Consider the following 144179-nt stretch of genomic DNA (forward strand, 5'->3'; position numbering starts at 1 on the left):
ACTGGAAATATCTTTGGCAATATTGTCCAGTAGTGGCTTCACAAGTTTTCCCAAAAGAAAGAGGAACATTTCCTCATCTTTACATGTGTCGCACTTCAGTTCTTGCGAAAATATTGGCTTGAGAAAAGAATACTACAGCGTTTACTATTACTGTGCTCAGTGCTCAATAGATTAATCAGTAGGCCTATAGAAATGTTTTCACCACTGCAAGAAAAAATCGCGTAATAATTATACTTCTCAATTATTGTGACGTTCGTATTTTTTTTAAAAGAGAGGGAAAAGTTACCCCTTCTTGCAAATGCTTAATTATGAATTCAAGGAAATTAAAGATAATGCAGTACCTTAATTAGTTGCAATATCTTATTTAATAACAATATTAATAATATTAGGTGAAAAGGGTAGGCTATAGTGCGTATATGTAAGATGTCAAGTTAATTTATTTCCGGAAATGTTTGGTGTATGAACTGAAGTACAGAGCAGACAGTCCCTCAGTTTATATGTAATATGTTTTAATATCAAGAATGACAGCCTTTTATTGTAATATAATTGAGGAGTAGAAGTTTGCAAATTATGTGTATTGTCCATAAAATATTGTACGAAGCATTTAATAAGCAATGGTGAGAGCTTTAAATGCCCCAAATGTCAATGTCTTTTAAGTGTTCAGTTATGAATATATAGGGCAGAACAGCGCTCCGAGCGGCGGAATTGGCATTACGAGGGAACCACTTCAGACTCGTTTTTCAAGCTCTATGCGCCAGCTTGTATAATCTCGTAAGCAACGATAATAATAATACTGGAAATCTTGCCTGTTTAGCACAAAGACGTTATATAGTATGGTTTAGCATTGCAAGCGGCGGCGAAAAGTGACTGTGCTGCTATCTAGCGGCTGAGATTGTTTATACACTCCTTGCGGCGTGCTAGGTTACGTGACTTGCGTGAGGTAGTCATATTCACAAGACGTTTCCCCCGTATAAATGAGCCACTTCATATCCAAAATCAAGCCATCCCCTTTAGTTCATCAGCAAAATATCTTGGAGTCCTCCTTGACAAGAGACCAACATTCAGACACCATATTCATTCCGTGAGAAATAGACCTTTTCAACGATTCATATTCCTATATCCCATTTTCAAGAGCTCAATACCAACAAAAACCAAATTACAACTGTACATATCTGTCATCAGATCACTCATGATGTATGCATGTGAAGCATGGCCTGACGCCCATCCCCGCCAACTTCGAAGACTTGACGGTATCCAACGTGCAGTATGCAGATTTTTTTTTTAATTCGTCAACTTTTAGATACAGTATCGAAATCTTGGGTGATCTCCCGACTGTTCCTAATTACTTTTACTTATTGCTGAGAGGCAGTTCATTTATGATGCTGCACTCCCGTCATAACCAGGATGAACAGCGTGAAAACAAATTTGGCAGATAACTATGAGAAGAGGAACAAAGGTGTACGATGTCTTGTGTAGTACTGAGTGTTATAAGTTCCTAGTTTTGATACATACACATTTTGGTGGGAATGTGCCTGTTTATAAAATGTTTCAGCGAATCTCCTAATGATAACTGGGATACTTTCCACTTTTAGATCTTGATGTATCTCTTCGTTTCTTGTGTACCACCCGCTGTTATGAATTACACGTAATACTTTATTTTGTACAACTCGAATGGGATCTAATGTTGTCTTAGGTGCGTATCCCCATACTGTAGAACCATACAAAAGCACTGATCTAATCAGCAATTTATAAATTGTTACTTTTTTAGATGTTGACAATGCACGTGTTTTTAAAAGGGGATACAGTTGTACCATTCTTGCTATTGTTTTTGCTCGTATATTTGCAATGTTGGTATGCCATAACAGACGACTATCCAAATGGATTCCAAGATACTTAACAGAATCCTGAAATTCAAGGGCAGTACCATACAGTGTGAGTTTAGTTTGTGGTACACTTCGAGTTCTACTGAAGGCTATGACTTGACTCTTCATTGTATTTACAGTTAAGCGCCAATGTTGGAACCATTCTTCTATAAGGTGGACATGCCGTTGAAGTCGACCAATGGCTAGATCGGCATTACGATGTGTAGTGTATGCTAGTGTATCATCTGCATATAAGGCTAACCTGGTGACGTCAGTTTCTGGAAGATCTGAAGTATATGCACAATATAAGTAAGGGCCCAGTACTGAGCCTTGCGGAACTCCTCCTTGAATTTTCTTTTGTCTTGATAAACAGCCGTCTTCCTTAACACAGAAACGTCTGTTCCGAAGAAAATCAGCAATAATATGAATCAGTGCATCAGGAACCTCTGATTGGATTAATTTATAAATTATACCAGTATGCCACACAGAGTCAAATGCACTTTTGACATCGAGAAATATTGCTACGGTAGTAGCTCTGTTCTTGAAACCGATAGTTGTTTGTTCAACAAGACGCAGCAGTTGGTGTGAGTATGCAGAACAATCACTGGAGCAGATTACCACATCCGAAATACCCAATTGTACAGAGACCTCAGCATCAGTGACTACGTTCGAACGTTACGGAAAAATTATCTGGAAAAGCTACATTTTCACATCAACCCTCTCATGCACGAATTAACTCGGTGATCACCCTCCACTTGCTACTCTCAGCTCATCTATCTCCATCACTGATGAAGATAAAAGGAAGAAAACGTCAATGTAACAATCATATTTCTACATACGACTGCGAAAGGCAAGGGTCCATAAGAGACCTGGGGGGGGGGGAACAAATAAAAAAACCCCTCCACTTGAGTAAGTAGTTAGAATTTCATTCGGCAGGTGACAGTGATATTACAGTTTTCGTATTAATAGAATCTTTTGACCCTAGATGGCGGCAACACTAAAGCCGAAAAATAGAGATGTGTATTGTTTTATTAAGTCTTGCTGCTTTACACCACAGTCTACTATATACAGTCGCGAAGCTCAATATATAGTAAAAATGCAAACATGGGTAGTTGCCCACCACTAGGATCGCTACTATCGCCTCATCATCGCAGATCTCTCTCCTATTAGACGACAAAATATGTTACACTTTCGTTGTGTTCTTTTGGAAAAATTAACACCTTCCTTCCATTATTGAAATATTAAATGCATAAAGTTAATTTATTATTTTAATGAAGTATATTAAATTCCACCATAAACTCGAAGATACCTGCCAGAAATAGGTTAATATTATTTTTGTTTGTGCAAAACGAACTGAAATTTACTATAATCGCTTCACTCATTCAAGATTATAGCGATAATTAACTATGAAACCAATAAATATTAATTTGCATTTCCCTTTACAACCATAATAATGGAAATATGAATTAATGGAGTAACATACGTGTACCGGTACTTGTAGTGTAGGCTTACGTAGTTAACAAAGTGGGATGAGGTTAAGCAATAATAATCACACCAGAATTGGAAATAAAACGTGATCAATAAATTTTATTGTAACAGACTTTTTCTACGTCTCTAGTAAAGTAACAAATAAAAATAACAACAAAATTAACAGCTATAATTAAAAACATATCCTTTGAAAAAAAAAGTAGGCCTAAGCAATAATAATCCCACCAGAATTGAAAATAAAACGTGATCAATAAATTTCATTAAAACAAACTTAATTTTTTTACGTCTCTAGTAAAATATTATTATTCCAATTATTGTATTTTAGTCATTAACATTTTCATTACAACCAATAACGAACATTTCACAAGCATCAATGTGAAATACGCAAGGAGCTAGCACTCGATGGAAATACGACACAGTCCAAAGTCGACCGTGGACAGTCTATTGTTTCTAGTTGCTAACCGCTTGGAGCGCTTTATCACGAGATTTGCAAAAAATCACCTCAAGCTTCGCGACTGTATATAGTAGACTGTGATATTCTCAAATACTTCAAAACAAAATCTCATCTAGCTCTGATAGAAATTAAAAATCAGAAGAATTCAACACAAGGCAGTACCGGCCTAGATCATATATACAACTATATGCAAATACTCTATAACAATAATACTGGAAAGCTTGCCTGTTTAGCATTGCAAGCGGCGGCGAAAAGTGACTGTGCTGCTATCTAGCGGCTGGGATTGTTTATACACTCCTTGGGGCGTCCTAGGTTACGTGAGGAAAAACGGAGAGGTGTGCATTTGATGTCAATAAAAAATGCAAATCAATAGTTTTATTTAGTCACAAGGTCCATAACATTTTAAATTAATAAGAAGTTACAAAGTTATTAGAATATAAATGAAATGATACAATTCTCGTATTTTCAAATGATTTAGTTGTGCATGCCTTTAGAAACTTTCATACATCGCGTATTTCGTTCCTTGGCTAATGGTTATCCATTTTATTAGCTTATTGAAATGTTTGTCAGTGAAGATACTGGCACAGTCGCTGCTTTAGGGATGAAGCCTGTATTTTGTATTTTATTTTTTTACATCGAGCAGATGTGATTTTAAAATCTCTGCAAGCATGGTACCTTTTGATAGAAAATAAATTATACGTAGTTTGCTTTAAAAGTTTGCACATTCCTCGAATAATGAAAACCAGTGCTTGATTTGCAAATAGTACTTCTGAAATTTTTACGTCGGTTGAAGTTTGTTGATTAGGCCTATCTATACCTAATTCAACGAATCTCTGAAAGTGTCTGTTTTAGCATTATAAGTAATTGTTTTCCTTCAAAGACCTTTTATCTTCAATAATAATAGTTACAACTTTTTCACTCAGTGGTAGAATATCGGATTTTATTTTTAATAATTAATTGTAGAATGGTACGATTTATACCGGGCCTATACCAAATTCGTGAAGTCAATTTTTGAGAGATCTGTTGGTAAACATAATTTAATTCTTAGAAATCTTTAGCCTTGAGGTGAACATTAATGGAATGTTGCGGCAAAACTTTTATCCTAACTGGAATATCGTTTCCCCATTTCCTTTTTTTTTTAAGTACACTTCTAACTAATGAATTCATTCATCATCTTGAACAATTTTAATTAAATAGGCATTTGGACATGATGTGTTCAGAGCTGTCATTTCCACTTGAGCAATTTTTTATTTTTTAGGATTTCTTGCATCGTAAAAAAATGACCGTAATTTAGTGAAATATTAATAATGACTTTAAAATGTAGGACTAAGCAAATTATTTGTCCGAATAACTACCTGAATCACTTATTATGAAAAAACATGAGTCCACTTTCTTTACAAAATCAACAATACACATTTTTGTTACGCATCTCAAGACACACTATTTGGATTTAAAAAAGTAAAGACTTTCAATTTTTTATACAGAGAAACTATAAAGAAATTGTGTTTTATATGAACAATTTAAAGTAGATTTATGCAGTTTAGTAACTGTTTCAGTTAACACAGAGAATATGCCATTGCTAATGCACTATCTAATTATACGATGGAGGAGTATGGTCTGTCGTTTCTGTCTAATATAAGAAAACCCGTAGCTTCCTCGATGCAAGATCTAATATGTTTATTTGGGACATTCGCGATTCTTTCATTGTGCTTTGATTTTGACTCATATTTTCGGAAGAAGGAGCTGTTATTCAGTGGAGGAAAATCTATTATCTTCACTCTCTTATTAAAAACAGAGTATTAAAAATTAACAGCCCTACGACTGATTTGAAACTTCGGTATACTTTTCCAATTTATTAGACTCTATTTTTATTTACTCCTAATGTTTCGAATTATGGTTATTGAAGTCCGATAATCAAAAGTGATCTGAAAATATTTTGTGATTTTTGTACATAATATATTCCATCTCTCTAATTTTAAACGTTTCGTCTAGAACTGTTGACAGCGTTTTTAGTTAGTGCTCGCATTTTTCTTATGATATTGTTTGTGTTTTGTTTTTTAAAGAGGTTTAGATAAGGACGCAAATAGCGATAGTAGCTGACGTGCCCTATTAAACCTCATTAAATACCGTCTGTCTATATGAGCTTGGCACACCTAAAAGACAAAAGCAAATAACTGTAGTACCGGTAGTAGAAACAGTAGTAGTAGTAGTAGTAGTAGTAGTAGTAGTAGTAGTAGTAGTAGTAGTAGTAGTAGTAGTAGTAGTAGTAGTAGTAGTAGTAGTAGTAGTAGTAATAATATAATCTTCATTATCATCTTATAACAGAAAAGTAATATGCTACTAGTGTTTACATGAATACTCCCAATCTCTATCTTTTGGAAATCTGAAGAAAGGTCTAACATATTTTGCTAGGCATAGTTTTTACAAAACATAGAACAAACATTTCCACTTTTAACTGACACTGGAGAAGCTAGAACTATAATGAGAATAATCCTTAGGACATTATGTGTTTGTTGAAGAACAAAGCTCATATCACAGTTCAACGCGCCATTCGTCACGTCATCCCCGCTGACTACAATCCCTGCCGCTAGATAGCACTGGTGAGTCATTCGCCACTTTTACCGTGAACTTTCCGGTATTAACATTGTAGAGTATTTGCTTTCTTGCATCCACTGAGTATCACTATCACACAAATTATTGCAGTTTTCATATTTCTGTCCGACTGCATTCATAATTGCGGACTTCCGTCTTTTCGGCCCTCATTCTCTTCTTACACAATAAAATCACGGACTGTCTGCGAAATCCGCGACATATGCAACTCTAATTATACGTGCACTTTAAATTAGCTGGAAAAAAACTTCGCCAAATTAGCATCTGTTTAAGAAAACAACAAAAAGAACGTCGATTTATGTAACCATAATAAAATTACCACCAACTCTCCCCCCCCCCCGATATATTTGATGGAAGATTGTACATCAATATTAGGCTAATAATTATACACGCTCAATGGCGTATCACAAATTCTTTCATACTCCCACGCAGCTTCATTTTTTGGGACTCTTGACCTATTAACAAGTAGACAAATTCAAGTCATGCATTCCCTTCATAATAGAAATTAATAACAATTTTAGAATGCGAAAAAAAATAGCTAAAAAGTAGGCCTATAACAAATTCGTTATTATTAACAGATGTCGGAAATGTTATGCCTTTTTAACAAACTACCTACTTTGTTTCGAGGAAGCTGTCTCAACGCCGCTGTACACAAGACAGTACAATATTAATCATTGTAGTAACGTGTGTGCATTTGCAGTAGTTGTGAAGGTAATTGTGAAAAGAAATTAATTTTATTGAAAAGATAATTATCCTTCTGAGTCCTGAGAGAATAGTAGGCTATACTTCGTACATGATTATGATATAAGATGTGCAGAGACCTGAAATATTCTATAATATACCTGCATTTGTGCCCTAAGTGTAACCTACAGATTTTTTTCAGCATTTATCCTCATGTCAGTGACTTTCTTTTTGAAATATATAATTATATTGAGCTTTAAAAATAGAAGAACAAATGTCTCAGGACTTAGGAGGATACTGGTATATTACTTTTGCCTCTGAATTCTTCGGGCATGATGAATAACGCATTTTCAAGTGGAGGAACAAGCACCATAATTCTAATAATTTTATTATAAAATTTTTTTGTACATCTTGATTACACAACTTTTAACACTAAATCACTTCGGAATATGTAGTTTATTGTTTTCGCGTGTTAAATATTAGGTACGGTACCTTGTTGACTAGTTTCAGCCTGTTGTGGACTATCTTCAGAATTGGGTGGTCCTGATTTTCGCGTCTTGTTTGGGTTTCCTGTGGAGGTGTGTTTGTGTAGTGTAATGTGGAGTCAAAAAGTGTGTGTGTTCTGAAATTGAGTTGTGTTGAGGATTTCATTTCGGTGTGTTTTTGTGTGCCTGAATATTTCGTGTTGTTCTAGTGTGTTTAGTTTCTCCTTTTATTATTTTCCTGGTGCATATCATTTTGTGCAATCAAGTAAGATGTTAACACTCCCACATCCTTCCTATTTAAGAAGACTTTTGTGTACAATGGGGACAAATAACTCTGGAATAAATTCTTCCCAAGTTTCATACTTACGAGAAAAATGTAAATTGCTTGAGGAACATGAGAAGATAGTTAGCATAATGTTAGACGAAATTTATGTAACACCTAAACCAGTGCTCGTCAGCACTCGCTGAAATGTGCAAAGGGTAAGCGGAGCTGTCCTGTGTGCCCCGTCGTGCAGCAGGGAGAGTTAGAGAGCATACCCGCTAGCAGCTACAAATGCACCATGGTGCACTGTGTTCTCTGTGGGTAAGAAACGCTAGCCCCAGGGTGCTCTGTGCTGACGACTGCTGACCTAAATTGAGCTACAAGGATAGTAAAATAGAAGGACTTGCAGTAAATGAAGGCAAGGAACTTGACATTGCCTCTACAATTCAAATATTTATGATATCTTCATCTTTGTCCAGTAATGCAGATGTCATTGCCTTCTTTCCAGTAAAGAATTTAACTAGTGTCTCGTTGTATAACATGGCTTGTGAAGTTTTGAATGTACTGGAAAATTGTGTTTACATATCTCTGTGCCTTATATCAGACAACAATCGCGTGAACAAAGGTTTGTTTCAGCATATTTGTGGATGCTCTTTGAAAACTAGTGTAAAGAATCCAGCAAATAATGAAAGAGATCTCTTTTTACTATTCGATTCTGTGCATTTGTTAAAATGTATTAGAAATAATTGGTTGAATACCCAAAGCCAGATTTTCTATATTCCAGAGATAGACCATCTTCTGTCAGTAGTTCTAGCAGGTTGGATAACCGAACCCAGTCGTGAGTGCCCTACATCATCCTTCTCTTGTACCTATTTCACAAAAGAAGCTAGATTCAATGATTTGATAAAGCTTTATGAATCGGAGCAAAGTTCTTTAATAAAAGAAGCCCCTGCACTAACAAGAAAAGCTCTCTATCCTTCATCCTTTGAAAAGCAGAATGTGTCATTGGCATTAAAAGTATTCAATGAGAAGAATACTGTTGCCCTAGAACGAAAGAAGGCAGAAATTTGCTGCTCCGATGAAACAATAAATTTTATAAAGCTCATTCTTCGGTGGTAGAAAATTGTCAATGTTAAGAACCCATTGAAAGGGAACCACTTAAGGGATTCCGGTTGTGATCCTATTCAGGGACCTGAGGATCCAAAAGTTAAATTTTTAGAGCAATTTTTACTGTTAAAGGTTTGGCAATCTTCAGCAATGAATGGGAACCTCTCAAATGACACTCATACAGCACCGACACACACAATCGAGAGTTTAATTTACATGTGTAAATATATATTCCATGAACTGAAATGTGTAAGTATGTACTGCTGGGAAAATTTCAGACAGACAAGTTGGAGGGCAGATTTGGACAGTACTGCCAGATGAGTGGTGGTGGTAATTACCAGGTTTCAGCAGAGCAGGTTCTAGAATCAGAAAGAACATTGAAATTTTGTAGTGTTCTAAGGATGAAATCAGCATCATTAGAAGAACTGTCAATAACATGCTTTGTATCAGCTTGTTCAGATATGAATATCCGTGCAGCCCAAAATGTACCAGACAGTGTCTTGAATAAGTTTGATGGTGCATTAGAACATCTACATACAGTTGAAATTGACAGAAGTACACAGGAAATTCTAATCTGCATTGATGGCTATGTTGCTCATAGTGTACTTAACTCGTTAGGATCAAATACAGAAAAATGTGTATCATGTGTGTCAATTTTGTATACAGCCAGGGACTTGATAATTGAAAACAATACAACATTTTCTTATTTTGATGCCTTAACCGTGGTGGTCTGAAATGCCCTTCTGATTTTGTTGTTAGTTTGTGTACATTTGTGTATAAACGTTTTAACATTTTACTAAGCGAAACATTTGAAAATGACTTCTTACAGTTGAACTGTCAGAGGAAGCTTGTCATCAATTTAGCAATGGCTTTTTTTTAATTAAATACCACAGATTTTGATGTAATGTGTAAATGTGATATGACTTTAAGAAAACTAGCAGTGAAGTGCAGCAAGGTATTGGCCAACATATTTATTAATAATTACTGCAAGGTCCAAAATGAAAAGCAGGCATTGAAAAACAAAAATAAAACCCATCAAAAGTGTTCCAAGTTAAAAAAAAATAGGCTGCTGTGCTCTCCAAGCTGTGAATTCCTCATAGTTTTTAGTTGTACACCCTATCTAATCCCTTATGTATATATAAGTGGATATTACAGCTATAGTGAATAGTGTCATTTCATTCTCAATCAATATTAGTGGATACAGTGAGAAATTACAGTGAATAGTGTCATTTCATTCTGAATCAACATCAATGGATATAGTGAGAAACTACAGTGAATAGTGTCATTTCATTCTGAATCAGCATCAGTGCATACAGTGAGAAACTACATGAATAGTGCCACTTCATTCAAATCAACATCAGTGGGCACAGTGTTAAACTGTATGTAGTGAATAGCTAGTTTTATTTTCAACCAATCTCAGTGAATACAGTGACAAAGTTTAGTGACTAGGAAGACAGGACTCCATATTGTATAAATTCCAGTGCTGATGAAATCTCTTTGTATAATCCAGGTAAGATTTCCTACATCCTGAAGTGGCAGCTATTCATTATTGCATTACTGCCTTCTATTTCCTCACAAATCTGAATTTTACAAGAGTTAATTGGTCAATTGTCAATATTCATATAGACTGCCTCCGTGGTCTGTTGGTCAGCATGCTGGCTTCCAGATCAGGAGGTCCCGGGTTCGATTCCCGGGCTAGGCTCTCGGTGAATTTTTCTTGAAGAAGAGGAATTCCCTGGGTGTCTAGAGTCTGGAAATTTGTATGAATGTGAATGTGATTGTGAGTGTGCCAGGTTAATATAAATTAACCAATCATCACAATATAAAAATATGTCAGGACTGTCGCTGGGCAGTAACCTGAACACACGTTTCAGCGTCACATTGTTGACAAGTAACTCCATCAGTTAACACAATCATAAAGCATCTAATAGAGTTACCAACGAAAAAAAAAAAAAAAAACATATAGGCCTAGGCCTAATATAATAACATATTACAAGTATCCATTATGCCAAAAATTAGAGCCCGATCGGTATTGCAGATACCTATTATACCAACACATACTAGTATTTTTCATATCCCCAAAGGAGTGTGTAATGGTTTACCAGTTTAAATAACATGTTTTACTACAATATTTATATCACATTTTTGTTTAACATGTGAATATAAATTTAATGGTTGAACATGAAACTGAAAACCATTAACACACTCCCTCTTTTAACACAGTCATATAACCCTTTTATTAAATTAATTTATCAAATTTGACTAATAAAAGTTTTTGCATCTTCTAGATAAAATATGTAATTGAGATACAGGATGTGAATAGGATAGGATACTTCTCTCTAAAACACCTTAAGCACTACTTTTAAATAATAATCTTATGTATCATGTATTGGAAGATAAAAACAAAGATTGACTTTGAAATATTGACTTAGTTATTATTTGGTCAGTTATATAATTATAATTCGCTCTTAATTTTTTTATGTCAAACATTAGCTTGAAAATAGCCATAAGATGTTTTGCTGTGACATAGCATAACACACGTTCAAAAACATTTATAAAACACCACTTTATTTGTTTTACATCGTCAGAGCTGAACATCTATTTTTAAAAGGAACTGCCATTAATTTAATATATGGATATTAAAAATCTAAGTAATCAATAATCACCATTGATAAAGAATACAAAGTAAACTATTTATCTACAAGAGACATAAAATTAACTTAGACTTTCAATAAAAACACCATTAAGAAATACAAATAAAAAAATTATTTTTCATTCTCTGATGTATAGTTAATTCAAAACACTGAACATATTAGAAAAAGTGCAATACAATTTATTAGAGATAAGTCGATACTTCGCAACATTTCCTAATTTTGAGCTTTGATACTGAGAGTGTTTGATTTGGTTGTGGCCCCATTGCTCAAAATATTGTACCATATTTACTCCCTTCTTAGCTGATGTTATACGACCAGCATTCCATTATAATTAGTTTAATTGCTTCTGTACCATTAAAGTAGTCCCTGCCCGGAGATCCGATTGGGGGACTACTTTGCTGTATAGAATTGGAATATATGAGTTCCCTAACTGTCCATTGTGCTACTAAACCAAGAAATGGATTTGGAACACCTCAAAATCTGTGCTTCAGTGGATGACCATGACAATAATTTTGAAAAATATTGGAGTGCAAGAGGTCAAATGATTTTATTGTCAAACCCCTGGCATTAGAAAAGAACAACATATTTACTCTAAAAAATTCTAAATAATGCACCCAAATCTCACCAATTGTGGAAGTTGCAGATTCATTTCGCTGCCACTGGACTCTCTCCTATGCCCTACAGCTGACACAACTGAAATGCTCATTGTACCAGTAATTATTATTTGTATTTATATTATTATGTAATGTTAACTTAGGGTCTTAAAGATCGTTAGATTTATCACTGCCCTATATATTACAAAAATTATATTGCTCATAATATGGAAGTTAAGTACCCTACTTTTTCTTCAGATGAATGAATTCCACTTATTTTCTTTCAATTAACTGAAGAAGTCAAGCCATTAAACGAAATGAGATAACAATAATAATAATAATAATAATAATAATAATAATAATAATAATAATGAATGATGTCCATTACCATACACTTGTCAACAAAATTAAGCACATTTTTTGTTAAAAGATAAAGAGAATGAATGAATCACCCACTGAAAGAGAATACAAAGAAAACAATTTATCTACAACAGACATATCATAATAATTAATCTTAGGCTTTCAACAAAAGCACCATTAAGAAATACATACAAAGAAAAGAGTGGTACTTTTAAGCTTCTCATGCACAGCTAATTGAAAGCACCACCATATTTAAAAAAGTACAATGTAATTTATTAGAGATAAGTCGATATTTCACATTTCCTTATTTTGAGCTTCGATACTGGCAGTGCTTGGACTGGTTATGCCCCCATTGCTGGAGTATTGTGCCACATTTATTCTCTAAAAATACGTAAATAGTGCACCCAAAACCTGCCAGTTGAGAAAGCTGCAGGTTCAAATTGATGCCACAGTGAAGTGCAATGAATGACGCAATTATGTTAGGTGGTGAAAAAAGTTAAACTAAGTAGGCTGGTGATGAAGTGGATCGTAGTTCCTGGGTGGGATACCAAGAATCTCTTGATGGAATGGCCCCTCTTAGTAAATTGTACCTGAAGTCATCGTTATACTGATTACTGTGAAAATGACTTCCACATATATAGGCCCTTCTGTTAAGGATGAGGATTTTCTGCCACAGCTGCCCACATTTGGTACCTGTTACAATCAAGATTCTATTATTATAAGTAATTGATTAACTAACGGACTTACTCGTGTTAATTATGTAAGTTTGTGCGGCTTACAGCTGTTTCGGTTCTTCATTACACCATCCTCAGAGCCTACTAGATCTCGGCGTCATCTCGAACTTCTCTGCCTGTTATGTGGATGCGTTTGATTGTTGAAAGGTGTTGCAAAGTGGAGTCAAATAGTGTGTGTATACTGAAATTGATCTGTGTGTTGAGAATTTGATCGTGGTGTGTTTTAGTGTGTTTGTATAGTTCGTATTGTTCTAGTGTGTTGAGTTTTTGGTTCTTGGGTTGTATGTGTAGGATTTCCATATCTGTATTTATGTTATTGTATGTATGGTTAGCATTGGTTATGTGATCGGCGTTTGTAGATGTATTGTGTCCTCTGGTTATTGCTGTAATGTGTTCTTTGTAGCATGCCTGTCTGTCCTATGTAGAACTAGTCGCAACTATTACATGTGAGTTTGTATACACCTGTGTGGTCGTATTTATTTGTTTGTGTTTTTTGTGTGTTAAAATGTCTTTGTAGTGTGTTTTCTGTTCTGTATGCTATGTTGTATTTCTGCTTTCTGAATGAACATGCACTCTTATGTGTGCCTCTGTTTTCATATGTTAGTGTAATGTATTTCTTGTGTTCTTGTGTTTGTGTTGTGTTTTGCGTGTTTTTGTGTTTGTTAAGTTTTTATTTTGTCTTTCTTATGATGTTGTCTATTATGTTTGGATTGTAACCGTTTTCTTGTGCTATGTATTTGATTGTGTTCACTTCTTCATTGTAGTGTTGTTGGCTCATGGGTATGTTGAGTAATCTGTGTACCATTGTCCTGAATGCAGCATGTTTGTGTTGTAGGGTGGTTAGATGTGTTGTGTATGTGTGTGGTGATGGTGGTTGGTTTTCTGTATATTTTGAAGTTGCGTTTGTTGTCAATTTTTGTTATGGTGATGTCTAGGAAATTTACAACCCAACAAAATTACAACCCAAGAACCAAAAACTCAACACACTAGAACAATACGAAATATACAAACACACTAAAACACACCCCGATCAAATTCTCAACACATAGATCACTTGAGGCCATTTCCGGAAGAAGGGCACATAAGTCAATATGGTGATTCGAGTAATCCTAGTTTAAAGATTTTGTTTTAATTTATTTCTATGAACACTTTATTCTTGCATACAAAAATAAATTAAATATATGTAGAATATCATTATGAACCACTTTCACAATACAAAGCATTTTTATGAATATATTTAATTTTAAAATGTTATTTGTTATAAGCCATTATGTGCCCTTTTTCCAGAAATCAGTCTAACTATGAAGAATAGTACGTTCTTTGATGTTGATAAACTGATTCAACTGTCAAAACATAGTAAAACTTTACAATACCGGTACTAGCCTATATAATTTTTACAGAATACTTTTATGTATAATATGAATATAGCATTGCCCTGCATCACATAACATTTATTTTTCTGGTTGCTGAAATAATGCTCAAACCATTCTGTCCAGAGTGGAGAGGTTGTTTTAGGTAATTTTTGGTTGCTGGTAGCTTTCTTCAAACATGCTGTTCAGCCAGGAATAGCTTTCAGTGTCCATGTACTGAAACAAATTCCTGATATCCTTTTCTTTTTCTGGCTTTACTGGACTGAAATCCACCATGGAAAGTTTAATGGTTTTCAGACCTTTAGTACTGTATTTGTTTCCAAAGCTGGAAGGATGTGTAATTACCTGTGCACGTTATTGAGGCTAGTACAGAACCATCGGCAGTATTCAGCAGAACATACTTTTGTGCTTGACATTACTGGTGGAATCAAAACAACTCCAACAGATTCTATGAGATTCCTCACTAATATTAACAGCATCAAAATGACAATAGAAGAAAAAGCACTGATTCAATATGAAAAACTTATCAGATTACCAGGAAACAATTGGCATTCATACAGTCCCCTCTGTAGACTAATAACTCAAAAAAGTTTCATATCCATTGTTCAGGAATTAAAACAGAAAATCAATATCCCGAATTTAAAAGAAAACTGACAAATTAAACCAAACCCTTTAACTCTATTAAATATAGAATATAATCTAAATTTAACAGAAGAAATACTGAAATCAGAAGTAAACACTGAAATACTGAAACAATTGTCTTTAGAGACAATTAATATTAGGTACCCTCCACAAAACTGGCTTCATTTATACACCGACAGATCCTTGATCTCCAGAGAACAAGGTGCCAGTGCAGGTGTTACGTGCTGTCTCTTCTCACTTTATAGATCTCTTGGATATGGAACAACAAGTTTTGATGGTGAAATCATTGCAATAAGTGAAAGTCTCAGGAATCTTCTATGCCACATCAATAAATTTAAGAATGCAGTTATATTGTCAGACTCCAAAGCAGCTATTCTATCAATAGTCTCTAAACACACACCTTCATCTCAAACAGCAGAAATAACTAAAATGCTCTCTCAATATCACTCAATAAAAGAATTGTATTCCAATGGATACCATCCCATTGTGGAATCCTGGGAAACGAGAATGCGAATGCTTTAGAAAATAAGGGCAGCACTGCTACTTACAGACCTGTTACTAAATCTACGTTTTACTTTGTGAAAAGATTTATTAACCCTTTGAAGCGCAGTGGTTACAGTACATAACCACCTTTTAAATTTGAGTTTCCTGCCTACTTACAGTGTGATTTTTATTTCAAAACCACTGCGTTGCGTTCATTGATCCCTAGTAACTGTAGAAGAATTTTATTTTCCCTATATTTGTGTTGCTCCACTAAGATGGCCAATGTTGTTGTGTATAGTTGGGATGTGGAAGACTCGCTACGTGTTTTTATTTCAGTTCTATGCTAAAATATCACAATTACGTAAGTTTCTATTTAGTATTATTTGTCTTTCGGTCTTTTAGAACATATTTCAGTAACAAGATTGTAATTTATTCGACACATGTGGCGTCAATATAGAAATAATGTGGTGGTTTCAACACGTAACCACTACGCAAACAGGGTAGTTATGCTCACCATATCCAACAAAATGTTCCATTTTTGTGTCAGCTTATTCATCATGGCTACAAGGAAGAGATGGTTGGTGACAATCACAAAGTGTTTTTGACAACTTTTTCACAAGTTAGTTTGAATCTGATGATCTCTAAAGGAGCAAAATATCTATGCATGTGGTACAGTTACACATGGGCGTATTGGTTTACCACACGACGAAAGAAGAGACCGCGACATGAAACGTGGTGAGAGTGATAGCTGTACGTCATATGCTGGAGTGTCCTGGCTCAAGTGGAAGGATAGAAGGTCCATTTTTTTCCTTTCTAATTACCACGCAACACATGTGAAGTGGCACTTTGCCTTAATGAAACCAGAAACTGTTTCCTTTCGTATCATTCACAATAAGTCTGAAGACATTGTGTTCTGCAGTATTGCATAGTGGTTTTACCATGAAACCACCCATTCTCTGTGTAAAAAATGGAAGTTTTTAAACTTTTTAAAATTTGAGGCACTTCTCTTAGACAAATAAAAGTTTAATTTCATTACAAACACAATTTTTTATTTCCTTCCCAAATGCGTGCATTACATACTTATACTTTAACAAACAAAATTTGATAACACAATCTCAAGGGAAAAAATGGAACTCACTGCATCAAAATCCACAGTTAATTCCCGATTTATCACGCAAATCGTCTGTAGTTGCATTTAGATTGGCAACAGACCATGATTGTTTGGCCAAACACCTGCATAGAATTGGAATATATCAGAACCTTAACTGCCCATTGTGCAACTCAAACCAAGAAATGGATTCGGAACACCTCAAAATCTGTGCTTCAGTGGCTGGCCATGATAATAAAAGGTAAAAAAGGTAAAGGTATCCCCGTAACATGCCATTAAGGCACTTGGGGGGCATGGAGGTAGAGCCCCATGCTTTCCATGACCTCGGCACTAGAATGAGGTGGTGTGGTCGGCACCACGCTCTGACCGCCTTTTACTCCAGGGAAGGACCCAGTACTCAATTTTATAGGAGGCTGAGTGAACCTCGGGGCCGTACTGAAAGTTTGGCAACGAGAAAAAATCCTGTCACCACCTGGGATCGAACCCCGGACCTTCCAGTCCATAGCCAGCTGCTCTACCAACTGAGCTACCCCGCCAAAAATATTGGAGTGCAAGAGGTCAAATGACTTTATTGTCAAACGGCTGGCATTAGAAAACAACAGCAACTTCTGTGCTTGAAATACAGTTCCTTTGACCATCAGTTGAAAACATATGGTTCATGACCTTTCCAGTTTTCTTTATTAGGCTTCTGTCCATAAGAACAATAAAGAGAGACGGATGACTTCTGGCCATCATCATCGCTGACAAGTAGGGTTTAGCAGTAGATATGGTTTCTTCTTTCTTCACTTTTGACTTAATAAGGCCAAAGTTTCGATCACATTGACCAAACGAAAAGATGGACAACCTTCACGTTAATAACTTTAGCTATCCAATGAAGAAAATTACATCACCACTGAGTTCTTATTCTGACCACCACAGGCATCGGAGAGCAGAACAACATGCTTCACGTTTGGAAACTCCATCAATCAGGTATTTTTTGTAAAATTAGGTATTTTATTTTGTGTTTTATTATTATTGTGTTAAATTGTATTGTGTATTATTATTGTATTGTGTGTAAAATTGTATATGTGTTGTAAAATTGTATTGTGTATTGTAAATTTTATTGTGTATTGGTTATCATTTTATTGTGTATTGTTAATATTGTATATACCACTGCCACTGGGTGCTTGCCCACTTGCAGTGTAAATAAATACATACATACATATTGAAATTAATAATAATAATAATAATAAAAACTTCTTTTCCAATGCATCATGAATGAATGATACAACTGTGATGGGATCTTTCTTGGCTTGCACTTCCATGAAACAGTACATAAACGAAGAATCGTCATTGGGTTTATGGATGTTGACAGCATTTAATCACAATAAGCGTTTATAAAATTGGCTAGTCATATTTAATTTGGATACAGGAAGATTCTGTTCATAATCGAACTGAGTAACAAGATAAGAACACTTTTAGCTTTGCGAATGAAGTTCTGCTTTATTTTTAGATATGTCTGTGCATTTATTTTGTGGATCATGTATTTTCCTTTGCAAGGATAATTTTTGTCAGCATTAAGTTTCATTTCACAAGCAGTGCAAAAATCACAAACATCAGTTTTAGGATATTTCAAGCTGTAGTTACAGTGTTGTTTGAAATATTTGGAGTAAGTTACGTAATTCATTTGGAGATTTTTTCCTGTATCCTCTAAGAATTTCTTCGAGAAAGGATCGTACAGTACTCTGACACTTAAATTCGGATTTTTGAAATACCTCAAAGAAGATTTGTGTGAGCAGTAAATGGCCTTCTTGGCTGGGAATTGTGCTTAGGCGTTCTTCTAACATTTGCCAAATATTAGCCTCCATTTTGTGAATGTTTGCCTCTTCCCTCCACAAATGAATCATTGGCCAGTGTTTTATCTTGAATAACTTTCAATTTAGTGCCATCTGTATGAAGAAAATATTTCCAGATATTTTCCCTGGGCTTCTTTGGATTTAATGTTGACTACCGAGTGTGTGTATCTGACTTCGACATACATTGGGTTAAAAATGAATCCTGTATTCCTTTACCTTGATCACTATAGACTTTCCAAAAAGCTCTCCTTACTGATAGGTACTTTGAGATAGCACTGTTCTTGACAACATGATGATACTGCTGAAAATGTTTTTTCTTTTATGTCAATTCCATTGCTTGAAATGTAGGTCTGACCGATCTGCCGTTTTCTCTTCTTTTCTTTTTTTCTTGTTATTGGAATTGTCGTAATTGCCCATTAATATGGTAGGAATAGAATAGCTATTGCACTAACAACCGCAGCCTGAATCTACTGTACACTTGCTGTATTAGCAATGAATCTGAAATACTTTACGCTCGCAAAGAAAATGCTCTCCTGACCTCTAGCATTGAGATAATGAAACAAAAGTTTGTGGAATAATCTACTTAATATAGCGGTTACGTTTAAACAATTTCCCGAAAAAGGGCTTATAGGGCTATAGACCCATCTTCAATTTCAGTAACACACACTATTTGACTCCACTTTTCAACACCTTTCAACAATCAAACGCACCCACACAACAGGCAGAGAAGTTCGAGATGACGCCGAGATCTAGTACGCTCTGAGAATGGTGTGATGAAGCACCGAAACAGCTGTACGCCACACAATCTTACATAATTAACACGAGTAAGTGCGCTAGTTAATCAATTACTTATATTCAAGTGTTAAAAGTAGTGTACGCAAGATTCAAAATGGATTATCTATTATTATCTTCGAAAAATACACAAACCAGGGTTGGTATTAATTTAAATTAACGATTTAATCATGATGTAAATAAAATAATTTTCATTATTTACATCAGATAATTGTTATTACTTAAATCACAGATTAAAATTATGAGAATGGTGTGATGAAGCACCGAAACAGCTGTAAGCCACACAATCTTACATAATTAACACGAGTAAGTCCGCTAGTTAATCAATTACTTATAGTCAAGTGTTAAAAGTAGTATACGCAAGATTCAAAATGGATTATCTATTATTATCTTCGAAAAATACACAAACCAGGGTTGGTATTAATTTAAATTAATGATTTAATCATGATGTAAATAAAATAATTTTCATTATTTACATCAGATAATTGTTATCACTTATATCACAGATTAAAATTATACGCAGCTAACATGGTTAAGATGAGAAATTAACTTCCTGAAGAAAAAAAATATAAACTTTTTTACGTATGACTGTTCTGCTGCTTCTTAAAACTATTAGCAATATAATATGAGCAGCAAACTTGCAAAACTTGACATGTCCATTTTTATAAAATACACTTCAGATGCCAAAAACTTGCATCTCTGCAATGAACAAAATATTTTCTATGGTGAAATATATTTTTCTTCCTATAAATTCATATAAAATTTCAGCACAGAAAAATCTTTGTTTATTACAGACATATATTTCTAGCATTTTCTGAAAAAATGGACAGGTTTTGAATGTTTGCTTCTCATATGTCTTTTCCTAACTCCTAATCAAGGAGCAACAGAACATATGGTACAAGTAGTCAATTAGGCCTACTTTCGGGATCACCACCTAATTAAAGCATAGTGTGATGCTGAGGATTGAAATGAATAGCTGTAGCCCATAACAATATTCAAAGTAAAAGTTGCACAAATGCCAAATGGACTATAGGTACGTGTTTATTTTGAAAACACACAATGCTAAACTCTTCTGATAAATTTATTTGTAAATATTAATCTCTCTAAATAGTTGAATTCTTTTCTAATGAATAACAAACTGAGAATTATCTTGCCTAAGTCTAAGCTAATTATTAATATCATTAAGTGCAGGTTATTAGTGCTGTAACTATTCATGTATTAATAATGAGGCCTATGTGTAAACATAGTAATTATTTTTGAAGCGATGTTGTTAATTACTTAAAATGAATTACAAAAGAAGGCAAAAACTCATTTTAATAAACAAATCTGATTTCGACAAAAAAATTCTCACTGAAATTAAAAAATCATTAGAGTTTATCAACCCTGACTATTTACTGAAGATATGGTAATTTCCTAGAAGACGGGCAAAATCCAACATGGCTGAAGATATATAGGGATATCTTTGCATTGAGCTTATGCCAACGCCATTGCTTACCTCTTAAGCTGTCCTGCATTACTTGGCACAGGAAACAGGAATAACCAGGTCTTCTCATTACTATCCCATTTCTGTCAGTAGACTGCAGCACATTCACAGTATAAAACTCCGCCATTTGTCTTTCTATTAACTGAAACAAACCAGCAGTAGGCTAGTATCATATAATGCATTAATAACACTTTTGACGGAATTTCCGTTCAGTTGGCAACACTGGTTTAAAACTGTCATATTGGCAAAACCAAGGAGTTTGTAGTATATAACTAGAGACACCAACGGCGCTAGTTTCGCGTACAAAATTGAACCGGTGTTCGGCCGCCATTAAAGGGAGTTGATGCTTCGCCGGGAGTGCGAGCATTTCATGCTTATTGAGGAGTACGAATAAATATAAGTACACTTGAAGGGAAATAATAAGAAAATGGTGAAATACTGCGCCGCAAATAATTGTTCGAACATAGCTACTATTGTAGGATGCCCAGGAAAGCATGCATATCTTAATATTTGAAAGAATGTTCCAAATGCAGTTCCTCCTTTGAATGTGTTTACAGAATGTCGGAATATTTCTTGGATAAAGTTTTTCCAGAAACAAATTAATCAGGTTTACAAGGTTGGTTTCAACAATGTCTGTAACGGCTAGGTGCCATCATATTACAGTGGATTATAATATGACAGTGCATAAGAAAATCCTCAGACTATATCTGTCTAAAACTGTTTTGTTTCACAATAAATGAATTAATAATGTAATTTCCGTATTGTACAGTATGTACTTCTAGTTTTTGGTTGTATTAAATGCAAAGAAATTAGTGAAAATATAGCTGATGGCCTAGTTAGGCCTATTATTACCACTATTACTAGGTCTACTATGACTACTACTACTAGGCCTACTATTACCACTACTACTAGGCCTACTATTACCACTACTACTAGGTCTATTATTACCACTACTACTAACTAGATCTCACTACTACTAGGCCTACTAATACCACCAAAACTAGGCCTATTATTACCACTACTACTGGGCCTACCATTACCACTACTACTAGGCCTACTATTACCACAAAAACTAGACCTACTACTACTAGGCCTACTATTACCACTACTACTAGGCCTACTATTACCACTACTACTAGGCCTACTATTACCACTACTCCTAGGCCTATTATTACCACTACTACTAGGCCTACTATTACCACCAGTACTAGGCCTACTATTACCACTACTACTAGGTCTTTTATTACCACTACTACTATGCCTATTATTACCACAACTGCTAGGCCTACTATTACCACCAGTACTAGGCCTACTATTACCACTACACCTAGGCTTATTATTACCACTACTACTAGGCCTACTATTACCACCAGTACTAGGCCTACTATTACCACTACTACTAGGCCTATTATTACCACTACTACTAGGCCTATTATTACCACTACTACTAGGCCTACCATTACCACTAATACTAGGCCTACTATTAACACTAATACTAGGCCTACTATTACCACTAATACTAGGCCTACTATTACCACTAATACTAGGCCTACTATTACCACTACCGGTACTACTAGGTCTATTATTACCACTAACACTAGGCCTACTATTACCACTACTACTAGGCCTACTATTACCACTACTCCTAAGCCTACTATTACCGCTACTAATTGTATTAAAAAGTCTGTACTGACCTCTAACTTGGTGGTCATCAACTACACAATGAATAGATTGTTTCATGATAAAATTTATTCTCATTATATTTTAAATCTGTTTCCAGAATTTTTATGATCTCATATTTCACCACTAAATATTTTCTAAGCGCCATATACCTTCCTCTTCCTTTGCATGAAAGGACTGAAATATAGATCACTTGAAATATTACAGTAAATATCCATTATTATGTCCTTAAAACAATACTAGTAATACTGAAAATTAATGCTGACATTGCCATTATTCACTATTTCACATACTTATTCCGAGTATATATGGGTGATTTAATTTATTTTTTAGAATATCGCCAAAGATGGACCATTATAATACTTTAATAAATATAGCGCTTCTCTGCCATTCATGTTTATTTCACCACGACTCAGCCTTTGTAAAAGATGTTTAAAACAGTGTCTATCACCAGGCTACATCAATGTATTGTGGTACTGTTTTCGAATTTTGCGCCGCAAACACTCCCTTTAATGGCGGTTGCTAGCCGATTCAATTTGTGACATTTTTCTTGCCTGACACTCACGTGTATGTGTCTCTAGTAAGTATTACGAACTCTTTGGGCAAAACTTATAACCAAAGCACTTTCGAAAACAAAGAGATTTGTATTGCTAACTTTACAAGTTCTTTGATCAAAAAACAGCTAGCGCTGACGCGACCACTGCGGCAAACTGAGCATCAAATATGAACGTCCGACATATATATCATTTAAGTTAAACCCACGGAGTTCGCATCGAGTACTGATTGGAGCAGCATCGTATCAAACAGTGCTCCGACTTGTCTTGTGTTTACGAAATTGCGTAGTGTTTCAAGTTTATATTTAGTGGAACTATATCATTATTTAACAGTTTAACGACATTGTGTGGTGTTTGTTTAAGATATACCTTTATTTCTTCATCATTTTTGTGTTACGTGCGCGATCATAATCGAGTGATTGTGTTGTAATTACCTTAGCTTGGCTCTCGGAGCCAAGCGTGGTGACTGTTAAAATGACTCAAAATACTGAAGACTGGTGTCTAATCGAAAACCAACCTGGCATTTACAACATAGTGACTTCACATACGACATCAACCACAACATCTGTAACAACTAGTAGTACCCTTATATCTACAATGACTATATGTGATCCTACTCGCGTACCCAATTCAACTAGCAAACAAATTAATCCCGCGGAAAACTCAACTTCAAGTAAAAGTAAAGTAAGAGATCATGTCATTAAGAAACAGAAACTAAATACGGACAAAGCCAAACCAAATTCTTCAGTTTCCGATACACAAGCAACTTTATCTCATGAAACATTAATTCATCCGAATATCAAACTACAAGATGTTTTTGATCCTCTTGTCCATGAAATGGATACCGACATATCACCACCAAACCAAAATAATCCTCAAGCAGGGAACCAAGAAGATAACACCAACACAGATTTTTCTAGACCCAAATCAGCTCGAATGCCGCCAATAATTGTGAAGAATATCCCAGCCGGAAATTTCTTCGCAAATAATAAAAAATTGCAGTCACTACTTAGCCAGCCACTGAAAATCACATACTCTACTGAAGGAATTAAATATTCTGAAAACCTTCAGTTTTATTCTCACGAACCTCGGGAAACTAAATTACTACAAGTAGTACTGAAAGACTTCCAGCGTTTGTAGAATCTGCTACTCTCAAAACAGAACTTGAACTCTTAGATTTTCAAATAGAACACATTCGTCAAATTACTCTTCCTTGCTACGACACTGAAGGCATACCGACACGACGTCCCATTCCCATCTGGATACTTACACTTCCAAATAATGAACACTCCCGAACCATATACCAATTGCAAGATATTAGATTAGATTAGATTAAATTAGATTAGATTAGATTAGATTAGATTAGATCTTTATTAGCCGAATAGAATTACAAGCATTCATGGCGTCGTCAGTACACAAGAAAAATTACATAACATAAAATATAATAAAAAATAGACTTAATTCTAAATAAATTTAACAGTTTAATATTATGTGACATCCAAACCAAAAAAAGAAGAAAAAAATATATATATGACAAGCTTGATCTTCAGTCTCCACTGTTCTATCTAGTATCTTCTCTCTTTTTTTTTAACAATCATATCACAAAAATTGAGTCATATAGACCTCGTCCACATATTACACAATGTCATAAGTGTCAGGGTTTTGGACACACTTCACGTCGATGTAATTTACCTACTCGATGTGTTAAATGTGGAAATAATCACTTATTCGCCAAATGTCCTCTGAAAGGTCCTATCCATATTTTGTGACGGCGCACATACTGCCAGCTACAGTCAGTGCCCCATTCAACTAAAGAAGAAAGCGGAACTTCACGAGAAGATGAGGAACAGGAGAATTCTTTCCGGAGAACGTTCTACACCACCAACATGGAAACAGAGCGACTTTCCTTTACTTGCTAATCCCGGCAACACCAAAGCTTTCCAGTCAACATTCAATACTCCAAGTGCAACATCAACATCACCAGAATCAATATCAGACTCCTTCAAAGATATTGTTAACATCTTACGCTCACTGAACATTCAACATACAATTCAGCTTATCCGCACAACTTCATAAAATCCAAAATGCAAATGACTCAATATCCAAGGTAATAATATTCATTGAAGGTTTCATTAATCTTTTCAATTACAACAATCCATAAAAGACATCTAAATGCTTTCCAAACACAGAGGTTTAAACATCTTAAATTTCAATGCAAACGTAATAATTCACCAGACTTACGAACTACAAGCCTTGCTCCTTAATTATGATATTGACCTCGCATGTATCAGTGAAACTCTTCTAAAACCCACCATGAAATTTCGTATACGCAACTATACTGTTATCCGTACAGACAGAATCAACCGACCTGGTGGAGGAACTGCTATACTCATTAAAAACTCCATGCCATATCGAACAGCCATATTTCCAAATTTTCAGACTCTCGAAGCCACTGGTATATTCATCCAGCTTGAAGGAACAGAAATACTAATAGCATCTGTTTATTATCCGCCATATGCTCAACTCAATAAAAATGACCTGGCCCTGCTTATCACACATCACAAACATTTCATTTTCTGTGGTGACCTAAATGCTAAACACAAATCATGGAATTCCAGACTAAATACTTCGAAAGGTGAAACCTTACTATTACACTCAAATCATTATTTAATTACAGGACCTAAAGAACCAACGAGAATTCCCTGTATAACCACTCATCATCCAGATGTACTTGATATTTGTTTATATAACACAAAATACTCTCCAGTGCAACAAATCTGCTTAAACGCCCTCGACTTTGACCATATTACAGTTTTTTTGACTTTCAAGGCCCCTTTTCATATGATCTCAAGTCCACCTTCTACAGAGAAAGTTACAGATTGGAATTTCTTCACGAAACGCTTGCACCAAATCATCCCGGGTAATTTACCGACTTTGAAAACTTCTGAAATAGACACTCCAATACAAATATTTTCTGACACCATCATAGAAACATTCGATGAATCGTCCTCCACATTGACTTTTGAGACATCAGATAACATCTACGGTAGTACTGAACTAAAACATCTTCTTAAAGCCAAAAATCAAGTTCGAAAACGGTGGCAGCTTTATACGGATCCTCAAGCAAAAAGAGCTTTTTATCGGTATCAACGTGCTATCCGAAGAAAATATGAGACTTACAAAATCAATAAGTTTGCCGACACAATGGAAAACGTTATTTCTACAGGAAAAGCCTTCTGGACTTTTACAAAATGAATGCTAGGAAAAACTACCACAAAAAAATCGACACCTATTAAAGACTCAAGTGCTACATTTAATTATGATCCTATTGATAGGCTTGAACCTCTTGCAAACTCCTTCCAAAATCGATTCTCCTCCCATCATCATTCCTCACTACAAGACTTTTCAACAACAATATCACAACATGTACAGTCCATATTACACCGCCCTGAACCTGGAAATACACCTCACATACGACCACAAGAAATCAAGACCATAATTCGAAACCTAGCACCGAAGAAGACACCTGGCCCGGATAAAATCACACCAGCCATATTGAAGAAATTACCAAAAAGAGCCATAACACATTTAACGAAGATATTCAACTCATGTCTGCATCATATTTATTTTTTATTATTTTCCAACAGCATGGCAAACAGCACATATTATACCAATAGTTAAGCCGGGAAAAGATCCAACATTACCCCAAAGTTATAGACCAATCAGCCTAACCAACTTCCTTGGAAAAATTTTTGAACGTATCATTCTGGCACGACTAAAGCCATATTTAACTGCACCAAATGCCATCCACCATGAACAGTTTGGATTTAAACCTCAACATAGTCCCAGAAAAGCACTTCACAGAATAACAACATCCATCCAAAGAGGGTTTCAACTTAGACAACATACAGTAGCTACATTTATTAACATCCAGCAAGCATTTGATACTGTCTGGCACACCAGTTTGTTATATAAACTTCACAATCATAACATTCCTGTAAATTATATTCAACTTATCGCCAGTTATCTTACAGATAGAAACGTTCGTGTTCAAAATGGACGCTGTCTCTCCAACGCTCACGTCATAACTGCAGGAATTCCTCAAGGATCGGTTTTAAGTCCAACGCTGTACTGTGCATATCTCTGTGATATACCAATTCAATCCAAATGTAAACTTATGCTATATGCTGATGATAATGTTATTTATGCTAAGCACATAAACATTCAGTTTGCTCGTCTACATATGCAGGAAGCCTTAAATATCATAACCCAATGGTCCACAAAATGGCGTCTCAAGATAAATGGCTCCAAGTCGCAAGCAGTTGTTTTTACACGAAGATTTCCGCGGCAATTTCAGCCCTTCACCATCCAAAATGGAAATATACCTTTCAAATCTACCGTCAAGTATCTTGGAGTTCTTCTTGATAAGAGACATACTTTTAAACATCACGTCACACATATTCGTGAGAAGGTCTTTCAAAGATATATGCATCTCTACTCATTTTTCAAGAGTTATACGTCTTTAAATATCAAAACAATGCTGTACAAAGTATTAATTCGATCCTACATGACATACTGCTGTGAAATATGGGCCCAAGCACATACACGACATCTTAAACGACTAGACGGACTTCAACGAGCCATCTGTAGAACCATCACTGGAGCTGACTATCTCATCCGAAATGGCCAACTGTATGATGACCTTGGGATACTATACTTTTCAGATTAAATCAAAACTCTTCGTACAAAATTTCTAGCATCCCTGCACAACCATCCAAATCCGCTAATAAGTAAAAATATACCGGTTCCTGATACATGAAAGTATCAATTTGCTCACTCTACTATTGGTAGATAACGTTACCTTGAAATATTTTAGGTTATAACTTATCATATGATCTCCTACACTTCTTTCAAAAGGAAAGGGTCAAATTCGACCTGGTAGTTATGAAGAAAGAGTCATTGGAGAAAAAAAAAGTTAAACCCCCCTGGTATATACTAGACTGCGGTATGACTTTACAAGAACTGAAATTCTTCAAAAGCATGTGATACTGAACTTTTAAAATGTACATGTGGCAACACAGACCAAGTGGGTGGGTGCAGTGTTCTCGCTTTCCTCAGATTATTTCCCATTCCCATTTCCGTAAAACGGTTCCGGTTACAATTTAGTAGCTAGTCTCTTCCAACACGTGTGATGCTGTAGTGTGCTCGAAAATGCTACGAGGTTATGAATTTCCTTGTAATTGTTAATTTTCGCAATTATTCAACAATGAATTGAAGTGAAAACATAATATATTTTGGACAATTTAGAAAACTCAGTTTACAAGAACAGATTATTGCTATACAGAAGGGAAGGCCAACCCCAACACCACCTGGTCTTACATGTATGCATGTAGGCTAATTTGTAGCATGTTTTATTCAACAAGGTGTCATTTCGTGATGTTAACTTCTTTCCTCCTCTTAAGCAATATGCTAGAGCCGCCACTGAGCTGATGTTCTACTAAGCTTCGGGAGCCAGTCCAAGAGAGCTTACACCACAGTCTACTATATACAGTCGCGTAGCTTGAGGTGTTTTTTTGCAAATCTCGTGATAAAGCGCTCCAAGCGGTTAGCAACTGGAAACAATAGACTGTCCATGGTCGACTTTGGACTGTGTCGTATTTCTATCGAGTGCTAGCTCGTTGCGTATTTCACATTGATGCTTGTGAAATGTTCGTTATTGGTTGTAAAGAAAATATTAATGGCTAAAATGTAATAATTGGAATAATAATATGGCACAAGGAGGAGACGTTTGTAGTGCTATAAATTGTAGCAACAGTAAGAGAAAGAGGCCAGAGTTATCCTTTCTCCGATTTCCGAAAGATTCAGAAAGGTTCCTGGGTTTCCACAAGAATGCTGTGCAGAAACAAAACTCTTAATTTTGAAGTTCTTTGTGACTCTTAGAATACATTACATCCTTAAATTTCACAATGAAATGTTACAGTCTAACCGAAAAGACATTAGATACCGGTTAAAGTTCTGTCACTTAGGCTGCTAAATTTCCAGAGAAATAAAGGTTAGGTCTACTTCTTTTTTCAGAGGATATATTTTTAATTGTAGCTATTAATTTTGTTATTATTTTTATGTGTTATTTTACTAAAGACGTAGAAAAATTAAGTTTGTTTTAATGAAATTTATTGATCACGTTTTATTTTCAATTCTGGTGGGATTATTATTGCTAAGGCCTATTTTTTTTCAAAGGATATGTTTTTAATTATAACTATTAATTTAGTTGTTATTTTTATTTGTTGCTTTACTAGAGACGTAGAAAAAGTCTGTTACAATAATATTTATTGAGCACGTTTTATTTCCAATTCTGGTGTGATTATTATTGCTTAACCTCATCCCACTTTGTTAACTACGTAAGCCTACACTACAAGTACCGGTACGCGTAAGTTACTCCATTAATTCATATTTCCATTATTATGGTTGTAAAGGGAAATGAAAATTAATATTTATTGGTTTCATAGTTAATTATCGCTATAATCTTGAATGAGTGAAGCTATTATAGTAAATTTCAGTTCGTTTTGCACAAACAAAAATGATATTACTTATTTCTTCCAGGTATCTTCGATTTTATGGTGGAATTTAATATACTTCATTAAAATAATAAATTAACTTTATACATTTAACATTTCAATAATGGAAGGAAGGTGTTAATTTTTCCAAAAGAACACAACGAAAGTGTAACATGTTTTGTCGCTTAATAGGAGAGAGATCTGCGATGATGAGGCGATAGTAGCGATCCTTGTGGTGGGCAACTACCCATGAATGTTTTAAAGTCAGCAATCTTAATGTCAATTGCTAGCTTCCATCAGCTGGCAGCGTGGTAGTTTCATATTGGCAACATAGCACTGTAGTTCCAAGTTCGGCCGTTTAACTGTCATGTGCCATCTTTAAAGAAAAAAACAGATATAACCTAACCTCTTGTACTCCCACGAAGTCCATTCTACAGAGACATCATTTTATTTTTACTAACATTCTTAATATTAACCTGACTATACCTTTGGATTAACGATTGCGAACCGGAAACACAGTTTGCTACCTCCTTCCACGACTAGAGTTCGATGGTACTGGCGTAAAATACAAACAAATCACTTTACTAGGTATAGGAGGGAAGAAAAGTAGTTCATCCATTTACGTAAAGTAGGAAATATCGCGATTTTGAGTTTGATAATTTTCATTACGTTTTGTTTAATCAAAATACAGTACAGTGTTAACAATAAGTTTTACTCACGAACTGAGTTATCCATGCGAACGTTTCATTATGCAGCGTATATTATACTGGCTGAAGTTAAATTCAAAAATAATCATAATATAGATATTTAAACACATTTTTGAAAATGGTGGCCGTTCATTTCGATACAGGCTTCAGATCTTTTGTGCATATTTTCGCACTATAGACTATTGCATCTAATTCCAATTACCAGTTTCGTCCTTCATACTTAGTAACTCATGTTGAAATAATCCTGTATCTACTCTATAAAAGAGTACCTTAAGTACTGTAAATTCAGTCTTCATTTCTGCCCGACCCGGACAGATAAAATTACTCAGACATGCTATCTATCTACTATCCGTCCAAGTGGTTATGTCGCAGGATCGTAGAAAGGGGAGGGAATCACGTGATAGTTAATTACTTAACGAGGCCCTTTTAATTAAATTACTTTAAACAGTTGCATAATATTACGTAGACGTCTAATTAATTCCTAACAGAAATTAATGTTTTCAGAAAAGAGCTAAGAAAGCCCAGCCACTAGTCTTTACAGTGGAGCGAGCAGAAGCAGGTGGGGGAAATCGGGATGCGACGTAGGCAAACGGACGACAGTACCTGTGCGAAAATTTGATTCAATATTGGAAGTTTTCGTCACTGGAAAACGCGAAAATATTTCTGAAACGTACTATACTCACTAACTCAGTACTGCGGCCTTGGTTCTGTGTGGAGGACGGTTGAACTTAGTTATTAGAAGGGGTGGGAGTGAAGTACATTAGAAAACTCAGGTACAATAAAAGTTGAAGTAAAAATAAATAATGTTCCTTTACATCTATTATATAGCTAGTTCTTTTGTTACTTATGTTACCCCTCCTGGCCTATAAATAATAGTTACGTTCCAAGTACTATAGTCCAGTCGCTCTAATTTCCGGCAGCCAATCGCGTTGCAGGTCGACTACATTTAAATGTGTGCGTCTTCTGATTCGCTTATGAAGACGATATTCATTTCTCAAGGCTCGATAAATACTTAATATAATCGCCCGTCATTTTGGCTCTTTCGTTGGTGTTCGCAAGAAAGCAAACGAAGACGTTATTTGCCGCTCAATTATTTGCTGAATTAAAGGTAAGCGTTCACTACATCGTATCGCACTCCTCATACGAATTGCACGCAACGGATATTTGAACGTGCAGTGCGTTCACTGTAACGGCTTCACCTCATCGCCTCATCGGATTCCCCTATCAGCTGTTTAAAACATGACGTCGTACGATATTGACATTACTGAAAGCAGAGGAGTTGAGATTAGGTCTATTAATTACTATACGTCTGTTAGCGAATAAGAATTTGTAATTGTATCATGCGTCTTAATTCAAGAGGAAGAAACGAAAGAAATATTGGTTACATAATATATTTGCAAGAAATGACTTGATTACTGTAATGGGAACGACTCAAATTATATAATTCTTCGCAATTTTCTACACGCGAAATGAGTTTTCCGTCTGCCATTTTGGTGCGACACTGAACATGGCACAACATAATAGTAACAGTTGACCAATTAAAATTGATTTATTAAAGAAGGCCAAGATCGCACGCATCGGAAAAGTAGCCCATCCGAGAAACGTGGATGGATTTGCCGAGAGGCGATGCGTCCGATACGATGTAGTGAACGCTTACCTTTACAGTGCGTTGGATTTATTATCATAGGAGCAATGACATGATAATGTTTAACGGTGTGGCTAATAGATTCCTCGTATGGTAGCTCGGCAAGGAAAGAAAAAAAACGGCGAACGATACTACCTACCTAGACTTTATAGAGTCAACACTTCCTAAGACGTAAGCAAAAAGGAGGATTAACGCCGGGAATAACAGCGTCGCGACTATAAATCTCCCAACCTTACTCCTATGCTGTGGTAGTGCCAGAGAATCTCTTTGGGTGAAACATTACTATACTAGACGGCATTTCGGAAGGCGGTCAGCTGCTACATGCGCCGTAGCATTTCTGGTATGTGACGTCAAAAGCTTGTACAGTAGAACCAATCGGAATCAGTCTATAACAAGTACTTCCCGAGTTCGTTTGTATACGTGTGGGTGTTTCAATACATTTAATACCCAGTAACACTAACATTTACTGTGTGTGTGAGATAAATAAATGGAAGAGACTGTAAAAAGACAAGTATTGCACAGGCAGGCGGGGAAAATAGTAAGACGTATAATTATTTCAAAAATTCTGACGAGCAGAACACTGCCGGCCATCTTGATGCTGGCTGCAAAGTTACCAACGCGCGAGAAACGACTGCAGAAGCATGTGGTGTGGATTGAGAACCGTGCAAAGAATACTGCGTGTTCAGTTCAAAGTGTGTCATGGCTCGCTGTATGACGTCATGTGGCTAGCCGATAAGCCTAGGCAATTCAATTTTCCTACACTTCCGCAGAGGCGTATTACCTATGTGCCAGAGAAGTTGCCTAGCAAGTACGGCGTTCATTCTGAAGAGTACTTACCGATACGTACGATAACTCCAGTAGTGGCAGGAATGTGAACTGTTTGGAAACACGTACTGGTGTGAGTTTTTTTCTTACTGTCGGGATATGGGGAGAGGGTTAAGACGATTAATTACGTACAGTATTTGTTGACATTAACTTCGACTGTCAACATGGACACGGAGTATTTGATTTGTGTTGTGGAATGTTGCCGTAAGCAACCGATGATAACAAATACCCTACGTACGACTTGCCGGCGCAAAACACAGTTCGAAAGAAGTTATGGTAGTACACATACCGTACATACCGCCATCTGTTGCTACGACGTTCAAGTTATACCGTACACGTTCTCTAGCACAGTCTAATATATACAGTCGCGCAACTCATAAGTATAAAATATGCCAACATTTGACAGCTGGCGCGACAGTAGCCCTCTAGCGGCAGGCAAGTTAAAACTGTGCACACGGCATATGATAACACATCAGAAAACGGGTTTTGCGTAATTTATTTTATATTTTTATGCTATACAGTAAGTGTATATGGTTCTTATTAATTTTACTTTAGAATCCTAGAAGAATTTCACACGCAGTTAATCTACATGTTTCAGAAGCTGGGAATAAACGTAATTCTTTCTGCTCCTTACAACTGAATCATGGCCCTGAACACGTATCATGGTTTGAAATAATATAATTGTTTGAACGTGGACGGTTAATTCAATTCATTCCTAAATATATTTATGCATAATTGGAACTCTATATTTTCTGTGAGAAGAGTCAAAATTAGTAGCTTCAAAATTGTAGGGCATATCACGTGGTGAACTCCTCTCCCTATTTCCTGAGAAATTAACTATTTTCCATACCGCAAATTGGGGTAATCTCGGCCGCTGAGGTAAACTTAAAAATAAAAAGGGGAAGATTTATACCTTAATTTGACAGACAATGATTTATTAAGTTTATTATTTTTCCATTTTTTTTATTATTTTGAGTCGTTAATAGGGCTGATATTATGGTTTAAGTTTTTATGGAGAGTTTACCGCATTTTACATTACATTTCCAGTTTTCACACATAAGCTTAATACAGCTTGTTACGAAACCTAACAATAAGTCTCGGAATGGGACTGATTCTCCGGCACGACCATAATCTTAGGAATAAAAAGAGAGATTACTTGAAGAAAAAACTTAATGAGTTAGAAACACATAGTAAGAATAAAAACATTCGAGATTTATATAAGGGTATAAAGGAATTTACAAATGGAAATCAGGCAAGGGTAAACGTGATTAAGGATGAGAATGGTGACTTGCTTGCAGACTCTCATTCAATCCTTAACAGATGGAAAACCTATATTGGGCAACTACTAAATATACATAGGCCAAGTAGAAAAGATCGGGACGAAATTCAAATACAAACTTCTGAGCCATTTATACCTGAACCCACACTTTCTGAAGTCTAAATTACGATAGAAATCTGAAAAAGTACAAGTCTCCAGGTATTGATCAAATTCCAGCTGAATTAATACAAGAGGGTGGAAGCGTATTATCTAGCGAAATTTATAAACTTGTACTTGCAATTTGAGAAAAGGAAATTGTATCAGAACAATGGAAGGAGTCCATAATCGTACCTATTTTTAAGAAGGGGGACAAGACTAACTGTGGTAACTTTCGAGGAATATCACTTTGGTTGACGTCGTACAAAATTTTGTCGAATGTCCTTTTGAGAAGATTAACTCCATATGTAGAAGAAATCATTGGGGATCATCAGTGTGGTTTCAGGCGTAATAGATCGACTGTTGCTCAGATTTTTTGTATTCGACAGAAATTGGAGAAAAAATGGGAGTATAAGGGTACAGTACATCAGTTATTCATAGATTTAAAAAAGGCGTATGACTCGGTTAAGAGAGAAGTTTTATATATATTATTCTTATTGAATTTGGTATTCCCAAGAAACTAGTTCGATTAATTAAAATGTGTCTCTGTGAAACTTACAGCAGAGTCCGTATAGGCCAGTTTCTATCTGATGCTTATCCAATTCACTGCGGGCTAAAGCAGGGAGATGCACTATCACCTTTACTTTTTAACTTCGCTTTAGAATATGCCATTAGGAAAGTTCAGGATAACACAGAGGGTTTGGAATTGAATGGGTTACATCAGCTTCTTGTCTATGCGGATGACGTGAATATGTTAGGAGAAAAATCCACAAACGATTAGGGAAAACGCGGAAATTCTACTTGAAGCAAGTAAAGAGATAGGGTTGGAAGTAAATCCCGAAAAGACTAAGTATATGGTTGTGTCTCGTGATCAGAATATTGTACGAAATGGAACTATAAAGGTTGGAAATACTTCGAAGAGGTGGAAAAATTCAAATATCTTGGAGCAACGGTAACAAATATAAATGACACTCAGGAGGAAATTAAACGCAGAATAAATATGGGAAATGCCTGTTATTATTCGGTTGAGAAGGTTTTGTCATCTAGTCTGCTGTCAAAAAATCTGAAAGTTAGAATTTATAAAACAGTTATATTACCGGTTGTTCTGTATGGCTGTGAAACTTGGACTCTCACTTTGAGAGAGGAACAGAGATTGAGGGTTTTTGAGAATAAGATTCTTAGGAAAATATTTGGTTCTAAAAGGGATGAAGTTACAGGAGAATGGAGAAAGTTACACAACGCAGAGCTGCACGCATTGTATCCTTCATCTGACATAATTAGGAACATTAAATCCAGACGTTTGAGATGGGCAGGGCATGTAGCACGTATGGACGAATCCAGAAATGCATATACAGTGTTAGTTGGGAGGCCAGAGGGGAAAAGACCTTTGGGGAGACCGAGACGTAGATGGGAAGATATTAAAATGGATTTGAGGGAGGTGGGATATGGTAGTAGGGACTGGATTAATCTTGCTCAGGATAGGGAGCAATGGCGGGCTTATGTGAGGGCGGCAATGAACCTCCGGTTTCCTTAAAAGCCAGTAAGTAAGAAAGTAAGCTTAATTTTAACTTACCCTACCTATATAATACGTAATTTACATGCACTTACTGTTATTATGACGTAGGTGAGAACAAATGAATACACAATTAACTTCAATTAACTCAGAAAATGTAGGCCTAATTTTATTTTCAGAACAGAAGTGGTGTAAGTCAAAAATGGGTAATGGGGGTTAAAGTGAACATTCTGTAAAATACAGCGCAAAGTAGCAGTTAATATTGAATTTATTTAAACTATTAGTAGTCAGTGAATAGCACGAAGGATATATTAATTGCTACTTTGCGCTGTATTTTGACAGATTTTTACTTTAAACCTCATTACCTAATTTTGACTGATACCACTTCTGCTCTGAACGGTACAAATAATCACTGGCAATGTAAAATCAACACCTTTAACAGTCATGCAAATTATTACAGAAGAGATTGTTTTTTATATTAAATTTAAAAAGGCTCTTTTATTTCTTGAGAACCTAACACGTTTGCCACATGAATCTACCAACACATCAGAAATTTATCGACACAGTCTGGATTTATTCAAAAAGTGAATGTTTTGCAAAAGGATTATAATACGCCATGAATTCTTGAAAAATTAACATCATAATTCCTACTTGAATGCAATATAACATTCAACTTTTGAAAAATATAAAGAAAAAAAACACGAATACAAAAATTATGGAATGACTTGCATTAAAAACTGTAGATACATTATCCAAAATCGGAATGGTTACACATGATCTCTGCAAAACAATAATATACTGTATCAGGTATTTACTTTGTTTTTATTTAAACACTCCTTCCTGACATACAAATAGGTAACTGATAACTAATAAATGTTTTATAGAATACAATACGTAGGCTACCTCAAGAGGCCTATATATATCATCAGTCCTCTTGGGTTACCTACAGCGTGGATTATAGGTTGTGATTGAATTATGATTTTCTCTTGGTCTTTAGGGAATCTGAAGAATTACAAATTCGGAGATTTAAACTTGTTCTTACTGCAATTTTCGTCATTGCACACATTGCCTTTATTCCGACGCATAATTAAAACGTTATTATAACATCTCGCATACCTTTACCATAGACAAGTGCTGGCTGTATCAACCCTATGACCAGTGCCTTGCCTGCCGCTTGAGCGCTAGTGTCGTGAATGTTGGCAAAAAAAAGTGTTGAAGTTGCGCGACTGTATATATTAGACTGTGTTCTCAAGTTCAGATTGAACGCCTTGATTAATAGGCAACTTCTCTGACAAAAAGCTGAAACTCGCTTCAAATCGCTGACTCACAACAGTGACGTCATGACACCCTTTGAAATGAACACCCAGTATTGTTAGTGAAGGAGAGAGGTGTGTTTGGTGTCATGCTTACAGTAATCAACGGCTAAGGTCATTATTGTCTTTTGATAATTTAAATTCTCTCTTGCGCTATTTGTATTGCACGTGCACGTGAAGTACGATGTTGCAACGTTGTACCACAGTCTTATACACACAGTCGCGCAACTTCAACACTTTTTTTGCCAACATTCGCGACACTAGCGCCCAAGCGGCAGGCAAGGCACTGGTCATAGGGTTGATACAGAACCAGCACGTGCTTTAAAGGGATGCGAAATGTTATAATAACGTTTTAATCATGCGTCGGAATAAACGCAATGCGTGCAATGACGAAAATTGCAGTAACAACAAGTTTAAATCTCCGAATTTGTCGTTCTTCAGATTCCCTAAAGACCAAGAGAAAATCATAACCCAGTCATAACCAATAATCCACGTTGTAGATAGCCTACGTATTGTGTTCTATAAAACATTTATTAGTTATCGGTTACCTATTTGTATGTCAGGAAGGACAGTTTAAATAAAAACAAAGTAAATACATGTTACAGTATATTATTTTTTTGCAGAGATCATATGTGTAAATGTGTAACCATTCCGATTTTGGATAATATATCTACAGTTTTTAATGCAAGTAATTCCATAATTTTTGTATTCGTGTTTTTTTCTTTATATTTTTAAAAAGTTGAATGTTATATAGCATTCAAGTGGGTATCATGGTGTTAATTTTGCAAGAATTCATGGAGTATAGCAATCCTTTTGCAAAATATTCACTTCTTGAATAAATCCAGACTGTGTCGATAAATTTCTGATGTGTTGGTGTAGATTCATGTGGCAGGCGTATTAAGTTCTCAAGAAATAAAAGAGCCTTTTTAAATTTAATATAAAAAGCAATCTTTTCTGTAATAATTTGCATGACTGTTATTGGTGTTGATTTTACATTCCCAGTGATTATTTGAGCCGTTCAATGCAGAAGTGGTGTAAGTCAAAAGCAGGTAATGAAGTTTAAAGTAAGAATTCTGTAAAATACAGCGCAAAGTAGCAATTAATATATCCTTCGTTCTATTCACCGACTATTAATAGTTTAAATACATTCAATATTAACTGCCACTTTGCGCTGTATTTTACAGAATGTTTACTTTAACCCCTCATTACCCATTTTTGACTTACATCACTTCTGCTCTGAAAATAAAATTAGGCCTACATTTTCTGAGTTAATTGAAGTTACAATTTTTTTAACAAAATTGTGTGTTCATTTATTTGTTCTCACCCACGTCATATTAACAGTAAGTACATGTAAATTACGTATTATATAGGTAGGATAAGTTAAACTTAGGCATTATGTGTGAAAACTGGAAATGTAATGTAAAATGCGGTAAACTTGCCATAAAAATTTAAACCATAACATCAGCACTATTTGTGACTCAAAATAATAAAGGAAATACAGGTTCTTAACAAATGGAAAAATAATGAACTTCATATTAATGTTTAAATCCTCCCCTTTTCTCTATTTTCAAGTTTACCTCAGCGGCCGAGTTTACCCCAATTTGTGGTATGCAAAATCGTTAATTTCTCAGGAAATAGGGAGAGGAGTTCACCACGCGATGTACCCTACGAGATATGCCCTACAATTCTGAAGCTACTAATTTTTACTCTTCTCACAGGAAATACAAAGTTCCAATGATTCATAAATATATTTAGGAATGAATGAATTAACCGGCCACGCACGAACAATTATATTATTTGAAACCATGATACGTGATCAGAGCCATGATTCAGTTGTAAGGAGCAGAAAGAATTACGTTTATTCCCAGCTTCTGAAACTTGTAGATTAGCTGTGTGTGAAATTCTTCCAGGATTCTGAAGTAGAATTAATAAGAACCATATACACTTATTGTATAGCATAAAAATATAAAATAAACTACGCAAAACCCGTTTTATAATGTGTTATCATAAGTCGTGTGCACACTTTTAACTTGCCTGCCGCTAGAGGGCTACTGTCGCGCCAGCTGTCAAATGTTGGCATATTTTATACGTATGAGTTGCGTGACTGTATCTATTAGACTGTGGTTGTACTCTGCCTTGCTCTCACTATCTGTCTCTCTCAACGCAAACGCTAGCAGATTACCACCTTCCCAATTATCGTCGAGTCTAAGCGGCAAAATCAAAGACTTTTTATAGTTTAACCGGCAAAAGAGTATTGTCAATTTACTAGCTACATATTGGTTAATTGATAGGAATAGGATATTGCGAAAGTACGTCGTTGTTTTATTTATCTAGTCCTCTTGCTCTTAGTCTATCTACTTACTTTTTGCAGGGGCCAAAATCCCTGAATCAAACTGTAAGTGCTTATGCGGTATACTGAAACTCAAGTAAAATACCATTTCGAAGTCCGTAATAAATTACGTACATAAATACTCTGAATCTTGATGACATCCACTCACTTTTGTATAACTTAATGTCGAAAATGTATACGTGACAACGAACCGAAGCACTATATCAGGGCCATTGAGCTCTGTTGAGATCACTGATCAGAGCAAGTGTTGAAATGTGATTGAGGCTGACGTAATCATAAAAGCTTTGTGTAAGCATAGGTGGACGTGAATTTCAGATTCATATAACTATAAAATGAAAATTATCTAAAATACATTACGAATGTTATGCATAGTAGAGAAAAACCGTACAATTTGACCAATTTCACACAGAAATCCCTCAATCCCTATCAAGGTTAAAATATCCCTACGATAGGGATTTTATCCTACACCTGGCAATACTGTGTGCTCTAGTTTCTAGTAGGATCCAGAAGTTTCCCTTATGCAGAACGTGGGCCAATCATATGTAGCCAACTCGTAAAGCTACAACCAATCACAATGCGAATCGTGCCAATGTGACTTTAAAGTGAACCAATAATATTTAGACACGACGTAATACTGGATAGATAATCGGACCGACAGAGACATTTGGTTCAGTCAGTGTACGTATGTCGTGAGGATATTAAGTGTGCGAGGAGTGTTAGTTTGCGCTCGCAATATTGGGATACGGAAAGGAAAAATATTTATTAGGAAGAATTTGATAGGTAAGTTCTTAAATAAAATAGTATTGAATTATAAATTTATGGTGTTAAAGATATTTATAATTTCTTTGTGGTACATATAAATTACTTTGCCAATAAATTGACATAGCTTCAATCTAGAATATTAGAATTGAAATGTGGCAAGGATCTTTATTTCATTTTCAGATTAAAAAATATGCGTTTAAGAGTAATACTTGGAATTATCTGCCTCTTTGGTGGTGCGTTATGCGCGAAGGATGAAAAGAACAAGGATGTTGGAACAGTTATTGGAATCGACTTGGGCACTACATATTCGTGGTAAGTATAGCTAACGATAAGTACGTTGCAGATTTGATGGGTTGTCACGTTTAACGTAGTTGAAGAGGTTCATAAATTTTGTCTAATTTTTATTTAAATGTAGACAATTACTAGGTGCGTAGTTTGAATGAGCTTCCTACTTCAGATCGTGCAGTACGGTATGACGGATGTCTTTCGTTGGGTAGGTTTTTGTATATAATATTGATGTTTAAAATTTATTTCGTTATCCTCTGTTTTCGTTGATAATGTTTCCTTAATTGCTAGAAACATATAGACATGTTCCAGTAAAAGGCGTTTTCAGTGTATTATCTGATTATTGAAGATGACATAAGTTATTCACTCTTGGCTGTTTGTTTAAATACGAGTACCATATGTTAGAAAGACTCGACAGTCTGGTTTTTGGTTCTTTCTCTTTCCTCAGGTTTGTATGCACTGTCTACACAATTCAATCACCATCCAATAGGTGCTTGCTGCCCCGTACTGGATTTAAGAGGGCAGAACGATATTAGTTTCCCGGTGTAGAGATTTCCGTGTTTTGTGCATATGTTACGCCGAATGTATGAAAGTGCCTGTTGCGTGAAAGAGGCAAAAAATTGCCCATTTCACGAATTTTCCACAACGATTACCGAATCTATGAATTGGGCAATATGAAAGTTTTTTTTCTATTTCATGAAATAGGTAAACTGAAAAATGAATGATTCTTCCTAATATTGAAGTGCTAAGAATAGGTGACATAGCCTACGAGGTAGATAATTATAGAAGATAATATAAAATTAACTAGTAAAAAAAATAGAATACAGTGTGAAAAAAAAAGTCAAGAGTAAGGTACAAATGTATGATGTGACTATAGGATTTGAATAGGCCTATATGAAATTAAAAATTATTCCCAAACTTGAAATCATTTATTGAGGAAACAAAATAATTTCCATCACCACAACTCAAAGAAATCTTAAAAAAAAAAAAAAGATTTCATACTATTCGTGATATTTACAAGTGATGTTAGTATGGCATGCTGAATTGCATGTGTCAGTTACCCATGTTTGAAAAACTTGCATTTCTTGATTCTACAGTTCTTTTTGCAGGAACATCTAATCCTTAGCCACTACCAACAGAAGATAACCTCACCAAATTCCTCACAATTTTTGTATTTTCTGAAACATCTTTTTCTCTCAGTTTTGAATAGTAGGCCAAATCAATTTGATTTGTTCAGGGTCCTTTTGGTAGGTTTGTAGATAGTTTTGATAAGAGCAAGTATCAGTGACAAGTTAGGTTTGGTTAGTTCAGACTTTTGATATGCACTGCATAAACGCATTTTGGTAGGTAGGTGGATAGAAAGTGAGTTTTCGTAAGGTCGAGAATCAATGACAGGTTAGTTGGATCTTGATTTGTCTTGGATATAGCCTTTCTGATTGAGAGAGAGGTAGATAGATAGGTTTGCTCTGGACTATAGTGAACTATTAACCGATAACATTCGCCTTTCTGCATAGTGCAAAGTGATGGTGGTACCATTGGGTTTGTCATGAGTGCTTATGAAAATGTTGGGGGAAACAAAACTGATCTCTCGGCTGTATAAGAAACGAAGGTATTTGGGGCGGGATTGGTGAGTTTACAGCTTTTGCAATGATTACATCGTGTCTCTGTAGTTGTCTGCCATAATTGTAATTATTTAGAATTAAGTTGGTGTTTTTACTTGTGTGTGGTGTGTAGTGGGATTGAAGATACACCATAAACAATATACAGAGACCCAATTCTTTCTAAAACTGTAGTACAAATACTATCTGCCAGATGGAGCCTCTGTGACAGTTGTATATGTTGCTTATTTCATAAATTCTGTAAGAAAAGAAATGCCGAATTCATGAATTCAGCAGTAACTCTGCCTATTTCATGAAATCTGCAACAAAGATGCATTATTCATGGAAAAAGGCTAACTTTTGTCATTAGCCACACAGGTTATAGTCCCAGAAGGACTGTTATGGTCCACAAAAGTTTTTTCAGTCCATCTCTTCATTGGACTTCCAGTAGATCTCCTGCCTCTAGGTTGGTAATGCAGGATTGCATGAGGGATTCTAGTCCTAGACATACGATTCACATGCTGACGCCAGGTATCTTGATAGTGACATGTTTGCTATAGAGTTAATTTCAAGTTCCTTTAAGATGTCTTCCTTTTTTTATGGCCCCACTTAGTATAGTCAGCTGTTCGGCGCATGAATCTAATTTCACTAGCAGTGATTTTACTTGCGTCACATTTCCTTAGATCCATGCTTCACTTCCGTAGAACAGTACTGGTTGTGCTAAGGTTTTATACAGACGAGTAGGTATGTTGCTGAACTAGAGATGGTTTCATGATTCTGTTTATGATGCCCATTGATTTATTATACTGTAAAATTTTATGATTGTCTAAATCTGCCAAAAAAGATAATTTGTAACCAAGATATTTAATTTCTTTAACACTTTCCAAATTACTTCCATTACCGGTAATATGTTGTTGTTTTCTAATGCCAGGCGTTTAACAATAAAGTCATTTGACCTCTTGCACTCCAATATTTTTCAAAGATATTATCATGACCAGCCACTGAAGCACAGATTTTGAGGTGTTCCGAATCCATTTCTTGGTTTGAGTTGCACAATGGACAGTTAGGGGACTGATATATTCCAATTCTATGCAGGTGTTTGACCAAACAATCATGGCCTGTTGCCAATCTAAATGCAGCTACAGACGATTTTCGTGGTAAATCGGGAATTAACTGTGGATTTTGATGCGGAGAGTTCCATTTTTTCCCATGGGATTGTGTTATCAAATTTTGTTTGTTGAAGTCTAAGTATGTAGATTTAATAAATCTTTTCACAGAGTAATATGTAGATTTAGTAACAGGTCTGTAAGTAGCAGTGTAATATAAATCTTGCTAAGAACGGGCTAGGTCTATTTGCCACAAAAAGCCATAATTTTAGTTTTGTCCGTAGAAATTTCCATAGAGTAGGCTGTCTGCTATGAGTTTCAAATTGTATCTGGACCTTTGTAAATCATCCTCTGAACAGGCTGGCAAAGCTAAATCATTGCAAATAACAATGCGTCCAAATTTAAATTGTGATTTGTTGGTATGTGACCATGTCTTTTCCTAAATTCACGTATCATGGTATTCATATATATCATCGTCGTTCCTGTGATAACTCCTGTGTGCAAAATATAAAATTTTTCAGTAAGAAGAAAAACACATTTATTCATCCTATGGCAGCTGTACATAGGAGACTGTGAATTCGTACATTTTCGAAACAAAAAAATATAATTACATATAGGAGATTTTATTATTTGCTGTATCGCTATTTATGTTACTTAATAGAGCAAAAATCTGAATCTATAAATGTCACCTAGGGGTTACTGCAGGAACAACGATGATATGTTAAGTAGAAGAGGAGACAGTGGTCATTCTTATCTGCAATTTTAATTGAGATTGAAGTAATATATATATATATATATATATATATATATATATATATATATATATATATATATACCCAACAATTTGTTGTGGGATGCAATCTTCTAATATATTCAATAAGGTATTACGATTTATATGATCAAAAGCTTTGCCTTTCCAAAATTCGTTTTGTTCTTTGCCCAAAATATTTTCATAATATTGATATAATTTATATTTTTTATTAAGTTTGCAAATATTTTATAACCAGTATTTAATAAACTAATTCCCCTGTAATTTTCACAATCTTTTCTATTTCTGCTCTTGTAGATTGGTATCACAAGTGATTTTGACTAGCATTGAGGGGGCTCCTTTCCATTCCAAATCATGTTGAAGTAGTGAAATCTGTGCAAAAGTGGTTCACTCAAGTTTTTAAACAATTTCATGTTTACATTTTATTCCCCTGGTGCTTTATTGGTCTTGGAATTACTGAGTACTGATGTAACTTCATCTAGTGTAATCAAGGGAGATGTGTCTTGACTCTGTAAGTCTTGATAATATTGTAGTCGTTTATCTTGAGGTATGAGATTAAAGGGGATGGACTCTTTGTCATTATTAAAAAATTTGAGAATTTTATGTCTGGGGTTGAGGGCATGTTACTTCATTTTCTAGAAAACATAAATTCATTCCAAGATTGTGATGTTTATGTACCTCACATTTAGCAATTGCTCTTTTGAAGTGATAGCAAGCTTTGTTGTTTTCCTTTCCTGTGGTCAAATATTTTTTTTATACCTCTCGCTTTTCCTCAATGATTTTTTTTGTATGTTTTCATCCCATTTCCTTAAACATAGTTTTCTTTGTCAATTCTTTTTAGTACCAATGCTCTCGAATGCTGCTTGTTTAACAATAACATTTGTCAATTACGTGAAATAGGCATTTTGAAGATTTCTGTGTAACACACAGTAATGTTTCTCCTTCATAAAGTAACTAGTAGCTGAAAACAAATTAATAGTTGTGCAGTTTAAATTTGAATTCAAAACTATGCCGACACATCAAAGATTTATCAGCAAAGTCCCTGTTGGTAATTTAAAAGTTCTGGTTAACTCTCAACACATTGAGTTATCTTATGTATTCTTATCCCCTAAGCTCGAAAGTGAAATGGCAACTTTTTTTATTATATCACTACAGTTTTGGAGAAAATGCATTACTATACTTATGTTTTGTGCTCATTGGTGGTCTTGGCATTGTGGGCCACATGTTTCGCTTATGTTGCATATAGGCCTAGTCCCAACCAACCATATACCTAGTGTAATAAATAACCAGTTAAGAATTGTAGATTTTATTCCTCAAGAATATGAAAACAGAATCAAAATTCCAATCAACAAACTCATTACTGCTGACAAGTGTTGAACAATACAACAATAATATTGACACTAGTACTACATCCCTCTCATCTACTTAATGCTGCTGTTTCAGAAATCTCTTAGATGCCAATTACATAATCAGAGAATGATGTTTTTTTCTTTTCTCTGATGGTACGAATATCACCCTTTAGTGACACTGAGCATATTGACTCTGTCCCAGGATTTTGTATTTCTTCACGCAACTTGTTTATCCTTGCTCTCTTCAACTCTTGATTCATCTATGTGGCTGCCAGTTTGTTGTAGCTAATCTGTTTTTGGTTGTAACTCTTGAAGCTTAACTTCAGATGATTCTTGGGTTAGACAGTACTTCTGGGTGAGCTGCCTGGCAGAGACTGTAGTCTCTCGTCTATCAGCCAATCTAACATGTGTAGCCTGGGTTTGCTTCTGAAACCTCTACCTCTTCTACCACCGGATCATACTTGCTCGTGCAAACATTTTTTTTTATTCATTAAGACAGGCCCAGGTTTGTTAACTATGTGGGCACAGAGACACCACTGCATAATCTGTGGGTGAGAAAACTTTTTCCATGCGCATTTGTTGAAGTTCATAGTAATGATTGAATAGAATGCAGGACTATCTGCAGCATTCCTTTCATTGTTCTCTCTTCAGATTATTTGCTCTAAGATGTGATGGGAATATAATGGTGAAGCAGTGTGCAGTTTCGCCCATTCTTGTACTACATGATGTCACGTGGGATGCATTGCGAACTCTCACAGCTTGCTAGTTTAGCTCAGCTCAACTCTGTAAGGTTTTGGAAGTGGAGTAGGTTAATAAATTGATTATGGGCCCGGTTTCACCAACCTTCAGTAAATCAGTCCAAATGAAACATTTACTACCACTGAACATTAAAATATTTAACGATTCACTAAAATGCGAGCTGCTCACCAACCAAATTTTCTTAACATATAATGAACAGTAAGTAATGGCTCATTGAGGATAAATAAATGCGATCTATGAATTTTTCATAACTATATCAGAACATCTTTATAGGAAACCACAGTCTACTATATCGCATATCGTGTACAGTATTAGAAAACAGTTTTATTGTGTCTCTTGGTAGTGTAAATGTTGAAATTTTGACCGTGATTTACATGAGTATGTTTATATGCGGTCTCCGTAGACTTCAAGCCGAGCACCTATTATATGCCTCGTAACTCTTATTACGTCTCGGCTCTGGTGGAGCAGTCACTCGCATGCTGGCTTGTCAACTGTGGGACCAGAGTTTGATTCTCGGTGAGAACTATTTTTTTTTATCAACGTAACTAATTTTTATACATGTTACCTTTATTCATTTTCTATTTTTTTTTTGTAGTGAAACGAATTATTACGCAACTCTGGCTCCACTAGGAGAATTAAGAAAACTCTTGGGAGATTAATTTTTTTCCCGAAATACAACAAAGAAAGAATATCGATGGTGTAATTGCAATATCTTGTACCCCCACTTTTATTAACAGTTCATATCGCAAAACTGATTTAAAATAAATATTTAAAATTGTATTGAATTGATCATATAAGCAATAATTGGTTATTCTCAGTTATTTTCAATACACTTTATTGGCAAAAACCTAGTTTTGCTAAATGTACTGTAGTAATGCTCAAATGTTACTGTGTGATGTGAGTTATTCCAAGGACATCATCTATTTAAAAATGTTACATTAATAGCATTACTGATAAAAGAATAACATTCAATATAATATATATAAACAAAGAATTAACACTGTGCAGGTACACACAACAGCTGTTTGTTTTATTCCTCGAGGACTGCGGCACAAATTAGCATGCCACTGCTGCTTCCCAAGTGATGACATGCGCAGTAGAAAACGAGTTTGAGTCAACTTTCTGCTACACCAATATATTCCCATCACGCTCTAAGAGCTAACTGGACTGTTTTCCAAAGAACCCTGTTGTATGTTGAGACCTGTCCATTTCCTTGAGGATTTAAGAGTGTTGTCCTGTTCGTAGCAATGGCTTTTGGCGTCAAGAACAATTTGTGCTCCCATGACATGAATGAATTTACTTTACCAGAGTGAATGTATGCTGGACTCCCAAGAACAGAAGACCTTAAGTTTTGTGATGACAGTAGTCATTGATATATTTGCGCAATGGCGACTGATGTAGATAGGCAACTGCAAGTTACTTGAAGGACAACATAACTGGGATCTAAAATTAATTTTCGTCCCCCTCAAAGGTTAACATCTGCAAATCTTTGATATTCTAGCTGCAATGCACTCACTATATTCTTCCACCAATGATTCGCCCAATCATCGGTAAATATTCTATATATAGCCTACTTGCAAATATACTTGCCCACACATCGCGATAACACAGTGGAGAGCTTATATGTTTATACTCTCCACACTGATTAATGTTTTTCATAATAAGGCATGGCATCCTTAAATCAAATTGCAGAATAGCGATAAACATTGTCTGCTTGTGATGAAAAACATTCACAATCACCAAGAATAATCCAAATGCAAAGAGCACACTGTAACAAAATCACTTTCATTCTCGCAGCAATTTTTCCGGGGCTGTCTGAACAAATTGAAAAACTACATTTTTTTCTTTCAGATTTCTGAATGAATTGAAAAACTACATTATTTCTTCAGTTTTCTTGAACCTTGCTGAAACAAATTCAGCTCTGGGGTTATTCACCTATTCAACAACTTCACACTTCGTTGAGTCTCTGTTGGAAGTGAATTCCTCCTCTTCTGTTAAGTCTTAAAGTGTCTAAAAAATCAAGATTACTACATTGTGCATCCTGAATGAAAAATCTATCTTTTTCTTAAAACTTCGGATAGATTCTGACAGCTCACACAATGTTTAATCTTTTCCTTGTAAGTTGAGATTCAGCTCATTGAGGTAAGACAAAATGTCAGCCAGGAAAGCAATCCTTGAAAGTTGTTGGGGATCTTGTCAAATATTAAAAAAGAGGCCCCTTATTTCATATGCATCCTCCAACTGAAGAAATAAAGCAGTTTCCCCTCTCAAATGTCACACTCTTTTGAGCATTTTTCCTTTGCTTAGCCACTTCACATTATAAAGAGGAATGTCAGAAAATTCAGAGTTGAGGTCTTCAAAAAATATTTCATGTGTCAGGACTGATCTCGATCTTAGAAACTTGACCAGCTTTGTGATTTCATTAAGCAAGAGTTGTAATCTTGTACTCCAAATTCCACATAATACAGCATTATGGATAATGCAGTGATAAGAAATGTGATAATTTTTTTCATTTTCCCAACCAAACCTTCCTTTTCACTTGACATACCAGGAGCTCCATCAGTAACCAAGGACATATTTTCAATGCTAAGATCTTTTGACTTAAGAAGTTTTGAAATCTTATTGAACATAATTTCCCTGTTCTTCCTGGGAGCTGTACAAGTCCCAATAATCTATACTAATAATAAATCTGTAACCGAAATTTTTCTGGTAATTTTCGCTTTTCCAAAAATAATTTGTGTTAACATGTATAATTAATCATACTGGAACCGAAAATCGTTTTTTTTTTTTTTTTTTTTTTTAATTTTTGTTTGTTTGTATATCTGTCTGTCTGTCTGGATGTTAGTTACCTTTTCATGCGATAATGGCTGAACAGATTTTGATGAAAATTGGAATATAAATTAAGTTCGTTGTAACTTAGATTTTAGGCTATATGACATTCAAAATACAGTGAAACCTCTATTATCTGTGGTAATGAAGGTGGTGGGCTGAACGGTTAATTGAAAAAATTGGATAATCCATAACATAAAATATTTTCGTAAATTTAGCGAATACTATTTACACTTTCGTAATTCCCTTCATGGTGTTGCATGTAACATGCTAGGTAGTGGAACAGAAGTTCACTAATTTAAATCTGGTTGTCAACGACGGGTTTTTAATGGACATGGAAACTCCTTATAATGAGTGTCTGTGGAAATATGAGTAGTGGAGGTCATGTATTGTAGATTTACATACTTTATGCACTCCAATCTCATATTCTGATGCAAGATTAGCCACGGTTTCTCTTTCCCCAAACCACTCAAATATTTACACCTTTTTTCTTCTTCTTCTTCTTCGATTCTTAGCACACACAATGAGATTCCTTTTGACACCCGTAGAAAACTTTTCATACAGAAGTTATGCAGTACGACAATTCGAACAATAGAGCATACTGTGTAAGGGAAAAGGCTTGTAATAACACTCTCTAGAAAAAAGAAAGTGTTAATACAATGTACAACACTTCATATATTTCTGCAGAAAAAAAAAAGCGAGAGAAAGATGGACGGTTAATACACCAATCGGTTAATAGGTTGACGGATAATCGGGATTCTACTGTACTTAATTTAAAGGGGGGGGTTATAAGGGGGCCTGAATTAAATAAATCTAAATATCTCTCTTATTATTAATTTTTTAGAAAAATGTTACATAACAAAAGTTTCTTTAAAAATTATTTCCGATAAGTTTTATTCCAAGCAAAATTTTGATAGGACTGATATTTAAGGATATACAAGAGTTTTAAAATAACAATACAATAAATTTTCACCGCCGCCTGAGATTATAGCGTCGTTGTCCCGTAATTCCTATGTACAAAATATAATTTTTTTCAGTAGGAACAAAAAACAGATTTATTCATTCTATGGCAGTGATACATAGGAGATCGTGAATTCTTACATTTTCGAAAGAAAGAAATATAATTACATATAGGAGATTGTATTATTTGCTGTATAACTATTTAAGTTATTTAATAGAGCAAAACTCTGAAAATTGATGTCACATATTGCAGGAACGACGTCGATGGCTATAGTGAAATAAAAACAAATGACTCCGTCTATTTAAGGCGGCCTTGGCGTTAATGAACAGAGAATATTTTGTGTGTTTGTAATAAGTAATCTCAGAAGCTAATTTGGATAATTCTTTCACTATTTGAAATTTGTAGTTTCTCTACATGGATGTACGAGGACTGAGGTAAGATGAAAATAGATCTTTACGCACAGAAAACTTTATATTCTGTCGAAATATTGTATAACTTGATTATTGCAACTTTATTTGGACCACATAAAATACTCTAATTTTATACACTTAAATTTCTTTTTGTTCACAGAACATAATAGTTCAGAGTTTTGTCGTAAAGATGGGTATTTTTACTGGACCATACAGCCCATAATAAATAAGCATTTTACCATAGAGCTCACTGGAGCTGAGTTATTTTAAAAGGTGTCAGGAAATGGTGTTCCTGCGCTCATAATTTACCCATATTCGTTTCCTGTGTTTCTTAAAATGATATTTATGTAGGGTACCTCATTTTTTTATTTGCATAAACAATGATACACAACCGAGCGAGTTGGCTCAGACGGTAGCATTTGAGACACGCATTCGGGAGGTCCCGGGTACAAACTCCTTGGCTGACCAATCTGACTGGGGTTTTTCATGATTTCCCTTAGTCATAAAGGCAAATGCCGGATTGGAAAGATACATGCCGTGATTCATCACCGCCTCAATTACCAAAACCAAAAACATTAATCAAAGTCTATAATCAGTTACAGGAACACAAGCCATCTACAACACACAATAGAAACAGAAACTCAACAAGAGTAAAAACGGCCTACTCATATACTCACACATTCTAAACACGCGACATCACCAGAGATGTTAAGGTGTGAATAAAATAAACTTAACAAAAAAAAAAAAAGATGCACAGTAAGGTTAACATAAACATCTTCGTACATAATCAACTCTATTAATTTGGTGTGATTTATTAAAGGATGTATTCAAGACTAATTTAGAAAAATTTTAAATCAATTATCCTTGCACCAAAAATGCAAAAAAATGAATATTCTCTGAACCAAATGATCATATTTTAATTATTTGCATGTAATAACAATTAAGAAACATGTTAAAGGAATTGTCATTGCACCAAATGAGTGGTCTCTGGACCAAAATGATCCATATTAATTATTTAAATACAATTTAAATTAACATATTAAATGATTTATCCTTCTATCAAACACGAATGTTCCCTGGACCAGATGTTCTATTTTAATTACATAATTACTTTATATTTATTTCTAACAAGTGCAGCGGAGCGCACGGGTACGCTATTTCTTCCATAAATCTCTTTCCATTATGTATTATTTATTACAAACTGCATCCCAATGGAGGTAGAGTCCTAAGCCTCAGTATACTGACATATGATTTACAAGTATAAATACAGAGTAGAATAAGAAGAAAAAAAGAAATTGTTATGTATACTAAAATCTAATTAAAATATATCTTAAGAGTATAAATGATTATTTAAAATTTGACAATTTTTCAAAACTATTGTGACAGTGTCCTCTATTAAAGATTTACATAAACCAAATTGTTTCCTAAGCATATTAAGGAATTTTGGAATAACACCACAGGCCCCGATAAAAAGACTAATCACATCTATGTGTTTAAGATGGCATTTTTCTTTAAAGTTCTCTATAATTGGTTAATAAATGTCTTTTCTTGGTGAACTTCCTCAGGCTGGTCAATGCTCCATTCATATCTAATTGTAGGATCTATTATGAAGTCATGTTTGGTGGTCTTTGAATGTGCCAATATGTCTATGCATCTAGAAGAGCCATTTGTTGCCAATACTTCTACCACCTCCCAGGATTTCTTTTTTAATGCTTTAGCAATTAAAGACCTCACTTTATGCTGTCGAGCATTACGCAGTAACAGTCCATGATCACATTGGCCTTGGATGTGTGCAAGATTTTCGTTCTCCATATCTGCACTGGAATCCATCCAAATACCTACCAGGAACTGCCTTTACGGCTGCAACATTTAAATTAATCTTCAAAGAAGATACCCATTCCGAAGTAGGTAACTTCTAATGTACACTAGCAATTGTGCTATATCTATTATATCAGTAGACTTGTCAGCAGCTAAAGAAAAACGACTCTGTGAAAGTTGATCATCAACGTTATTGGAAAGCAATGCATTGGAGAGAGGAATTTTCTTTTTTGCCATTTCTTCACTTTCCATGACGTACATTTTGTCGTGCAGTATTTGATATCAGCATGAGTGAAAGGCATCTTCTATCATAGACTCCAAGAAACTAAAAGGCTTCTGTAGCTTTTTTCTGATCTCTGCTGCCTCTAAATTTGCTGATTGCATACTGTTAATTCTGCTTTGCCTTAATAAAGACCCAGGTGGAAATTTACTGTGGAAGTCTTTGTGTTTTGTTTCATAATGTATTTTCAAGTTGCATTACTTAACTGAAATTATTTCGTCGCGATTTAAGCACAAGGGCTTATTTGAACATGTCATGGTAAAACAAAATTCGTCAGTCCGTTCTACTTTGAAATGGTTTTCTGCATAAACTTTTCTTTACTCAACGACATAATATTCAGTTCATATTCTGTAAGTGAACACACAAAAGCACCCACTCACCATTGATTAACAAGATTAAAGAACCACAAATTGTAAATAACATACAACACAACACATGTACACTACCTGTCAAAAGTTTTCGATCACTTATCACAACTATTTGTGGTTAAAACAGGGATTTCATTTTGAATATTCTATCATATCATAATGCTAGAGAGAGAAAATATTTATTTTGTTAGTCTATTTAGTTTTTCCGATGTGTTTCTACATTGAAATAAAGTATATAATTGTTTTCATAGCTGATTGAAAACTTTTGACCGGTAGTGTAAGCATACAACAATCCTGCTGTCTCCTAGGTAAGCGATGCGAGAAAATCAATACAATATGACTATCAATAGTTGAACATGGAGATGGATCAATTGATATACTATTGGTAGGTGAAAGCATTAACAAATCGATAGGTAACACAGTTCACACCGCACCTGGTGGTCATGATACAAACTACCTACACCCTCATTAAAGTGGCAAATTTAAAAGAAAGAAAGTCCTATAATTCGTTACCTCAGAACAGAGGGATATCTTGCAAAAATCATATTTTAAATAGTGAGGATAAAAATTGCTATTGAACATTGAGTGCAATATGTAAACAAACTTTTGATTTAATATGAAGCTAAAACAACAAGAAACTGACAAGCACCACTGATCTACAAAATGAAGTTGACTTAAAACTTAGTTTATCTCGAAAACCACAGTTTGTCAAGATGACCCACTGTAGTTCTGATGTAACGTGTGAGTACTTTATTGACGATATTCATTGTTTTTTTTATGAACTACTCCACTTCGTAGCACATGTATGAGGTAATTGGGATGGCATTGAGACTCTTGCAGATTTCTGGTGCTCTCTCTCATACACGTTTGTATGTGTCTTAGTTAAACCCTTATCAAACCCCTGTATCAGTCATGTTACAAATCTCGGTCTTTTCCTCACTCACAACCCTGGTGGTTGTGTAGTGATGGACCCAAACTCAATATTTAGTGGCATAATGGAAAACTGTAAAGACTTTAAACAGAGAGGGTATGGGTTTCCAGAATTTGAAAGAAAATTTTCGAGATTAAGTTAAGGTAGGAACTGGCCACTCTACCTCATTATCTCCTGGCCTAGTTGCCTCGTGAATGATGCCTTGTTGGTGTCACTTGTGGGGTCTAGATCTGTCTTCGGACAAAAAAAGTGAAGGTAAATTGAAACAAGGTATTCCTATAAATCTGTGGCATAATGCAAGATGGTGAGCTAGAAGATCTATTTGAGAATGAGAAATTGGTGTGGCTTGGATTCGTGTTTCGAATAATTTTGTAGGAAATACAAAGGTTGTAAACTACATAGAAATAATTATTGAACTCGTGCAAAGGGCATATGAGAGTTTGGTGTGTAATGTCATTGAAAATAAATTTGCTACATTTCTCATTGGACTTTTTCATCCCACCCTGGGTGCCATGAAGAATGACCATGAATGTTTTCATCAGAATTACCCACAGAGTACTGTATTTAAAAGTACTGTTACAGATTTCTGGTGCTGTCTCTCATACACGTTTGTATGTCTCTTAGTTAAACACTTATCAAACTCCCTGTATCAGTCTTGCTACAAATCTCAGTGTTTTCCTCACTCACAACCCGATATTACCGTAATGAAATAACGCAAATGAGACGTCATTGCCGTAAATCAGATGTCAATGTCGTATGCAGCTGGTTATCTCCAATGGCTGAATTTGGAAGACCAATAGAGACCATTTAGATTCTTTGATTTTTTAAACTCCTTGTTTAATTTGAGATGCCCTTATAGATGTTTATAGTCCATTCTTGATCCTGTTCATAGAGGATACATTCGTCTGTTTCATATACTCAATTTTATGGAGGTGGGCAGCTAAGCAGTTATGTCCTGAGTTTGAACGAAATAGAGCTACGGCTTCCTTTCTAGGTCTATAACAGAGTAACATTTCTTCCAGATTTTAATGATGTTTGCCCAAGTCTTTCTCTGTACTTATTGACTAATTTAATTTGTTGATTTTTGTTTTATTTTTTATTGCTATTATTATTAATTATTACTTTTGTTATTGTTTTGCAGTGTTGGTGTATATAAGAATGGGCGTGTAGAAATTATAGCCAATGACCAAGGAAATAGAATTACGCCTTCATATGTTGCCTTCACACCTGATGGAGAGAGGTTGATCGGTGATGCTGCAAAGAATCAACTTACAGCAAATCCAGAAAATACTGTGTTTGATGCTAAACGTCTTATTGGCAGAGACTGGTCAGATGCTACTGTTCAACATGACATAAAATTTTTCCCGTTCAAGGTACTCTGAATATATGCAATAATTGAGACATTTCCTAGAATAACAGCTTAACTTATGTTAATGTCATTCTTTCATTTCCATATATGTATATTGAATCCCTAATAAACACATCTTCCTCCTGACAAAATATTATTTTCCTCCAGCAAGCACAGTGCTCTCTAGAAACATTTGGATGTCATTCCATGCAATGCTGTTATACCTTACCTAAAATGTTTGATGCTCAAATTCAAGATTTTGCAGTTAAGTGTTTGTTAGAGAGAATACCTCAATTACTGTTTGGTTCATATGCCTATATACTCACATTGGGCAAAATAATACAGGATTGAAACTTTAAGCCTATCTGTCCTGCACAGAGTGTCAAGTTTTGTTCTTTTGGTATGTTTAGCAAATTGTATTTTTGCATTTGTAAGTGGACATATGCAAATCTATTAATAAATGTAAGTTGGTTGTTTTTTCTAAGACTTCATTTGGAGGAGAGAGAAATTGGACCTAATCTGTAATTTTTTATTCAGTCCTGACTGAGATATTTCAAACAAAAAAGTTCAGTACAACTTTGCTCGATTTGCTTCCTTTTCAAGGTAAAAAAAAAAAAAAAAAATGTTATATGAAACATTTCCTAGCATGTTTTGGGAAAGCCATTGATTTAATTCGCAATATGATTAGTCAATTTAAGAGAGGAGTGTATTATGGTAATAGATGATTGAAAGAATTTTAGTTTTGTCCTTCAAATGTGCAGAAATTTGATTCAGGCCAATGTAACTTTTTGTTCTGCAAAGGAATTTTACAATGTTACATCTGTTCGGATCAAATTTCTGCATATTTAAAGGACAAAACTAAAATTATTTCAATCAGTTATCATAATACACTAACCTCTTAAGATGACTGAGCATATTGAGAATTAAATCAATGGCTTTCCCAAAACATGTTATGAAATATATCACATAAAACAGTTTCTATCTTGAAAAGGAAGCAAAAACGGGCAAAATTGTATTAAACTTTCTTGTTTAAAATATCTCAAAGAATAACCCTCTGAAATTAATTACATTACTTAAGATTCACTCTGTATAGCTTTTAATGATAATTTTGTACTATGAACATTCATTGATAATTTTATTTTGCAGGTTAAAGAAAAGAATAACAAGCCTCATATTGAGGTTGTGACATCACAGGGTGAAAAATTATTTGCACCAGAAGAAATATCTGCTATGGTTCTTGGTAAAATGAAAGAAACTGCAGAAGCTTACTTGGGGAAGAAGGTAATAATAAATTATGAAGTTCCTGCTTTATATCTGAAGATTGGAATGAATTGATTTAATAAAAATACTTCCTTTCAGTGATTACAATAAACCAACGCAATCTTGATAACATTGATACAAAAGTATTTGTCCATTTGTGTTCTTTGCTCTGTTGAAACCTTTCTGTGATTTTAATTTAAATATAACTTATTCAGTTAGATGCGAAATATTGTCGATACTAGAATTTCATGGACTTTGTGCTACAGTTTAGTTTCCTGATTAGTTTTTTTTTTAATATATATATATGCTTGAATGTTGTAACTTTTATTAGTACGTAATATTCTCTTCTCTTCTTCCTTGGCCTAGTTTTCCAGTTACAACTCTGAATTTTGTCATGAAAGGAACTGAATGAAGTTTGGCTTATATTTCTATAAAGGTATATTTGCACTGAATTTCATAAACATTGTTATTAACTTTAATTGTTAACATTTGTTAAATATTTATTAATGCTGGTTTTTTTTTTTTTAACTTTAAGTGTTAGAAGTTAACAAGGATCCTAATAAAAGAAAATATTAAGTCACAATGATACATTGTACAAAGACAAAATGAAGTTTAGAAAAGATTTTTATGTCAGAGCTCCTAATTTTTTACGAAATTTGTGCTGATTTTGAATTTTTAATGGAAACAATTTGCTCAAAATTAAACCTTTGTTAAAAATATTTTACTTAATCTCTTGGCTGTAACTTTGAAACTGTTGATTCATACACTCCTTTTATAGATCCTATTACATTGTATTTGGTGTTGCATTCAAATTCTTGTGCAAGTTGAATGTATATAGATTTTTTCGGAAGTTTGCCTTTTTATTTTTATTTTATTATTATTTTTTTTAACATTCACCGATTCATATCACTATAGTATATGAAGAGTCCACTGCAAGAATGATGGATGTCACTTTCTTGTCGAAAATGAACCAAGACTGTCAATGCATAGCTTAAGACATACAGAATGTACATATAATCTTTTCGCTGTAAGAAAAATCCTAGTGTAAACAATAGCACGTGACTGAAGTGAGGCTTCATTGGCCACTGTTTGACGCCATTGATTCTCACTACATGTTCCCGCCTACTGTTGTACATTTTGTTTCTTGTTAAACATTTCCCGTTACTCGAGTAGGCCTAACCTCACTACTATGCAGTTGTCTGCTTAGGAAACGTTTACTTTATAATTACTGTAATTAAATTATCACATAACTTATTATATACCTTTAAGACTATTTGTTTTTCCGCTTTTGAGAGGGTTTTTTACTCTTATGATTAATAATCACACACACCGAGGATACAGAAGCCATGCTATGACAACTACGAGCTCAAGTGACGCCAGCATGTTAAAAGAACTGACTACCGCAGTGTTACTGTTGGTATTCATCCGCGTTCATTGTACATAATAATATATAAAAATAGTTTTTCTTTTACATAGCATTTTACATATGAGTGAAGTTATACGTTTCATCGTATTTAACTAGAATTCAATTTTTTATTTTCAAATAATACAAGATTATGGTTTCCAAATACGAACTGTATTTTCCTGCGTCATGTGTTTCGACTAGGAGCCAATCACGGGTATGACAGCAACATGCTTATGTTTACATTAGGATTTTTCTTACAGCGAAAACAGTATAGTGTTATATGGCATTAACACTGATAGTCATTGTCCAGTAATGATCGGAAAATCACAGTTAAGCTTAAAACACTAAGTATTTCAAACTTTCAATTGCTTCTCCTGGAAAATGTATTCTAAATGACATCCATCATTCTTGCAGTGGACTCTTCATATGGAATTTGACTTCAGTTACTTTGATTGCTCCATTTCATGTTAAACTAAGTATACTCGTATGTCATATTCTATTGGCTTCTGTACATTGAAATGACGACTAAACTACAAAACAATGATTGATTAAATGAGCTCTTTTTTGCTTCTACATATTTGCTGTTTAGATAGGCCTAAGCATTGCTAAAGTTAATGAAATGCTTCATTCAAAAATGCTAATGAAAATTTCTTTTAACAATGAGACAGTGCAAAAAAAAAAAATTTTTTTATGAACGTCGAAATATGTATTTATCTGTTCATTTATAGTAATGTCTTTATGAAGTCTGTAGTGTATTATCAACTTAAGATCTTTTATCCTAATGGCATTTATGGAAGTGTAGGACTTTGTATATCCAGACAATTTAAAACGGATTTTATAAAATATATTAGAACTATGAATGTGTTTTACTTACATAGTGGAATGTCTTCTGGACCTTTTTAACTTTTTCAGGTAACTCATGCTGTAGTGACGGTTCCTGCATATTTCAATGATGCCCAGAGGCAGGCAACAAAGGATGCTGGTACGATTTCAGGACTTGTTGTAATGAGAATTATTAATGAACCAACTGCAGCTGCCATTGCTTATGGTTTGGACAAGAGAGAAGGCGAGAAGAATGTATTGGTATTTGATCTGGGTGGTGGCACATTTGATGTGTCTCTTCTCACCATTGATAATGGTGTCTTTGAGGTTAGTTACTTGCAAAAACTTTATATACAGTAGAATTGTGCCTACTAGTATATTTAGTCTAAATATATTAAATAATTGTGAAGTTTTGAATATTAACATGTTGAACAACGTGTTTGAGTTTCAATGAGAAGTCAGATTTCGAAATCGTGGAGGGTGGAGAGGAAAAAAAAAAAATAGATTTTGACGTGCAGTTGGCTACCCAATGTCATACTGTATTTTCAGTTCTTGCATAAGAGGTGATAAACTTGTTTTCTTCAGACAGGTTGCAGTATCAACTGTTTTTCAAGTTTTAATTCTTTGATAAAATGTTGAATGTATTTTGATGTGTGTCTTATTTTAGGTGGTGTCCACTAATGGTGATACACACTTGGGTGGTGAAGATTTCGATCAGCGTGTAATGGATCATTTTATTAAATTATACAAGAAGAAGAAGGGTAAGGATATTCGTAAAGATAATCGTGCGGTTCAGAAGCTACGCCGTGAAGTTGAGAAGGCAAAGAGAGCACTTTCTGCTAGCCATCAAGTAAGGATTGAAATTGAAAGCTTCTTTGAAGGTGATGACTTCTCAGAAACTCTTACCAGAGCTAAATTCGAAGAATTAAACATGGTGAGCATATAAATATTCAATGAAGAAAATGTTGTTTTATAAAATATAGGCCTACTAGAAAAGTGTGCATATTTTGAGATAATCTTTGTTTTTTTTTTTTTTTTTTTTTTTTTTTTTTTTTTTTTTTTTTTTTTTTTTTTTGTAATTTTAAAATATTAAAGTTGAAGAGAGAAGTTGAAAGTGACTTCGATTGAGAGTAACAGAGTTAAAGAAATCGTAATAATTCTACTAAATTTTTCTTTGTAGCATTTAAAAATAATTAGGTATGTTTTATAAGGATACCATTTGGAATCTTATGGTGTAATTGCTTCACACATACTTTACAAGGTATTAATGAGCTTATATTGAAACCTTCCTCCCCACCTCTCAAACTGAGCACTTTGTTAGATCCCCATAGAAGATTGAAAAAGTGCTGAAGATTAGCTATCCAAACTTAATTTAAGGTTCTGAAATTTAATCTATAATAATAATAATAATAATAATAATAATAAAGAATAATATCGAAAAATTCAGTAGCCCTGGCCTTCAATAGTATAGCATGATGCAGAACATGGAGTGTCTAACCTACCATAGCATACCTATGTGACAGGGTGTAGATGTTTTTAATATTCGTATATTTATAATTCATAACTGTGGATAGTACATGCATGTATTCGAAATGTTTCTAAACAAATGTTGTGTCTTAAGAAAGTAAAAATACACAAATGAGGATTTTGCAGGGCTATTTAAACTTTAAAAAATCATTTTTCTTGAAAACTGCTTTTGGAGTTAACACAATTTTCCCATCCACCATTTGTCAAATTAAACGTTTCTGTGAGTTATGTCTGAACAATAGCTTTACCTTGAAAAACAGACAATGTAAAGCCAGTCATCCAGTAGTGTTTAAAAAGTTTGTGTGAAAAATGTTTTCATACTTTGTGGAGATGAGAGAAACAAAATGTGTTGAAGATTTAAAGTTATAGCCCTTGGAAACTTGAAAAACTTCATAATAATGATGCAATTTAATGCCTGAAGCTTATAGATATCACAATTCTAGTTATTTTGTCGAATTAAAAATTATTAAATCATTAAATTCGTTTCCTGTTCTTATACAAATTAGCACATGTCTGCTAGAGGCAACAAAGGATGCACTTTTTCCTTACTCTTCTGATATTTACAGTACTGATCAGAGTAGCTTTGAAAAAGAAATGAGAACCGAACTCTCATTGTTTACTTTAGAAAAGGACGCACAATTCTATGCTCTTATGATGTCTGACATAGTGTGGATGTAGTTGTCCCAAAGCTGTTCCTCACATGGCAAGAAATTTCAAGAACCTTTGGTTCTACAAGCAACAAAATTGTTTTTGTAACAGAAAACATTACTGTCAAGGTTTCAGATTCTGAGAAAATGAACAAAGAGTTGAAAGCAGTATCAAAAAGCATATTATCCATTTATAGGAAATAGTGCATATTACCATCAGGTATCCTTCCTGAAAGACATTTAACTTTTTTAAATTTCTCCTGCTACATGAAGCAAATTAAACTTATACGATTTATTCTTTTGTCGATGGAAATTTAGACTGATATGCCCATTAATTGCAAGTGAAGGCTTTCATTTTGACCTTTTTAAGAAGATAATAATCTAAAATTTGTCGCTTATTTATATTTCCAGTTTCGTTTTTCAAGATTCTGTGGTCTGATTAAATATTTGTGGGTTGTTACAAACTCCACATTATGGCTGCCAGAGTTCTGACACCTAAACAGTTATGCCTGGTAGGTGGAATCAAAATTACGAATGAAGTGAATGCAAGGCAAGCATTTTTGGTTAATTGGTTAGGTGTGCATAGTGCAAAAATAATTTTTGCTGTAATCAGGCACTTGTGTTGCAAATACATAAACACTGCAAGTGTCTTGTATTTTAAATTTAATTATAATATTTATTGTGAATTTAGTTGCTGAAGATTATTGCTCCTATAATCTGGTTGTGGACAACAGTCTGTTGGTTGTTGTGCCTTGCTTTATGGAGAAAGAAAATTTCATTTCTTTGTCTAAAGTGTGCTTTGTTTCTTAATGTCACAGTCCAAGTAAGTTTCTGTGCGTGTACAGTTTAGATTAGATTACATTACTTACTTACTGGCTTTTAAGGAACCGGAGGTTCATTGCCGCCCTCACATAAGCCCGCCATTGGTCCCTATCCTGAGCAAGATTAATCCAGTCTATCATCATATCTCACTCCCTCAAATCCATTTTAATATTATCTTCCCATCTATGTCTCGGCCTCCCTAAATGTCTTTTTCCCTCCGGCCTCCCAACTAACACTCTATATGCATTTCTGGATTCGCCCATACGTGCTACATGCCCTGCCCATCTCAAACGTCTGGATTTAATGTTCCTAATTATGTCAGGTGAAGAATACAATGCGTGCAGTTCTGTGTTGTGTAACTTTCTCCATTCTCCTGCAACTTCATCCCTCTTAGCCCCAAATATTTTCCTAAGCACCTTATTCTCAAACACCCTTAACCTATGTTCCTCTCTCAAAGTGAGAGTCAAGTTTCACAACCATAAAGAACAACCGGTAATATAACTGTTTTATAAATTCTAACTTTCAGATTTTTTGACAGCAGACTGGATGATAAAAGTTTCTCAACCGAATAATAACAGGCATTTCCCATATTTATTCTGTGTTTAATTTCTTCCCGAGTATCATTTATATTTGTTACTGTTGCTCCCAGATATTTGAATTTCTCCACTTCTTCAAAAGATAAATTTCCAATTTTTATATTTCCATTTCGTACAATATTCTCGTCACGAGACATAATCATATACTTTGTTTACCAAATCTCAAAACCTTATTCCTTTGCTGTGGTCGTGCCAGAGAATCAGTCCCATTCCGAGGCTTATTTGAAGGATTCGTAACAAGCTGTTTTTTACGGTGATGGGTTGTTAGCCCTTTGCCCAACCCCCAAGCTGGAGGACCACTCCTCATTGGCTGTCCGCGACTGCTTATTCAATATATTCACAGCTACCCTCCATGGCGGCCAGGTAGCTCAGTTGGTAGAGCAGCTGGCTACGGGCTGGAAGGTCTGGGGTTCGATCCCAGGTGGTGACAGGATTTTTTCTCGTTGCCAAACTTTCAGAACAGCCCCGAGGTTCACTCAGCCTCGTATAAAATTGAGTACCGGGTCTTTCCCGGGGGTAAAAGGTGGTCAGAGCGTGGTGCCGACCACACCACCTCATTCTAGTGCCGAGGCCATTGAAAGCATGGGGCTCTACCTCCATGCCCCCAAGTGCCTTCATGGCATGTTACGGGGATATCTTTACCTTTTTTACCTTTACCTACCCTCCATATCTGGAGGCTGTCTCCTCGATCCGCAACCTGAGGATGCGCCATGCCGTGGTGATAGGGACTTAGATTACATTAGAAGTTTTTAAAAATAGGATCGGGTGTTAATTCTGTATTACTGAAACCTTGAAGGTCTTACCTGTACAGTTAATATGAACAGCTAATTTGTTTTATTAATCTACCTGCTTTGGAGATCTGTGTGCTCATTTTGAGTTGGTTTTAATATGAACTGATTGATGGGTACCTTGGTGGAAGTATATTTTCTCTACAGTTCAGTAGAAAAAAATTCACATTTTAGGTTTAATACTAAGATTTACAAAAGTGCTACTGAAAGGTATGATAGCTAATTTTTTGCAGATGTCTAGAGTCATGTAAAAGGAAAATGTATACATCAAATTATTTCTCTGAGATTCTTTATTTTTACGTATGGGATGATTAAAGAAGATTGTGCTATACTCTAGAATCTGATTCCTAACATCACTGTAAAAAAAAAATCATATATACATGTGTCCAATTTTGAATAGTTTTGGATAAAATACGGTTCTTCCTTCTGTAATATGCATTCTAGTGAACTTCTCTCTCTTGATGTCTGGAGCTATGTGCGTTACAGTACAGCTGATAGCAGCGACAGTCTTGTGACATTTGGGGGTTAGAGATAACTCAACACTGGTAACACAAAGCAAGATCATCATAATAGTAACTCATTATCTTCCATTCAATGCGTGTGTTAACAAAAATTCCACTTCAGTTTTTCAATATATGATTTGTGTGTGGTTTTTGTGACAGGATTTTGTCACTGAGGATACTGGTTTAGTTCCCAGTACTGTGATGGCATTTGATTGCTTAGAATGAAGGAGAACGCGAAAATATTCTTCATATGGTACAACAAAGCCCATGCATGGGTAACAAGAGCATATCCAGACAATTAGGTGTTCTTCAAAGTAGAGTGTGGAGAATGTTGAATAAGAGGGAATGTACCCCTATCATTTACAGTGAGTTCAACATCTTCAGCCCAAGGACTATGCTAGACAAATGCAGTTTTTTGATTGGGTAAATGGTGATAATGAGTTGCATTGGTTTATTTTGTTCAGTGACAAAGCTCAACTTACCTGTGATGGCGTTTTCAATATGCCTAATTCACATGTTTGGTCAGAGGAAAATCCCCACAAGGGTGTGGTGTACACTTTTAGCACTGCTTCAGTTCCAATGTGTAGTATGGTTTGTCCATACATTTTCGAAGGTTGTCTTATGGGGAGAAGGTACTTGCAATCCTCCATTACTGGAGGAAATATCATTGCATATGCGACAGCTACGTATTTCCAGCATGATGGCGTCCCCCCTTACTTTTCATGGAAAGTACTCGATTATTTAAATGGCGGATTCTGAGGATGTTGGATAGGTCATGGTACTAACTTCATAAATAATCCTGTACGGTCTCCATCTCAACAGGTTTTTGCGAAGGCTTTGTCAATATTATGTCAATATTAATATACCTGTGCAGTAGAAGTTCTTTTCCATAGTGTGCAGTCAATGTTGTATAGCTTCCTGTATTTCTCATCAGTTTTCAAATATTGCCCTCTCATGCCTTCCTTGATGAAACCAAAGAGGTGGGAGTCTGATGGTATTATATCTAGGCCTGTAGGGAGGATATGGAAAGAAGAATCTGCTCTTTCTTTCAGTCCATTGCATGGTGGAATGTGCTGTGTATTTTCATGTTTGAGATGGACTTTTCTGCCAGGTAGTTTCTGTGCAGCACTCAAAACTTTCTCAGATTTTCCTGATACTGATCTGCATTAACAGTTTGCTTGTGAGCCAGGAAGTCAATCACCTCACCATCAGCACGTGGAACATTGCGCCTGCAAACTTGAAACCCAAAGGTGGTTCTTGGTTACTTCTTTGTTGATGATTATGGGCAATGTCTTTCCATGCTTTGGTATTTGGTTTCACGATAAAAACTATGAAATCGACTTTCATCACCTATCACTGTGCTTAAGAGAAAGTCATCACCCTCATTACTATACCACTGAAGCAATTGATGTCATTGGTTTGATGCTGCAATTTTTATTCCTGTGAAAACAAAATGAGTTGCCCATCATACATAAATTTTTCTCTTCACAGTTTCTCCAGCAGAGTTTAGATGGCATTATGACATATGCTAGGCTTGGTAGCCAGTTCTCGAACTGTTACACGTTGATTCTCTTTGATAACATCAGTTATCTTCTTGTTTTCTCCTGTAAAAACTGTAGGAAGGCCAGAGCAGGGTCAATTAGCAATATCTATATTGCTAGCTTTAAAATTTCGCACTATGGTCTATCCAAAACAACTTCCGAACTGACAAATGGCGCCTGTATTATGTTACCTGGCAACCATTCAGATCAACCAATCACGAGAGACGCATAACCATGGTAATGGGATGGTGTTGCCATGTCTATGTTTAAGAGTGGCACGTGAATACCACGCCTAGTGGTGAATACAGTGCCCGGAATGACTTTGAATTGGCTGGTTAGCACGTGCTTTGTGTGAATTAAAAATATTATTTAGTTATATTATTGTTTTAGTGTATCGATAATTGTGTTTAAATTATATCTGTAGCTTGGTTCTAAAAGGGCCAATGTCAATTTTTTGCACTTTTGAGTTATATATACTTTCGAGCTTATCTCGGTCTGTTCTACCATATACTAAAAAGGTCAATGTCTGCTGCAGTTAATGTGGAAGGTACAGAGCATTCACAAGCCAATGTCATAGGTTCACTGTACAATATAAGCAAATTTCAAACCCATTTATCTCAAAACTAACATTTTTGACATTGGTCCTTTTAGACCCAAGCCACAGATATTACATGTATTATCTTCGTTGTCATTGGTGGAGTGTGTAGCTAGTGTGTTTTTTCTAGTTTCTGCGAGAGTTTCTAAACAGGTGACTTGTGCAATGTCAGAAGGAAGGAAAGGCAGGCGGAGAACGAATATTATACAAGGTGCCCCGTTAAAGAGTCAAGTGCGAGAGATGGTGTGTTATGTAAGAGTGTTATTTTGAGAGGGAAAAAAAATAATGGCGGGCCTCTTTTACTTTTGGCACAAGTCGTAATGAGAACTGCTGCGTGTGTTAAAATTAATAAGAGCACTGTTACCGATATTGGAAAAGAAAAGGGCTGTGCAGATTTTTAATCATAAATATTTTTATAGTTTACAATTTTTTCAATGCCTTTCTAACAATATTACATTGAAGAATACAGACACTCATAAAAGTAGAGTTTTCGTATTAAATTTAAAGCTGTTTTTATAGTTTACAGTCCTTTCGACACTGCTACTCTAATAAAAATAATAATGTACACAAATTTTAATGCCTAGTGTTCAACAAATTGGTTAGAAATGTATGTATTCATGTCAGCCTTTCATTACTGCACTCTATCGGCAGCGCGTTTGCTTACACAAAAGATGGGCAACATGAAAACACTGTTCCCCCTTCTCTGTAAACTGTCAAGTCGGAAGTAGTTTTGGTCAAGGTATAATTCTCAAACATACACGAGACTCCAGACGATTCATAAGCTTTCTGTAACTGTCTGTAAATTTTCGAAAGATAAATTTTCTTTCACAAGAAATTTTATGGTAGCACCGTTTCGAAAATGGAACAGTAGTTTGCCACCTTTTCAACCATTATTTGGAACCCTTAGCAGAGTTAGCTCTTTTCTGTTACTTTAGCAGTACAAATATCTAATATGTTTTTAGATGTCGTACACAGCACAGAAGTGTTCCTCACAGTTTCCACATATTGAGTTATAAACAGAATATAAATGGATATGAGTACTGTTGTAATAGATCATAAGCATTCAGATAGAATTTGTTTTTTTTTTTTTTTCTAATGTCAGATTTACAAATCTTTGTTGTAGGACTTGTTCCGTTCAACAATGAAACCAGTCCAGAAGGTGCTGGATGATGCTGACATGAATAAAAAGGATGTAGATGAAATAGTGCTTGTTGGTGGCAGCACTCGTATTCCTAAAGTGCAACAGCTTGTGAAAGAATTCTTTGGTGGAAAGGAACCATCTCGGGGTATCAACCCTGATGAAGCTGTAGCATATGGAGCAGCTGTGCAAGCTGGTGTCCTGTCAGGAGAGCAAGATACAGATGCCATTGTTCTGTTGGATGTTAACCCTTTGACTATGGGTATCGAAACTGTTGGTGGTGTGATGACTAAACTCATTCCAAGAAATACTGTTATCCCTACTAAGAAATCTCAGATCTTCTCAACAGCTTCTGATAATCAACATACTGTTACAATTCAGGTAAGAATTTGATTTGATGGTTACATTAGTAAGAGGTTATACATGTCAAATTCTTGACACAATTTCATGGTTGAGTAAAATTTTTTACAGAATAAACAGTGTCTGATGGTTTTAGTCATTAAGGTAGCAAACAACATAGCTCATGGATAAAATGATCTTCCGATCTGAGGCTGTGCTCATATGTCAGGTCAAGTGTAGTTTGGGCTGATTACTTGGTAGTGTTTTTCCGAGATTTTTTCCAACTGTTTGGGAATATAAGTAATTTATAGAAAATTTTCTCCCTCTTCTCGCCAAAATACCAGTACTATCTTAGCCTCGTGTGTCCTGGAGTATAGTATAATGTATTTCATACATGCATTTAGTTACAAATTTCTGTTCTTGTCACTCATGACATCTCTTGGGACTTACAGTAAGCACAAGAAGATCGATTTAATCATTGCAATGCATGTTTTAACTATTTGTAAATGAAAATGGCAACCAGCAACTCAGTAAAACAAAAAAAGTCTCAGGACTTGGGAGGTTAATATCACCAATTATACTGATGTTCTCGCAAAATACAGTTGAACCTATTTAACGTTTTTCTGGGGGCACAATAATTAACCTTAAATGGTGGTTGACACTAAATAGAGGTTTATTTTTGTTTAAAAAAATTTTAATACTTTGCAAAAATTCAATTCAACTGAAAAAAAAAAAGAGGTACAGGAAGTAAATTACAGATAATACTGTACCAGAGAAATGTAAAACATTAAGGGCAAGCTGGGTGGCAATCAAGTCTCGTCTCCATTTCGGATATTTTCGTATTTGAAATTTACCCCCCCCCCCCCATTTTTGTGAATTAAATTAACTTTTTCTACAAGAGAAGGCATTTTCCTTTCCGTAGCCATTGTTTTCTAGTGGAATATACTGTAACAGTGAAAACAATTCCATCTCTTGACTGTAGTAGCACTAACACCACACACCTTAGCAAGCTCAAGAAAGAGACTGACTCTGTGATGGATGGTTGCTACTTCCATCATTAAAATGTGATAGGTTCTTGCAAAGGGCAGGCATTAGTACTCATAGATGGTTTGTGTTCTGCTCTGTTCTATTCTGTTGTGTGTTATTCTGCTTGTGATTGGTTCTTGCAAAGGGTGGGAATTAGCAGACTAATAGACGTGCAGCTTTGTGTAGAAGTAGTGAGGGAGTGGGGGTCATGTAGCCCACTCCATTAACACATGGCGGTCAGGTAGCAGCATTGTTAAGTCATTGATTCTTCAAAAAATTTGTATAATTGGAGACAAATCATAATGTCCTCATTCTGCTCCAATGCCTGAAGTCGGCTCAACTTTCTCAGTGGTTTTTACATTAAACAGTAGTTGTGAGAGATTGGTTGCTTTTGTTTGCTGATATTTACAGTAGGTGGTAAGGGGTGAGTGCCTCAAGTATTTCCCAGAACTAGGATGTTATATTTATCCGCAACTATATTTTACACATTGAATTGAAATTCATTTATTTTTGCATTAGTCGGGATTTGAAAACAAATTATTTCATAACAATTTTTATTGTAAAATACAAATCTTACAGGAAATAAAATATCATTAAATCGAATATAGAAATGATACTCATATGCTATAACTATTGAGACTGCGAAAATTTTACCTTAAATGTGGGAAAACGTTAAATAGAGGTTGCCTAAAGTCAGAATTCTACTTTACCAGCCTAGTATCACCAATTACATTGATGTTATATTAACCTCCTATTTGATATTGTCTTGAATTACTCTTTTATATATTAAGAAACATATAAAATAATTTTCGAGATTGTTAATTTAAGACAACAAAAGTAATGGCTGTCTTGTTTCTGTAATATGAAATTTCTTCAGTGAATTATTATTTTCACAGGTTTATGAAGGTGAGCGACCCATGACAAAGGACAATCACTTGCTTGGAAAGTTCGACTTAACAGGAATACCTCCAGCACCCAGAGGTGTGCCCCAGATAGAAGTCACCTTCGAAATTGATGCAAATGGTATCCTTCAGGTAAGTTGACACGTGACTGAAAATATGGTATTATGCCTTCATTCTTTATGAATAATAAGTGTGTAACTTGTATTATGAAATGAGAAAGACAAATACTGAAAGTTTTACATACTTTAAAGATGCTCAATGTGAGCTCCATTTGTACCTGACAAATGTTCAGTCTGTAATCAGCTCATCTCTTACTGTAATATGTTTATCAATTGTCTTGATAGTTGTGAAATCTGTAGTTTAATTATTCATTGGTATTCAAATGTGGCATAAACACCATCCTTCACATAAAATCCTTAAAAAGAAGTCGATGGCATGAGATCAGAGGAGTGAGGAGGCTACTTTATCCACTGTTCATTTACATTTCCTGTTCTCCCAGTCTAATGGTTTGTTAGTATGGTATTCAGAAATTTGTTTTGTCTTGTTGAGAGATGAATGATGTCTTATGTTGAGGTATATGATTTTGTGGTAAATAAAAAATCTTCATATCCGCATAAAAACTGAGCACAAAACAGGATAAAAATGGTGAATAAATAAATTAATTATAGTATGGGAATGGAATCTGTACTGCAATATATTCAGCAATATCAAGACAGCTGGCTTCACCATGTCAAGCATATGACTAGAACAAGGATTCCTCAAACGATTTTGAACTACAGACCAACAGGGAAAAGATCACTGGGTCACCCTGTGAAGAGATGGCGGGGAAAACTTTTGTAGACCGGAACAGTCCTTCTAGGACTATAACCTGTTAGGGAGATAATGATTATAATTTACAAAACTGGTTTTATTGTTGGATTTTTTAGGCTTTCACGGTGACTGATCAGAATTGGCTTTTGGGTGTTTCACCGTATCTTGGAACATCACATTTCGAGTTGTCCAGATTAGCCTGGTGTAACAAGCCCAACAGAGTAGGTGACCCCTCTGGTCTTACCTAGCTGTCCTGATGTTGGAACCAGTACATACAGTGCGTATACTGACTCCGCAGTGAAGCAAGCGGCAGTATTTGACCTGGCAGCGATGTAAAATTGGTACTCTGAAGTGTGGTTTGGGCATAGAAATATTACATGTCCTCTCTCGCTCCCTATCACCCTCCACCATTCAATGCAGTTGAGGTCATTGACTCTACCTCTCCTGCAGAGCCAGTTAGTATACACACAGTGTTCTGAACACTAGAAATGTCAAGTTCCAGGACACAGTGCAAAACCCAAAAGCCTAATTCTGATCTGGTTTTATTAAGTTGTACTCAACTTCTTTTTACATAATGCAAATGACATCACATAATACCATTAGTTTATAACATTCATTATTTATTGTCATTATTAAAGTAGTAACTCAGTAGTGTTTCTAAATTATCATTTGACAGGTCAGTACATTTTTCAGAGTATCATTGTAGGTAGATGGGGTCCTTTCACTGCAAACATTAGACATGTAAATAGATTACAGATATTTCTGTGCTACAGGGTCTATTAGCATTCCTTTTTACACCTCTACATTGCCCTCACTACAAGAAATAGGTTTACAATTACTTCGTAATTGCATGTAAAATACATAAGCATTCACTTCAGCAAAAGGAGCGATTTTCTTAATTTTTTTACATAGAGATAACTCAGTGATGAGAGAGGGGCAGATTGAACAGTGGCAGACCGAACAGTGATGAGAGAGAGTTAAGAATTTCAACAAGCAGGATCTTTCACAAAGTTGTGTGATTTCCTTTCCCCCATTCCTGCCTGTTTCTTGGCTTGAACATTAGTTTTTCTATATGTGTGTGTATTCTGAAAAGGTGGATAAATTCAAATATCTTGGAGCAACAGTAACAAATATAAATGACACTCAGGAGGAAATTAAACGCAGAATAAATATGGGAAATGCCTGTTATGATTCAGTTGAGAAGCTTTTGTCATCCAGTCTGCTCTCTAAAAAGCTGCAAGTTATGAATTTATAAAACATTTGTATTACTGTTCTGTATGATTGTGAAACTTAGTCTCACTTTGAGAGAGGAACAGAGGTGTTAGTTGGGAGGCCGGAGAGGAAAAAGACCTTTGGAAAGACAGAGATGTAGATGGGGGAATAATATTGAAATGGATTTGTGGGAGGTGGAATATAATGGTAGGGACTGGATTAATCTTGCTCAGGATAAGGACCAATGGCAGGCTTATGTGAAGGCAGCAATAAACCTCCTGGTTCTCTGTTTTGAAATACTCCACCAGATCAATAATATAGCCTGATAGGAAACAAGTGAACCAGGTATTTCACTTGGTGATAACTGGTGAGGGGAATAGCTTAGGTTTTCCCTCTTCCCTTCCCATTCCACCAGCACTGTACTTGTGCCTTAGTATTCTTGTATGAAGAAAAGCTTTTGTTTTGTTTTTGTGATGCACTCATTCACTGGATAGTTTCTTGCTACTGAATAAAGTACATGTCCAGCATTGATTGTGTATAAATTCATCTGATATGAAACATCTTAAAGTTTGCACACACACTTCTCATGAAATGTGCACTACCTGTTGAGATCCAAATAATTTTTTTATTATCAAGTTTGTTAATCACCTCCACAATGGCTCTGAGAGTTAAACATTCTGAAACATGAGCATTCCAGGAGTGTCACTACTAACCTTTGGGAAAGTTCTAAACAACAGCTCACCCATTCCTACCCATGGTTTCATTATGGTGTATTACTTGCTGATTCTTCAGTTTTTCACTAATTGATTCTGCTGCTTGTTTTAATGACAAATATTTCTTCTTATATTTCAACCTATTTTGCGTTGCTGACTGCCTCTTGAACTGATGTCTTTTGAACTTTTTTTTGTGGTTGTTGCTTGCATAGTGTTAAACACGTGAAGTAGCTACTATGCTTCCAATAAAGTCTAACCAAGTCTGCACATTACCATCTTCAGTTACGTGTTGGAAACACTTTATATTTAAATTCTTTAGTTCTATCAAACCACATTACTTTCGACACAGTGAAAGACATTTACTTCATGCTATCAAAGTCAAGCCACAACATGCAATGGAATAAATAGTCAGTGTTGTCTGTCACCATTCTTTTCAAACGCGACTTTTTTTTTTAATTTACTAAGGGCAGGTTCATCCATATTGACTGTTCATCCATATGAATCTAGTTATGTAGACCAATTTACCGACAATCATTGCTTGGGTGCGCCGTAGAAGGTTGTTTTAATTTTGAGGACAGTAAAAGTGCTGTGATCAAGGATGAGAATGGTGACTTGCTTGCAGACGCTCATTCAGTCCTGAACAGATGGAAAAACTATTTTGAACAACTATTAAATATGCATAGGCCAAATAGAAATGATCGGGACGAAATTGAAATACAAACTGCTGAGCCATTTATACCTGAACCCACACTTTCTGAAGTCTAAATTGCGATAGAAAATCTGAAAAATTATAAGTCTCCAGGTATCTATAAAATTCCAGCAGAATTAATACAAGAGGGTGGAAGTGCATTATGTAGCGAAATTTATAAGCTTGTACTTGCTATTTGGGAAAAGAAAATTGTACCAGAACAATGGAAGGAGTCCATAATCGTACCTATCTTTAAGAAGGGGGACAAGACTAACTGTAGTAACTTTCGAGGAATATCACTTTTGTTGACGTACAAAATTTTGTCCAATATTCTTTTGAGAAGATTAACTCCATATGTAGATGAAATTATTGGGGATCATCAGTGTGGTTTTAGGCGTAACAGATCAACTATTGACCAGATATTTTGTATTTGACAGATAATGGAGAAAAAATGGGAGTATAAGGGTACAGTACATCAGTTATTCATAGATTTCAAAAAGGCATATGATTCGGTTAAGAGAGAAGTTTTATATGATGTTCTTATTGAATTTGGTATTCCCAAGAAACTAGTTCGGTTAATTAAAATGTGTCTCAGTGAAATGTACAGCAGAGTTTGTATAGGTCAGTTTCTGTCAGATGTGTTTCCAATGCACTGTGGGCTAAAGAAAGGAGATGCACTATCACCTTTACTTTTTAACTTTGCTCTAGAGTATGCCATTAGGAAAGTCCAGGATAACAGAAGGTTTGGAATTGAACGGGTTACATCAGCTTCTTGTCTATGTGGAGGACGTGAATATGTTAGTAGAAAATCCACAAACGATTAGGGAAAACACGGGAATTTTACTGGAAGCAAGTAAAGAGATAGGTTTGGAAGTAAATCCCGAAAATACAAAGTATATGATTATGTCTCGTGACGAGAATATTGCACGAAATGGAAATATAAAAATTGGAAATTTATCTCTTGAAGAGGTGGAGAAGTTCAAATATCTTGGAGCAACAGTAACAAATATAAATGATACTCGGGAGGAAATTAAACACAGAATAAGTATGGGAAATGCCTGTTATTATTTGATTGAGAAGCTTTATTATCCAGTCTGCTGTCAAAAAATCTTAGTTAGAATTTATAAAACAGTTATATTACCAGTTCTTTATGGTTGTGAAACTTGGACTCTCACTTTGAGAGAGGAACATAAGTTAAGGGTGTTTGAGAATGAGGTGCTTAGGAAAATATTTGGAGCTAAGAGGGATGAAGTTACAGGAGAATGGAGAAAGTTACACAACACAGAACTGACATAATTAGGAACATTAAATCCAGACAGTTGAGATGGGCAGGGCATGTAGCACGTATGGGCGAATCCAGAAATGCATATAGAGTGTTAGTTGGGAGGCCAGAGGGAAAAAGACCTTTAGGGAGGCCGAGACGTAGATGGGAAGATAATATTAAAATGGATTTGAGGGAGGTGGGATATGATGATGGAGAATGGATTGATCTTGCTCAGGATAGGGGCTAATGGCGGGCTTATGTGAGGGCGGCAATGAACCTTCGGGTTTCTTAAAAGCCAGTAAGTAAAAGTGCTGTGTATAAAGCCAATGATCTCCAAATCCTCCCCAGGTCAGCTATCAACTGTTATTGACAGAAATATCTTTCCAGTACAGTATTTGCTTTTATGGTAGGAATTTACCTTTTATTGAAATTTCTAAAATCGGACAAAAAAGTGTTACACTTGCAGATTTTGCGGTATGTGGTAAATGTGGATGCACGTCGTGAAACAGATTGAATTTCACATTTAGTTGTGAGAACAAGTTGTCTTTATCGTCTGTCTTTACACACACATTAAAACCCCGTTTTCTGCACATATAAACACTTTTGCGTTTTTGTGATGCACCATAAAATGTGTTCCTTAGCTGTGACGTTAACCAATTCTGCAGCATATCAAGGTACTTAATCCCATTTACCATATTCTCGACAAAGAAAACTAGCTTTAGAAATGGTTTTCGAACATTGCACAGTAACTGTTCACCTTTGTTAAATCTGTTTCAAGGCTTTGTGAGGTTTTGGGTTTTGCAAAGACTCAGATTATGGCAGTTAATTTTGCTGCTGGTATGAGAAATCAGCCTCATTTCTAAACACTAGGTGCTATGCAGTGGTTTCATCATCCTTCTCAACTTGCAAGAACTCGCAACATGTTTTCTTCAAGGAAATTGCCAGGTTCTAATTTGTGAATCATTGTAAATTTGTAATATATCATGAACTATATGATTAGAACTTGTCACATAGTCGTTTTTGGCAACTGTAATGTATAGCTTCCCCTCTGCACATTTTTCGGACTACGACTGAAAGTTACCTCCACCTGCTGTAGAGCATTTACTTATATGAGGACAGCAACTTCTTTTCTCAACAAATGCATCCCTTGTTTTTAAAGTTGTCAAACCAAAGTTATATTGATGCTTGAGGAGCTGGGTGTTTGTAAAACAATTTTCTTAAGGCCTACTGAACACTTTGTACATGGTTTTCTGCATACTCAGTTATGCAAAAGCTCTTCTTTGTGGAATAATTGCTGGACAGAACAAATAAATCTGACCAGGACAGTGTAACCAAATCTCAATCATGGGAACCCCTTCGAGATTATTATTTAAACAAACAACACCTGATTCCAAAAGAAAGAATCCTGTAAGCGATAGACCCTAGTGGTAAAGATAAAATGAGTTATACTGCCACTTTTGAAATCTGAGAGGTTTTCTGCTGCTACTAGTTACTTGTGGGTGTATTTTGTGTTTATCCCCCTCCCCTGTATTTTATTCCTGAAAGTGTTCTTGATGGACATGTATTCATTTCCTTTCAATTGTATAAAAAGTTCACTATGTGAGATTTAAAATTAATAGTCTGGTAGGAGTTCAAATAATATTTTTATAATAGGTTTATTAGTTTAATGCTTTTTTCTTTCAGTTTTAATAATGCGTCTAAGCATAGACTTCAATTTTTCTGTAAAAATTGCTTTCAAATCTGGATCAGTTTGTACATAGGTATCATTGAATAACTTGTTATGATCTTGTTTGACATTTGGGTGCATGTATGCTTAAGAATTAGTAGTGAAGTAATTTTTTTCATAGCTTTATCGAATTCATTAAAAGCATTGAATGTGCACGGAAGTGGATTTTATTACAGTACACTTCATATACTTGAATTAAGTATTCTTGTCTTAGCAGAGACCAGCATTGACACTTGACATGTTGCAAATGTTAGTGTTGGTTGTACCTTCATAGAGTGACATTCCTTTCATGTGTATTAATCCTATTGCTGTTTAGGGCAATTCCTGGGAATATATCAGAAAGCCCACATCGCTATTAGAGGAATAACAGTGTGACCTGTTACATCTTGCAGCCATGTTATATCTAATGGTAACACTTTGTTTATTTTGAAATACTGTTTCCATTTTCAGGTTTCTGCTGAGGATAAAGGCACAGGTAACAGAGAGAAAATTGTAATTACAAATGATCAGAATCGTCTTACACCTGATGATATTGAGCGGATGATTAAGGATGCTGAGAAGTTTGCTGATGATGATAAGAAATTGAAAGAACGTGTGGAAGCCCGTAATGAACTGGAATCTTATGCATATTCTCTTAAGAATCAGTTGGCAGACAAAGAGAAACTTGGCGCGAAGGTAAGGAATGTATAATTATCTGTACACTTTTAATTTCTTTAATATTTTATTTTAATCCAGTATGGATTGTAAGAATTCTGTAATATTAACTTCAATTCATGATTATTAGTACAAATAATTGAATACTTATATATAGCTGATAAAATTACTACGAAAAATACCTTACCCAAAAATTATTTGTCAAAGGACTTGGTTTCAAAGATACCTCCATTGATTGACTCACTATCCTTGAATGAGATTAAGTATAATTGATATGTGAGCACAAAGCCATTGTTTAATATCTGTTTCATTCAGAACTTTGTCATAGACATGCATAAAAATTTCAATATAAAACTGTATGAGAAGGAAGCAAATAATCCGCATTTGATAGGCTCATTGTCACATAAATGACACATGTGACAGTTGACTAACAGCACATCGATAATATACATCCCAAACATTTCAGTTTTTGTGATATAAATTGAAATTCACTAAATGTGTAACAAGTTACATTATTAGTAGGAATATTCTGTAAAAATATTACATTGAAAAGTCTTTCTAAAGTTGTCATTCTCAACTTCATATAACTTACTTTACACGAAAATGAAAATGGTGAACACGTGACAAAATTGACAAATTTAGGCAGTCACTGATTGGAAAGTTTGACTTTACCCTTAAAATACTTGTCTTCGGTAATAAAGTGTAATGTACACAGTTGACTAAACAACAAAAATTCTTGGTATGCTTTCCTTTTGAAATATAAGTGAAAATTAGGAATAAGTGTCGTAGATTTTAAACACATAAAAGAACTGTGTTATTCAAGCAAAATTGTCTGGCAACTGTTCATTGTCCCCATGTCAAATGTTTCACAGAGTCATTGTCTAAATTCAAACTTTGAGTCTGACAAAGCAGGAAATAGAGCAGTAAAACAAGGACACAATAGGTCTTCAAAAAATGCAACTTTAGAGGAGCCTGACAAGGCAACCTGCTACTATAAATTATTTGTTTAGTTTTGGAAATATAAAATTGTGGACTAAGATACTGAAATTTAACATGGTCAATTTTCTGCAGGTAAGTGATTCTGACAAGACTAAAATGGAAGAGGCAATTGATGAGAAAATTAAATGGTTAGAAGAGAACCAAGATGTGGACACGGAAGAATATAAAACACAGAAGAAAGAACTTGAAGATATTGTCCAACCCATTATTGCCAAATTGTACCAAGGTGCTGGTGGGGCTCCTCCACCAAGCAGTGCAGATGACGATGACGAGCTCAAGGATGAACTATGAGAAGACTGAATCAAGTTAATGTACAGTGAACTTTAAGAGGCTGTGCAAAATAGACCTCTCTTGAATATCCTTTATGGGTAGAGACCTCTGTAAGACCCTGCCTATGGATAGGGGTGCAAGAATTCCATTCGACATTAGTGACACAAAAGGAACTTAGTAGCGCCTGTTTGTATAAAGTGTTTGACTGAAGCATTGTGCAAGTGAAAGTTCAGAAATTTAAATATGGTCTTTGTTTTGGCCATATGTAACAGGTACTCCGTAATTTTCTTCTTCAACAGCAGTTTTTGTAATGCTGTGCATATGGTAGTGGTTTGTTCCAGTTGTGAAGTTGCATTGCAGGATGCTAATTGGGTTGAATAAGGAGATTTTTTCTTTGCGAGTTTGCATGTATTCTTCTCGAGGAAAGGGATTTGTTTTGCAATTTTATCCTTGGATATAATTTAAGTAGTTGATTTGCAGATGTTCACTTCCATTTCCAGATAGCTTATATTTGAATTTTGCATTTTTGTTATATAACTGAAAATGATTTTCTGGTCAGCATCAAATGTTGGGAAACTAATTATTCCGAAGCTTATATTTGAATTTTGCATTTTTGTTATATAACTGAAAATGATTTTCTGATCAGCATCAAATGTTGGGAAACTAATTATTCCGAAGCTTATATTTGAATTTTGCATTTTTGTTATATAACTGAAAATTATTTTCTGATCAGCATCAAATGTTGGGAAACTAATTATTCCGAAGCTTATATTTGAATTTTGCATTTTTGTTATATAACTGAAAATGATTTTCTGATCAGCATCAAATGTTGGGAAACTAATTATTCCGAAACATTCTTGCAATACAATTAAATTTTGAGCATTATATTAATTTAAATCTGCATTGAATCTTAAATGTACATTGTGTACATAAAATATGGGTGAATGTTTGTGCAGTGAACAGTTTCCTAAATAATAGAACATCTTTTACAAAATGTTGTAGGCCTACATACTTTGCATTAAATTTCGTTAGGTGACATTTTTCCGAAATCAGACTAAGATTCTGCATAAATTCCCCTGAATGTGATCTTGTGCAATGTCTTAGCAACATAATTGTTTTCATCAAACGTGATTTTGCAACATAAATTTTTTCATCAAACATGATTTTACAGTCTTGCTCTTCCTCTGATATAGAAAAAAATTTTAAAATCTTCCTGAGGTTTTATTGCACATGGTTATATCTTGGGCTTAATTCCAGAGAAGACAACAGTAATATTGTATTCAAGGGTAAAATTATTTATTTTATGTAATACTTTATAGAGCAAATAACATTTTTAGGTAATGTTTAGTTGTACAGTAATATTTATATACTTTCAGGCTGTTTCTGAATTTCTTTTGGTTGTTTGTTGTTTATTTATTCATTGTCTAAGAAATGTGGTGTTGACTCATTTTATTGGGCAGTTGATTTGTCTGATGAACTGATTTTGTCACAAGAATGACTGAGTAGATGTACAAATTGTATGTGTGCATGTATGTTGAATTAAAATTCATTTTTCAGATTTATTTTTTTTTAATCTTAATGTGATTTCATTCTGCAGAAAAACACTGAGAACATTTAAATCTCTCTAAAATAAAGTATAAATCTTTTCATCGTAATAGAAGATTGCAGTTCTGTAAATAATTAAATATATACTCTAGGATGAACATAGGGGACAGAAGTTACAAAATAGACCATTTTTTGTCTATATTGGTTTCTTTCTTTCTGCAGAATGATTACCAATCCCAGTCCATGTAAATACATACACAATTTTTTTTATACAGATTTAACTTTGTACACAAGTTTACATGATTTTTCTGCAATTGAGATGTTTTAACTTTTCAAGACACTCCAGAGATGTTTTGCTTTGAGAAGCATTTTTTATGAGTATGGTGTTGCATCACACATTTTCTACATCTAATTTGATTAGAGGACCATCTGGTTTTGATTACTGGGTCTTTTGGACCTAGTCATGAGGACTTACATGGCAGATCCATCGACCACTGCCCAATTCACAAACTGGGATCACTTCCCTGGTAGATACAGCATCTCCTCTAATGAGTATAGGATAAGTGGGACCGTCTATTTGCTTATCATATAATATATATAGTGTTATTAACTATATTACATTTTATTGATTAACGTTTTTGGCATATGCCATCATCAGATCATAAGAAACTATCACTTTATACATGCTTAATATTGGTGCAACATAGGTTAAATGCAGTATATTCAAATAACAATCATGGTTACACTTAGCTATATAGGCGATGCTTGTTGGTTGGATATGTCCTAATTCTGCTGTTAGATTGGACAATGTGCGAATATCATAATACCATAATATGTTGTTATTTTCTAATGCCAGGCATTTGACAAAGCCATTTGACCTCTTGCACTCCAATATTTTTCAAAGATATTATCATGACCATAGACAAATAAATAGAAAGACCCCCAACTCAATGCATTACCTTCGACACGCTATTGACGCGACGTCGAGACACTTGGCGGCAGAACATCGGAACTACATCTCGTTACACATAGCGGCAGAATGCGGAACTACATCTCTTGTTACACGGCCCGATCGGTATTACAGGTATCCGTTATGCCAGCATTAGAGCACGATCGGTACTGCAGATACCTATTATACCAGCACATACTGGTATTTTTCATATCGCCAAAGGAGTATGTAATGGTTTATCAGTTTAAATAACATGTTTAACCACAATATTTATATCACATTTTTGTTTTAACATGTGAATATAAATATAATGGTTGAACATGAAACTGAAAACCATTAACACACTCCCTCTTTTAACAGTCATTTAACCCTTTTATTAAATTAATTTATAAAATTTGACTAATAAAAGTTTTTGCATCTTCTAGATCAAATATGTAATTGAGATACAGGATGCGAATAGGATAGGATACTTCTCTCCAAAACACCTTAAGCACTATTTTTAAATAATGTTATGTATCATGTATTGGAAGATAAAAACAAAGATTGACTTTGGAATATTGACTTCGAAGTTATTATTGGTCAGTTATATAATTATAATTCGCTCTTAATTTTTTTATGTCAAACATTAGCTTGAAAATAGTCATAAGATGTTTTGCTGTGACATAGTACAATGCACGTTCATAAAACACCACTTTATTTGTTTTACACCGTCAGAGCCGAACATCTATTCTTAAAAGTAACTGCCATTAGTTTAATATATGGATATTAAAAATCTAAGTAATCAATAATCACCACTGATAAAGAATACAAAGGAAATTATTTGTCTACAACAGACATAAAATTAACTTAGACTTTTAATAAAAACACCATTAAGAAATACAAGTAAAAAAATTATTTTTCATTCTCTGATGTATAGTTGATTCAAAACACTGAACATATTAGAAAAAGTGCAATACAATTTATTAGAGATAAGTCTATACTTCGCAACATTTCCTAATTTTGAGCTTTGATACTGAGTGTTTGATTTGGTTGTGGCCCTATTGCTCAAAATATGTTGTATTCTAATGCCAGGGGTTTGACAAAGTCATTTGACTTCTTGCACTCCAATATTTTTCGAAAATATCATGGCCTGTTGCCAATCTAAATGCAGCTACAGACTATTTTCGTGGTAAATCGGGAATTAACTGTGGATTATGATGCAGAGAGTTCCATTTTTTCCCTTGAGATTTGTGTTATCAAATTTTGTTTGTTGAAGTCTAAGTATGTAGATTTAATAAATCTTTTCACAGAGTAATACATAGATTTAGTAACAGGTCTGTAAGTAGCAGTGCTGCCCTTCTTTGCTAAGGCATCAGCATTCTCATTTCCCAGGATTCCACAATGGGATGGTATCCACTGGAATACAATTCTTTTATTGAGTGATATTAATTGAGAGAGCATTTTAGTTATTTCTGCTGTTTGAGATGAAAGTATGTATTTAGAGACTATTGATAGAATAGCTGCTTTGGAGTCTGACAATATAACTGCATTCTTAAATTTATTGATGTGGCGTGGAAGATTCCCGAGACTTTCACTTATTACAATGATTTCTCCGTCAAAACTTGTTGTTCCATATCCAAGAGATCTATAAAGTGAGAAGAGACAAAATATTGTACCATATTTACTCTCTTCTTAGCTTATGTTATACAACAAGCATTCCATTATAAAAAATTTAGTTGCTTCTGTACCATTAAAGTAGTCCCGCCCAGAAATCCGATTGGGAGACTATTTTGCTGCATAGAATTGGAATATATCAGTCTCCTAACTGTCCATTGTGCTACTCAAACCAAGAAATGGATTCGGAACACCTCAAAATCTGTGCTTCAGTGGCTGACCATGACAATAATTTTGAAAAATACTGGAGTGCAAGAGGTCAAATGACTTTATTGTCAAATGCCTGGCATTAGAAAACATCAACATATTTACTCTGGTCATGATAATACCTTTGAAAAATATTGGAGTGCAAGAGGTCAAATGACTTTATTGTCAAATACCTGACATTAGAAAACAACAACATATTTACTCACTAAAAATTCTAAATAATGCACCCAAATCTCACCAGTTGCAGAAGCTGCAGATTTGTATCGCTGCCACTGGACTCCCTCCTATGCCCTATAGATGACACAACTGAAATGCTCAATGTACTAGTAATTATTATTTGTATTTATATTACTATGTAATGTTAACTTAGGTTCTTAAAGATCGTTAGATTTATCATTGCCCTATATATTACAAAAATTATATTGCTCATAATGTAGAAGTTAAGTACTCTACTTTTTTTTTCAGATGAATGAATGAATTCCCCTTATTTTCCTTCAATTAACTGAAGAAATCAACACATTAAACGAAATGAGATAACAATAATAATAATAATTCATTCTAGTACCGAGGTCATGGAAAGCATGGGGCTCTACCTCCATGCCTCCCAAATGCCTTCTTGGCATGTTACGGGGATACCTTTACCTTTTACCTTTAATAATAATAATAATAATAATGATGAATGAAGTCCATTACCATACACTTGTCAACAAAATTAAACACAATTTTGTTAAAAGATAAAGACAATGAATGAATCACTCAATGAAAGAGAATACAGGTTCAAATTGTTGCCACAGTGAAGTGCTATGAATGAAACAATTATGTTAGGTGGTGAAAAAGGTTAATGTAAGTAGGCTGGTGATGAAGTGGGTCGTAGTTCTTGAGTGGGATACCAAGCATCCCTTGATGGAATGGCCCCTCTTAGGGCCTGTACTACGACTCTCGGATAAAGTTCTAGTTTAAACTTATCCGGCAGATGGCATATTTATCCGGAAGTTGGGTTGTAATTGCGTACTACGACTTTTGGTTATGTGCAATCTGGAGGCTAAACTTCCAGATTAGCAATCCGGAAGACAGAGTGACAGATAGGCGTTATCGGGAGGTTGGAACTCGGTATTGAAATCAAGATGGCTGCACGTCGTACAGCTGGTGATTTGAAGGATCGATTTAATTTTGATACTGATTCTGATGATGAGTTCTGGAGCAGATGCTTCGTTATATCAGAACAGTAAAACGAATTAAGCTCCGTCCAAATAATTTTGAAGAGTGGAATGACGAGAAAGTTTTGAGACGGTTTCAAATAACGAAACCTACTACATGTAATCAATGATCAACTGAAACAAGACACAGATCGTAAGTACACAGTTAATAATAAGCTACACTATTTCGGTAGGTATTACATCAATATTTTGTATATAATAGCACTATAATAATTATTTTGAAGTACACTAACCTGTAATAGGCGTACAGTAGAAGTGAGGTTAGAATGTTGCTTCATTCAGGTGTTCTGTTGTCCTTACAAGGTATTAAGGTGATTGATATAATAATATAGGGCAACCTACAATAAGTTTCAAAATACTTTTATATAAAAAAATAATAATAACCGTATATAATATATCAAAATCCTTTATATGGTAAACTGTAATTTCTTCACAATTGCGTTACCACTTTAAGATACAAATGTATTCACATATTTGGCTTCTAGTCAAGTCATATGTACCGTAAACGAAAGAAAAATTGAGAGCCGACACCAATTTCCCAAATAAAGGTGGAAAGTTGCTGTGAAAGTGGAGTGCGGTGGAGAGGTACGGGTAGGCGGGATCGCTTTATCAAGATAGAAGGGGTAGGCGGCAGGGAAGGGCAGCACATTCATTTCATTACTGTGTTTCCTTACTAATTAAAGGGAAAAGACAAGTTTTCGTAAGATCGAGTTAGTGACAGGTTAGGTTAGTATGATTTGCATATATTTACAATTGTCTAAAAAAAAAAAAAAAAAGTCAAAACTACATCCAAACCTCTTTCTTCCAGGCTATCCTGTAGGGAGTCCTTGCCATCTTTTGGTAACGCTATTGTAAAGATTTACCGGTAAAGGTGTAACCAAATCTCATTGTTTGTACATTTTTTCCAGAAATAATGCCTTACCTCTAATGGACCAATTACTACTGGTATTGAGATTCTATGCCACTGGGAGAACATTGACAACAGTAGGAGATTTTTGTGGGGTCCACGAAGTTACAGCAGGAACTGTTGTCAATCGAGCTAGTGCTGCACTTGCTGCTTGGTTTAATTGAAGTGATGACTTTTAATGCTTCATTGGGAGTAGTTTTATTTTCTCCAGTAATTAAGTGCAAGGCTTGTTGTTTTTTCCGAGGGATTCTGTCTCTCTTTTTGATGCTGTTACGAATACTTCTGAATAGTATTTTGATACAGGTTTTATGTACATATTATAGGTCATGATTAAAGTTTTCCTAGAACTGTTTCATTTTGTGTCTGCTAGTTGTTTAGTCAACTCTCCGAAGATAGATTGGAATACCAATAAGGCATTACTCATGAGACAACTGTCAGGAGATAATGTGGTAGGGTGGCAAGTTCCCTCCTCCTTCCTTGCATATATCGCTCACCAGTAGGAGTAGGCCTAACATATTTCACTAATCAGACTTAAGATATGCTTGCCATATATTATTATTTAACAAACTGTAACAGTTTATTGAATTTTAGACATGACAGTTTTTCTTCATTTCCTGAAAGTTTTGGAATTGGCATTTATGTTTTGCAAGGGAGCTGTTTCATTCACGCTAGGCCTAATGATTTCTGTATGCAAACATATTCATATCGTTACTTTTTAAATATATTTTATTGCTTGGATCCCTCACAGTGATCTCTTAACAGGCTAATGCACTGTATCTGCAATTCAAATTTATTTTACATAAGCAAAATATGGTAAAACAACATTTTTCAAGAGGCACATTAATTAAAGCGTCGGCTGGAACAACGTTATAAGTTACATTTGGTAAAATTTACAGGAGCTGCAAAAATGTGTATGCGTACAACTTTGTTCTTATGAGGGTAGCAAACTTTTGAGTGGACAAATTTCACGTACTGCATTGATGGACAGTTGCAAGCCAAGGAGTATAGCAAGGTAACATGACATAGCCCTACAACATTATTACACGGAAACATACTGAATGAAAATTTTGTAACTTACAATGTTGTTCCAGCTGACGCTTCAATTGTATTCAGGTACTCTGTGAATGTGTACTTAAAAAATGAGAGATGGACTACAGCTGCAATTAAATTTAAAATTTATTTATTTATTTTGTGTAAACAAAATACGACATTTTTCAGGAGACACAATAAGCATAATCATTTATTACATCCACTGTCTCATTATATATGCTGTGGTACATGTCATATTTACAAATTAATAATATGCAGGCTAATACATAAGAGTACATAGTAACTGTAATTAAACACAACACAAATACATATGCAAATACACAAAACTTGGAAAACTGTGGCAGAGCCAACTTCAGCTATAAGCCCCATTTGTTAGAGATCTGCACGGGCCATAATTCTTAGGCCCGGCCCATCTCGGCCTGATCTGAACCAAGACCCGAACCCAACCAGAAACCTTAGATTAGCTTATAATTATCACCTGACTCGAACCTAATCCTGAAGACTAGCAGATAAAGCAGAGACCATAGGGATCAAGAACAGCTGCAAGAGATTATCACTCCATTAGAAGGATGAGAAGAAGTAATCTCCCAGTCATCCAGGTCAAACAAATCTGGTCAACAAAATTAAACATATATTTTGTTAAAACATAAAGAATGGGTGATTATTGTAGCATTTACTTTCTGCCACTAATTGAAGATGTCCTTGTAGATGGACCACCCATTAAAGAGGAGGAAAAAGTAATGTAAAAACTCCAAATGTTACTTTTGATATTCCAAACCCAATCTCTTTCCAAACATGAGGACATGACTTACTTTTATTTCAAATCATTCTTTGTTATAATGTTAGCATCCAACTTTCAACTAATGTATTTTTTAAAGAAATCACTGTAATAGTACTGAAGTTCATGCATTTGTAACATCTCAAGTATAATTAAGTCAACATTAAACTTACAGTTCACAGATGGGGAAAGATTTTTCAATGTGGCTAATGCATTCCTCAGAGGCTTGCTTTTTTTTTTTTTTTTTTTTTTTTTTTTTTTTTTTTTTTTTTTTTTTTTTAAGCATCCTTGGGGTGTAACTCGATCAGCTATTATCCCATTATCAGCTGAAATATTTAAGAGAGGGATATATGCTTATATTCAGACCTTTCTGGGTTTAGCCTACACTACCTACACTGAATAAACCAGTAATTTCACTTAAAACTTACTTTCATTACACTGTGTAGACACCCGTACAGTGGAAGACCTTCATCTGCTGCACCAGCTAACTCTGTAATATTTTAAGAGTAGAATTAATTCTTAAGATATTTAATTGTGGAGAAAGATGATGATTTATCATAAATGTGTGGACACTTCAAAGTCAGCAGCTGTTACAGTATTGTATTTTCTAACGTGCTATTAATCCAAACTCATTTTTAACAATAAGAAAGTAAAGCTGCAATAAAAAAGAGAGAGAAAAAACCAAGCAAACAGTTCTATTGTAAATAGAGTGTAGTCAGTTTGTTTTATCTCATGAAAAGATATTTTTCAGTTTTTCTGTACACAAGAAATCATTCACAAGTTTCAAAGTGAGAATCCTCACAGTAAAATTGAAATATAACTTAACATAATGTGGCCTAATCTGATTACAAACCCATTACAGAGAAATCTCAAAATAAATTCTTCAGTTTAGTGTACTTTCTATTTTTAGGCCTACATTTATAAATTTCAAATTCCCATTCAAATCCCACATAATATTATAATACAATGATGTTTACTTTTTATGACATCCATTTCTTGTGACCATTTCATCATTATGTAAATATATATTTTAACATTTTTTTTTTTTTTTTTTTTTTTTTTTTAACTTTTGCCTTTAATTTATCTACTGCTTGCTGCAGATTTCATATAGTATGTGTGTTAGTTTTATTTTCAACATGTTGGCTGAAAATATGTTTACATGTTACAGCTATTTCAGATTGGAAAAGTAAGCATCACACGTAGAATGTGAAAGAACGTTTTGTAGTATAAATCAAATTACCTGGAGATATTGTTGGGATGTCCAGTTTCACTTCAAAAACTAAAGAATTGCACTGTGAACCTGAATGGTACTGTAAATAAAAAAGAAATAATAGTATTATAATGTAATACCGACATTAAATTAAATTTGTATAACAATTTTCAAGAATCTAATATTTTTTTATCTCTAAAGCTCATCATCTCCTTCTTCTGACTCTTAATTCCTTACACACTAACCTCATTCGTGTTATTAGCTGCACTGGTATCAGTGGAACTTGGTTTAGTTACTACTTCGGCTGTAACAAAAGTAAGTAAATAAATAAACGAGTGAATGAATAAATAAATAAATAAAAAGAATTCAAACTTATGTTATACAATTTCCTCTGCTTATTATTTAATAATTGTATAACTTAACATATAAATGAACTTATGCATTGAATATGAATCAAAATCACTGAGAAATCACTCACTTGATAGGAGAATTAAATCACTTACCATGGCTAAGTTTGGATTTGGTTTTGCTTCAGTTGGAGGGGCTCCAATTGTTTGTAGCCTGCATTGTCTCTCTGCAGCAGCAATTTTATTTGTGTTCTTTTCCAAGAATTCAAATTTGCTTCTCAGCTGTTTTCAGGTCCTTGTATTTGTGCTGATGTTACTATATTCTCCCCATGCTTCATTCCATATTACTAAAAAGGAAGTAAAACTAGGTTAATTCCATATGCAACCTACAACATTAGGAAATATACTGTATTTCTCTTTTTCCCTTATCTAAGTTTCTATACCTAAATAAGCATAAGCTTTTAATGGATGATTGTCAGTACAATATCAAATATATGACTATACTGTACATAGAAACTTTGGAAAAAAACTTAATATCTGCTGTTTCTGTGTTATTTTACGAGGTGTCGAATGTGCATTACAAACAGATAGGCCTGTTGCATTTTAGTGGAAACGTCTCTCCACCTCATGCTCTTCTTTTAAAAAATAATGTTAGGCCCTATCTGTGATCGAATGGTATTATGGCCCTAATACAAAATATTATTTATTAACAGTAAAATACGTAGGCCTAACATACTGAAATATTGGTAATTTGCTAGGAACAGTGTACCTTGCTGTACTAATGTTAGTTAGAAATCCCAGGCCAAAGACATCATTCATTATTATCAGTATCAGTGAACTTTTCTTTTTTAAACGAGTTATTGTGCCTTCGACCCATGATTTGAAGCCGTGAAGTACACTATTTCTAAAAAATTACCGAAATAGGTCCTATTCACTAATGTAGGCTATACAACAAACTGAAAGCACACTTAATATTAATTACAATACAAAAATAATTGCCACCTACACTTCTTGTGCAGTTACACATGAATAAAACAATGATTATGGAGAAAAATGCACTTTAGCTGGAACCCGCACCCGTCCTCTTTAGGCCTACTAATTAAAACCAAAATACTATCATATGGTAGGAATTATTACTATTCGAAAAGAAACATAACCTTTAAAATCTTACCTTTTGCTTCCATGTAAAGTTTCTTCATACAGTATGTGTAATTTTCTGTTCTTCACTCTGTTATTTTTTGGCTGGAGCTTCAGTATTATAATAAATAATAACAATAATGCTTATAATAAAACCCCAAAATAAATAGTACCATATAAACACGGAACATAAACATGAAATACGCGGGGAGAGGTATACCAACGCAATAAATTTCACTACATTTTCAGTAACTTCATTGCCAACGTAATAAAAATGTTACTATATCTTCCGGATAACAATCCTGCAGTTAAAATCCGCTGGTAGTACAGAACAAAATATTTAACTTCCAGATTGCTAAACTGGAGTATACGAATCTGGAGCTGTAACAGGCGATCGTAGTACAGGCCCTTAGTAAGTTATATCTGAAGTCACCGTTAAACTGATTACTGCGAAAATGGCTTTCACATATATAGGCCCTTCTGTAAGGATGAGGATTTTCTGCCACAGCTGCCCACATGTGGTACCTGTTACAATCAAAATTCTATTATTATCAACCAGGGTTGGTATTAATTTAAATTAATGATTTAATCATGATGTAAATAAAATAATTTTCATTTTATTTACATCAAATAATTGTTACTACTTAAATCACAGATTAAAATTATATGCACCTAACATGATTAAGATTAGAAATTAACTTCCTGAAAAAATATATATATATAAACGTTTTTACATATGACTGTTCTGCTGCTTCTTAAAACTATTAGCAATGTATATGAGTAGCAAACTTGCATCTCTGCAATGAACAAAATATTTTCTATGGTGAAATATATTTTTTTTTCCTATGAATTCATATAAAATTTCACCACAGAAAAATCTTTGTTTATTACAGACATATAATTCTAGCATTTTCTGAAGAAATGGACAGGTTTTGAACGTTTGCTTCTCATATGTCTTTTCCCAACTCCTAATTAAGGAGCAACAGAACACATGGTACAGGTAGTCAAGTAGAGCCTACTTTCGGAATCACCAACTAATTAAAAACACAGTATGATGCTGAGGATTGAAATGAATAGTTGTAGCTCATAACAATATTCAAAGAAAAAGTTGCACAATGCCAAATGGACTACGTATTTATTCTGAAAACACACAATGCTAAGCTCTTCTGATAAATTTATTTGTAAATATTAAGCTCCCTAAATACTTTAATTCTTTTCTAATGAATAACAAACTGAGCATAATATCTTGCCTAAGTCTAAGCTAATTATTATTATCATTAAGTGCAGGTTATTAGTGCTGTAACTCTTCATGTATTAATAATGAGGCCTATGTGTAAACATAGTAAATTATTTTTGAAGCGCTGTTCTTAATTACTTAAAATAACACATTAACAAAATATATAATTATATAGGAACTAATGCACAAATTAAGTTTAAATGAATTACAAAAGAAGGCAAAAACTCATTTTAATAAACAAATATGAATTTGACAAATAATTCTCACTTAAATTTAAAAATCACTACAGTTTACCAATCCTGACTATTTACTGATGATATATAAGGATATCTTTGCATTGAGCTTATGCCAATGCCATTGCTTACCTTTTAAGCTGTGCTGCATTACAGGAATAACCAGATCTTCTCATTGCTATCCGATTTCTGACAGTACACTGCAGCACATTCACAGTGTAAAACTCCGCCATTTGTCTTTCTATTAACCGAAACAAACCAGCAGTAGCCTAGTATCATATAATGCATTAATAACACTACATTTCATAGAACAATTGAAGGATTGCAGTATAATCAACGTTTGTGAAATATTCCTGGAAGAATTCTATCCACGAGTCTATAAAAATAATAAATATCTCCGGCAATTTAACTCTTTTTATTTTATCAAAATTATTCCAGTAAAGGTACTACTGTTAACTGTAAAGTCAAATTTCTAAAAATATGTCTTTTCGGGAACAACACTTCTTTACTATTGCGTTACCAAGCTAAGGTACCCCGCCATCCTTTGGTAACGCAACTGTAAAGAATTACACCGGGAACAACATATTTAGTCATATCAGATTCTGTCCCACGAATTTTAAGATGTCTGACCAACTTAACTTAGCTATATACAAAAATAAGATGTTCGTTCATACCCAAAGTGTATATTAACTCTGTTAGCTTGCCTTTAAAGCTCTTGGTGTAATTGCAGTTAGGCCTAATACACTGTTGTAATTCAACACAGAAGTCAGTTCATCATGTGGTAGTGGTAGAAGGAAGGTAATCGCGTTCTGAAGTTCATCCCTGAAAACAATTACTGATCTCAGTTTAATAAACGTTTAAGATATGATGGAAGAATTCAGTTTAAATTAGAAAACATGACGGTGCAGTTAAGCTGCATCTACACGGTTCAGTTTTTCATGCTCGTACACACGCAGTCTGGGAAGAATATTGAAAGAATCAAGTTTAAAGCGCATGTTGAATTAAGATACATTAAGATTTTCTATCTACAAGGTACGCCATATTAATATTAAAATACCGAAATACCATATGGAGTAAAAACCGATTATAGTTTCACTGACCAAGTTCTGCAGCAGCGAAAGCTAAAATAATATATTATCCTGCACATTGTGTGCACTTCCGTTATTATTAAATATCAATCTTGCAGGCATTGCTTGAATGTGTGACGTTGTAAGATAAGTTGAACCGTGTAGATGTAATCTCAAACATATTTCTTTCTTACCTTTAACGTTGCGAATTATTTCTTGTTGCAGGAAAGCACCAGTAACTTCTCAATTAACTCGATCTGTTCAAATTTCTTCCTTAAGCAGCCATGTTCGTCCAGTCCATAATTTATACAAGATTTAAACTGAATAGGAATGCCAACATCCAACAATTGCTCAACTGAACAAATGAGGTTACTAGGTCATACACAGTACACTAATATGGCTACTTTGTCCTCGAATGAAAGTGCAAATTAGCTATATAGTAATAGTAATAATAATCCGAATATTATAAAACTGTCATATTGGCAAAACTTACAACAAAAGAACTTTCGAAACCAAAGAGTTTTGTACTGCTAATTTTACAAACTCTGTGATCGAAATACAGCCAGCGCTGTCCTGACCACATGCGGCAAACTATGGAACATCTATGAGCATCCAACATCTATCATTTGAGTTACACCCCCCTGATCATGACCAGCCACTGAAGCACAATATGTTAAAATTGAATACAAGAACAAGAATTGAATAAAACTATAAAAAACATTGACATGATATAAATTCTTTGGAGGGAAGATATCATTTTCCGTGGTTCACTTTTATGCGTATATTGTAACCTAGATCATATATAAAACAGATTGACCAAGCTTATATTAAATTTAGACGCAACTGGAAAATAACGGACGCTATGCGTCGCTAGTGTCGAGAAATGAGCTTGCAATAACAAACACTAGATGGCAGAGTACCTGAATAGTACATAGAGTAATACGACTGTGGGATGACTTTTTTACGTCATGCCACCTCCAAATTTCTTTCTCATTGTAATGTGAGGTTATGTTACAATAAGACTTCGATGTGTCGCTAAATTGTAGTATACAGAAGCTTGTTTTACCCAAATTCATCAACACACATAGATGACATTTTGGTACATGGCTTATATAATGTTGTTTGCGTTCAATATATAATCTGTCATCATTTGATGTACGAAATCTAATTGTTTTTAATTTTCAGTATACAATACCTCCCTAGCAACAATTATCACAAAATACTAAAAAGAGCAGATTTGCCTGCGTTTGTTGAATGCACATCATGATGCTCACGAAAAGGCACTAATTTATTTTGTGTGAACAAGATTACAATTTTTGAATATGAAGGAAAAGCAGGTATCCCTCTTCTGAAATTTATCCGAAAGGGGAAGAATTACAACTCCCTCCCCCCAAACATGTTTCCTCTTTTCTAGGCCTATATGTTTTCATTTTACAGGTGTATTATATGATGCGATATGGAAGCAGATAAATAATAACTCTACGTTTCTCGTCCACATTAAATTCAACGTGTTCATAACGTAGACCTGATATATTGCTTCATGTAGGCTACACAGCTGGCAGTGTTCTTTTTACGAATAAGCGGTCGTACTAATCATTTTCTTTTCATCTGAACTATTGCTAGAATATGCGTTTGCGTTTTTATTTCCTCTGTATGTTGTTAAATAACTACTGAACATCGTCTTTGGTTAACAAATTGTTCTAGTATTCGTTTTATATCAGTCTTACGGTATTGAATTATGTCCATAACGTGGGCGAGATATTATCAGGCTGGAAAATTCGCTCAGAATGCATTTTTTTTTTTACACAATTTTCTAATTTTTGAGCAGATTTACGATACCCTGTGCGGTTTCTCTGCCAATGCAGAGTTAATTGCAATATACGGTAATTCTGTTATTTTCCTGACACTTTTATATCCGTTCTCAAACGTACTGATTTAGATTCTTTACCCTACTGTAGGTATTTTGCTCTCTACAAATCATCGTTAGTCAAATGAAATAGCCTATAATAGTTGTTTGCAACGAATTAGTAGACAACCTCAATCCCTCCTGACCGCCTCCCTTACGAATTTCTTTCTCACTTTAATCAAATTTACTTTATACTCGTCCTTAAATTACTGAAACTAGTGCTGTGGTAGTTATGGTGATTTCTGAAGTGAAAATCGTTCAATTTATAAGGGTGAAATCAAAAATAACTTTTGTAGCCTTTCCTTGTCCTTAATTGGAAATTTGAGTAACTTCATATGACGACAATATTTCTTCCTTCTTCTACAGTTAACATAATCGCAGATGGGCATTTCTAAATGAAGTTTGTTACACAGAAACCTTTGAGACAATATTGACACTTGAAGTTCTTTATATAGTTCATCTATAAGAGTTAAATTAGCGCTGAGGTAGTTTCCTTCATACTCAGCTTATTCACCTTACATACATGAGTCTGCAACAGGTTAGGTTTGGTGAGTGCTGTCATGGTAATTTTTTTCTTGGCCATACACCCCACCCCTTGTTTTCTCCCTTGAAATATATTTTACTCTCCTCTCTCTATTTCTCCAATTGTCATTTAATTATTTTTTTTAATATTAAAGAAGAAGTAAAGAAATTGTTTTGCTTTACAATTTAATTGTACAAGTTTGATTTAAGGAATACACAATGTAGCACCACCATAGATGCACACTTGTCTCGATGAATCTTGGAGTGTATATTTGCAGCACTTCTTGTTTTTCAACCATTATTTTATATGATTCTGGATTCCAGTGCTGAAGAGGTGGATAATTTTTGTTTATGAACATCAAACAAAATAGGCGGTAGGTACAGTAGAAACAGGAAGAGATGATCTAAGATCTGTATAGATCTCCACGTACAAAACTTAGGCACTCATATACCGAATGGCTCTTTACAGACAAAATTTTCATTTCCCCATACGATTAATTAAAAAAAATTGTAGGTTCCATACGATATATGGCCTCGTGTGGCCTCCATGACAGCACTGGGGTCAGTTAGTTTAGGCACTTTTACACCTTGCATATACAATCAAATGCATCTCCACAAAAAAATTCCTTATAAATTGAACGGTTTTCACTTCAGAAAGCACAGGAACCGCTTCACCCAGGTAAGTAGTTAGCAGTTAATCATTTCAAAGCTCTTGTTATATTATGAAATAGCATCACACAATGCTGCCAAAATAAATGTTCCCAGTGTTAAAATTACAGAGTGTAAATTTCGCTTAGGACAGTTTTTGCTCTGGAAAATTAAAGGAAACAAACAGTATATCAAATCAGCAGCTGAGACACAAAGCACCTGAAATTCGAAAGTGGTTAAAAATGTTTATATTTCGTTCTTTCTTATTTACCAGCAACAGAAGTATCGGTATCAGATTTTTTGCAGAGCTAATATCAGAGGCCCCTCCTATTAGAGAATGTTTTGAATATTATTATATTCTGGAAAACTACATTGGCACATCAACCTCCCCTCCCCCCGCCTGAATTCTGGGCTGAAGCACGAAAATTTCGAAATATACAAACTACAGATGCGGCAGAATATTACCACAATGGTCTTCAGCAAGAATTTTGTAAGACATATCCAAATATCTTCATGGTCATTATATGTATTAAAATAAAATATATACTACATGTGAAGTACCTACTAAAAATGAGAGAAATAGAAATGGGAAGGACAATAAAAAAAGTGGAATGGACAAACACTAAGAAACTATTCATCTTGAATCAGTATGAACAATAGGACACTTTCTTTTTTTTGGTGTTAGTGGTATAGAATATGAAATTAAGTTGCATCAATAAGTTTTTCGAGTTTAGCATTACTTTAAGTATTTATTGTCCCCTTGTTGGAAAGATGGAATTACTTTGTTTGAAACTTGAAATTTTATTGTACCTTAACTCAATTTATTAAGGTACAATAAAATTCAAAATAATAACTGCAGGCCATTTTAAAATAAATCTGTTGGATGTAAATTATTTCTTAATTTATTAGGACCATAAAGGTATTGTTACAAGCGATAGATTGAATCATTTTTATCTTAATAATTTAATGTAGGATGATTATTTCGGGAATTGTTATGCTCTAAATTGTGAGGATATTTTAATGCTTTTTTAAAATATAAATTTGGAATATGTTTCCAGTTAGTAAAGAGTAATTCAGAGAGACAGAGGTCTCAAGCATATTTATTGACACATGCCAGAATTATTAAATATGAAAAAAAGAGTTCTTGCACTAACATACTGTTTATAAAGTAACCAAATCTTAAGAAATACAGTATATGTACTGGTATTCTATATAAAGGCATAGGAGTGAATATAAATCTGTTTTAAGGAATTCCTATTTAATATTCCTGCTATAGGAACATGACAAAATAAATACAACGCAGCATGGAAGCTAATTCAACTCTTATCGAGTATTGTTGATGAGATGTGTTATGAAGGTAGACCGAATCATTCAATATAAATGTATAAATAGGACGAATAATAATAGATTAATTTCAGTGTATGTAGTATCAAAACTGAAAGCGGTAACTAGTCTATGAATGATGTCTTAACAAGTATAAATAAAATGGACTCTTGACAAGAGACACACATTTGGCTTCAGTAATAACTAGGACTTCAAGGAATTTATGGTAGCTCACCTGTCAGGCAAAACTCTGAATAGTCAGCATTGTCGAACTATAGAAGCGCGATTAAAAAGTATTTTTTTCCCCACCCATTACATATGATTGCTTTTTTCAAGTCCCAGTAATAACATTATTAAATTAATTATCCCACATATTTGGGTGGTGCCTTTCTTTGTTTCTGACATAATTTATGAGAGTCTCTCTTTTACACTTCAATAGAGAAATACAACTTTCAGTGGACAATGAACGTGTAACTCTAATGGAACTCTAAGAACCACAGCATTAATGTTTTCTTCTTTTCTTTCATGCCCTTTAGTTTTTGTTGCAGATAATATCATGCTATTGGATAATTATACATGCACCTTTCTAATAAAATTGGCATATATTTCACTGGTCTCAGAAGTAAAATTAAATGTATAATAGCTTCTCGGTGCAAAATATTTACTGGCAATTATTGTAGGATTTGAATAGAAATGTCACTTCTCAGGCAAGGTTATTCGTGGATGACTGTATAATATACAGAAAAAATTAGTGATAAATCTTATATCACCGCCTTGCAAAACTAGCTTGACATTATTGAAAACTGGACTACAACAAATAAAATTAAAATCAATGTGAGCAAAAGTAAATCAATATGTATCCTTCTGTAAAACACAAAATTAAATTCGTCTCATATACCAATTAAATGGATCACCAGTGTCACAAGTAAACACTTACGTACTGTATATATTTTAGTAACAAACTGGTTGAAATAAGTCACTAATATTACAAGGATAGCCTGGAAAACACTACATTTCTTTATGCGTATTCTTAAGAAAGCTAACCGAAAGTCAAAAGAATTAATGTACATAACCCATGTTCGGTCCACTGCTGTGGAGTAATGGTAGGCACATCTGACCGTCAAAAGAGTGGGCCCGGGTTCAAATCCTGATTGGGGCAAGTTATCTGTTTGAGGTTTTTTCCGAGGTTTTCCCCAATTGTAAGGTGAATGTCATGTAATCTATGGAGAATCCTCAACCTCATCTCGCCAAATATCATTTCACTATCATCAATTCCATCGAGGCTAAATAACCTAGTAGTTAAATAATCAATTTAAAAAAAGACGTCAGATAAGCAGAGGAAGTTACAAAAGCTTGTAGTGGCGAAGAATTTAAAGCGTCTGTGTTGTTAAAAAAAGAGAAGTACTACAAATGGCCTATATTGATGTATTTGTTACGTGACATTACACAGGAGATATCACCACATATAGTTGTAAACAACCGTGGATATTTTAAATCTGAAAGTGTACTTTAGTGTAATTTTTTTTATTGGGTTATTTTACGACGCTGTATCAACATCTAAATTATTTAGCGTCTGAATGATATGAAGGTGATAATGCCGGTGAAATGAGTCCGGGGTCCAGCACCGAAAGTTACCCAGCATTTGCTCGTATTGGGTTGAGGGAAAACCCCGGAAAAAACCTCAACCAGGTAACTTGCCCCGACCGGGATTCGAACCCGGGCCACCTGGTTTTCGCAGTCAGACGCACTGACCGTTACTCCACAGGTGTGGACACTTTAGTGTAATCAAGTGTTGCTTTGTATAATAAGAACTGTAGGCACAGTGTATACGGTAAATCTCTATATGCATTTGAAAAGATTAGTAATCAACTTGACAGAAATGTTCGTGTGTCACAATATAATTTGTAATATTTTATTTGTTAATGGCACTGTTATTTTTATTAAAGTATGCGATTTAGTAGTTACATGTACTTCACAAATGTCTCAATTGTTTCAAAAACAACTAAATGCATTTATGACATTTGGCACAATAATATGAACATTTTCCATTTTGGTAATAAATTAAGTGGCAAGAAAATGTTCATGTGTCACACCATATAATATTTAATATTTTTTACATTATTAATTATTCCTTTTCATTATGATTTTCTGTTTATATTTTGGAATGCTTACGTTAAAAAACAGTGATGTATCTTTCATGAACTCCTAAGTATTTGATTAAGTATCATGTGAAGATCATAGTTACTTCGAAAATGTTACGTGTGTGACTATGGAATGACCCATCAGTATTGTTAGTATTGTTACAAATTACAAAACCTGAAACTGTTAGAATGGGATCAGGAGTAGTGACAAAAAATGTAATGTTGTAGGCCTACATCAACATGACTATTTTAATCCAGTTTCTAATAGTTTTTAAGGTTTGAAGGCCTTTTGAGGTAAACAGTATTGAACATGTGAGGGAAGGGCTATTTCTTGGTAATGGATTAGGCCTGTATATTTTATAATATTATTAATTATATATTGTTAAAGTACCTAGTAAATATCGTAATATGTATATTATATTATACTGTAAACGAGACAATATCACAGGCTGCAAACTAGATTATTCTTGTTTTTGTATAATTATACGAACATATCTGAAATAAACAAGACTACCATTGGTTAGGTTAGGATAGGATTACTTAAACCTAAAATGTAGCCTGGCATGTGGAATTGACGAAATCCCAGATGCAGTAATAAAAGCTTGTAATCATCTTCTAGCTCTGCCAATGACAGACATCTGTAATTTATCCATAGTCACTGGTAAATTTCCAGAGATCTTTAAAGTAGCAAAAGTTTGCCCAATTTTTAAAAAGGGAGTTAAACAAAATATTGAGAACTATAGGCCTATATCCCTATTATCTGGGTTCTCGAAAGTCCTTGAAAAGGTTATGTACAACAGATTAGTCTCATTCCTAGAATATAATAATATACTGTCAAATTCTCAGTTTGGTTTTAGAAAAGGTAAAGGAATCAATAATGCTGTAATATCGTTTATCGAATCAATCCTCAATGCTAAAAACAATAAAGAACAAACCGTTGGACTTTTCCTGGACCTTAGCAAAGCATTTGACATGGTTAATCATGAAATTCTAATCTGGAAACTACAACAATTTGGCATAAGGGGATTAGCAGGGAACTGGTTCATCTCGTACTTAAGCAATAGGGAACAGGTTGTACAAATTGGCTCAGTAAAATCAAAATCCGTTCCTATGCCCCATGGTGTCCCTCAAGGCTCAATTCTTGGTCCAATATTATTTCTCCTATACATAAATGATCTCCCGTTAAATATAACTGAAGGGAAAACTGTCTTATTTGCAGATGACACAAACACAATACTGAGTGATAATAAGGAAGAGAACTTGCAAATGAAAATTAATGCAACATCAACGAAACTAGACAAGTGGCTAGCAAATAATAAGCTTAAATTAAATGTAAATAAAACTGTATATGTATATTTCAATCAATATCCAACTGACCAGATTCACATAGTTCTTAGTAATACCATAATTAAGGAAGTAGAATGCTCTAAATTATTAGGTATATGGATAGATTCCAGTCTAACATGGGAAAAGCATATACAACATGTAACTGAGAAGCTGAGTCGCTTATGTTATGCTTTTCGTGTCCTTGCGAAGATATCATCCATAGAACTTTTAATATCAGTCTATTTTGGATATGTTCATTCAGTACTATCATATGGCATTATTACCTGGCGATCTTCACCAAAAGTGACACAAGTCCTCAAATTGCAGAAAAGGATACTCAAAATCATTAAAAAAGTTCCTATTCGGACTGAAAGTATAAAAATTTTCAGAGAACTAAAAATCTTACCTGTACCCTGCATATATATTTTAGAAACAGTGTGCTTTATTCATCAAAACATAGATTCCTTTAAAACAAATTCAACCTATCATGAGTATAACACCAGAACATCCCAAAACATACATCTGAATTTCCACAGGCTTACCAGAAGTCTTAACAGCATATCACATAGAGGCAGCAATTTATATAATAAACTTCCACAGAAAATCAAAGAACTTAACATAAGAAAATTCAAAAAAGAGGTAAAGAACATTTTATTAACACATATGCCATTTTGCACAAATGAATACCTAAATTTAAAATTTTAGAATTTAACGTTTCTTGATACTGCCCTTGACCATTTATGTTTCAGGTAACTCAGAGTTGAAGAAAAGACAGGGGAAAGCAAAAAGAGAAGATACTAGGTAGAACAGTGGAGACTGAAGATCAAGCTTGTCCTATATATATATTTTTTTATATTTTTTTCTCTCTTTTTTTTTTGCATGTCACTTAATATTAAACTGTTAAATTTATTTAGAATTAAGTCTATTTTTGTATTATATTGTATGTTATGTCATTTTTCTTGTGTACTGACGACGCCATGAATGCTTGTAATTCTATTCGGCTAATAAAGATCTAATCTAATCTAATCTAATCTAATCTTATATATTGTAATCAGGCTATAACTACAAATTTTCCAATATACTACTATCATAACTAAATAGGTAATGTTAACATTAATTTTCATAAGTTTTTGTGGTGCAAATTAAAATAATTCTAAGTAAAGTATAACAAAACTCCGACAACATTATAATTATGAACGTCAAATTCTCTTATTTTATTTATTTTTCAGTGTTTAGTCCCTTATTTCCCATTGTTCTTTGGATTTATCATTAGTGAAATATCAATTAACGGATAAATTATGTTATACACTCAGTTGATAATATAAATAATATTCACGACAAATATATAAAAGCAGAAGAGATAACGAATCATAATTTAGCCCACCGATAACTTTATAACATGGTCTAAAAATTCTAGGTAGATTGGCTTTGCGCGAGACTCTGCATTGTATTCTATTCAATACAAAGGCGTACTTTATCTTATCTCTCCGCTTCGCCCACGTGACAACTATAATTAGAACTGCCTCGTTCCCAACTTGCCTAGGTCATATAGGCCAATAATATTTATCCATGGTCATCAGTTGTCGACAGTACATACCGAGATTATCTCGTAAGCAAGAAATAATCGATTTAGAGTTCGTGTCTCGTGATGGTGTTGGTCATTGTGCCATCTGTTGACGATTATTGAACTAAATCAAGCCGGCCTCGACTGCAAACCCTAAAGCCAATATAAAAGAGCTATCTGTTAGTATATATGATCTAGGTTGTAACATAACCTCACATTACAATGAGAAAGAAATTTGGAGGTGGCATGACGTAAAAAAAGTCTTCCCACAGTCGTATTACCACAGTCTAATAGATACAGTCACGCAACTCATACGTATAAAATATGCCAACATTTGACAGCTGGCGCGACAGTAGCCCTCTAGCGGCAGGCAAGTTAAAAGTGTGCACACGACATATGATAACACATCAGAAAACGGGTTTTGCGTAATTTATTTTATATCTTTATGCTATACAATAAGTGTATATGGTTCTTATTAATTTTACTTTAGAATCCTGGAAGAATTTCACACGCACTTAATCTACAAGTTTCAGAAGCTGGGAATAAACGTAATTCTTTCTGCTCCTTACAACTGAATCATGGCCCTGATCACGTATCATGGTTTGAAATAATATAATTGTTTGTTGCGTGGTCGGTTAATTCAGTTCATTCCTAAATATATTTATGAATCATTGGAACTTTGTATTTCCTGTGAGAAGAGTAAAAATTAGTAGCTTCAAAATTGTAGGGAATATCTCGTAGGGTACATCGCGTGGTGAACTCCTCTCCCTATTTCCTGAGAAATTAACTATTTTGCATACCGCAAATTTGGGTAAACTCGGCCGCTGTGGTAAACTTGAAAATAAAGAAAAGGAGAGGATTTAAACATTAATATGAAGTTCATTATTTTTCCATTTCTTAAGAACCGGTATTTCCTTTATTATTTTGAGTCACAAATAGTGCTGATGTTATGGTTTAAATTTTTATGGCAAATTTACCGCATTTTACATTAGGCTATATTTCCAGTTTTCACACATAATGCATGATTTTAACATATCCTACCTATATAATACGTAATTTACATGCACTTACTGTTAATATGACATAGGTGAGAACAAATAAATGAACACACAATTTTGTTGAAAAAATTGTAACTTCAATTAACTCAGAAAATGTAGGCCTAATTTTATTTTCAGAGCAGAAGTGGTGTAAGTCAAAAATGGGTAATGAGGGTTAAAGTAAACATTGTGTAAAATGCAGCGCGAAGCGGCAGTTAATATTGAATGTATTTAAACTATTAATAGTCAGTGAATAGCACGAAGGATATATTAATTGCTACTTTGCGCTGTATTTTACAGAATTTTTACTTTAAACCTCATTACCTGATTTTGACTTACACCACTTCTGCACTGAATGGCTCAAATAATCACTGGGAATGTAAAATCAGCACCAATAACAGTCATGCAAATTATTACAGAAAAGATTCTTGAGAACTTAATACGTCTGCCACATGAATCTACACCAACACATCAGAAATTTTTCGACACAGTCTGGATTTATTCAAGAAGTGAATATTTTGCAAAAGGATTATACTCCATGAATTCTTGCAAAATTAACACCATGATACCTACTTGAATGCTATATATCGTTCAACTTTTGAAAAATATAAAGAAAAAAACACGAATACAAAAATTATGGAATTACTTGCATTAAAAACTGTAGATATATTATCCAAAATCGGAATGGTTACACATTTACACATATGATCTCTGCAAAAAAATAATATATTGTAACAGGTATTTACTTTTTTTTTATTTAAACTGTCCTTCCTGACATACAAATAGGTAACTGATAAGCAATAAAACAATGTTTTATAGAACACAATACGTAGGCTACCTACAACGTGTGGATTATTGGTTATGACTGAGTTATGGTTTTCTCTTGGTCTTTAGGGAATCTGAAGAACGACAAATTCGGAGATTTAAACTTGTTGTTACTGCGATTTTCGTCATTGCACACATTGCCTTTATTCCGACACATGATTAAAACGTTATTATAACATCTCGCATCCCATTACAGCACATGCTGGCTGAACGAGACTATGACCAGTGCCTTGCCTGCCGCTTGGGCGCTAGTGTCGCGAATGTTGGCAAAAAAAGTGTTGAAGTTGCGCGACTGTATATATTAGACTGTGGTATTACCACAGTCTAATAGATACAGTCACGCAACTCATACGTATAAAATATGCCAACATTTGACAGCTGGCGCGACAGTAGCCCTCTAGCGGCAGGCAAGTTAAAAGTGTGCACACGACTTATGATAACACATCAGAAAACAGGTTTTGCGTAGTTTATTTTATATTTTTATGCTATACAATAAGTGTATATGGTTCTTATTAATTCTACTTTAGAATCCTGGAAGAATTTCACACGCAGCTAATCTACAAGTTTCAGAAACTGGGAATAAACGTAATTCTTTCTGCTCCTTACAACTGAATCATGGCTCTGATCACGTATCATGGTTTGAAATAATATAATTGTTCGTGCGTGGTCGGTTAATTCATTCATTCCTAAATATATTTATGAATCATTGGAACTTTGTATTTCCTGTGAGAAGAGTAAAAATTAGTAGCTTCAGAATTGTAGGGCATATCTCGTAGGGTTCATCGCGTGGTGAACTCCTCTCCCTATTTCCTGAGAAATTAACGATTTTGCATACCACAAATTGGGGTAAACTCGGCCGCTGAGGTAAACTTGAAAATACAGAAAAGGGGAGGATTTAAACAATAATATGAAGTTCATTATTTTTCCATTTCTTAAGAACCTGTTTTTCCTTTATTATTTTGAGTCACAAATAGCGCTGATGTTATGGTTTAAATTTTTATGGCAAGTTTACCGCATTTTACATTACATTTCCAGTTTTCACACACAATGCCTAAGTTTAACTTATCCTACCTATATAATACGTAATTTACATGCACTTACTGTTAATATGACGTAGGTGAGAACAAATAAATGAACACACAATTTTGTTAAAAAAATTGTAACTTCAATTAACTCAGAAAATGTAGGCCTAATTTTATTTTCAGAGCAGAAGTGATGTAAGTCAAAAATGGGTAATTAGAGGTTAAAGTAAACATTCTGTAAAATACAGCGCAAAGTGGCAGTTAATATTGAATGTATTTAAACTATTAATAGTCGATGAATAGAACGAAGGATATATTAATTGCTACTTTGCGCTGTATTTTACAGAATTCTTACTTTAAACCTCATTACCTGCTTTTGACTTACACCACTTCTGCACTGAACGGCTCAAATAATCACTGGGAATGTAAAATCAACACCAATAACAGTCATGCAAATTATTACAAAAAAGATTGCTTTTTATATTAAATTTAAAAAGGCTCTTTTATTTCTTGAGAACTTAATACGTCTGCCACATGAATCTACACCAACACATCAGAAATTTATCGACACAGTCTGGATTTATTCAAGAAGTGAATATTTTGCAAAAGGATTACTATACTCCATGAATTCTTGCAAAATTAACACCATGATACCTACTTGAATGCTATATAACATTGAACTTTTTAAAAATATAAAGAAAAAAACACGAATACAAAAATTATGGAATTACTTGCATTAAAAACTGTAGATATATTATCCAAAATCGGAATGGTTACACATTTACACATATGATCTCTGCAAAAAAATAATATACTGTAACAGGTATTTACTTTGTTTTTATTTAAACTGTTCTTCCTGACATACAAATAGGTAACCGATAACTAATAAATGTTTTATAGAACACAATACGTAGGCTATCTACAACGTGGATTATTGGTTATGACTGAGTTATGATTTTCTCTTGGTCTTTAGGGAATCTGAAGAACGACAAATTCGGAGATTTAAACTTGTTGTTACTGCAATTTTCGTCATTGCACACATTGCGTTTATTCCGACGCATGATTAAAACGTTATTACAACATTTCGCATCCCTTTAAAGCACGTGCTGGCTGTATCAACCCTATGACCAGTGCCTTGCCTGCCGCTTGGGCGCTAGTGTCGCGAATGTTGGCAAAAAAAGTGTTGAAGTTGCGCGACTGTATGTATAAGACTGTGGTATTACCACAGTCTAATACTTACAGTCACGCAACTCATACGTATAAAATATGCCAACATTTGACAGCTGGCGCGACAGTAGCCCTCTAGCGGCAGGCAAGTTAAAAGTGTGCACACGACACATGATAACATATCAGAAAACGGGTTTTGCGTAATTTGTTTTATATTTTTATGCTATACAGTATAAGTGTATATGATTCTTATTAATTTTACTTTAGAATCCTAGAAGAATTTCACACGCAGTTAATCTACAAGTTTCAGAAGCTGGGAATAAACGTAATTCTTTCTGCTCCTTACAACTGAATCATGGTCCTGTTCACGTATCATGGTTTGAAATAATATAATTGTTCGTACGTGGATGGTTAATTAAATTCATTCCTAAATATATTTATGAATCATTGGAACTCTATATTTCCTGTGAGAAGAGTCAAAATTAATAGCTTCAAAATTGTAGGGCATATCTCGTAGGGTACATTGCGTGGTGAATTCCTCTCCCTATTTCCTGAGAAAGTAACTATTTTCCATATCGCAAATTGGGGCAAACTCGGCCGCTGAGGTAAACTTGAAAATAAAAAGGGGAAGATTTAAACCTTAATATGACAGACATTGATTTATGCAGTTCATTATTTTTCATTTCTTAAGAACCGGTATTTCCTTTATTATTTTGAGTGGCAAATAGTGCTGATATTATGGTTTAAATGTTTATGGCAAGTTTACCGCATTTTACATTACATTTCCAGTTTTCACACATAAGCTTAATTTTAACTTATCCTACTTATATAATACGTAATTTACATGTCCTTACTGTTAATATGACGTAGGTGAGAACAAATAAATGAACACACAATTTTGTTGAAAAGATTGTGACTTCAATTAACTCAGAAAATCTAGGCCTAATTTTATTTTCAGAGCAGAAGTGGTGTAAGTCAAAATGAGTAATGAGGGTTAAAGTAAACGTTCTTTAAAATACAGCGCAAAGTAGCAGTTAATATTGAATTTATTTAAACTATTAGTAGTCAGTGAATAGCACGAAGGATATATTAATTGCTACTTTGCGCTGTATTTTACAGAATATTTACTTTAAACCTCATTACCTAATTTTGACTTACACCACTTCTGCTCTGAACGGCTCAAATAATCACTGGGAATATAAAATCAACACCAATAACAGTCATGCAAATTGTTACAGAAAAGATTGCTTTTTATATTAAATTTAAAAAGGCTGTTGAGAACTTAATACGTCTGCCACATGAATCTACACCAACACATCAGAAATTTATCGACACAGTCTGGATTTATTCAAGAAGTGAATATTTTGCAAAAGGATTACAATAATCCATGAATTCTTGAAAAATTAACATCATGATCCCTACTTGAATGCAATATAACGTTCAACTTTTGAAAAATATAAAGAAAAAAAAACACGAATAAAAAAATTATGGAATTACTTGCATTAAAAACTTAAGATACATTATCCAAAATCGGAATGGTTACACATTTACACATATGATTTCTGCAAAAAATTAATATACTGTAACAGGTATTTACTTTGGTTTTATTTAAACTCTCCTTCCTGACATACAAATAGGTAACATAACTAATAAATGTTTTATAGAATACAATACGTAGGCTACCTTCAACGTGGATTATTTGTTATGACTGAGTAATGATTTTCTCTTGGTCTTTAGGGAATCTGAAGAACGACAAATTCGGAGATTTAAACTTGTTACTGCAATTTTCGTCATTGCACACATTGCCTTTATTCCGATGCATGATTAAAACGTTATTATAACATCTCTCATCCCTTTAAAGCATATGCTGGCTGAACGAGACTATGACCAGTGCCTTGCCTGCCGCTTGGGCGCTAGTGTCGCGAATGTTGGCAGAAAAAGTGTTGAAGTTTCGTGACTGTATGTATTAGACTGTGGTATTACTCTAAGTACTTTTCAGGTACTCTGCCATCTAGTGTTTGTTATCGCAATTCATTCATTCATTTATTTTATTCCATAGATCTTACATGAGCAATGAAGCTTTAAGATGTAGAACATGTCAACATTTTACAATATTACAATTACAATTTTTACAAATTTTTATAGTTTTTACAATTAGGTAATTTTCTACAATTTTTACAATTTTGTACAATTTTTTTACATTTTGGCGAGATGTAGTGAGATGAGATGAGGTCCGAGGATTCGCCAAATTATTACCCGGCATTTGCCTTTTCATTGGGGGAAACCTCGGAAAAACCCAACCAGGTAATCGAATCAAAGGGGGTAATCAAATCAAAGGGGTTGATGCCAAGGACTTGCCATAGACCATCCGGCTTCAGTCCCACGGCTGGGGAAAACCTCCGAAGAAACCAAAGTCCAAAGGGGGATCCAACCCAAGCCCGAACAAAGCTCCGGATCAGCAGCCCAGCGAGTCTGTCGACTGATCTACATCGATGGCTCTACTAAAAGTATACAATACATAGCCAATCAGATTATTAAATTTACAAACGCAAACGATCATTCATAAGTTGAGCTATATTATAATACAAAACAATTTAATTAAATTTAAGGCATAAACAATTCAACCAGCTGTGATATACAGAAATTGATAATACATATCATGCAAACTACTTCAAATTACAAACACAAACAATTTATCAGTAGAGCTATATAGATTACTATTCAATTTAAAGCATATACAATTCATCGGCCAAAATTATACAAATATATACAATACAAAGTAGCATACTTTCATTAAGCTATACAAATTTGTGCAATTAATATCAAGTAGATTAATTCAATTTATAATCATAAACAATTCATCAGTTGAGCTATACATATTACCATTCAATTTACAGTAGGTCTATATACAATTCATCAGTAGAGCTACACAGACTAGTAATCATTTTAAGAACATATACAATTCATCAGCCAAACTATACAAACATATACAATCAAATTAGTTCAATTTACAAACTTATTTTCGTTAAGCTATACAATTCATATGAAGTAGATTAATTCAATTTACAAGCTTAAACAATTCATCAGTTGACCTATACAGTATACTATTCAATTTACAGTACATACAATTCATCAGTTATGCTAAACAAAAAATACAATACATAGTAAACAGATTAAGTCAATATAAAAACATATTTTAGTTGAGCTATATAAAATTGTACATGTCATTTAAGTAGAATAATTCAATTCACAAGCATAAACAATTCATCAATTGTGTACAAGGTATGAGTATGTAGAAATTTGGTTAATTCTTTTCTGAACCTTTTCTCGTTGTTCTTCAAATCTTTAAGATAATTAGGCAGTGCATTGAAGACTGTTATACATGAATAGCGAACTCCTTTTTTAAAACAGCTTAGACTAACAGAGGGTAGATGAAGATCTGATTTATGTCTTGTATTAAAATGATGAATGTCTTGATTAGTACTGAATTTATCTTGGTTCTTAATATACAGCATCATTAGGGAAAGAATGTATTGACAAGGCAAAGTCAAGATTTCTAAGTTTCGGAAAATATTTTTACATGAGGTCCTTTTATGCACACCGGCCATTATTCTTATAGCTTTCTTTTGTAAAACAAAAACGTGTTTAGCTTCAGACGAGTTACCCCAGAATATTAATCCATATTTCATTACAGAGTGAAAATATGCAAAGTATGACATTTTAAGTAAGTTTATATCACCAATAGTAGATAAGGATCTTAATGCATAACAGGCAGAGCTCAATTTACGAGTAATACATTCTATATGCGTTTCCCAGTTCAAGTGATTATCCAATTCTAAACCAAGAAACTTTGTGCTTTTAGATTCTTTGAGATGAGTTCCATTTAATCGAATACTGTAGGAAACCTGAGCACTATTGTGTGTACTAAATTTGACTGCACTGGTTTTATCAACACTAAGTGCTAGTTTATTTGCATGGAACCAGTCATTCATTAGATTCAGCACTGTATTAGAAGTGTTTATAAAATGATCGTATTGTTTGCTTGAAATAATTACACTTGTATCATCTGCAAATAAAATAACATGGGATGAATTGTTTATGGTCAAGGCTAAATCATTAATATAAACTAGAAACAACAATGGACCTAAAATTGACCCCTGCGGAACACCATGTTTAATATTTCTAAATTCTGAATAAGTAACTTTATGACTATTTGGTACATTTATTTCTACTTTTTGTTTTCTATTTGATAAGTACGATGTAAACCAACCCAACATCTCATCTTTAATACCATAAAACTTCAATTTTTTTACTAATATACTATGGTCTACACAATCAAATGCTTTAGCCAAGTCACAAAAAATCCCACCTACATGTAGTTTCGAATTTAATGAATTTAGTATTTCATCCACCAAACTAAAAGCAGCATTCTCTGTCGATTTTTGTTTTCTAAATCCAAACTGTTCTAAAACTAATATATTGTTGGACTCCAGGTAATGATATAATCTATTATACATAACTTTCTCAAACACTTTTGAAAATGTTGTTAATAATGATATGGGTCTGTAATTAGCAATAGTACATTTATCTCCCTTTTTGTATATTGGTTTTACTATTGAATATTTGAGTCTTTCTGGAAAAATACCACATTGCATTGACAAATTGCATAGATAGCTTAACGGAGGGGATAATATTTCAGAACAAGCTTTCAGAACTTTACTTGGAATTTCATCATATCCAGAGGAATATTTTGTTTTTAGCTGTTTTATCACATGCATGATTTCTGCTGCGGTAGTGGGAATAAATTTGAGACCTAAAAACTCAGTGTTAAATGCATCAGTTAGGTAACCAAGTGCAGCATCTTCTGCACAATCTTGAATGTTTAAGTTCTGAATAATATTTATATAGAAGTCGTTAAAATGATTTGCAATTGATTTTGGGTTATCTATTTTACTATCATTGATTTTAATGCAAGTAATATTTTCACTCTTTGAATATCGATTAGTTTCATTTTTAATAATATCCCAAATAGTTTTAATCTTATTATCTGAATTTTGTATTTTTTCATTCAGATACATTTTCTTTGCATCTTTTATAACTTTTGTCAAAGTTTTACAGTAATTCTTGTAGTAATTAAGAACATGAGGATCATCACTATTCCTACTCATTAAATATAGATTCCTTTTTCTAGCACATGATATTTTAATTCCCTGAGTTATCCACATGTTTTTACTTTTACATTTTTTCACCACCTTGACTGGAAAACATTCATTGAAATAATTCGTAAATGTAGTGAAAAATGCATTAAATTTAGTATTAATATCAATGGTATCGGTACTATATACATTTTCCCGAGATTCATTTTGTAGACATGTATTTAAATGATGAAGCGATTCAGCATTTATAATCCTTTTTTTTATTTTTAGATTAACACTTTGGAATTTTTCACTCATATTGAAAACACTTAGAATTTGTGCATCGTGATCAGACAGGCCATTGACTAATGGTACTGTTGAATAGGAATTCAATCTACTTTTATCTATAAATATATTATCAATGGCAGTACTACTTCCAGCTTGTGTTCTGGTTGGAAAACTTACTGTGTGACTAAGATTATAAGTTTCAAGAAGTGAGTTTAATTTTCTTTTACGTGAGCTTTCTGATAGATAATCTATGTTTATGTCACCACAGATTACAAATTCGGTATGTGGTTTATAAAGTCTTTTCAATAATGAATCTAAGTTAGTTGTAAATTTCTTATAATCTCCCATTGGCGCCCTATAAACACATAAGATAATTAAATTTGATATCTCATAACCAATTTGTATTCCACAGATTTCAATATCTTGTTCAAGGCAAAAATCAGATATATCAATTTTACTAAATAATAGATCCTCTCTGATAAAAATACAGGCACCCCCTTTTTGGAAGACATGTCTACAGAAATGAGAACCTAATACATATCCATGTAAAGACAGTTGTAGTATTTCCTGTTGCTTCATATGATGTTCAGTTATACATAATATCTGAGGTTTATGCTTTTGAGTTGCTAAAGAAGTGATCAATTCATCAGTTTTTTGTTTTAATCCCCTAATATTTTGATGAAAAATAGTGAAGTTACTGTGTTCATTACTAGAAACATCAGAGCATTTACAATTTAGTTGAACTTGTTTCAAACACCTTACTGGTGGGAGGTTTAACCTAAAAAAGGAGAAGCCCTAGCATTAACTAACACAGGAATATTACAACTCTGCTTTTTAACATGGCTGCCTCTGATGCTATTAGCAATAAGAACCGAAAGGTGCTCCTTGCCTCTACCATTCAGATGCAGGCCATGTGACGTATATTCATACCTTCTTATAGGGCTTACATCTATCAAACCAATGTGTGATGCCCCAGGTCTCATCAGAGCCCGCTCAAGCCGCATATTCACACTCCGCACCCTCCTGTGAAGATACGGCTTGTCGTACCTGCTGAAAAGACTGAGAAATCCCACATTGGTATGGCTGCTCATTTCTTGACACTAGCGACGCATAGCGTCCGTTATTTTCCAGTTGCGTCTAAATTTAATATAAGCTTGGTCAATCTGTTTTATATATGATCTAGGGCAATACACAGGCTTAGGTTTAAGACCTCTCCTGGCACTTCACTTCACATCCGGTTTACCGACACAGTTGCCAACCTAGTTGAGCTGCTGTGTCAAGGAGTCTTTAATATAAATTTCTTTGCAATACTGAGAAATTGATTAGTTACCATTTCATCCTAGTTCTAGTGATAAATCTAAATAAACATTTAGTTATAGAATGGGAATGTTGATTAAGTAGATCATGTATGCTCCAAGGACCTTCAATAGGTAGTATGTCATGTATTTCTGATAATAATTTTTGACTACTGGCTTGGAGAAAGGTGCATCCAAAAAATATGGTTCAAGATCCCAATCTCTCCACATTCACATAAATTGTTAGCACGTCTTTTAATGTTGAAAAAATATTGTGGAGTTGCAAAAGTTCCCATAACCAGGCGATAGTGAATGACAATTGCTTTTCGAGGCAATTTTGAATAGGTTGTTGTGAAGTTTTTAATGATTCGAATTTTATCCTCCTTTTTATAATGGATCTCTTCTTGACATCCTTCCATAGGATTAGTTATAAAAAAAGGTGTCCCAAATCTTGTGAAGTAATCAGAAAATTGGTTGCAGCATTTGGGAATGATGTGGCTAGTTGTGCTAGTTGGTCGACTTTCTCATTGCCTCTAATGCCTTTGTGACCGGGTATCCAAAGAAACTGCAAACTCATTTGTAATTGTCTCATTTTATTAAGAAGTGATTTTAAAAGGATGATATATATATTTTGTTTGGTATCTGAGTAAGGTTTAAGTAAAGCTTGTAAAGTGCATTTGCTGTCCGTGCATATGCTTGATTGCGAATATTTATATTTTTTAATGTCCTTCAGAGCAGTATAGATAGCCAGGATCTCCGCGTTGAAGATTGGGGTGTTATTGTGCAGTCAGATGCCCTTGAGATAATAGTTACTGGAATTATAATAGGCTGCTCCAACAAGCTCCTGTTTCTTAGATCCATCGGTGAAGTATATGTGTTTGATTTCGGGACTTGGACAAAAAGTTTTGAGATATTCCTCCCATTCTTGGGGGATACAATGGGTTGTTTGTGGTGTAAAAGATGTCAACTATTGATTCGTCTATTTCTTGCCGGTTTATAAGGTAGCAGGGAAAGATAGGGGTTTTGTAGATGTTTGGTTGTAGTAAGAAAGATGAAAAAATTTTTAAAAGCTGTATATTTTGAGTAAAACCGTTTGCCGTTTGAGCCTGTGCTATTTCGGATAGAAGCTTGAGTGTGTGGAAGAGCGGGGTAGATGTGTGTGAAAACAGTCTGGTAATGAATTTGGTTGCCAAACTGAATTCTCGGTATTTTTTTTTGTCAAAGAACGGAAAAGTTTGTTCCATCTGTACATGTGACGGGTAGCCATTGATGTTGAAAATATTTTTGAAGAGATGGTAAAAAAGTTGCATCCTCCAGGTAGTAAAATATGTATAACCGTCCTTTTGCAGTAGAGATCCATATTCCAATCTAGCCATTATTAAGGGGTATATTAACTTGAATAAGATGTTATGTTCTATGCCCCACGATTTATTAGAAATACATTTGAATAGTCTTTGGATATTTTTCACTTTATGTATGACATATTCCAGATGTCGGCCCGAGAGACAATAGTCCAGAATTACTCCGAGAAACCTGGCTGTCTTTTGAGATGTAATATAAGCATTCTGTATGCGAATGTTACATTTGAAGTGTGTGCAACCTTTCTTGAATATTAGAAATTGCGTTTTCGCAGTATTGATCTTCAGTTAATTCGTAAGGAGATAGTTAATAATCTGATTGCACTGGTCTTTGAATAGTCGCATTCCTTCTGATATATGTTTATAATGGTATGACATATATAAAACGATATCATCCGCATATTGAAGGACCTGTATTGAAGTGTTGTTTGGTAAATTCAGTATTCCAACATATAAAGTATAAAGTAAGGGACTAATTGAAGACCCTTGTGGAATTCCCAGTGATGAATAACGTTGATGGTGGTTATTATATTTAGATGCCAATGAGACCAATATGTTACTGATTATAAATACATTTGATAAGAGGTGGTGGAATATCATATGTAGGTAGTTAATCCAAAAGTAGGTCCAATTGAACAGTCATATGCCTTTGATATGTCCAGGAATAGAGTGAACATCACCTTGTTAGATAAAAGTGCTAGGTATCCATAGACTATTAGTATAATATATTGTGACAGTCGAGAGTTGATCGCCTCCTGCAGAGGTCGGGGGTGCACGAGGAAAACTAGCGACGCAGCGACCTTCTTCGCTGTGACCTCTCAGGTCTGGAGGGGACAGACGTAAGAGGGGGGCACGACGTGGAGGCGCAGACGCGACGAAGGGTGAGGAGGGAGTAAAGCAGCTGGTGACTGAGGAGAGAAATCCAGAGAACTCTGGATAGGCGTTATCTTCTAGGCATCTGTCGACTGTTCGCGAGATCGTACTCTCCAGAAACTATGGTTTAGTTATAAATACAACACGTGAGCGAACTTGCAGTGTTGTAATCATTGGACAGCAAGCCAGCCTTGTGTAGTAGTGAAGCCAGCTTCGAGACCGGAGTTCGACTTTAGTTGTGTCCGTAACTGTGGAGCCGGAAGTCCTGAGTTTGAGTGCAGTGGACCGCAGTTGGAGGACCTGAGTTCGAAGTTCAGTAGACTGTCTCTGAAGGTCTGGGGTTCGAGATACTGTGAACTCGAGTGACTGAGCTAGAAGAATTAGCCAAGGCAAATGAACTGTGAACTGAGAACTGACAGTTCTGATTTGTAAATAGTGCTTTGTGAACATTAGTTAAGATTAACAGTTCATTGTTATTCTCAATAATCCAAGTAAATTGTCATTATCGTCTGTGGAGTGCAATAACGAATACTGTGTTACGGTGTGGAGTGGAGATCCCATTGTTGATGGGAGTATTTAAAGTAAATTATAGAAAGTAATTATTGTTGCTTTGAATAAAAGTTACATTGTTGAGACGTGCTATATCCCTTTCGGAAGCCATATTGATTGCAGAGCCATAAATGAAATCTTTCTAAATGGAAAGTAATTCTATCGGTGAGAATTTTTTCAAATAGTTTGCGAATTGTATTGGACAAAACTATAGGTTGGTAATCAGAAACTGCTGTTCCTTTCTTGAGGGGTTTAATTATAGGTTGGATATAAAATGATTTCCATTTATCTTCAGTTGTAAGAATCTGATTGAATCTAGTTGCTAGGAGTGATAAATACTTATATGGAAGCTTCTTGAGTAATAAGTATGGAATATTGTCTGGACCAGGTGCAGTGTTTCTTCGAGAAGCCAAGACGTGCGAGATCTCTTGTGAGGTAATAGGTTTGAAAAGTGGATGATCATTAGTCGTACTAGGAATTTCAAAAATAGATGGAGGAGCTGTAACCATATCTGGAGAAAGATCTTGTAAGAAAGTGTCTTGAAGTTCATGATCAATTAAAATCGGGGTGAAATTTGTTTGCTTGCCTGTCTTATACCAGTTCAATTTCTTCCATATGGTCGTAGTTTGAGTTTGTGATGTAATGGTTGAAATGTACCTTTTCCAGCCAAGACGTTTGTAATAACAGAGCAACTTCTTGTTTCCTAGCTCCTAAGTAATTAGAAAAATTGGGGTCTAACCTGTATTTCCTGTAGGCCAATCTTCGTTTGGCGACTGCTCTGTTACAGGCTTCATTCTACCAGTGGGGTTTAGAAGGCATTTTGTTTTTAGCGGATTGTTTAGAGATAGGGCATTTCTGACATTCTTCTATTAACAAGGAGTGTATGTCTTCAAAATCCTTTATTGTATCATGAAGGCTCTGTAGTTTAGATAATACCTCATCCGCCCTGTTACTATTAATCTGTCTGGGTTGTGCTAGATTAGGTTGATTGAGGAAATTGGCTTGGTTTAAGTGTAGATCTATGTCGAGTGGATAGTGGTCGCTATTCATGGTATCCAAATTTTTATTAATATTAATATGCTGTAATAAGTCTTCGGATGACCAAATTAAGTCCGGTTGAGAATCCTCCTGTCCCCATCTGCCTTTTCTAGTTAAAATATGTTCAGATGCTAGTTGCCAATCATTATAGGATGATGGATGTGCTGCCATCTTTGGTGCATGTGTAAGTTGGGTATATTAAAATCTCCACATATTAGTATGGAAAGAGTTGAAATGTTTATTAAAATGTGATTCCATTGCTGTAATGTGATTTTCTCCCTGGGTTTGCAATATACCCCCATGATACTTACATTGTTGACTGTGATAGAGATGATTTGTATTTTATTATTAATATTAAACATTTCATATTTCTGAGTAAGGTAAACAGATTTGTGTATATACATTGCGACTCCATCTCTCGTATCTTCCCGGTTGGCGGAGATTAAATGGTAGGATTTGATGTTCTGTTGTCAATATTTTTGAAACCAAGTCTCTGTAATAATGATTATATGATAAAATTTTTTGGATACCAAGTATGATATGTCATGAATCTTGTTGTTTAGACTTCTGGCGTTCCAATATAGGATTTGGAGTCGATCCATGCAAAAGTAGTTTTCAAATCTTCCAACTGGGGTCTGATATAGTCAGGTGCTTCCTGTATAATGTTATTAATATAGGCAATGAAGGGAGTTTTATTTAGCTTAGTAGGTATTCATTTTTGAGATTGACCCTCATTTGGAGTATTTGGCAATTCCTGTGAATTGTTTTCTATCTCATCTCTGTGGAATGAAGTTGTCCGAGAAGTACTTTGAGAAGGCTTAGGTGATGTGGGATTAGTCACATATGTTAGATTTTTAGATCTTGGATGATCAAAGTTGTCTTTGAGTGCCTGTTTGTATTTAGCAACATTATAGCCTGTAGTATTGTAAGGCAGTTTTCGTTTCCCTCTCTTGTCAGATGTATGGGGGTTCGGGGATCTGTTAGCATTACACAGGTTGTGAGATGATGGTTTACTATTTGGTGAGATTGGTGCTGATGTCTGAAGGGGCGGAAAGTTAGCTGCTGGGCTACCCTGGGTGTTACTGTTTGTTCTAAGGATAGTGGCATAAGTAGTGTGCCCTTTAAGAATTTGTTTCGCCTGATATTTGGATACTGGGAGGCTTTGTATGGTATCGGCAATATTTTTTTCTGGGTTATAATTCGGGCATTTATCCAACTCTGTACTATAATGGGCCTGTTTGCAATTTACACAACAAGGTTTCTCTGCTTGACATTCAGTTGTGGTATGAGGGCCTCCACATTTCATGCAACGAATAGCGTTGCGACAAAACTTGGACTTGTGATTTAATAATCCACAATTGAGGGGCTTAGAACAAAAAGCAGATAAGTGACATTATTAAAAAATGAGGTAAGTGCGTGTTGTGATAGCCCAAAAGGATGTTTCTTTGGGATAAAATCAGGTAAGTGATCACACTGTGCAGTGCTGCTATATGGGCATCACTTCACCAGACTAGTGTATAATATTCCATTGCATGTAGAACTTCAACTGTAATTTCCTCGAAACCAGGTTTCTGTCACTTACCTGCTTTTTGTTCTAAGCACCTCAATTATTGCATTGTATAATTTGCTCCTTATACACATGCACTACACGTCTCTGATAATATAAGACCACGTATTGAGGGAGTTTCTGTGATCGAAATGTAAGTTTATAACTCGTTTCTCCATTCTCGTCCGTGGATTTATAATTCAGGTGATAGGCATTTGTGACCGTAAATCCTTCAGACACCGAAATATCGTTTATAATGTCCGTAAGTGAAATGTCTGGGTCAACTCCACCAATGACCCCATGCACCATGATATTGTAATTGGGTATGAATGACTTCGTCTGAAACAGCTCGTCGAAATCAGAATCAAGGAATTTATTAGCCTGGTCGGCTGAAGTGAAGTGTATTTCAAGTTGATTAAATCCTGACTTGAAAATTTGTAAAACGTCATAATTATGAGTGTATAGCCATTTACCGAACTTCATCGGATGCATCTTATTTATGTTCGTGGTCTTGCTTCTAATAGTGACAAAAAAAGGGTCCAGAATCTGAAAATATATATCGATAAGATAACTGAGGTTTCATTATATCAGACCTATCCTGGTTTTCGTTAGTTCTAAGTGCTGAATGAGGATTGGTACTGGTCAGTAATTGTTGCTCATTTGAAAATTATGTAATGGGCGGAGCTTCCTCCATGATTTCAGGAATGTTTTCCATGTATGAGTAGTAAGAGACCCCCGAAGGGGCTCTTGGTTATCGAACAAAGAATAGATAATATGAAAGTGTAAAAACAAGGCTTAATAACAACACTGAAACAGTCACTGAATCTAGACATTTCTCTACTACAAACTAATACACAAAAATAGAGAACCACTTGCACACGTCTAACTAGTAGCGTATCTCAAGTAGGAATGGCACTTCATAATCATCCTGTCATAATATCATCGGGGCAGTGTAACTCTGCTTTCCAGGTGCCCCAATCTCAGAAGTGGGTTACAAATAAGCCATTGCCAGGAGAGACCAGAAATGTCAAATGACAACCTGGTGACATTGGTAAAAAAAATGCATTAAAAATTTTGTTTTTTTTTTTTTTTTTCAATGTATTTTTACTAGAACATTTTTTTTATTTTTCATTCAAATTTAATCATTGTGTTCCAAATTCTAGAGATTATTACAGAGGACAAGTGTACAAAATTTGAATGAAATCAAACTGTTCTTGAGATATCAGGTTTTTGTATTGAAAAATGTAATTATCAGGAGAACGAGTCTAAAGTTGGGACATACTTGTACTTAATCCTGCACTAAAAAGCACTTGTCTATGTTATCATGCTGTGTTCTTCCATTCTTAATCTTCTCCTAGTCCATCTGGCCTCCAATTTCGATTCTCGTGCCCCCTCCCTTTTTTTTTGTGAAATGTCCTGTTTTAGTTTTTTGTCAAATATCCTATTTTTACACCTAATTCATTGACTACTGCAATCTTACTATTGTCTCCATCATTGAAGATGGACACTCATTCATTCATTCATTTATTTTATTCCATAGATCTTACATGAGCAATGAAGCTTTAAGATGTGGAAAAGTCAAAATTTTACAATTTTACAATTACAATTTCTCAAAATCTGTGCTTCAGTGGCTGGCCATGATAATATTTTTGAAAAATATTGGAGTGCAAGAGGTCAAATGGCTTTATTGTCAAACGCCTGGCATTAGAAAACAACAATTACAATTTTTACAGTTTTACAATTTAATAATTTTCTACAATTTTTACAATTATGTGCAATTTTTTACAATATTTTGGCGAGATGTAGTGAGGTGAGGTCAGAGGATTTGCTAAAAGATTACTCGGCATTTGCCTTTTGGTTGGGGAAAACCTCGGAAAAACCCAACCAGGTAATCAAATCAAAGGGGTTGATGCAGAGGACTCGCCATAGGCCATCTGGTTTCAGTCTCACGGTTGGGGAAAACCTCGGAAGAAACCACCAAAGGGGGATCCAACCCAAGCCCGAACGCAGCTCCAGATCAGCAGCCCAGCGAGTCTGCCGACTGAGCTACATTGACGGCTCTACTAAAAATATACAATACATAGCCAATCAGATTATTAAATTTACAAAAGCAAACAATCATTCATCAGTTGAGCTATATGTATAATACAAAACAAGTAAGTTAATTAAATTTAAGGCATAAACAATTCAATCAGTTGTGATATACAGAAATTGATAATACCTATCATGCAAACTACATCAAATTACAAACCCTGCTTCACACAAAGTGATTTTGACTACTTTTGTGCCATAATAACTAGTTTTTGGACATGGAGGTACTGTCATGTTGTGCCACACCCCCTTCTCTTGCCTGGTCAATGCGTAATTATAGAAAAAATTAATATTGACGCTAATAATTGGAATTTATATCTGAAAATTTGGAATTATGTTATATACAGAAAAGTAAACTATTGAGACAAAAAAATTTTCAAATTTTTTCATGATTTTTACTGTAAAAGCCCCCTTAACCTGGCAAATGAAGCACTTTGTGACCTCGTTCTCTGAAAACTTGATCCGAGACGAACTTTTTTACCTTATGCTTACCTAGCTTTATTAGTTCATATGACTTAGTTTTGAACATATCCTCAGTGAATGGCATGTTGTACTGCGTCAACCAATGTTGCATCTCCTGGTTTTTTTTTTTAGGGGGGGGGGATACTTATTATACTGGACTTCATGATTTGATGCAGTGTCTTTCACAAAAATAGTGAGGTGGCAAATTGATAGAAACATTTCTTTCAGCCATAGCATGGAATTTATTTCCTTGTGGTAGTCGCTGGTGCATAGTGGTCCAAAACTTAAATCTAGCAGGAGAAAATTAAATTTGATTTCCCTCGTGAAAGTGCATTTTACTGATGAAGTAGTATAGTAAATCAACTGAACTTTTATAATCTGCAATCTGAAGTACAATAAACCGGTATATTAGCACCATGTTATCGTGAAGATGAATCTGAGGCAGCTCACCTAGCAAACAGTGCAAGACAGTTATTCAGTGTGAAAGAAACAAGGAGGTGTGTTTAGCAATATGGAGGAATAAATGTTAAAACTCTATTGCAAGTTTTAGCTTAAGGTATGTAGCATCTTTTAACATATTGGTTGAAATATAGAAAGTCGTGTGTGTATGATAATGACTGACAATCATTGAAGAAAAAATAATTGTGTTTATTATGAATGTTGAAATGGACTTTTAAAAAGAATGAATCGACGAAACTTGGAAACATTCAGCGGCTAGAGGTGGTAACCTGTGGGTTTGTGCAATTATATGCAATTCTTTACAAGATTAACATTTGCAGGTCTTGCTTAGTGAAATACAATTGAAGTAAATACATAATTTCGTTGCTTATGCAAATTTTTGAGAAAACTACAACACCTATTACAATGGGAAATGTCTCATTCGATTCTTTATTAACTCAAATTTGCAAAAATACTAAAAACTTCAAATATTTGTTTATACATTTTATCATTTAACAAATATAAATGCATATAAAGAAGGCTCATGTTTTGTTCATTAGGCTTCAGTTTTCTTCGGTAATCATAATGAATGTGTATCAAGAAGGCTTTGGTTTTGTTTGCAAAGGATACATAAGCAGTACACCGAAGCACATATTCCAATTCAGTTGGTAGTATATTCGTATGCATACTGGATTTCTACACACACGGCTAGAGTTCGAATACTGATAAATGAATTTTTTTATTGTTAAATTTACTTTGTCTAACCTTATTTAGTAAGATATTTTGTAGTATATTAATTTAATGTATTAATTACTGTTGTGTTTAACAATATTAGATTTTTGAAGTCATAGCAAGTTAGCTGGTATAGATGGCTTCATTAGAGATTCTGAATAATGTCAGTAATAGGTTGCTTTGTATAGACTTACAGAAAAGGCTGTGGTTCAAATAAATTAAAGTATGCTTTTGTTACTTTCATCTAAATAACTGCAACTTTTATTTGAAGCTTTTTTTTTATTGGAGGGTACTTTTAAACCTCAATTAAGTTCATATTTATTTATAGCAGAGGCTAAAGAAGGTGATGTGATTGTTTCACATCAGTTTCTTTCTTCTTCTTCTTCTTTTTTTTTTTTGTATTTTTTAAAAGTGTAGTGCATAATCTATTTCGAAATGTGAGAGACAGACAACATTTTGAGAACAGATGTGCTGCAAATTTATATAACCATCGAGCAGGCAATTTAAACTTGAGACAAGTTAATGTGTGCATAACGAGTGGCTTAGAGGAAGACCAGCAAGAAGAGAGTGCGTATTTCAAAATGTGAGAGACCAAAAACATTTTGAGAACAGATGTGTTACAAATTTATATAACAATTGAGCAGACAATTTAAAGTTCAGACAAAATTTATTGGACGAAAATGAAGTAACTGAACATTGCATAGGAGGAATGAGTATCCAGTGTGTGCACTGCCATGCTTACCATTATGCAGATGAGGTAATGACCATCTTCCAGACGACCTTATCCAAGTTACGAATTCCACAATTGAAAGTATCTCAGAGATGCATCAACAATGTAAGCACCAGGAACATACTGCTTAGCTGCTTTATGCAGAACTACATTCAGCTTTTATAAGATGTAAGCACACAGCTGTTTGATGCTAAACTTGGTATCTCTGATTCGAGCAATGGTGCGTACATTTTTCTTTAATAATAAGGGTGTGTGTGTACATTTAGTTTATTCTCTAGTACGACAGGTGGGATCAAAATCTCAATTTTTAAAAAAGTGGTGCTTGGTCGGTTGATGCATATCGCTGTCCAAATAATGTTGAATACGAGCCAATTCTTCCTTGGGAGCAGATGTTTCTTGGAAATTAACCACTTTGGACGAGTATAATTGGAAGAATTGTTTTGTTTCGACAAATGTTTGGTTAATCTGCTATCTGAAGTGTTTGTAGTCAAATGCCTCAGGTAGTAAGTTTTAGAAAGAACTGTCTGTCATTGTGTTAGTTTTATTTAGAGTTAAATACTGTGTATAATTTAGTGTTCTTGTAAAGTTAAAGTTCATATGGTATGGAAGTCTCTCGAAACAAGTATTTATTCAAATGGATTTCTTGCAGACAGAAATGTACACATGGTTCGATTTTTTTTCCGTGCATAATGAAATTTAAGTTGTGGACGGAAAAAAAAAATTCAACTATGAAGACAACACTGCTGTCCACACAAAATCAATTCAAATAAGTGTCCCTTTCGAGAAATTTCTGTACCGTGTGAATGGGCCCTTAGTTATCGAAGTTTCTTTTTATAATTATTTAGTGAACTTTCCAAAGACAGGTCTGAACCCCACAAATGACACAGTACCAACATGGTACCACTTATGAGACAACTAGGACAGAAGATAATGGGGTAAGGTGGCCAGTTCCTTCCCCCTCTCCATAGCATACATCGCCAATTACCTACATATTCCACTAATTAGACTTCAGATCTTTTTATAGGTCTAACCTATTTAAGCAATTTTAGTAATGTGTCCGATTTAGGAAATTGATACATCTTCAAAGCAAACTGAAGTGTCAAGTAATGCATTTGCAGTCACAAGAAATAGCAAGCAGCATGAAGAGATCTGCAAGAAGAAAAGCTAAGTTTGGGCAAACTTGTAGCATGGCCTACTGGTGTCTCTGAGAATAAGTTTAGGAAGGTAATAGGGGTGACTAAACACAGTTGATCCTGGGACTTCCACTTCTTGAATACTAAATGGGGGAGAGAAGTATTGGTCAGCTCAAAAATAAACTTTGGAACAAACTTCACATCAATCAGTTTTATAGTTCAGAGAGAGAGAGAGAGAGAGAGAGAGAGAGAGAGAGAGACATAATTATGAGGAAAAAACTAGTAAAATTAAAGGATTCAATAGATTTTCAGGGAAGCATTTAACTGGGAAAAGAATTCTCTGAAATTAGGGTTTCACAGGAAAAAAAAATAAATGCCAGATTCTAGTGGAGTGTAAGAGACTGCAGTATTTCAGACGAATTAAGAAATACTGATAAGAAAGATACATAATTTATATGGATCAGATATATTATATTCATATATCCACTAATTTTTTCTCCACTGTCCAAATGACAGTATTTAATAATAATTATTCACACAGGAAGGGACCATGATTTTGTACCAAACATGTATGTTAAATCCCAAAAGAAATCTGGGGATTATATGGTAAGTATGAAATATGGTTAAAGGGCACCTCATCTTTAATCTGCCTCAAAATTCCGACTTAGTAATTGACAATCAAGAGAAGCGTCAGATTTCCAATCCAATGCTGTTGATCCTCATTTCAAATTATGCTTTTGCTCTACTGAAAACTTGCAATTTACAATGTATGCTCTTTTTATCACACCATACATATAAAATTATATATAATATATTCATTTTCTGTTATGTTCGTAACAAGAAAATGTACCTATATATTGTTAATACACCTTTAGGATTCGCCTGTGGTTTTTTCTAACAACAACACACTGCTTGACTCTGTCTAATCCACGCGAGTATCGTCACTGCTCTCCTTGCTCTCGCATCACGCCTTCCTGGTTGCACGCCTCTGAACCAAGTGGACGAGAAGATGCTCGCCATTTCTCCGCCTGTCCCCTTCTGCTGCCACCTGCCGTCCACCAGTTGCCCTGCTCCTTCGTGCTTAGTGCGTGCTGCCACCTGTCAGAAACAGCAGGCACTCGCCTTGGCACGTTTTACATTCTGCCATCCTGCAAAATTAATGTCCCCATTAATTCTCAACTCTCCAGCAGGTCAACCAAGTCCTGCCTGTCAGTCACAGTCTCCTCGTCACCATTGTCTCCTGGTTCACCTTGTTCATCTCCAGGAACTGTGCTGTGATACCACCTGAGTGAATCCACTGCCACTGTGGCTGAGAAATTGCGGTATCCACGCATACCTTTGACAGCACTCACCTGGTACCTGTCATTTCCAAGCACCTTGGAAATCCTGTACGGACCGCCATACGTGTTCAACAACTTGCGGTTGACTCCCTTTTCGCCAGAACACGTGTTCGCTTCTTGCCCTAGCACCAGATCACCTACCTGATACTGATTAGCGACCTTCCACCCTCGGTCATAGCGCACTTTCATCGCCCTTTCCACCTTGGTCAGGTTCTCTGCTGCCTTATACCTATGCCTGAAGACCGCCTGCTGAATGTGCTCAAATGTTTCGCCCTCTTCTGCCATATCGACTTCCTGTACTCCACCAGACAGGTCTGCCATGGCTCCACCTTGGTGAAAAACCAGTACTGCCATTGACACAACGGTTCATGCCCCACACAATCTCACTCAGCTTCTCATCCCACCATGATTCGCACTCTGTGCTCGCCCCAACCGCATTGAGTATAGTGCGATTCTGTCTTTCCACCTGACCATTCGCCCTGTGTGTGGCAATAGCATTCACCACATGCCGCACACCCCGCCCCGCCAGAAACCCAGCAAACGCCTTGCTGGTAAATGCCAGTCCCCTGTCACAGATAAGTCACCTTAGATATCCAAAATTGCCAAATATCTCCCTCAATTTCTCAATGGCCTTTGTCGAACTCACTTTGTTCACTCAAGTGAACTTTGTGAACGCTTCCACCACCAATGAGTACGTAACTGTTCCCTCTCATACTCCTAGCAAATGGCCCCAGATGGTCAATGTGCACCGTGTCCAGGGGTATGGAGGGCTTCATGATGGGGTGTAGCAAACCTTCTTGTCGCCCATGTCCACCCTTGCTGAATGCGCAGCTCAGACAACATTCACATATTTTCGAACAAAACTGCTCATACTAGGAAACCAATAGGTCTCCGTGATGAATCTCAGACACCGTTCATACCCGGGATGGCCAGCCTCATCATGGTGCTTACACATCAAATTGAACCTGGCCATCGCTGGCACATACAGCCTGTTTCCGACCTGAGTTCTCCGGTAGAGTCTCCCTTCCTTCACCATGTAGTTCGCCTTGAGACTCTTGTCTGCCGTGTTCTGCGTCAACACCGTGACGATGTTCTGAGTCTTGTCCTGCAGTTGCACAGTGAAGAACCAATCATCTTGAGACATGCTTACTAGATGGACATTCACTGGATTTCGGCTCAGTGCATCCACATGTTGCATTTTTGCTCCAGGATGGTACTCCAACTCCATGTCATACTCCTGGAGAGCCATCCACCACCGAGCCACCCACTGAACCAGGTCCCGCTTCACCAAGGTTGCCAGCACAGCCAAACAATTTGTGACTGCCCTGAAATGAATGCCCAGCAAATAGATATGGAAACGCCTCACCGTTTCGACCAACGCTAATGTCTCCAGTTCATAACTGTGATAAGCCTGTTCTGCCAGAGTTGTACTGCGACTGAAATACATTACTGGGCGCAGATTGCCATCTGCCTGCCTCTGCACCAGTATGCCACCCAGTCTCCACTTGCAGGCATCAGTATGTACTTCAGTTTCAGCCTCGCTATCATATAATGCCAATACTGGCCTGTCAATCAGAAATTGCTTCAGCTGCGAGAACGCCTCAACCTGCCCTGGATCCCAACACCATGGAACATCCTTCTTCGTCAGGTTTGTCAGCAGCCTGGCAATCACAGCAATATTTCTGATAAACTTCCGAAAATAACTCACCAGTCCCAAGAACTGTCTGACACCATGCACATTCTGCGGGGTAGGAAAGTCTTTCACTGCCTGAATCTTTCTATTGCCCAGCTGCACACTTGCAGCACTGATCTCATGTCCCAGGTACACCAGACTACTCTTCAAGAAGGCACACTTCGCCAGGTTCAACTTGAGGCCCGCCTCCGCCACCAGTTTCAGGACCCTCTCCAGCAACTTCAAGCCAGATTCGACGGTCTTTGTTGGGATTAGAAGATCATCCATGTACGCCACCACAGAATCAGCTTCTAATCTGCTCAACATCTTGTTGATGACGCGCTGAAATACTGCTGGGCCGTTCGCCAGGCCAAAAGGGACTCTCAACTATTCGTAATATCCATCCGGAGTAATGAATGCAGTGTTCTGAATTGAGTCTGGGTGTATGGGCACCTGATGATAGCCTTGTGCCAGATCCAATGTAGTGAAGTAGCAGCTTCCGGATAGCTTGTCTAGCTGATCACTCACCAACGGCATTGGGTACCGATCCTTCACCATGACCTGGTTCAATGCCCTGTAATCTACACACAAGCGGCTATCACCATTCTTCTTAAGTATCAGTAATATGGGGCTCGCATACTCAGATTCAGACTCTCTGATGACACCACCAGCCAACAAGCCTTGCACCTTTTCCCGAACCATCGCTCTCTCCACAATTGAAAGTCTGTAGGGACGATAATACACCGGCCTTTCAGATGTTACCTGAATTTTCATCTCGCCTAGATGAGTTAATCCCAGATCAGTATCTCCCACTGAGAAGCATGTCGCCATCTTACTCAGCAGGTTAACTAGTTGTGACCGGTCCTCTGTACCAATGTCACCGAAATCAATATTGGACAGGTCCACTGCAACATCATCTCAGTCACTTTCTATCACCCGATTCACCTGGTACGCCCTACGAGACTCACAAAGCCGCGCCCTGGCGATCAGATGATTCACCTTCCACACCACAGATTGTCTACCAAGATTACTCACCGTTAACTGCTGGTTATCACCTGCCTGCAGCACCATGTTTGGCATCGCTATCCAGGACCCTTGCTCGGAGCTCCCACCAGCAATTCCTTGCCAGGATCGACCCCTTCCACTCTGACACTCACCATGGTTGCTATCCCTGGAACCAAGGTGACCTCCAAGCCAGTCCTTACCTGGTATTGTTCTTCATTCACCAGATCATCCTTGTCCAGTGTAATTGTCTGGATGAGGTTGTCCTGCAGAGTTAGTGTAACTACTCCCCATGCTACCACCAGTGCCACCTCGCCTTTCAATGCTGGTTGACCCAGCAACAAGTCCACACCGTCCAGACCACATGGCACCACTATAGCATCAACTGTGAGAGGGATCTCATCTACCATCATTCTAGAGTGACCTCACCTGCACCCTGTATGGTTGTACCACCGAACCCTCGCAGTACTACTGCTGTGGGACGCATCTCGCCCCTGGACACTCACATAGCGCACTGCTCGGTAGCAATGTTAAACTCGCTGTCATTGTCCAGATATACGAGGATGCGTTCTCTGTCTTTGCAGTCTTTCTGTATAAATTACTACTGTTGCTGTCAACTAGTCTTACCATTGTCTTCTGGTCTGGCACCTTGCTGGCTGCTTCTCCCATGGGGCGGTTTGGACACGCAAACCTGGTGTGGCCCGCCTGCCCATACCGCATGCAGTGAAGCATCTTTGGTTTTGGACAGTTCCGACTCAGATGAGTGCCCAACTCTTGGCAGTTGAAGCACATGAGTCTTCCTGTCCGACTCCGCTCCACTGTGGCTATGTGCCCGCCTCGCCCCTGTCTCCACGCACCGCCTCTTCACCTCTCCTTGGGGTCGTCCACTCTCCCAGTACCTGTCCATCATGCTCAGGAAACCAGAGTAGAGTTCCCCTGGAGTCTTACACTTGTAGGCACGCGCATTCTCCTGGAGCTCTAGTGGAAGTCCCCTGATGATGCAGGAGATGGCATCCTCGCCCTTGATGCGGCACCTCTCGCACAGAGCAAGCTTGGCGTGGTAATATTTCTTCATGGTCTCATGTGGTAGCTTGCGCCTCGCTACCAGTTCCTCCAATGACTCGCCGAAGTCATGCTGCCATGGAAAGGGGCGCCTCAATGCCTTCTTCCACTCGAACCACGAGAGGTCGTAATCATCCAGGTGATTATAGCAGGCCTTCGCCCCACCTCGGAGTTTCGCCTACATGAAGTACGCCCTCTCATAATCGCTCCAGTCGTGGATGCGGCCCAGCTGGCCGATCTTGTTGAGCCAATGATCGACGTTACACTCACAATCGTCCGGATCGAAAGCATCAACAAGTTCTCCCTCTGCTCTCGCCGTAGGGCGCGACGACACTCTAGAGCTGCTGGCCGCACTTCCACACGGAGGTGCCCTCTCTACAGCAGCGCCCACCTGTGGCACTGTTAGACCCTCCGGGACTCCTCTTCTTCTTTGCTGCCCCTTTGCTGGCGCCTCCAGCCTCGGGTTGGCGATCAGTCACATGACCCAAGGTAGCATGCACCCGTTCCTCTACCTCCTTGAGGATACGGGCCGCCTGCTCTTGCACCATGTTCTGGATCGCCCTGACAACATCCCCTTGGTTGAGGATGTGGGCCACTGCCAATTGGACCGGATCCCATGCCGGCGCTTCTTCCCGAGACGTGATGCTCCAGTCCACAAGGTCCCTGCACGTGCCAGATGACGAAAACGCCATGGAATCGGGGCTCGATTCTCGGTCCCCGACCTCCATTTTGAAATCGAGCACGCTATCCTCAACCTGGTTTAGATTGCTCGCCATCTCTTAACAGCACCTTTGGAGTTAACAAAAGAACGAGGTTACCACGTGTTAGTAGCGCCTTGAGCTAATTCACCTAGTAGCTTTCTTTTACTGACAAGCAGATTTATTCCACTTCTGAATTGTTAATACACCTTTAGGATTCGCCTGTGGTTTTTTCTAACAACAACACACTGCTTGACTGTCTCTAATCCATGCGAGTATCGTCACTGCTCTCTCTTGCTCTCGTATCACGCCTTCCTGGTTGCACGCCTCTGAACCAAGTGGACGAGAAGATGCTCGCCACTTCTCCACCTGCCCCCTCCTGCTGCCACCTGCCGTCCACCAGTTGTTGCCCTGCTCCTTCACGCCTAGTGCATGCTGCCACCTGTCGGAAACAGCTGGCACTTGCCTTGGCGCGTTTTACAATATTATATCACAATTTATTGATGCAAGATCTTTTTTGTTTCCAATTTTCTGAGTCAAGCTATAATGAACATTCCAGTGAACAATAAAATCTAAAAATTCTTGCTGTCACAGTTACAATATGAAAGGAAATCAAAATTACTTGTATCATGAATCAAGCTCCCTACAGTTTCTATATTATATCATTCTGTGACAGATTTTCTAAGTTATCATTTCATATTTTGGTCGTTATTACACATTGTAATAAATGCGTTGATGGCAACTGAGGGCCTTCCGTTACTTTTCCATATTCCTTGATGAACATAAATGTTATGCCTTCTTGTAAGTATTTTTCATTGCCAGCAGTAACATTATAATGCATTTGCACTAGCGAGTTCATTATCAACATCAGAGAAATTTAACGATTCTCTCACCAACTATTATCCTCTTTCACAATTTCATTTGTCACTAGAAGGTAACATTTTTTTTGAGCAACAGTGCCCAATATCTGTACCGAAAATCATTGCAGAAAGAGTTATCTGGATTTCGCTACCAACTTTATTTCTACTTATGCAAAAGTCATTCTCTAAGCAATCTCTATTAGTACTCCAAATTAAGGATGAATGCATATCTACTTGTTAAACAAATTCTCATAGGTAGTAATTTTGCTCCATTTAAGTTATAAATCCAACCTGATGTGGATGGCACATATACAGTTCGTCGCTGTTTACAATTTTACAGTACTAAAAAGATTCAACATTTCATTCCAGGTGCATGTATGCACAGACTTTTCTTTCACATCCACACATACTGGCTTCCTATTCTTGAAAACTACATCCCATTTAGTGAATCAACTGTCTTGCTCACGTTTCCTACAAATTTCCCTACATCTTCTGCCAGTGTTGACAAGCAATAAATGTCTGCAGCAACTAAATGGCTTAATGTCCGTGTTGCAGTTCTTACTCTCATAAGTCTGAATTCACTTACGTACACAAGTGTATCATTAATTTTTGTTAACCGAAACTGATTATATTTGTCAAATTTATATACAGTAGATCTTGTATATGTTTCCAGTTTGCAGTTTCAATAATCTTCAGATATTACATTATAATTTTTCAACATATTTCGTGTACATTTTTAGAGATGGGTTGTGTCAAAAAATTCAACAGTTATCTGATCATTTACTGAGTGGAATGGTTGATTTGGCTTTACCCCAGAATTTTTTATTATTAAGCCCTTGGTCACACACTTGCTACTACCTTAAGGCCAATGTCTTGTAATCTCTGAATTGCTTTGAAAATAAGGTCTATTGAACATATACCGGGAGTAGCAGAATTTGCTAAGAAGTAATTCATTACCTGCTTGTAATAAAGACATAGACCACTTACCGTAGACACAGGCATCAGATTTGCAGGTTTACCTGACAAGTGTTTTCAAATCTTTGAAATCCATCAACAAAATCATCATTATTGTTACAATCCAAGCTGATTTTAGTGGTATTTCATCGCATATGAGACAGCACAGCTCATCTATGTCACTCATTTTGTCACAAGCATAGTTTAGCTTATCCAGTATTTTCTCACAAAATCTAACATCATTTGTATATAAGACAAACTTACGTAGAAGAGTGGCTTTACAAGGAATACTCAATAATTTTCTAACAATTCTGTTTCACTTGTACTGTGTAAGTAGATATTAAGGGCTTTACATTTCAATTCTGTTAACCAGGGACATTCCTGTATAAATCATGGACCAGAGTCAGTACAATTTTTTAATTAATTCATATAATTGCTCGGGTACAGCTTGCCTGATAGTGCACAGGACTTGTTCTGTCATCAGTTCTTGTGCCTTGTTTTCTCTTTCCATACTCTAGTGATACAGTTGGATGTGAAGACTTCCCACTTTTTGGTAGAGCTCTTGGTTCCGCCATTAGAGACCAGTCGCATCATAATCAACCTCACGGACCAGCAGCTAGATGATGCCACCACATCAGTACTTGCCAGGGGTCTCAACTTCGCTCCCGCTCCAAAGAAAATTCCGGTCGCAGACATCATTAGCAGTACTGAAGGCGCTATCCACCAGCTCCCACCAGACAGCGCGGAAGAAATACGCCGAGAAGTTGCCAGGGCTGTTACCAAGGCCACCATTCCTAAGCCCAACATCAGCCGAGAGGAGAATAGAGCCTTGCAGATGCTTGGGAAGAACGACAACTTAGTCGTTCTGCCAGCGGATAAGGGAAACGCCACAGTCATCCTTTCCTCAACGCAGTATCAGGAGAAGATCGATCAACTGCTGAACGATCCGGCCTATAAAATTCTCCAGAAAGATCCCACCAGCTCAGTAGAGAGACGCACCAACCAGATAATCAAGAAATCCAGTCTCCGCGCCGAGAGTAAGTGGATAGTTTCACCGTCAGGCAGTATACCACCCAGGTTATATGGTCTACCCAAGATACATAAGCCGGAGGTACCGTTAAGGCCTATAGTGGATGCGATTGGCAGCCCTATGTACCGCTTGGCCCTCTATCTCACCAACCTGCTGCAACCACTGGTGGGTGGGTGCGTACATCATGTGAAGAACTCTACACAATTTGTACAGATCCTCGACAACATCAAAGTGAAACTGTCCGACCTTCTAGTCAGCTTCGACGTAGTGTCCCTCTTCACCAGGGTTCCACTCTCAGAAGCCATGCTATTGCTTTCCGATCAATTTCCACCTGACATCACGGAATTGTTCCGCCACATGCTCACCTCCACATATTTTCTACAGAACAACACCTACTATGAACAGATAGATGGAGTCGCCATGGGTTTTCCGCTTTCACCAGCCATCGCCAACTACTATATGGAGCATCTGGAGCATGAAATACTAGCTACAGCGCCATTAAAGCCTACACATTTCTTCAGATACGTAGACGATACGTTCGTCATCTGGCCTCATGGACAAGACACATTACCAGATTTTCTCAGGCATATAAACAGTCTACGACCCCAGATCCAGTTCACTATGGAGGTTGAAACGAACGGTAAACTCCCATTTCTGGACATCCTTATCTCCAGAAATAACAACGGATCTCTTGGCCATGCGGTATATCGTAAACCCACACACACCAACTTGTACCTGAACGCGAATAGTTTCCATCACAAAGCGCAGCGGATGGGCATAGTTAACACACTGGCCCATAGAGCAGTCTCTATATCGGACCCGGAGCAATTAGACACTGAATTTCAATACCTGAAGCTCACCCTCCAGCAGAATGGATATTTGGCTAAAGACATCACGGCCTCTTTGAATAGAGCAAGACACAAGAAGCAGCAGCAGCAGCCCATCACGGACTCACTAGAAGCGGAAAAACCAGCCACAGCCTGCCTACCATTCACAGGGAAGTTGTCGGGAAAGATAAGCAGACTGCTCCACAAGCATGGAATAAAAACAATCTACAAACCTCCGCCAAAAATCAGGAACAAGGTCAGATCAGTAAAAGACGATCTAGGCCTCAGAGTACCAGGGATCTACCGCATCCCGTGTGAATGTGATGCGGCTTACATTGGACAGACTGGACGCACAATAGCGACGCGTCTTTCGGAACATCAAAGAAGCATCAGATTAATGCAGCCCGAAAAATCCGGATTGGCTGAACATTGCATTGAAAAAAGCCATAGGGCTAATTTCAATAACACCGAGGTCCTAGTAAAATGTGCGGGCTATTGGGATAGAAGAGTAAAAGAAACCCTGGCCATAGCGGCGGAAGGCGGTAACCTGAACCGGGACTCGGGTCTCCAACTAAGCGCGGCATGGTCACCGGCTATTAAATTTCTCACCGCCCGGACGACGGGCCGTCATCAGCGGAGAACTCGTCCGCCGAGCCCACCGTGAGACCCAAGGTCATTCAGCCGGAAAGCACAAAGCAAGACGACACGTCGGCAATGTTCTCGCCGCGGTCCGCACTAATAACAGCCAATCGGCGCACAGCTCCTCGGCTGACTCCCTCTGGCACTACAAATTAAGGAGCTAGGTACCCTCAGATATCACTTAACCCTGAAGATGAGGAAGATGAACATCCTCGAAACGTCGGTGGATCACCAACTTATGACCTGGCTGGAAGCCCGAGAAAATTTCGAATTAAGTCTATATTTTTTTCAGATTTTTAACTTGGCTATTTAATATAGTAATTTTGCTTTGAAAAAGAAACTATTAAAAAAATAGGCCAAATTTTAAATTTATTTGTGATAGGCCTAAAGTAATAAAAAGTGTTGTATTTCGTCTTTCAAATGCGCCAAACTGCAAATCTCAATTATATGTAGACACAGAGTTCCAAGCGAGTTTATGTAACAGTGCGCGCATAATTTGCATAACTTCAAATATTCATAACTACACAAATAATCAATAATTGTGAAAATAAAAAAATACGGGTCTCCTTATTTGATGTCTGGAATTCATGAAAAAAAATTCGACCATTTCCGAGAAGGTCGTGTTTTATTGCTGTGCGATTTGACGTGGAATGACTCATTTACGGATTGATTATGTTTTCCTTACATCGCGTAAGCTAATTTAATTTTCTTTTCCATTTCTCTTTATGCTTATCTTTTTTGTGTATAAAACTATAGCCCTAACATACATATGTAAAATAGGGCTAACCCCCATTGGAGATACAATAATAATAATAATAATTATTCATATCGTTATAAAATGATAACAGAATACAAATGATGACTTGAATATTATTCATATCTCTAAAGAACGATAACAAAATATAAATAACGTGATATCCATAAAGAACGATAACTGGATATAAATGATAATTTGAATATCATTTACATCGCTAAAGAACGATTAAAAAATAAAATGAAAACTTGAAGAAGGCCCGAACCTACAGCCTTTGAATCATTAAACAAGCACTCTACCACTGGTCTACGAGGCGCAGATATGGAACACTTTCATAGTTCTGGAACTGCTTGTACAAGCACATGCATCGTGTAACATCACCGCGACCCGAAGTGGACTTTGTAAATATTCGCTGTTCACGAGTGCGGCCACTTTTTTTTTTTGACAACTGTACAAGTGAACAAAGTCCTATCTCAAGTTTGAGGCAAGATGATCGAGAATGCATCTCTCACAGAACAAGAATTTAATGAAATTAATTTTTCCATATTGTGCAACCCTGAAATTTAGGAGAAATAGTTTCTACCAAAGAACATGACCATTGCGCCCAAGACTTCATGTCATTACCTGAATCCAATAGAATTAATTTGTGCTACAGTATAAAAAAAAATTTAAAAAATTGGGTCACAGAAAGAAATGTTATTTTCAAAATGCATGAAAATTTGCTCCATCACAGCTGAAGAATAGTGGGGAGATGCAGATACTGAGAAATATTGTAACTTTTATACAAACCAAGAATGTAATTTTATTCTCAAAACGACAATAATCACTTCCTATAATTGAATGTAAACACTCCCATCAACAATGGGATTTTCGCTACACACAGTAACACAGTATTCGTTATTGCACTCCACAGACGACAATGACAATTTACTTGGATTATTGAGAACAAAAATGTACTGCTAATCTTAACTAATGTTCACAAAGCACTATTTACAAATCAGAACTGTCAGTTCACAATTCGTTTGCCTTGGCTAGTTCTTCTAGCTCAGTCACTCGAGTTCACAGTATCTCGAACCCCAGACCTTCAGAGACAGTCCACTGAACTTCGAACTCCGGTCCCCCAACTGCGGTCCACTGCACTCACACAGCTGCGGACACACTCCACAAGTCGAACTCCGGTCACTGCTACACTGACTGGCTGACCAAAAACTGACGACTGCTACAACTAACTAAACTGCTGCTCAAGTTCACTCGCGTGTCGTATTTATAACTAAACCATAGTTTCTGGAGAGTACGATTTCGCGATCAATCGACAGATGCCTAGAAGATGGCACCTCTCGAATTTTCTGGATTTCTTCTCCCCTCACTGCCGCGGTCGCCGTCTCTCCTCTCCTCTCTACGTCACAGCACATGCCCCAGGAAGCAGATGCGCACGCAACTTCATTTGCCGCGCTGACCACGGCCGACCTTGCCCTCCTTCTGCCGGTCGTGAGATCGTTTCCCGGCTGTCACAATATTAAAACTTAAATGATGAAAAATGAAGGAATATGGAACATTTATGAGGAAATGATTATAGTGATATGTCTAGTGGCAGTTAGATGACTGAAGAATAGAAGGAAAATGGAAGAGAAAAAAGACAAAAGTGCAACATAATTAGTATTTCCCCATTTGAGCAGTCAATTTCATGCCCTTATAAGGGAAATAAAATAACGAAATTGCTCACATATCTTCGATCTGAATAGTATCCAGAAGCCTCATTCCTATAAAAAGTTGCTCAATACCAGAAATGGCAACTGTTTCATATGCAATTATTGGTAACACCCGGAAAGTTCAGTTCTTTGACAATTTCGGTGCTTAATTGTTGGCTACAAATGGCTATGAACCAGGGGGTGAAACTGAGAGGAGTTTCTGATAGAAAGACTGTGCAGATCGTTGTTTTGTTGCCCGATTACCAGAAGAGCTAAATATTCGAATGGAATTTTCTGATTGGATGTTAGTGGGAAACACCGTTGTAAACAAGATATATCTTGTAGGCAACAGAAAGCCACACAGAACAATAAAATAGTGTCCATATTTCTTTTGAGATGAGAGCCTGATACTATTTTATAAGTCGTTTGTATGTTTATGTTATTTAATTAAGAAAATAAGTGAAAATTTGATCAGAACAACTATTTTATATATACTTTTTTATATATTTATATTTTATTTATACTTGTTCTGTTGAAAATTTTACTGTTTATCTTAATTAAATAACATAAACATACAAAAATAAAAAAAATTCGAGATTTATATAAGGGTATAAAGGAATTTAAAAACGGATATCAGGCAAGGGTAAACGTGATTAAGGATGAGAATGGTGACTTGCTTGCAGACTCTCATTCAATCTTGAATAGATGGAAAAACTATTTTGGGCAACTACTAAATATACATAGGCCAAATAGAAATGATCGGGACGAAATTCAAATACAAACTGCTGAGCCATTTATACCGGAACCCACACTTTCTGAAGTCGAAATTGCAATAGAAAATCTGAAAAAGTACAAGTCTCCAGGTATTGATCAAATTCCAGCTGAATTAATACAAGAGGGTGGAAGCGCATTATCTAGCGAAATTTATAAACTTGTACTTGCAATTTGAGAAAAGGAAATTATACAAGAACAATGGAAGGAGTCCATAATCGTACCTATTTTTAAGAAGGGGGACAAGACTAACTGCAGTAACTTTCGAGGAATATCACTTTTGTTGACGTCTTATAACATTTTGTCGAATATCCTTTTGAGAAGATTAACTCCATATGTAGATGAAATTATTGGGGATCATCAGTGTGGTTTCAGGCGTAATAGATCGACTATTGATCAGATTTTTTGTATTCGACAGATATTGGAGAAAAAATGGGAGTATAAGGGTACATTACATCAGTTATTCATAGATTTAAAAAAGGCGTATGACTCGGTTAAGAGAGAAGTTTTATATGATATTCTTATTGAATTTGGTATTCCCAAGAAACTAGTTCGATTAATTAAAATGTGTCTTAGTGAAACTTACAGCAGAGTCCGTATAGGCCAGTTTCTATCTGATGCTTTTCCAATTCACTGTGGGCTAAAGCAGGGAGATGCATTGTCACCTCTACTTTTTAACTTTGCTCTAGAATATGCCATTAGGAAAGTTCAGGATGACACAGAGGGTTTGGAATTGAATGGGTTACATCAGCTTCTTGTCTATGTGGATGACGTGAATATGTTAGGAGAAAATCCACAAACAATTAGGGAAAACACGGAAATTCTATTTCAAGCAAGTAAAGTGATACGGTTGGAAGTAAATCCCGAAAAGACAAAGTATATGATTATGTCTCGTGACCAGAATATTGAACGAAATGGAAATATAAAAATTGGAGATTTATCCTTCGAAGAGGTGGAAAAATTCAAATATCTTGGAGCAACAGTAAGAAATATAAATGATACTCAGGAGGAAATTAAACGCAGAATATATATGGGAAATGCCTGTTATTATTCGGTTGAGAAGCTTTTGTCATCTAGTTTGCTGTCAAAAAATCTGAAAGTTAGAATTTATAAAACAGCTATATTACTGGTTGTTCTATATGGTTGTGAAGCTTGGACTCTCACTTTGAGAGAGGAACAGAGATTAAGGGTGTTTGAGAATAAGGTTCTTAGGAAAATATTTGGGGCTAAGAGGAATGAAGTTACAGGAGAATGGAGAAAGTTACACAACGCAGAGCTGCACGCATTGCATTCTTCATCTGACATAATTAGGAACATTAAATCCAGATGCTTGAGATGGGCAGGGCATGTAGCATGTATGGGCGAATCCTGAAATGCATACAGAGTGTTAGTTGGGAGGCCGGCGGGAAAAAGACCTTTGGGGAGACCGAGACGTAGATGGGAAGATAATATTAAAATGGATTTGAGGGAGGTGGGATATGATGGTAGAGACTGGATTAATCTTGCTCAGGATAGGGATCAATGGCGGGCTTATGTGAGGGCGGCAATGAACCTCCGGGTTCCTTAAAAGCCAATAAGTAAGTAAGTAGTAAGTAAGTAAGTAAGTAAGTAAACACACAAAAATAATAACATTCATCTTTAACAATCTTTATAATTTGATCAACAAACTCACCAATATTGCGCTCAAATTTTCAAACGTTAAGCTTCAGAGCCAGGCCACCAGGAGTGCACAATTTGTTCTCTACTTCCCTGTTGTAATATGCACCATGCACTTCTATTATTTTGTTCTGTGCTATGAACTCATTCTTTGTATGATGGGATGTGTATTGTTTCCTAATATTGAAGAAAGGTGTTGCTGTTTAAAATTGTAATTTGCTGTTGAATCCACGGATCACATAGAATTCCTAATTTCAAGCCATTGAAAATATTATAGGATTCAATTAATTCTCCAATATACATATTACAAATAAGATCACTGGGAATTTTTTCGATGTTTTCTTCCTGTTCATTCCTTTTGATCGTTTTAGCTTCTTGTATAGAATTTGATGCCTACCCCAGAATGCAAACTGCTCTTCTGCATTTTTAAATAATATCTATATTTGTGAAGTAATCCTATGAATATGCATTGCAAAAAATACTTTAGTTTGCTTTATTCGCAACTGGCGTTTAACAACCAAATCATATGGAAAGAATTGCTGAAATGAACTCGGACCTAATACAAGTGACTTACATTATCAATTGATGACTTCGACAAATTAAAGTAAGCAATAAAACATTAAAAGAAGAAATTAGTAGAACAATAGAAAATACAGAATTTTTAAATTTTTGGAACAGTTAATGAGGCTTATTATAAAATAAGGAATTGCAAAGAAAAAAAAAGCATAAAATACATTTCAGGTCAATCTTAACATGTGGGGCAGAAATGAGTACGTATTAAATAGAACAACAAAAGAAGAATACAGGCAACGGACGTGAAATTCCTCCATAGCATATTAGATAAAACAAAAATGGACAGATCAGGAACAAAAGTATTCGGGAAGAACTGGGAATATCAGATTTATTCAATTGTGTAACAAAATATTAAATAAGTTTGGTAACACCAAAAGAATAAAAAAATAGTAGAACCACAAGATTAGTCCTGGAACTAAAAGTAAATGGAAAGCAATGAAGGGAAGTACTGGAAGAATAGATGATGAGCATGGGTGAATAGATACATACAATCTGAAGAACTGGGAAAGAATGCTAAATAATGATCAGCTAGACTTTTCTTGCTGGCAACATTGCAATGCCAAGATTCCACACGGAGACATTGAACTCATCTGACATCAGATGTAAACAAAAGGCTACGTATTGCATAATCAAGCAACTACTTTGATCCGGGTTTTTCTTGACCAAATTTAAAATGCCCTCTTCCCCATCAACAAATTCTTCAGGTCACTGTCGAACCCGATTGCGAAATGTTGGAATTACACTGCTGGTGTCATGAATTGTCTAGCATACAGCAATGAATACAGTACGTCTGCACTAAAGTGAAAACAGAATAACTATGAAAATAGGGCATGGCAAGACACGGCTGCTATTCTGCAATCAGCCACTGAGATCGCTGCATATTGCTAGTTAATAATCGTGCTAGCTCGCTGTGGCGAAGCCTTTTTATTTCTTTATGCACACAAAATGTATTACATACAGGACTTTCTTGATAATGTAATGAGAAAGAGCTATTTTAATTGAAGATGACTGTCCAAACTCCATGTCTGTACAATTAGCAGTTGCTCTGGTGAGATAAGTACTAGCCTTGAAGCTAACACACAGCGCCCTTGTTTTGTAAAAACCAAAATATAACAAATGAAACTGCATTTCTCAATCACAATTCACATCAGTGTGGTAGAAAGTATGTGAAGACGTGTTCCAAGTTGCTGAAAGGTTCAGTTTCATAATGTATTTAGCAAGCAGTAAACCGTGTGGTAGTGACACTATTTGCAAAGTTTTGCATAAGCAGGCCAGAACTGTGGTTTTTGTTATGTACAATTTTTTTCAAGAAACTGTTAAGTACAGAAGTCTTTATATTACAAATTTCGCCCACAGTCGGGAATGAACAGCTCAAGCTTGCCATGTGAGTGTGCATTCTGTAACGAATATTCCACTAAAAATGGAGGTGTGAGCATGGAAAACATCGCACATTGCAGAAGTGTGCAACCAATTTAGATGATTTTCAGAAATGTGTTTTACTCGCCTATACCTGCTGACCAGAACCCTCTCTCTCACTCTGAAGCATTCAACATTTTAACAACAGCATTTTCCAAGAACTCTTCATCCCTTCACGTAGCCCATATTAACGCTCAGAGTTTGGTTGCACACTTTGACGAAATTCAATCCATATTCTCGAATCAGAATTTGCATGCTCTTCTCATCTCTGAATCTTGGCTAAAGCCTACATTATCCTCAGCGACATTACACCTAGATGGTTATACGCTATTAAGAAATGACCGTTTAAATAAACAAGGGGGCGGCGTTGCTGCATATGTCAGATCTGATCTCAATCCCAGAATAATATACACATCTCCTGGCGAGTATGCCGGAAAACTTGAAATGCTATTTGTAGAAGTCTCGACAAGCTTTCAGAAATGTCTTATTTGTGTAATTTACCAACCCCCGAAGATTAACGATATTGCAGAGATCGAGAGATCGTTATTGGAATTCATCACAGATTATGAACACGTCTTAATAATGGGTGACCTTAACACAAATTTGTTAGCCTCTGATTCGAACTACACTAGACATCTATTGACCATGTTCCAGGCTCTTGATCTAGCAGTCCTTCCCCTTGAACCCACCCACCATACCCAATCTTCCGAATCCCTATTAGACTTAATTATTACGAAGAATGCAGACAAAGTACAAAAACATGGACAATGTGCGGCTTCGGGAATTTCGTACCATGATATTATTTATCTAGTATATTCCTTGAAGTGTCCCAAGCCCACGCCTAAACTCATAAGGTACCGTGACTTGAAACGTGTTGACGAAACCCAACTACTTGAAGACGCAATAAAGATTCCCTGGGACTCAATATGGACCTTACATACTGTTGACGAGAAACTTGTTAAACTAAATGAGTACATTATAAATTTATATGACAAGCATGCTCCTATCAAATCTAAACGCGTAAAAAGGACACCAGCACCATGGATGACTGCTGACATACGTAGTATGATTAGGGACAGAAACGCTGCATACAAAACGTTTAAACATGACAAGACAGAAATCTCTTATAATTATTATAAACTCTTACGTAACAGAACTACTCAAGCCATTAGAAACGCAAAACTGAGACATTTTCATAACATCTTGAAGGTGGGAGCTGACCCTTCCAATCTGTGGAGAAACTTACGGACAATTGAAGGGTACACGGGAATAACGAACAAGGTCCATTCAGAATAATTTTGAGATAAATGAAATTTAAAGTTTGAGGACTTGAAACGTATAGTTTATTGTTAACTTATTGAAATTTTTTATCACACAAGAATGTACCATTATAAAGCAAATATGTGACAAAATATTGTTTTGATTTTATGAATTACAACAATGCAAAACTGCAAACAGTCTACTTTGCTACGTTTTATAAACGGGAAGAACGAACAATGTCACAATTTAATTGAATATTTGTTGGGAATAGAATCAGGCATAATATTTTCAAACAATGTAGCACATGTTTACTTTCGTGTAGGGTATTCTTTTTAAAGGTTATAAATATTGTTGACCCATTATAAATATTTTTATCTTTGAGTGTTCATTGTTCCAAACAATTATTGAAAAACAAATCTACACACTAATCTAATCAATGCACTGAATTTTCTATTGTGAATGAATAGATTGAACTATAAAATCGTCTCATTCACTGTTATTGACTTCTTGTGACTCGTCATTGGTGGGAGGAAGACTGAAATATTCTCTAGCAGTTGGAGAACAAACAGTTTTAAAATTTGTAATTCCTTGTACTTTGCCTTGTAGCTGTTTACAGTTTACAATGATGAATGGTTTGGTTTCCTCCTTGAATTCGCAATCTCTTGCCTCCAGTCATTGGGTGCTTCACACCTTGCTCTCTGATTGACGAGTCCCATATTTTGTCACATTCCAGGTACAAGTGGCCTCGAGTGGGAAATGTGATCCACTGAGCATCAAACCTCTTCTTAGTATGTACTACATAATGACAAAATCTAAATACCGTAAAGTTCCTATTTTGTCCGGAATAAGAATCGTAGAAGATACGGAATTCACCAACGCAACTTGGTACAATATTCATACAGTGGTGCCATAACTTAGAGCAAACTTCATCAGAGCCTTTACTTTAAATATTTTGGTCATACATGTAGAAAACAAATCTTCCTGTTGACAGTGTATGTATGTTACAAGAATAAAAGGGCAGCTGTCGACGATAATAGCCCTCAATAGTTGAAAAGTTTGGAACTGGTAATTCTTTGGAAATCCATGCAGATAGCCTCTTTGTACTCTGACTTCCTGGATTTTAGACGTGCAGCCCGTTTTACGTCATAAAACTTCTGTCCTTTTTTCTTGTGCAATTCATTCTTCCAAATCAAATTTTGTTTCTCCTTCTCAAAATTATTTAATTTACTTGCATCTTTTTCATTGGAAATTTCTGATTTAATGTGTGAAATGTCAGCTAATGTTGTATTTAGTGACAAAAATTACTCTGTATTGCTCATAAGACACAGGGTTCGCAGGAATTTTTTCTAAGTGTAACTTCAGCAGCTTAGAAATATTCACGTCCTCTGGAAGATAAAACCTTCGGCTATCGTGACGAGATTAGTGGACTTTCTGACCTCTAAGTGACTGAATGTGCTGACAAATTTTAGATAAAATCTCTCCTTTCATTTGGTGAGGCCTGTTTCCATGTTTAACTCTTGTTTCTGTATGGGCTTTTCCAGTAGTAGCCAATGACGTTTTCAAAGTGACTAAACGTCTGCCTGTTATTCCATGTAGAGCAATAAATGCTTCATAGCAAACGAGAACATCAGTATTTTGCCCATCTTTGTTTATTCGCATTTTATATCTGTAAGAAAAATTATGAAAATCAGTTTCGGCTTGTGTTTTTCTGGATCTTCTTCTTTGCACAGGAAGTACCGAAATTAGTTCTGAAAGCTGAGCATTTTGAGTGTCATATGATGCTAACTCATTGAAATGTTTAATAAGATCGCTTCTTTCACTTTGGCTTATTTTCTGAAAACACGGAAAACGAGAACATTTACAGTCTTCTCCCATAATGTGACTCATAGCACGAATTTTTTTTATGCATCTGTAACACGTCCTGTAATTTTTCTCTTCCTTGAATTTACAGAACTTGGAATGGGTCCGGATAATTCATTTTCTCTACCGTCAGACATTATAAAAATAAATTGCACTAAGCACAAACACTGCAATATGTACCATAAAAGTATAATAAAGGAAATAATCAATACCCTAGCACAGATACCTGAACACTGGAATAGTACAGCTGTTTGTATTATGCTCACAAGTAGTTCTAATGAAAATTAATATTATTTATTGTCACATGGAATAACAGCTAAACATCATACAGTCATTTAATAATATTATTATTATATAATAGATAGATAGATAGATATTTATTAGCCTTAGGAAATACAATGATTTCATGGCATCGTCAGAGTGAATACATAATAAATATGCGGTTACATACATGTTTTTCCGACATACAAGATATCTACAATAATATACAAATAATATACAATCAATACATTCAGTAATGAAGTCAATTCTCCACAGTTTTCTTCAGACCATTACTTGTACAAGGTTCTTGGTTTCCTTATCCTCTTGGGCAGTCTCACCCCAGACATGAATCAGATAGAAAAGAAGAGCAGTAAACACAAAAGGAGATACTAACTACTGCAAGCTAAATTTGGAGTGCTAAACTAAGATACTCATTGACAGTAAAAGGCATGTGGAAAAGTAAAATATGTTTCACTGACTTTTTAAATCTAGCATAGCTAAGGGCTTTAGTTTCAACAGGGAGTTTGTTGTAAAGTCTTATCCCTGTATGTGATAAGCTATTGAGACTTTTGGATAACCTATGATGATTAAAATGTAAATTATTGCATGTTCTTGTGCTGTAGTTGTGATAATCAGAGTTTATTTTAAAACTATCATAATTTTGGTGGATGAAACAGACTGTTTCAAGAATGTAAATACAAGGTAGGGGCAAAATATCAAACTCTTTGAATATTTTTTTACTACCCGAGCGAATAGGTACTTTCTTTATAATTTTCAATATTCTCTTTTGCAGTCTAAACACTTGTGCAAGTTTTGATGATGACCCCCAGATAATTATCCCATATGATAATACAGAGTGAACATAGCCAAAGTAAACTGCTCTAAGTAGTTCCTTGGGAGTTATATTGGTTAGGACACGGAAAGCATAACACAAACGACTTAGTTTATCAGTTAAGAATTGAATATGACTTTCCCACGTGAGGTTGGAATCAATCCATATCCCTAAAAATTTTGTACAATCGACGTCCTTTATTCCAGTATTATTAAGTAGTATTTCAATGCAGTCATGTAGTTGTTTCTGACTGAAATACATACAAACGGTTTTACTGACATTCAGTTTTAGTCTATTGCTAGCTAACCACTGTTCTAGTTGTCTTGAGGTTTCATTTATTTTCTCCTGTAAATTATTTTTATCAAGAGCATTGAAAACAATATTGGTGTCATCTGCAAAGAGAACGGTTTTAGCTTGTGTTATCCTTGAGGGAAGGTCGTTTATATACAGGAGAAATAGAATTGGGCCAAGTATGGAACCCTGGGGCACCCCGCTTTTCATGATAGTGGGATATGATTTCATTGAGCCTATTTCAACAAATTGTTGCCTTGCACTTAGGTAAGAAACAAACCAACTTTTAGCTAACCCCCTTATGCCAAACCATTGTAGTTTCTGGATCAGTATCATGTGGTCAACTGTGTCAAATGCTTTGCTCAGGTCCAGGAATAGCCCAACTGTTTGATTCTTGTTGTCTTTTGAATTTAGAATAAATTCCGTGAAAGTGAATATGGCGTTATTAATTCCTTTGCCTTTTTGAAATCCAAATTGAGCATTAGATAGTGCACCATTGCAATCTAAAAACCGAACTAATCTATTATACATAACTTTTTCAAGGATTTTGGAGAATGTAGATAATAGAGATATCGGCCTATAGTTGTTAATATTTTGTTTATCTCCCTTCTTAAATATAGGACATACTTTTGCGAGTTTGAATTGTTCGGGAAATTTACCACTAATTAA

The 144179-nt window shown here is 35.5% G+C and overlaps 2 protein-coding genes and 2 long non-coding RNA genes across 5 annotated transcripts in view; 1 reads left to right on the top strand and 3 right to left on the bottom strand.

Annotated features, from left to right (window-relative positions):
* The window catches only part of LOC138704952 (SET and MYND domain-containing protein 4-like), a 198366-nt gene extending 177175 nt beyond the window's left edge, over positions 1 to 21191 (bottom strand). Inside the window, exon 1 of one of the 2 annotated variants that reach the window (XM_069833416.1) lies at positions 21016 to 21191. The gene's annotated coding sequence lies outside the window, so the exon portion shown is untranslated. The remainder of the gene's footprint in view (positions 1 to 21015) is intronic. The other variant, XM_069833418.1, reaches the window with a different exon arrangement.
* Positions 21192 to 39867: 18676 nt separating this feature from the next.
* Positions 39868 to 78936, top strand: Hsc70-3 (heat shock protein 70 cognate 3). Its single transcript, XM_069833419.1, has 10 exons — positions 39868 to 40338; positions 40501 to 40632; positions 54925 to 55156; positions 56278 to 56412; positions 58709 to 58945; positions 59286 to 59552; positions 66761 to 67156; positions 69037 to 69174; positions 75906 to 76130; positions 77181 to 78936. Exons 2-10 carry the CDS (start codon positions 40511 to 40513, stop codon positions 77397 to 77399), a joined length of 1971 nt encoding a protein of 656 aa, XP_069689520.1. The 5' UTR covers positions 39868 to 40338; positions 40501 to 40510; the 3' UTR covers positions 77400 to 78936.
* Positions 78937 to 85014: 6078 nt separating this feature from the next.
* Positions 85015 to 88791, bottom strand: LOC138704954 (uncharacterized). The gene is made up of 6 exons (XR_011333497.1): positions 88413 to 88791; positions 87398 to 87588; positions 87140 to 87198; positions 86925 to 86994; positions 85858 to 86174; positions 85015 to 85516 (listed from the first exon to the last, which is right to left on the bottom strand). It is a non-coding gene; the product is annotated as an uncharacterized lncRNA (long non-coding RNA).
* Positions 88787 to 92553, bottom strand: LOC138704956 (uncharacterized). Its single transcript, XR_011333499.1, has 3 exons — positions 91110 to 92553; positions 89981 to 90670; positions 88787 to 88903 (listed from the first exon to the last, which is right to left on the bottom strand). It is a non-coding gene; the product is annotated as an uncharacterized lncRNA (long non-coding RNA).
* Between the last annotated feature and the right edge of the window lie 51626 nt (positions 92554 to 144179).

This window comes from Periplaneta americana, chromosome 8 (assembly GCF_040183065.1).
Source record: "Periplaneta americana isolate PAMFEO1 chromosome 8, P.americana_PAMFEO1_priV1, whole genome shotgun sequence".
In the NCBI taxonomy this organism is placed as follows: domain Eukaryota; kingdom Metazoa; phylum Arthropoda; class Insecta; order Blattodea; family Blattidae; genus Periplaneta; species Periplaneta americana.

What these genes read in the sequence shown, in the direction of transcription:
- Hsc70-3 (XM_069833419.1), top strand. Translation starts at nt 40,511, where the DNA reads ATGCGTTTAAGAGTAATACTTGGAATTATCTGCCTCTTTGGTGGTGCG. An exon ending in TTGGGCACTACATATTCGTG is followed by an intron (nt 40,633 to 54,924) that starts GTAAGTATAGCT and finishes ATTGTTTTGCAG; the next exon opens with TGTTGGTGTATATAAGAATG. An exon ending in AACATACTGTTACAATTCAG is followed by an intron (nt 67,157 to 69,036) that starts GTAAGAATTTGA and finishes TTATTTTCACAG; the next exon opens with GTTTATGAAGGTGAGCGACC.